Genomic DNA, 144,179 nt, shown 5'->3' on the forward strand with positions numbered 1-144,179 from the left:
AAAAATTAAACAACCACAATTGTTACATCTTATCTCTATAATTATTTCTACACCCTGCCCTAGGTCTGTCTCTCTCGTTTTGTTCCCTCTGTGGACACTCACTTCTCCAATGCCCTTCTTCCCTACAATACGCGCATTGGTTCCTACTTAATGGCTCCCTATTCCACTTATTCTCGCCTTTTTCCGTTCCCCTATATACTTCCTTTTCCCTTCTATCTACGCCTGCGATAGCTACCGCTAGCATATCTGCTTTCCTTCGCATCTTTCGCTCTTCCTCCTTTTTCGTCTCTGTCTCCCTATTCATATAGACCTTATTTGCTATCTCCATTAGTTGGGTTATAGACATTCCTACAAACCCTTCTAACTTCTGTAGCTTGCACTTTATATCTCCGTAGGCCTGGCTGACAAAGGCAGAGTTAACCATCTGGGAATTCTCAGGAGCCTCTGGATTAAAGGGGGTATACAACCGGTATGCCTCCAGTAATCGATCATAAAAGGCACTGGGCGATTCATCACATTTCTGTAATACCTCAGCAGTCTTAGACATATTAATCGCCTTTTTCCCTCAGGCTTTCATGCCAGCAATAATAGCGTCCCTGTATGCTTTTAAATGGGCCATGTCTGCGCCATTGACATTCCACTCCGGATCAGTATTTGGATAATGGGCTGCAGCCCATGCTGCCGGGTTGGCCTGATTTTGTGTACGGGCCACTTCTTCCAGCGCTTTAATTGCCGCTTGGTTTATCCGTGTCCTTTCCTCGTTATTAAACAATGTCATAAGCAATTGCTGGCAATCAGCCCAAGTGGGATTATGTGTCTGGATTATGGAGGTAAACAAATCCGTCATGGCTTGAGGTTTATCGGTGTATGAGGAGTTATGGGTCTTCCAGTTAAATAGATCAGTTGTAGTGAAGGGAACATAAACGAATACGGGATCAGCGTGTTGTAATTGGCCCTCGCCGTTAATATGTGTCGGGCCCGGTGTCAGTCGGAGAGGCATTTGATAATGTCGGGGTTGTCGGGTTAGTATGGGGCAGTTAAAGGTTCTGGTCGAGGGGTAGTAAGACGAGGGGAAGGGGACGCTTTTTCTTTACTGAGGGGCAGGTCAGTAAGTAAAATATTCCGGGCCGGGCTGGGAGGAGCCTGACCAGGAACTAGAAATGACGTCAAATCTGGATAGGTGGGGTTAACAGAGGTAGGTACCGGAAGGGGAGGGTTTAGAACAAGAGGGCTGGACTCTGAGCTAGAGGAGGGAGTAGGAGGTGACAACGGGGCAAGGGGAGTAGCGTTACCAACAGCACCTCCTCTTCCTCTTCCTGTAGAGGAGGAGTAAGGGGGCGGCATGGGGATCTCTGACTCAGGAGGCGTGTCCAAAATGGGCGTAATTACGGCCTTAGTGGACAAGCGAGTTGTGGCCACCATGAGGCGACATTGTTCCTCGTGGCATAACCAGATCCATTTTGGCAAGTCATTTACGACCTGCTTCCAACAGTCAATATACGGAAACTGTCCGTAAAGTTCAGGCCTACCTGATACAGCCATGTGTACACGCTGCACCAGATTAGGATCCAAACTGCCACATGGTGGCCATGCAGCCACCAAAATAGGCCATTCCCTACTACATAAAGTAGTCAGGCGTGTTGGAGACATCTTTACCCCAAAATCACATACATTATATCCCTTTTTAACGTTTTTCAACATACATCCTAAGGGATCCATAACCGTTGAATCTGACGCACCCATACTTAACAATAAAGCGTCGTCTCCAACAGAAACAAACCAAACACACTTCCAACGGTCACACCCGTTCCCTTGGCAACAGCACCACGTGGTACAGTTACTAGGCGAAACGCACACAACAAAACACTCAGGGAATTCCCGTACACACACAGCTGTTACACCAGTCACTATATAACTATTACTATGTCTTTTGACGAAATTATACAATTACCCACGTTATAATTCTCTGTATCTGAATTACCCGTCTATAACACACCCCAGTAACATCGTCTTTACAAACAGTAGTTATAGTACGGTTAGCATTGGTTAGAGTACAATTTAAAGTCACAGTTCAATTAGTAGTGGTTATGGTGTTAAACATACAACATAGACGACAGTTGTTAGTAGTTATTTACAGTATCAGTAGTTATTATATATGGTTATGGTACCGTGCGCTATAATACAGTTACACACTATTCACACTCTCGCTAGACGGCAGAGCTCATGCTATCTAGCAAGATATACACTCTACTACAACAATCTTTAACACATTTACAATTCCCAACTAATCTATTGGCCAGTACCTCGATGGACTACCTAAAACTATTTACATCCGTTTTGGTTAGCCAGGCTGCCCAAGCACCACATATAGCGAACTAGAGGGCGGAAATTACAACAGTACCCTCTTAGTCTATGTACTCTATCAAAAGTCTAGTGGGTTCCAAATTTACACGCCTTCCCACTTAGCCAAGATAGGTTGAGAGCTAGCAAACGATAATGTACACCAGAGTCTGCTTAGTCTCCCGGTCCCTCCGACCTAGCGAACGTAATATACACCCTAGAACGCTAGTCTAGACAAGACACCGGTGTCCGGCTTGGGCTATTTACACAGGACCCAGCCTGACTCCAATACCAAAATTAAACGGGCTGACTACAGGGCGTTTAATTACGAGCGGTGCGCCTTCGCTCCTTCCCTCCACTGGAGGGGGCCAATTCCATACACAAATAACCCCTTATGGGCCTACCGCACAATCGGTATCCAATACCCCTAGTGGGTCCACCGTCTAAAACAGTAGTCGTCTTACCTCCTCGTTCCTGAACCTGAGTTCACACTCATCGACGGGGACACCCCAGCACTTACTATATAGAGGCCGATGATCTCCTGGACAACAGACCAGTGGCGCCGAGACGAAAGGAGGTCCACGCAGAAGTTCAGGGGTGCAGCCGTAGAGAGCGTGGGCAAAGATAGACCGTCTCACGCCTCTGCTTCTCAGCTACCGTTGAACGATGAGATTCCCGGCCAATGCACCAAATGATACCGGAGAAACTGACGGAAGCCGAGGACAGAGAGATGGACACAGGTTTCTTCAGGAAGGAAGAGATCTTTATTCGATTCACCGACCGGGACTCAGAGGGACTAATGTCACCAAAATACAACAAGATCTGAGCCCTGAACATACAGTGTAGGTCCCTTATATAGGCATATAACTCCACCCATAATAAGCTCCACCTACACATACTCTTACCCAATCAACCGAACAAAGACTAACTTCCTGTTTGACCACATGGCTTGTCCAGCACAATGGAGGAGGGGAATACTATATCCTGTATTCTTGCACATGCTCCGTACACTACTGATTGTATCTTTGCCACGTGCAACCAACCGACCGATACATCAGTATATGCACGTACACATACCACGTGGCAATCTCGGCCTACTAAATTTATTTTTACCGAGATTCCACCACAAGACCACTTCAGCTCAATGAAGTGGTCTGGGTGCCAGGTCCCCCAGATTTTAACCCTTCAGATGTAAACATGGCCGCGCATGAGCATTCGGCTCCACTCGGGAGCGGACGTCGGAGGGGGAGGAGAGGTCACCAGCGCCAAGGGAACCCGGCGCTGGATAAAGGTAAGTGGCTGAAGGGGTTTTAACCCCTCCAGCCCTGAGGGTGGGGAGGACCTAAGGACAGTATAGTGCCAGAAAAACGAGTTTGTTTTCCTGACACTATAGTGATCCTTTAAAGCAGGCTTCCCCAAACTCCTGCCCTCCAGATGTTGCTGAACTACGACTCCCATGATTCCTGGCCTATCTATTTCATTCATAGAATCATGGGAGTTGTAGTTCCGCAACATCTGGAGGTCCGGAGTTCGGGGAAGCCTGCTTTAAAGTGCTCCTCTTTGTTTATTGCAGATGTTGGGAGGTATGCAGCTGGAACTGAGAGGTTTAAGCTGGATTCCATTGCTCCTATTTGGGTTAATTTTGCTAACTCTTGGCAAAGTGCCTGCTGTGGATTCCATTTCCCAGGAATCTCAGCCTGCCGATTAACACAAGAATGAGGACGTTTACACTAATGTAAACAGCACAGATTACAGACGATTTAAATGTTGTTATTCTCTCTACTTAATGTTTATTGAGCCCTGCAGAAATTGTTGGTGGTTTATAAATGAAAATAATAATAATCTATGTGCTGGTTATGCCTCGCCAGGGCAAGCTGTCCACTTCCTGCAGAGTGCTAAGCGATACAGCGATCATGTCAGACGAGGGCACAATATTCCTGGAAGTCTGTTAGTACTTTGGGTAGACTGTCAAGGAATGGGTTGACGTCACTGTTGTCATACGAGAAGGGAGTGGAATCAATATGCCACATAGTCAGGCCAAGGGGAGGTCTTTCGAGGAAATATCCTGTGCATATTCAGGCTGCATACTCTAATAACAAACACTAAATAGTTGGCAGTTCTGCGTATTTACAGGGAGAGCTTTAAATAATTTATCTTGACTTGTTAAACAAGCTTTATTATAAGATACAGTATCTGATACATTATTCAATTTTTTATATTGTATATTATTTTGTTAAATCCTGATTAGTAACTGATATAAAATTTTCTAGTTATCTAATCATCAATAGGGAATTTACACTTCCGAATAACTTCACCTCACTCCGTAAACAGAGGGGTTTATTTACTAAACTGTAGATTATTGTGAATGATAAGCTAAATTTTACATCTTGTACCAAATAGGTGAGTTTGCACAATTCTCAGTGTCTATTTTGGTGTAATTATTGCTATTTGTTTTGCAATTTACCAAAGTTCACACTTCAGTAAATACATTTCTGTGCACAGTAGTGATTATGGTGCTAAGAGTGACTTTTTAAAACAAGACTCTTAAAGTACAATCGTTTGCATAAAAGTACTCCAAGCACTAAAACCATTATGCCTTATTGCAGTGGTTTTTTTTTGCTATGAGCTTATGGGCGCTGTCACCAGTGTGCAAAAGCACTGACAATAATGCAGAATTACACTTTTTTATTATCAGGTGTAAATCACATCATGAAAGGACATTAACAAAATGTATTATACAAGATGGGGCTTTTCATGCTGAGTACTTTTGGGGTTGTTCACTAAATAAATGTAGCGGTACTTACCTTATCCGGGGGCCGGACGCGGTCCTCTCTTCAAGCCGCGCGCGGTCCTGCGGCTGCACGAGCCGCGCGCGGCTCGTCCGACTGTTCAGACAGGAAGGCGGGCAGTGACCGCGGGAAGCGGTCACGTGTCCCGCCTGCAGCTAAGAGCGCGCCGCGAATCTCGGGCGCGCTCTTAAAGAGACAGTGGGAGCCTAAATTGCAAAAAGGCTCCCATTGGCTCCTGTCAAGCCAATCACCCCATACACTTACCTGTTGGGGGAGTGGAAGTGACAGGAGCCAATCACATTAGTTTGAAGGCTACTTATACTTACCCTTTTCCCTTAGTTCCTTGCCCTATCGTGGTTTCTGCTACAGTTCCCTTTAGTGCTTGTTGTGTTCAGTTGTGTTTCTCCGTATTTGACCTTGGCTTTGTATTCTGACTTTGTTTTCGCTTTATCCTATTCTGTACTGTTTGCCGGCTTGCTGATTCCTGTGTACCAGTCCCCAGCTAGTTTTTGTTTACGCTGTCTCTTTGTGCCCTTGACCTCGGATCGTTCCTGACTCTGTCTTATCCTATTACGTCGAGTCCGGCCACTCTAAGGTCCGGTAGACGTATCTCTCCTCTGTACTGTCTTCTGTTAGGCTGGATCCTGCGTGTAGGGGTATATACTCGTTACATTACGATAGGGCCATGGACCCCGCAGATTTAGCTCAACAGATGGCGACCCATGAGGCTAGATTTGTAGAGCAGGATCACCGTATGGATCAAATAGCTCAGGCTCTCCAGACGCTCTTAGCTAGAACCATTCCAGCAACCGTACCTAACCCTCCTGCACCCCTGCTTCCTGAAGTATCGACTATGCCTAACGCTACAGCACATTTAACGCCTCCTCCTAGGTATGGAGGGGATTCTAAGACATGCAGAGGGTTCATTAACCAAATAGAGTTTCATTTTGAAATGTATCCACGTTCATTTCCCACAGAGAGGTCTAAAGTTGGGTTCTTTATGCACCAACTTACCGACAAAGCACTTGAATGGGCAAATCCTATTTGGGAGGCTAATGGACCTATGGTGCATAACTTTCACAGTTTCCTAACAGCTTTTCGCAGAACTTTTGATACTATGAAAAGGTCTAAGAATGCCGCTAGAGCATTAATGAGGGTTAAACAGGGTTCTAGGTCTGTGGCTGATTACGCTATACAGTTTCGTACCCTTGCCTCACAGGTCGATTGGACCAATAATGGGTTAACTACGGCCTTCATGGAAGGTTTATCAGACTCTATATTGGATGAGGTAGCAGCTAAGGAGCTTCCTATTGCCTTAGAGGACCTTATTGACTACCTCATCGATATAGATAATAGGATTCGTGACAGGCTCTATACTAAGAACAGGAATAGACGTTTTGTTACACCTATTCAACCCAGAGTTAATATACCGGAGAGTGTTAAAGTATCTGAAGAGGAACCTATGCAATTAGGGGTTGCCAAACTCTCAGATACTGAGAAATTACATAGGAGAAGGGAGGGACTCTGCCTATATTGTGGTAAGAGAGACCATATGGTAAAGGAGTGTCCTCTGCTCCCGGAAAACTCTCGCACCTAAGACCTTATAGGGGACTGGCCTTGGGTGTGATTTCTAAGTCTCCTACATTGCCTCCTAACCGACTGCTTCTCCCTGTTTCTTTACATATGGGAGAGAGTTGTATAGTTGAAAACATAGACGCCCTGGTTGATTCTGGGGCAGCCGAGAACTTTATAGACTCTGGTTTTGTAAAGAGAAACAATATTCCCATCAGAGAGAAGGAGATACCCTTGGCCGTTGAGGCCATAGATGGTAGACCATTGATATCTCCTGTTGTTACTCACGAGACTGCACCGCTACACATGTACACAGGGGTTCTACACTATGAAACCATTCGGTTCCAGGTCATCACCTCTCCCTCTTCACAGTTGGTGTTAGGGTATCCATGGTTACGTGCCCACAATCCCATTTTTGACTGGGAGACAGGGCAGATAAAATCATGGAGTGAAGCCTGCCATGAGTCATGTACTATTGAAGTCACGCCTGTGAATTCTATTAACGTTCCTACTGTTCCTCCTTTATCTACGACAATACCCTCTCAGTATTTAACTTTAAAGACTGTCTTTGATAAAAGAGAGGCTGACAAATTACCGCCTCACAGACCCTACGATTGTGCTATTGATTTGTTGCCTGGTACTATACCTCCTAAGGGCAGGGTGTACCCCCTATCGGTTCAAGAAAACCGTGTCATGGAGGAGTACATTAAAGAGTCATTAGACAAGGGATTTATTAGAAGATCCTCCTCTCCGGCTGGAGCGGGGTTCTTCTTTGTATCAAAGAAAGAAGGTGATTTAAGACCTTGCATTGATTATAGAGGTCTTAACAAGATCACCATCAAAAATGCTTACCCTATACCTCTAATAACAGAATTGTTTGACAGGCTCAAACATGCTACGGTATTCACCAAATTAGATCTTAGAGGAGCATACAATTTGATACGTATTAAAAAGGACCACGAATGGAAGACAGCCTTTAACACTCGGTCAGGTCATTATGAGTATACCGTCATGCCATTTGGGCTTTGCAATGCCCCAGCAGTGTTCCAAGAATTTATTAATGATGTCTTAAGGGACTTTATTCACTCATTTGTTATTGTGTACTTGGATGACATTTTAATATATTCTACTGACATTCACGCTCATCACAGACATGTTACAACAGTTCTGAAGACCCTTCTTGCTAATGGTCTTTATTGCAAATTAGAAAAATGTCTATTCGACCAGTCCGAGGTCCAGTTTTTAGGGTATTTGATTTCCGCCGAGGGTTTTCGGATGGATCCCCAGAAGCTCGCTGCAGTCATAGAATGGCCTCTGCCGCAAGGTCTGAAAGCCATCCAGCGTTTTCTGGGTTTCTCTAATTATTATAGACGTTTTATCAAAGGTTTTTCGTCTATAGTAGCGCCTATTACTCGTATGACTAAAAAGGATGGCAATACACGTGTCTGGTCTACTGAGGCACTTCAGGCTTTTGACTTTCTTAAAACTACGTTCGCCTCTGCCCCTATTTTACAGCATCCTGTCCCCTCATTGCCATATATACTTGAGGTTGATGCTTCCGATATAGGGGTAGGTGCTGTCTTATCCCAAAGAGAGTCTCCTGACAAGCCATTGCATCCTTGTGGCTTCTTTTCTAAACAAATGTCCAAGGCAGAGAGGAATTATGATGTGGGTAATCGCGAACTCCTTGCTATCATTTTAGCACTCAAAGAATGGAGACATTTGCTAGAAGGAACTAAGGATCCTATTCTCATATTTACAGATCACAAGAACCTATCCTACCTTAGCGAAGCTAAAAGATTGTCTTCAAGGCAGGCTAGGTGGTCACTGTTCTTGTCTCATTTTAATTATATAATCACCTATAGGCCAGGTGACCGGAACACCAAAGCGGACGCTCTGTCCAGACAATTCGAGACTATTGACAAACAGGAGATTGATGTCACTCCTGTCATTCCCCCAGACAGGATAATAGCAACTACTATATTGTCTATTTCCTCGTCCCTCTTGCAGGCCATACAAGCGAAACAAGGCATGGCACCCAGCGAGAGGCCTAATGATAAATTGTTCGTTGACATTCCCGAGAGACGGGATATTCTGTCACTTTATCACGATACTAAGACTGCTGGACATCCTGGTATTTCCAAAACAGTGTCAGCCGTTTCTCGGTATTTCTGGTGGGATACCTTACGTAAGGATGTTACTGACTATATAAGTGCTTGTACTACTTGTGCATGTATGAAAACCTCTCGTAGAGTTCCTTGTGGGCTGTTGCATCCGTTGCCCGTTCCCGAGAGACCTTGGTCTAATCTATCAATGGATTTTATTGTTGAATTACCCCCTTCGAATGGTAACACAGTCATCCTAATGATAGTAGATCGGTTTTCCAAAATGGCTCACTTTGTGTCTCTTCGCAAGTTGCCCACTTCCAAGGAATTGGCTCTTATCTTCGCTAGAGAAGTGTTTCGATTACATGGTATTCCCTTATCTATTGTATCCGATAGGGGTAGCCAATTTATTTCCAGGTTCTGGAAAGCCTTTTGTTCGGAGATGGGTATTTCCCTCTCATTTTCTTCCGCTTACCATCCCCAGTCTAATGGAGCTGCTGAACGTGCCAACCAGTCTCTGGAGCAGTACCTCCGTTGTTTTGTGTCTCACCATCAGGACAATTGGTCTGACCTGCTTCCTTGGGCTGAATTTGCTCGGAATAATGCCACTCATGATTCTTCCGGCAAAAGCCCTTTTTACGTTGTCTATGGCCAGCATCCCGTTGTTCTTCCGGCTGCATTCTCCTCTCAGGGCATGCCAGTTCTGGATGAGCATTTGGCTGGTTTGCGTAGTACTTGGGAGCAGGTTCAGCGTTCTTTGGTGGACTCTGCTGCCCGCCAGAAGGCTCAGGCTGACAAGCATCGCAGAGCGGCTCCTTCCTATGTTGTGGGGGACAGGGTTTTGCTTTCCACACGGAATATTCGCCTCCGGGTGCCTTCTATGAAATTGGCTCCCCGCTTCATTGGTCCTTATCGCATTATACATAAGGTTAATCCCGTTTCTTATGCCTTGGGTCTGCCTAAGAATCTGCGTATACCCAATGTATTTCACACCTCTTTGTTGAAGCCTTACGTACGCAACCGCTATACCCGGCATACTCCCCCTCCCCCTCCTGTCTCTGTGGAGGGTCATGAGGAGTTCGAAGTATCTGCTGTTATTGACTCTCGTTTTCTTAGGGGTCGGCTTCAGTACTTGGTACATTGGAAGGGTTATGGGCCTGAGGAGCGCAGTTGGATTTCTGCGGATGCTGTTCATGCTCCCCGCCTTGTACGTTCTTTCCATTCGCGTTTTCCTGCCAGGCCTGGTCCTGCCCGCCCGGAGGGCGTGTCCTCAGGGGGGGGTACTGTAGCGGTACTTACCTTATCCGGGGGCCGGACGCGGTCCTCTCTTCAAGCCGCGCGCGGTCCTGCGGCTGCACGAGCCGCGCGCGGCTCGTCCGACTGTTCAGACAGGAAGGCGGGCAGTGACCGCGGGAAGCGGTCACGTGTCCCGCCTGCAGCTAAGAGCGCGCCGCGAATCTCGGGCGCGCTCTTAAAGAGACAGTGGGAGCCTAAATTGCAAAAAGGCTCCCATTGGCTCCTGTCAAGCCAATCACCCCATACACTTACCTGTTGGGGGAGTGGAAGTGACAGGAGCCAATCACATTAGTTTGAAGGCTACTTATACTTACCCTTTTCCCTTAGTTCCTTGCCCTATCGTGGTTTCTGCTACAGTTCCCTTTAGTGCTTGTTGTGTTCAGTTGTGTTTCTCCGTATTTGACCTTGGCTTTGTATTCTGACTTCGTTTTCGCTTTATCCTATTCTGTACTGTTTGCCGGCTTGCTGATTCCTGTGTACCAGTCCCCGGCTAGTTTTCGTTTACGCTGTCTCTTTGTGCCCTTGACCTCGGATCGTTCCTGACTCTGTCTTATCCTATTACGTCGAGTCCGGCCACTCTAAGGTCCGGTAGACGTATCTCTCCTCTGTACTGTCTTCTGTTAGGCTGGATCCTGCGTGTAGGGGTATATACTCGTTACAATAAAGACTTGCACTATAATTCACTAAAGTTACAATACAAGGTGAATTTTAAATTTGAGGTACAAGTATTTGAACTTTTCTGATGGGGAGGGGGGGTTGTGCCCCCCAGATGCCCAGACAGCCACTAGAGGGACTTCTGGGATGTTAGTTGACTTTTGGTTGCCTAACTGACGCTGGACTTCCTCACGCTATGCATGGGGACTTCCAGCATCACTCAAGACCCCATAGGAAAGCTTTCCTATAAGGAAATCCTAATGCGAACGTTGCCATTGCCACGCATGCGCATTACGTCTCCCCCACCGGCAGACTTCGGTGTTTTAGAAGAGAAGGAGGACCCAAGTCAGCGCCAAGGGACATCTGAGCTAGACAAAGGTAAGTGACAGAATGGGTTATTAACCATTTCCGCACCACAGAGGTGGGGGTCTTGACGGAGGGGGAAGCTATAGTGCCAGGAAAACGAGTTTGTTTTCCTGGCACTATAGTTTCCCGTTAAATAGAAATGGCTTGCTATTATATATAAAGCTCCACAGAGGCCCCACCTTGCAATTTGCAGGACATAAAGGATCTACTGCTAATGTCTTGGTGCCAGATCCCACAGGACACGTTCAGAGGTCTTGTGGAGTCCATGCCTCAACGCCTCATAGCTGTAATAGCAGCATGAGGGGGACCTACTAGATATTAGGTAGCTGTTTTTACGTTGTGGCTGATCATTGTATAGCCTGAGAGAAAAGCCTATTTAAAAATCGCTTGTTCTTCCACCTTTCGATAAACTCTTGGGCATTGCCAAAAAACTAATTGATAATGAGAGGAGAAGAGACCGCCCACAGGCAGTTCTTCTCCTTTCCACCCATAGCAACCACAGCTCATGTGCTGTAGTTGCTATGGTAACTCCTTAAGCGGCGCTACTAACACTGGCTAGGCAGTATAAGATGCTGGCAGGCAAGCTCTGTTCAGAGGCGTTCCAAAGGAGGGCAAATCACAGAAGACTGAAGGAGGAGCGAAAATGTATGTTACTTGAAGAGTAACACCAGTGAAGATGAGAAAATGCCAGCACTGAAATGAGGTGTGGTGGGTAAATCTCATTATTTTGCATTGAATATATCATGTATCTTTATAATATATGATGTGTTTGATGTAATAGGGGGAGATCTAGCCAAAGTTCATTTATAATTTACAGGTTCAATTTAAAGATGGTCTGTGGGCTAATTATATGTCTTGGAGGACTTATAGTACATAATATTGGATGGGGAGACTGACAAAAAGTGACGGAACATCTTTAAGGCTCTATTTTTAGCATTTTCTTTCTTATTTTTTTGCCATGGTTTCTAAAGTTAAATATGTTGCTAGGGAGGAACTCCATGGCATTTCTAAATCAGCTTGTTATTCACTAATACAGTTGTGTAAAGGTTTTTTATTGTTGTTAGTCCATAATCAGCTTAAGTCTATGTTAAGGGTAAAAGTTCAAACCACGTAAAGAGCTTGGTCATGGTTTCACAAATAGTGTATAGATAACGAGTGCTATCTTGGCCAGTGGTTTGTTAACCGGTGTAGCTCCTCAAGCCACCTCAAGTGTGACTTCTGGTCTCTATTAAGCTGCATTCAGTCCTTGAAGGAACACTATCGTGTTAGAAATACAAAAACGGTATTCCTAACATAAAAGTGTTCCACGGACTCTGCACCTCCCTCCCCACGCCCCCGCCCCCTCCACCCATTAAAGGGTTAAATTACACTTTAAACACTTACCGGATTTCAGCACTGAGGTCCCTCGGCACTGGGTCGGGCTCTTCCTCCTCTGACGTCAGCTGATAAGATGAATCTATCGCGCATGTGCGGAAAGTGCCATGCACACATTAAGCCTTCCCCATAGGAAAGCACCGAATGCTTTTCTATGGGAACTTAGAAGACGCTGGACATCCTCATGCAGAGCATGAGGACATCTAGCGTCACTTTACAGAGCAGCAGGAAACGCCTCTACTGGCTGTCTGATAAACAGTCATTGGGGCAATCTCAACCCTGCAAGTGCAGGGCTAAGGGGACAAGGACACTGCATCCAGACCACTTCAATGTCCCTTTAATTGCCCCCCTACTCCCCCGACATACACACATTATAGTTGTTTTACCATGTATGGAGATGAATGTAAAGTTGCTAAAATAATTATGCCTGAGGAATTAAGTGTACATAGCTTGCAGGAGGCGGGGGGGTAGTGATAGATGGAATCCTTTCTCCTGCCTGTCTTTAAAGGACCACTCTAGTGCCAGGAAAACATACTCGTTTTCCTGGCACTAGAGTGCCCTGAGGGTGCCCCCACCCTCAGGGACCCCCTCCCGCCCGGCTCTGGAAAGGGGAAAAGGGGTAAAACTTACCTTTTTCCAGCGCTGGGCGGGGAGCTCTCCTCCTCCTCTCCGCCTCCTCTCCGCCCCATCGGCTGAATGAGCACGCGCAGCAAGAGCTGCGTGCGCATTCAGCCGGTCGCATAGGAAAGCATATGGACGCTTGCGTGCTCTCACTGTGATTTTCACAGTGATAATCACGCAAGCGCCTCTAGCGGCTGTCAGTGAGACAGCCACTAGAGGATTAGGGGGAAGGCTTAACCAATTTATAAACATAGCAGTTTCTCTGACACTGCTATGTTTATAAAAAAATGGGTTAACCCTAGCTGGACCAGGCACCCAGACCACTTCATTAAGCTGAAGTGGTCTGGGTGCCTAGAGTGGTCCTTTAAGGGTGGACATTCCATACAATAATATGATAATGCCCCATGGCCTGTAACAATCTGCTGACTTCATTCATTCTTGCTCTATGCCAGCAGTACACTCTGCATGCAGTGGGCTATTTTATTATGGCTATTGTGGGCATAGCTGGACAATTCAGTTTAGTTAGCATATGTTTATTGCATATTGAAACTAAACTGGCATTATACCGTATATACTCGAGTATAAGCCGACCCGAATATAAGCCGAGGCCCCTAATTTTACCCCAAAAAACTGTGAAAACTTATTGACTCGAGTATAAGACTAGGGTGGGAAATACAGCAGCTACTGGTAAATTTCTAAATAAAATTAGATCCTTAAAAAATTATATTAATTGAATATTTATTTACAGTGTGTGTATATAATGAATGCAGTGTGTGTGTATGAGAATGCAGTGTGTGTGTATGAGAATGCAGTGTGTGTGTATGAGAATGCAGTGTGTGTATGAGTGCAGTGTGTGTATATGAATGCAGTGTGTGTATGAGAATGCTGTGTGTTTGAGTGCAGTGTGTGTGTATGAGAATGCTGTGTATGAGTGCAGTGTGTGTGTATGAATGCAGTGTGTGTGTATGAATGCTGTGTGTATGAGTGCAGTGTGTGTGTATGAGTGCAGTGTGTGTATGAGTGCAGTGTGTGTGTATGAATGCAGTGTGTGTGTATGAGTGCAGTGTGTGTATGAATGCAGTGTGTGTGTATGAATGCTGTGTGTGTGTATGAATGCTGTGTGTATGAGTGCAGTGTGTGTGTGTATGAGAATGCTGTGTGTATGAGTGCAGTGTGTGTGTATGAATGCAGTGTGTGTGTATGAGTGCAGTGTGTGTGTATGAATGCAGTGTGTGTGTATGAATGCAGTGTGTATGAGTGCAGTGTGTGTGTGTATGAGAATGCTGTGTGTATGAGTGCTGTGTGTGTGTGTGTATGAATGCAGTGTGTGTGCATGAATGCAGTGTGTGTGTGTATGAATGCAGTGTGTGTGTATGAATGCAGTGTGTGTATGTGTGTGTGTAATGCAGAGTGTGATGCAGAGCCTTGGTGGGGGGTGGGCATTTTTATTTTGTAATTATTATTTTAATATTTTTTTTGTTTCATTACATTATTTTTATTATTATTATTATTTTATTTTATTATTATTTTATTATTATTTTTATTTTATTATTTTTATTTTTTTTATTATTATTAATATATATAAATTTTTTCGTCCCCCCTCCCTGCTTGCTAGCTGGCCAGGGAGGGGGGCTCTCCTTCCCTGGTGGTCCAGTGGATGGGCACTGTGTAGGAGGGGGCTGTGGGGGCTGCAGTGAGATGTTACTTACCTTTCCTACTTACCTTTCCTGCAGAGGAGAGAGCTGACAGGAGCTGCAGGAGAGGTAACATCTCTCTGCAGCCCCCACAGCCCCCAGTCTGTATTATGGCAATGCAAATTGCCATAATACAGACAATTGACTCGAGTATAAGCCGAGTTGGGGTTTTTCAGCACAAAAAATGTGCTGAAAAACTCGGCTTATACTCGAGTATATACGGTACTTTAAAAACAGTGTTACCACGAACTGGTACCGCACCCTGATGATACTGCATACCATAGACCCAGAACACACTGACATCTGCTGGAGATGCAGCAAGGAGATCGGCACCACACTCCACCTTTGGTGGGACCGTGTGGCCATCCGAGCCTTCTGGAAGGAAATACACAACTTACTTCAAACATTCTCAGACGCACCATAGAAACATAGAAACATAGAATGTGACGGCAGATAAGAACCATTCGGCCCATCTAGTCTGCCCAGTTTTCTAAATACTTTCATTAGTCCCTGGCCTTATCTTATAGTTAGGATAGCCTTATGCCTATCCCACGCATGCTTAAACTCCTTTACTGTGTTAACCTCTACCACTTCAGCTGGAAGGCTATTCCATGCATCCACTACCCTCTCAGTAAAGTAATACTTCCTGATATTATTTTTAAACCTTTGTCCCTCTAATTTAAGACTATGTCCTCTTGTTGTGGTAGTTTTTCTTCTTTTAAATATAGTCTCCTCCTTTACTGTGTTGATTCCCTTTATGTATTTAAATGTTTCTATCATATCCCCCCTGTCTCGTCTTTCCTCCATGCTATACATGTTAAGATCCTTTAACCTTTCCTGGTAAGTTTTATCCTGCAATCCATGAACCAGTTTAGTAGACCTTCTTTGAACTCTCTCTAAGGTATCAATATCCTTCTGAAGATAGGGTCTCCAGTACTGTGTACAGTACTCAGGGCCGGTGCAAGGATTTTTGCCGCCCTAGGCAAAAGTAAAGTTTGCCGCCCCCCCCATATGACATCACAATGCCCCATGTTAACTAACACAAGTGCTGCAGTGCCGCCGTGTTTACATTAAAAGGCCTGCAGGGACAGGCTATAGACACCAGAACCACTACATTAAGCTGCAGTGGTTCTGGGGACTAAAGTGTCCCTTTAATGTGAGGTAAATTAGAGATTAGTGCAACGAATAATATACTAGATTGCCTACTTACAATCAGATGAGGATGGTGATGGGCTCTAGCTGCAGTCTGGCTCCACTCGTCTAGTGTATAACAGGCTCTCTGGAGGCTGTTTGTGTTCTGGGAGAACGGAAAGCAGCTCCATTTTTTTAAAGGCCCTTTACACAGCTCATGGTCTGGGCCCCAGGGTCCACCTTCATGTTCCACCAAATAGTTTGTTCACAGGAGTAGGGGATGTCCTGATATGTGTGTAAGGAATGCATTGTGTGAATCTGTGTTTGTATGTGTAAGGGCTGCAATGTGTGTTTCTGTGTATGTACGGGATGCAGTGTGTGCGTCTGTAAGGGGTGCATTGAGTGTGTGTAAGGAATGCATTGTGTGTTTCTGTGTGTGTAAGGGATGCATTGTATGTAAGGGTTGAATTGCTTGTGTGTGTGTGTCTGTGTGTGTAATGCATTGTGTGTTTTTCTGTGTGCAAGGGGTGCATTGTGTGTGTGTGATGGACGTCGATCTCTCCCTCCTCCCTTGTCACTCTCTTCTCCCCCTCTCCCTCCCTCGTCACTCTCTTCTCTCTTCCCCCTTGTCCCTCTCTTCTCTCCCCCCTTGTCCCTCTCTTCTCTCCCCCCCTGTCCCTCTCTTCTCCCCCCCTTGTCCCTCTCTTCTCCCCCCTTGTCCCTCTCTTCTCCCCCCTTGTCCCTCTCTTCTCCCCCCTCTTGTCCCTCTCTTCTCCACCCTCTTGTCCCTCTCTTCTCCCCCTCCCTTGTCACTCTCTTCTCCCCTGCGTGTCCCTCTCTTCTCCCCCCTCCCTTGTCACTCTCTTCTCCCCTCCCCACTCTCATTCCCCCTCCTAACCCCGTCAATTCCACTCCCTGTCAATTACTTCCCCCCACCTTGTCAATTTATTTCCCCCCCCTTTCAATTTATTCCCCCACCCTGCCTGTCCATTTATTCCCCCACCCTCCCTGTCCATTTATCCCCCCCTCCCTGTCCACTTATCCCCCCTCCCTGTCCACTTATCCCCCCCCTCCCTGTCCATTTATTTTCCCCCCCTCCCTGTCCATTTATTCTCCCTGTCCATTTATTCCCCCCCTCCCTGTCCATTTATTCTCCCTGTCCATTTATTCCCCCCCTCCCTGTCCATTTATTCTCCCTGTCCATTTATTCCCCCCCCTCCCTGTCCATTTATTTCTCCCCCCTCCCTCTCCATTTATTTCTCCCCCCTCCCTCTCCATTTATTTCTCCTCCCCCCCACTCTCTCCATTTATTTCTCCTCCCCCTCCCTCTCCATTTATTTCCCCCCCCCCTCCCTCTCCATTTATTTCTCCCCCCCTGACTCTCCATTTATTTCTCCTCCCCCCCACTCTCTCTCCATTTATTTCCCCCCTCCCTCTCCATTTATTCCCCCCCCTCCCTCTCCATTTATTCCCCCCCCTCCCTCTCCATTTATTTCCCCCCCCTCCCTCCCTCTCCATTTATTTATTTATTTCCCCCCCCCTCTCCATTTATTTCCCCCCCTCCCTCCCTCTCCATTTATTTCTCTCCCCCTCCATCCCTCTCCATTTATTTCTCTCCCCCCCCCCCCCCTCCCTTTATTCCCCCCACCCTCCCTACCTATGTTGTAGCGTGGCCGAGCTCTGTACTGTCCGCGGGTACAGGGAGCTTTTGTTTCCTGTACCCAGCCGGACTAAAAGGAAGTGAACACTCAGTGTTCACTTCCTGTTAGTCCGTCCGGGTACAGGAGACAAATGCTCCCTGTACCGGCGGATCATACAGGGCTGGCCACGCTACAGTGAGGGAGTGACAGGAGGGAGCGCTGAGCGCTTCCCTCCTGTCAGCTCCTCTCTTCATGCTGCGCCCGGGCGGTGCGCCCTCATGGACGCACCAGCCCGGGCGAAGCGGCAGCTGCCTGAGGCTCTCTACAGAGCGCTCGGGCGGCTGCAGCATTAGGGGGGCCGGCGCTCCTGGCGGCGCCCCTTCCTAAGGGGCGCCCTAGGCGGCTGCCTAGTCCGCCTTAATGGTAGCGCCGGCCCTGACAGTACTCCAAGTGAGGTCTCACCAGTGTTCTGTACAATGGCATGAGCACTTCCCTCTTTCTACTGCTAATACCTCTCCCTATACAACCAAGCATTCTGCTAGCATTTCCTGCTGCTCTATTACATTGTCTGCCTACCTTTAAGTCATCAGAAATAATCACCCCTAAATCCCTTTCCTCAGATGTTGAGGTTAGGACTCTATCAAATATTCTGTACTCTGCACCACTCCCCTTCCTTCCAGAAGCCATGCTCCTACACCACACGAAAACCCCCAGATCCCGCTACAAGAAGTCACTAACTATAAGAATACTAAACGTAGCTAAACAGGTGCTCCCACAATTCTGGAAGCAAACAGCAATCCTCCCCCCATTCCCCGTGCTGACTACCTGGTTCTCTCAGATGGAGGAACTCGGGGCACTAGAGGAACTCAACAAAAGCGCAGCCAACTCCTCAGACAAATACCTAGAAATCTGGTCGCACTGGCTATTGACAACTACCAAGGCAGAGTTTGTAAATAGGCTCAAATATTGACAAGTAGGCTCAAATATTGACAAGACGTGTAGACAGAAGGAACAGAGGACAGTTCGGACCGTGACACTCCCGACAGTATCTCAACCTCCCCATGGACAGACCCTCTCCACATCCCACTCCCCATTACCCCATTACACAACACACAGAACAAAGTACCCCTAATGCTGAGAGATATCATCCAGATACACTAAACCACCGAAAATAGGGGACATCCTGACAACTGCACAACAAACAGCGATGCAGAGTCACACAGACGCAGAACCCACAGCAGTTTGCCAAGACTAATAAAGGCCAACGCCCTGCCAGTACTTAGAGGTTATTTAGGGACAAACTAATCACTATGAATAACGATAGGTACCTGGATGACAGACCTGAACTAGGGGGCGCTGCCCTATTCTGCATAACACTGACATCATTTGGTATAGACCAGACGACCCCAGAGTCGACACATGAATCCAATGGGCAGACATAGAAAACTACAGGATGCTTGTAATGTACCATAGAAACGAATGTTCTCTTATCATACACTTGCAAGCTTTACTGGCATGCCAAACCGAGACCTGTGTGTCTCATACTTGTCACTTGATGTCAGATCTGCATATCTCGAACTCCACTTATTCATCACTGTGCTGAAAACTGCGTGTTTCCATCCTAATCGTAAATCAAAATCTTAAAAAAAGATATTCACAAAAAAATTGAAATATTAAAACAGTGTTACCAACTCCGTTTCTTAACCTCCTCCTTCAAGTCATTTGTATATTATTTAGTTGGCAAAACAAGCGCTAGTAGTTTTTTATCTACCCTCTTATGAAAACACTTCAATATAATTTTACTGGATTAGTCTGAGGCTCAAAACTCACAGAGTCTTTAGAAATGGGTGTACTATAGACCTTTTCTATACACCTTCAGTGATACAGACCAGTTACAGTTTAGTTCTCCCCATTGAGGTATACCTCAAGCAGGTTTTTTTGTTTTTGTTTTTGTTTTTTATTCATAAGGGATTTTGCATGAGTAAATAATTTTCTGTAAACATTTAGATCAGGAGATAAAAAATAAAAAAAAATGGAGAAAAAAATAAAAAGTTAAACAAATAGATTTTACATTATACATATACCTTTTATATAATATGTTCCTAAAGCAAACTTATCTGGTCAGATGACAGAGCTAGCAGCAAATATGAGAACAAGCATTAGGACTGAATAGAGTCGAGGCAGCAGGGCAGAACATGTGCATTCTCAGAATTTGATTGTTGTTTTTACTTTTCTGCTTTTGGACATGATGTAACCTCTCATAATGCCTGACCTTAGCCTGAGCTCAGTAATAGCTTGGATAAACCTGACATCATAATCAGATAATAAGTTACCCCTAAAAATACTTGTGGCAGACTGATATGGTCACTATGATAACTGGCGAGGGATTCCAGGCCACTCTCACCCCAAAAGAGATAAAATTACCTTGTTCACCCTTCCATCCTGTGCCACCACCGTGCAGGATATCCAGAACGCCTAGTTGTACTATCCAGCTAGCTTCAAGGACCCTGTGAAGCTATCTATTCTCATTCTAGGCACAAAGCGCTTGACTGGGAGCAGAGATGTAACTAAAAATCACTGGACTCTGGTGCGAAGATTGCCCTGGGGCCCCCCCATTTGTCTTATCCCCCTCAGCCCCTGCACACATCTCATTTTCATTCCAGCCCCTCAATGCATCTTATTTCCCACCAACCCCTCCATGCATCTTATTTCCATCCCAGCCCCTCAATGCATCATATTTCCCACCAGCCTCTCCATGCATCTCATTTCCTCCACCCCAGCTGCTTGATTTGTGTCATTCCCTCCCCCCAGCCCCTCCATGTACCTCATTTTATCCCCACCAGCCTCTCCATGTGTGTCATTCCCCCCCAGCCCCTCTATATGCCTCATTTTCTCCCCCTCTAGCCCCTACATGTGTCTCATCCCCTTTCCCCAGCACCTTAATTTGTGTCATTCCCTCCCCCAGCCCCTCCATGTGCCTCATTTGCCCCCCATCCTCCTCCATGTGTGTCATACCCTCACCTCCAGCCCCTCCATGTGTGTCATTCCCAACCCTTCCGAGCCCCTCCATGAGTATCATTCCAACCCCCCCAGTACTTCCTTTTAGACCGCTCGGCCACGCTACACAAAGGGTAGAAAGGGAGCAGCATGGCACAGCTCTCCCTTCCTGCCAACAATCACGACTGTGCATCAAACCAGGAGGTATGCAGCGACGGGCCCGGTCGCAATGGTGACCCCCGCGACAGTGGTAGGTACACCACTGACTGGTAGATACCCCAAATCACCCTGGAATTGCTTTCTGGATTGGAAATATGCTATGGTCCAGTAAAACTTAAATCAGGTATTGCTCAGTGTGACGAACTGAGCCTCATCACCTGTTCTTCGAGGGACCTGCTGGCCAGCATCTTACCTCAGGACTATGGGCCAGGTCAGCGACTGTAAAGACCCATATTTTATTCCCTCTGGTTCGGCACTTTCCATAGAACCGAATGCTAGCTCACTGGCAGCCGTTCGCATTGACCAAAACTGCGAATAGACTGCAGGGGGACTTAGCCGCGGATGCCACTATTTTTGGCATGAAAACTTTGCGGTTCCCGGTCATTCCCTGAGCGGCACTTAGCCGCGATTCTATGGAATTGTTTTGGGCATGGGACCATGCGTGCAGTCGGCCAAAAATAAGACTTCCAGGAAATTCCTGAACCCCTGAACTGATTTTGGATATGTTGGTCACCCAGATCAGGGCTATCAGGTGATGTAACATTTGTGGGGGGTTTGTATGTTTTAGGGTACTTTTGGGGTGTTTGCGAAAATGTATGTTTTTTATGTGCTTGGAGATAATTGGATTAGATTAGTACAGTTCCTGATCCAATTATCTCCCAGGCACAGAGGAGGGAATATCTGATTTTGTATGGGAGTGTCCTGGACCTGAGAACCAATGTGATTGTGTGTTTATTTCTACTGTGGTTTACTCTCAGGTCCAGGGGGGAGTGCCCCTTGCATGGGGACTGCCATAAAAGGCCAGTTGTGGCTACCATTAAACTGAGATTTGTTTTACCCTTCATGAAGTCTAGGTTCATGTTTGGGGGATTGGAGAACTATATTGACTCTGGGGCCATGACTTGTGTATTCGTTCAGGCTTAACTCTTCACCTAATTGTACTTGTTCTATGGACCCCTCTGAGTTCTCTTCTCCTAGGAGATTCGGGAGGGGTAACCTATCTGGGTCATCAGAGCCAGGTGCGAATACCGCTCTGCAGGACCATTCTGTAAATAAGTCTTTTTCATTCCTTCGTAGTTCTCTGAACTTTCGCCAGTATGCCTCCGCGGTCACTGAATACCGGGCCAGGAGGGCTTTCTTTACCCGGTCATAGCTGCGCAGTTGCTCATCGGGTATGGGCCGGAACGCCTCTGCTGCCATCCCAGATAGCTTACCGGCTAAGATAGGTAGCCAGTCTTAGATACCTGGGGTACCTGATGTTGGCTGCACTGTCGCTCAAAGTCGGCCAGATACCCATCGATCTCCTCTTCAGCCCTTATTAAATGTTTTAAAAGTAGCAAAGGGTATTTTACATTTTTCCGGTGCTGCTGCATAGGATACCTCAGCCAAGGGAACTGGTCGTTGTACTTCCACTTGCTTCAACTTGTGAACCCGCTTTGCCTGTATGGCTGCAACCATGCTGGCAATAATCTGAAGAATGATCACTGACCGCAGGTGAGCCTCCTCCTCGGATGAAGCGGGTGTCGATGAAGATGTGCTTGCATCATCAAGCTCCATAAGTTCCACTTACAATACCGCTTTGACCTTGTTGCTGGCTGGTCTCCATCGTACTTCCAAGAGGTCCTTGCGGGTTGAGCGCTTCAATCGCTCATAGAACTTATCCATCGACTGCTGGCTCTACTCTGGTTCCAGAGAAAGGGACCATCCCACTGCTGCCACCCCGGCTGGGTACATCCACAAGTTCAATCCCTAGCTGGACTTGGGAAACCTGAAGCACTTCTGCCCCAGTCACAGCCCACACTGGGCTTTTCCACCTGAGCAGGCTGTAGCTCTACTTCCATGCAGGAATCGTCCCCTCTGCCTATTCCTTCGCAGCTCATCCACACAGGACACAAGTTTCAAAAGAAACTACCATGCAATACTTTATTTTACTTGAGACTAGCCCATACACACTGACATTTAACACTAAACAATTACACATGGGCACAGGGTGAGAGTTGAGGAACTGCTGTCGGGATAGGTGACCTGAGGGTTCGTCACAGTGTTTATCCCCGGCAAGATCTTCTTTTTGTGTTTCTGTTTAAAACATTCAAAACAAAAATGCTTTAGATTTGTAACGAGAGGATCTCCGAGAAATTGTTTCATGCTAATAATATGTTAGTCCAATAGTAAGATATTAATAATAATAATAACTACTGTATGCTCTACTCTTTTGCTTCCTTCACACATGAAAATATAACATTTGACTGCCACTTGGTTACAGGAGGTTAAGTATTTTTCACATGTTGCTATGCAAAGTGCAAACCAAACTCCTGTGTTCAGGTAGGTTTTTGGTCACCCTTTTTGATAGGTCAGCTCACTGAATCCTGCCTTTCATTTTCTTACCAATGTACCTTGTGTCAAATGTATTGCTATTAAATAACAAAAATATTAATATTATCTTTTTTTTTATTCTTTTATTGTCGGAAAAGGAGTTAACAGACCAATAGCGGTTACATATACAGGCATTTGCAGTACGGGTGCCAGGTGGACAATCCCCATCCTTGGAGTTGCATCAAGTTGTAGAAAAGTTGTAGAAACATACATATATATGCAATCCCCATATATCGGTGGTACAGGGTACATCATAGATGGTAGAAGAATATTAATATTCTCTTAATTAACGGGGCACTATAGTCTCCAAAACAACTTAATGTTTCACCGCTCATTTTTCTGCCACATAGTAGTTAAATCATTTTGTTTGTGCAACCCTAGCCACACCTCCCTGTGTGTGACTTACACAGCCTCTTTAACGCTTCCTGTAAAGAGTCTTATAATATTTACACGTCCTTTATTGCAAATTCTGTTTCATTTAGAATTTCTTAACTACTGCTCTGTTAATAGCTTGCTAGACCATGCAGGAGCCTCCTGTATGTAATTAAAGTTCAATTTACAGAGCAAAAGATAAAATCTGAGTTACTTCTGATTTAAAGTGTTTTCATGAAGGCTGTGTCAGTCACTGCCAGGGAAGGAGTGGTTAGGGCTGCATAAAGAGAAACAAAAGTGGTTTAATTACTAAATGGCAGAGAATTGAGCAGTGAAACTGCAGGGGCATGATCTATGCACCAACATGGCTTTATTAAGCTAAAGTTGTATTGGTGACTATAGTGTCCCTTTAAGTCTTCATTGAAAATGAAAAAATTAATAGTTGAACCAAAATCAGCACAGAATGTTCCTTCAATATCAAACACCACAAAATAAACTGTAATCACAAATATATTAAAAGTTTCATATTAATATCCTTCTTGTTAACAGACTTAAACCACAGTTTCCAGAGTACAGATGGAAAATGAGATATCTCCTGGTATGTCTAGGTAGTACAATGTAACTCTCCAAACCAGTTGTCCTTTCAAATGCAATAAAGGTCATTTTTTAAAAGGCATGTGTGGGTGATTTATCCATTCACTGTGTTTCCTTCACTGAATAATCACAACATTATATAACATATCTGTGCTAATGCCAAAGTAATCACATTTTATAACAAATTAGAAGTGAGTACAGGGAGGCGTTTTGTTCTCTGGATATAATTCTTAAGTATCAAACTGGGAGTATCAACATTCCTTTTGTTGTGTAACATAGCAAACTGTGAAACACTCATGCACATACTTTACATGCTGCTTTAAAAAAAATAATGCTTTGTTTATTTATGGGAAGGTGGGAACACACAAACTAAGTCTAAATAATACGTTGGCGGATATTAAGTGATCTGAAAAGTTGCGGTAACATTCTGTCATCATTTTAAACACTTTTTTTAAAGTGGCCAAAACGCAGAAATTTCCATCTCAGAAGCTTAATTTCTGGTTGCAAAAAAATTCTGCCACTTTTCTGTCGGAAAAAATTGCACAAATATTCATAAGTACAATGAAATAAAAAAACAAAAAGTCTGGGGAAAATAAATGCGCATATTCAAAAATAATAGTTAGAGTGCAAGAAAAGCAACAGAGGGGGAAAAAAAATACAACGTCATAAATTGCGCAAACAATTCTTAAAAAATTAGATGGAAAAATGCCATCTCCATAATGTTGCTGTGTCTGGGTGTATAACAGAGCTCTGCACTAATATTACACACAGTGCAGTCAGTCTGAGTAAATAAGATACACTGTTCTTATCAGGGTCGCCATCAGGGTGGTACAAGCAGTACCTGTGTAAGCGGCCTGGTCCAGCTCCAGTGCCGACGTTGGGTCCTAAAGCGCTTATTGGTCTGACTGGAGAGATAGATATATATCTCCCTGAAACAGACTGCATTGACTGGCAGCATCAAAGCAGCCCTTTATCAAATAGGAGCCTGCATAGCACCCTCACAGGCAGCAGCACTGGATGATATAATATCATAGATATTACTTCCTACCAGTATCACCATAGAGCTGATCCTAGTGGCAGCTCAGGATAATGTGTTGTTTGCAAAACAAGTCTAATAAAGGCTCAGAGAGGAGCCGAAACGTTGTCTTCACTTCCTTGTTTCAAATAAAGACTGCCTTTTAGAAGTAACCTCAGGTGTGCCTGGATATTTCTTTTATTTCAGGATAAGGTGTTGGACAATGTGTAGAGGGGGTGTGGCATGTTATATTGCCCTCCTTCTCTTAAACTATGACGCAGCACAAACTGTAAGCATGACCTCTCTGATAGGACTGCCTGGTGGGAATAAAGGGGCAGGCAGTGGTGTACCTACCACGGTCGCAGGGGTCGCAGTTGCGACCGGGCCCCGCACTGCACTGTTCCCCCTGTTCTAGAGGGGCCCAAGAGGTGGCCCACTGGCCACCTAATGGACACCCCGGCGGGCGGCAGAGTTCCTTTCAGACGCGGCGAGAGAGCTGTGATCTCTCTGCTCTGCTCCCTCGCGCGCCATTTGCTGACGTCATATTATGGCTCCCGGCATCAGTAGAAAGCCCGCAAGGGTGCAGAGCAGAGAGAATACAGCTCCCTCGCCGCTTCTGACAGGAACTCTGCCACCCACCACACTGAAGCCCCATTGGACCCCAGGGACAGATCCACGCCAGCTCTCCAGGTAGGGAGGTTGGGTGGACATTTAATACTAATAATTTGTGAGTGTCTGTAAGTGTATGTGTGTGTCTGAATGTGTGTGTGTCTGTAAGTGTGTGTCTGTATGTGTATGTGTGTCTGTAAGTGTATGTGTGTATGTGTTTGTCTATAAGTGTATGTGTGTCTGAGTGTGTCTGTGAGTGTGTGTGTGTGTGTGTGTCTGTAAGTGTATGTGTCTGTAAGTGTATGTGTGTGTCTGTGAGTGTGTGTGTCTGAGTGTATGTGTGTGTGTCTAAGTGTATGTGTGTGTCTGTGAGTGTGTGTGTCTGTAAGTGTATGTGTGTATGTGTTTGTCTATAAGTGTATGTGTGTCTGAGTGTGTCTGTGAGTGTGTGTCTAAGTGTGTGTGTGTGTGTAAGTGTATGTGTCAGTAAGTGTATGTGTGTGTCTGTGAGTGTGTGTGTCTGAGTGTATGTGTGTGTGTCTGAGTGTATGTGTGTGTGTCTGTGAGTGTGTGTGTCTGTAAGTGTATGTGTGTCTGAGTGTGTGTGTCTGTGAGTGTGTGTATGTTTGTGTGTCTGTAAGTGTATGTGTGTCTGAGTGTGTGTTTCTGTGAGTGTGCGTGTCTGTGAGTGTCAGAACTTACCTGTCAAATTCTTCAGCTCCGTTTCTGACACTTCCGGGTAGACGGAACAGTCCTCGCACCCTTCTCTGACGCGGCTTTCACACGCCTTATAGAGAAACCAGTTTTGAATTGCTTAGTTAATAATTTAGGTTACCTCCGTGCCGGCTAAGCTCCTCCTTGATTGTTTCTTCGTGTACCGATCCAGTGCACTGTTTAAACAGATTGCCTGTCATCTCCAATCCCTGATCTCGGACTGAACAAAGTTTTTCCTGTTAACTCTAACTCTCAAGAACTGGATTGATCTACGCTATTCAGCCTTCTTGATTTCAGCTAACCAGCTTGTGGAAGTATACTCCCATCAAATACTAAGTATTTGGGTTCTCTATATCTGGGAATTGAGTTGTTATTTAATTTGGACTGTTTCCTGCTTTCTATCAATTTCGCCTGCTACTACATTGTTGCAACTAATCCGCTACTTTTGCTTTTGCTTCAACTAATTGCTTTCTTTGCGGAGAAATCCTTAAAGCTACAGTACTCGCTTAAAGATAAAGGACATTTTCCAAAACCTTAGAATAACTAAGTTATTCATTATGCAGTTGTGTTCCTCATCTGTTCTACTTATAGCATAACAGTGAGTGTATGTGTCTGTGAGTGTTTGTCTGTATATGTCTGAGTGTGTGTATATGAGTGTATGTGTGTGTGTGTCTCTACATGTGTCTGTATGTATGTCTGTATGTATTGGTCTATGTGTGTATGTGTGTGTGTGTCTATGTATGTGTCTGCATGTGTATCTGTTTATCTGCATGTGTGTGTGTGGGTGGGAGTGGGGGGTAAGATGTAGATGTATGGGGGACCCCAGGGCAATTTTCCCTGTGGTTTCTAGTAACGCCTCTGGGGTCAGGGTATATTTATTGCTGGTTGCTGTGCAGGGAATAGGTTGAGGTTCCATATTGTTAGTGTCTGACTGTGTGTGTCTCTGTCTGTATGTCAGTTTGACAGTGTATGTATATCTATTGTGTGTGAGTGTGTATGTCTGGCTGTGTGTCTGTTTTCCAGTGTGTGCATTTAGCTATGTGTGTGAGCTTAAATATTTGGTTGTGTGTCTGTTTGACAGTGTGTGTATTGTGCCTGATAATGTGTATGTGTGCATTCTGAAAGAGTGTTTGTGTATGACAGTTTATGTGTGTATATTTGTGTGTGGCAAGGAATGTGTATGGCTTATAGCCTCCAAGAGTAACTTCTATCTCTCAGACCTTCCTCTCGCTCTCTCCTATAGGGCCACACTCCACTCTCACCTCCAGTTCTGCTACTTTCCCACCATGTCTATTTGCTGTCTCTCTCAATACCCTTCCTAATGTGTTTTTATACCCCACCTCCTTTTATACCCCAGCTCATTTGAGCAGGGTCCTCAACTACCTATTGTTCCTGTTACATTTTGTTATTGTCTCATTTGGTAAATTCCCATCTTATTGTAAGGCGCTGCGGAATAAGCTGACGCTGTATAAATACTAATACTAATAATAATATGTGAGTGGCCTATATTTTCTGTGAGGAACCCTGAGATTGCTGATGGAAGACATGGTTCTTATTCTAAATTACATTTTACTTGCATGTATTTCTATTAGTAAGTCACCTAAAATGTCTCAGAACAGCCCTGGCCACATGCTACTCACATTCCTAAAATTAAAATGTCCCTCTTTGTCAGTTTGAAGTGTTGGGAAATATGCGTGTTTTGCAGCATGGGCCTTTTACTCTGCCTTCATGGGAGATGTGAAGGATCTACAAAAGCAGGGCAAAACATTATCCAGTGAACTGAAAAAAACAAAATGCAAAAGCTTAGTCCGATTCCATGTATAGAATGCTGCTATTTCTATTCTGTATCACATATCCCTTTAGAGCACATGGTATATGACTTTGTCACAGTTATTTCTGAATGATATTCTCCATGATTCTCAGCAAGAACTCGGGCTGAGCTGGTTAAGCATTATAGAGCACATAACGTAACCAAACAACTGCAGATATTCCAAGTACAACGTCAGCAATCAGTTTTGTAATTGGATGCACACAGCCCCCATTGGAGCCGTGTTTTGATTTATTGCACAGGGAGCATTCCTAGCCCTTACCTACCAGTGTCCTGGTACCTGTGGTATATTTTAGCACACAGATCCTGTAATTACCCACTTACCTTTCCCACTGGGCAAAAAGTCAAGACACATCTCTCATTGTTCCCTCGTGTTTATATACCTTCATCTACCTTAATGTATTTTATGTCATACTGTTAGAAATATTTGACCTGCCCATTTCACCCATTGTATTGTGCAGTAGTGATGATAATAGGTAGCATGTGTGTCATTAACCTGCGTTCTAAATAAACATTGATATGTGTGTATGTTTCTCTAAGTACATTCAGATCACACATTTAGATCATTTTGTACACGTGTATTTGTTTTTGATTGATTTTGCTACATTATATTGTAGTTACATATTCAATTGATAATTTAATTGGTTTAATGTTCAACAGGGGATCATTAGTTAAAGTTAGCTAAAGCTGTTTGCAAACATCATCAGCTCAGGAAAGATGTAATATGGTGTTAGTTCTGCTCATACATGAATACTTAGAAATCTTTCAGGGTATTGGTTAATCATTAAAAAAGTGTTTTCTGTGGTTTATCTAGTATTTTTAGTGCTGAATTCACTAATGACTGGTTATGTAGAAGCATTGATAAGTCTTCTTTGGAAGGTTAGAGGTAGCACAAAGTTGATGTGTTAATGTAAAGTATGGGGCCCTTTACTTTCGAGCCAATAACGGTAATAGTCAGTGGTGGAACTAACGTAGAGAGGGCCCATGGGTAACAATTTTTTTTTGCCCATCCCATCACAAGGGTAGCCAAATGGTAGATTCTCAACCTCCTTTGTAGGCATGTATTTAACACTGAACAGTGTTTGCGTGTTTGAATGTAATCATGTTTTTGTATGCAGTATGTGTGTGTAAATGCTGAGTGTGTTTGTTTGTACTCTAAGCGTTTGAATGCAGGAATGCATTTGTGTATAGTGTTGTTTTTCTAATGCATTATGTGTTTACATATAACGTTGGTGTTTTAAAAAAGGTGTGTTTGTATTTAGTGTTGTTGTTTAACTGCTGAGATGTTCATATACACATACATTGCCACACTGATACACATGCAAATACACAGAAACACAGATACACACACTAACACATAAGCAGATATACAGACATTGGTACACATACAGATAAACACACTGACACAAATGCAGACACACAGATATAAACACTGACACACATACAGATACACTTTGAGCTTTCTACCTTTTGGGGGGCTTCCATAGGTCCAGTTTGCTGGCTGAGGCAGTTGGGAGTCAGAGGCTGTCTCTTGAAGTCCGTGCCCCTCTCTTTTCTGCCTTCTTCTCGCTCCCTCCTAGGCGGCTCGGTGTAAGCTGGGAGAATGCGATAGGCTCTCAGTTCCTCCCAGCACCGGCTGCCGGTCTGACAGGAAATGTATGGTACTGTTAAAGTGCTGCAGTGCACAACCGGGCCCCTGAAGACACATTGCCATTGTGTAGCCCTAACTACATGGGCCACCCTCAGCGTGCGATAGTTCCACCGCCGGTAATAGTATTGTTGAAAAGTACTTAAATAGTGAGATTATGAAAACTTTGATGTTGTATCAGCTCATCAGAAGCCATTAATGAGTTGATAATTATCAAATGATAGATTGTAATTTACCCCTTACTAAGGCAATGCTGGTGTCTTCCCTATTTGAATTCTATTCCACATTTTATACGTCCTGTACTTTTATCATGTCCTATATTTAATGTTTATACATTTTCCATATAAGAAACCCTTTATACTTTCTTTGGTTTACCATACACTGTATTGCCTGTGTTGTGTCATATACCTTTTCACTGATTTCGCACAGTGCAGATCATTTTGTAAAAGCCATATGATTGATGAGAGAGGCTGTCATTTGTAGATCCTCCCTGTCTGGTACTCTGTTTAGCACTGAATTGGCAGAGACCTGGTTGTAAATCTCCATTCCATTTATTGCTGACATTTTGCTTGTCACCACGGTGATGCAGTTTTGGTTAAAGATTTCTTCCACTGTTGCCATCCTGATGAAAGGCCAACCCCCGGAGCGAATAGGGAGGGGGAGAGCATGACTGCTGCCCTGAGGAGTTGGCATAGCAACCAAAAGGATACAGTTGGTTTTACAGTTGAAAGCATGGAATTCTGGGAAAAATTACCAGACTACTGGTGAACAATGCTGAGGGAGCCTGGCAGTGTCTTTCCCCACCCACCCTCCCCAACTGTTCTGTTCTGGAATTGTTGTTTTGTGTTGTGTGTTCTTTGTTCTCATTTTGTCACAGCTGCGGGTTTCCTGCTCCAGCAAGTTTGGTAAATGAATAATGCCCGGACGGGCTTGGGGAGTCGCAGCCTGAATTTGGTTGATGACGAAGGACAGGCTGAAGAGGCTCTGGAAGAAGTTTAAAGTGTACCTGTCTGCTGGGTAAAACCAGCAGCTGACAGTATTTGGTTATGCTGGTTTAAATAAAGCTGTGGCCGTTGCCCTTACCCACTTAACATGGTGTTGCGTTACTTATTGGGAATGGAAGGGTGACGGGATTTGGTGATCGAAGGAGTCAGCAGTCAAGCCCTTTTGCAGGAGAGCCAGCGAAAATCACACACAGGTTCTTTCACTCAAGCGTCAATAATCAGGGTTATTGAATTTCACATTTAAGCTTAAAGGGACCCTAAAGTCACCATAACAACTACAGCTTAGTGTAGGTTTTCTGGTGAGTACAGTCAGTCCCTGCAGTTTTTTGCAGTAAACACTGTTTGTTTAGAGAAAAAAAAACAGTGTTTACATTACAGCCTAGGGATACCTCCACTGGCCACTCCTCAGATGGCTGCTAAAGGTGCTTCCTGGGGCAGTGCTGCACAGTGTGACTGACATTCAGAGTCTTCAACCTCTGCATGGAGACGCTGAACTTTCCTCATAGTGCTGACATTATGTTTACATTCCTTTTAAGGCTATTTCCCTTTGGTCATTTTTGTTTGTGTTTTTATCATTTGGTTTTATTTTGCTGAGATTGCAACAAGTGACAGAAACCTCTAAGGAAGCAAATTTATTGTGATTTCTTTTGTAAATCTTCTTCATTTCTGTTTCTACCCTCAACCAAGACCAACACTGCTAAAATACATTGGAGAATAAAAAATACTAAAATAAACATTTGGAACTGAATAACCTAGCTGATGACAGTATACAAACATTTTAGATTGAAGCACAGCAAAAAAACTACAACACAATTTTTTTTTTTTTTTTAAATTCTTTATTTTTCTTGTGCATGGTGAGACAGTTAACATTTTGTCTTGCGATGCCACAACAGCATTGGCAAGCCGATTGAGGACAGTAGATTTAACATGGCATGCGATTTGACAGCACATTTTTATATTTATATCAGGCTAGAGCCGGAACAGTCATGTCAAGATCAGAGATACGATTTTAAACTAAAGGTTATGCTATCACAAGCGTAGTCTCACGTATGGTTAATTATAGGCATTTGCAACAGATTTATAAAACAGGCTAAATACCAACTGAGTAATGGCGTCTATTGTACTGGTTCTCGTCATGGTTTGTAGGCTTAAAACACAGGACATGCATTGCTCCTCATTTTAAAGGGTACATTTTTAAACTAAGGGGTCTGAGAGTGTCAGCATAGTCAAACGTACGGTTAATCATAAGCTTTTACATCAGTGCATATCTATGTCGCTTTGAGTCTTTAAGAGATGGAGCTTAATCAAGACATGCTACTCTAATCACAACAGCATTGTGTGTACCAGCGACAGGGGCAAATGGTACACGAGAAGTTGTTGCCCCCTGTTGAGTCTAGGGGGTTATGAGAGTCTCTGTGCTGGCATGTAGTGCTCCTTCCCCTCTGTCACAGATCTGCTGGTCCCAGGTACTCATCTTTGTGTGGTAGATCTCCCCTTGTCAGGCTCGGTGGTCCAGTGAGTCGCACTTGTCCCATGTGCAGGGTACATGTGAGTCCAGTAGGTGTTTCTCCCTCACAAACAGCGGCAGACCGGTGGTTAGATTTTGTTTGGGGCCCCTCTGGCTTGGCAGGTGATGCAACCGTGGCTTATAGAGACTCCCTGGTGTAGGAGTGGGTGGCACAGGGCTGCGATCCGCCGCCATCTTGCGAGGTGAGTCTTGCGGGTTCCGTGCGCCTCAATCCCCATGCGGCTCAAGCTTTCCTCAGTGGGGACCGGGATGACCCCCCCGGCCCAAAGGGGGGGGAACGGGGCCGGCAAGCGACTCAGGCAATCGGCATGTGGTAGTCTGGAAGGGATGCCCGGCGGCGGCCGTCCACCTGGCTCCCCTCCCGGGTAGGCCGCAGCCCTCAAAGCTCCGTGTTTCCTCCTGGGGACCAGAACTCCCGATCTCGTGGTCTGCAGCCTCTCCCACAGCCGTGGGTATCTCGTGGGCTCGTTTATTGTGCGATAGTGTGCGTTGAGTAGCTTAAGAGGCCCGGTTTCACCGGAGCCTCTCCTGCATGCGACCGGTTAGCATGGCGGTCCGGCCCCGCCCCCTACAACACAATTTTTTAACTCAAAAACTACGATTTGGAGAGTAAAAGCAATTTTAAGCACTTGGACTTTGAGATGCTGTTACATATAACAACCTCCTTAACACTATCTGGAAAAGGCTGTTCAGAACACTACAGATTCCTTTCCCACCTCTTATACTTTACAAACTCACATATTTTGGCTTTGGAAACACACTACCCTTTGCCCCAGGCAAGACATATTTAAGTTGTTTACAATGGAAACATGTTAAAGGCCTATTAGAAAGACCTTCCTCAGAATTCTCAGAACAATCCTATCTTAACTTAGTAAGGACTACTCTGTAGAAATCGCCATGCAGAGCCTGTAATATATACTTCTCTGACTGAGTTCAGCAAATGTTACATATGCACATAATGCTTCAAGAGATACTCAAAAATAATAATAAAAATAAAATAAAATTACTGCCCTAGTCAATTTACAGAGCAGGAGATACAAAATTCTAAAGTAAACTATACTGATCTGATTGAAAATTAAACCATTTTTTTTCATGTAGGCTCCTAAATGGCAGAGAATTGAGCATTGAGACTGCAGGATCATTATCCATACTGTATACCCAAATTGCTTCATTAAGCGAAAGTTGTTTTGGTGCATAAAGTCTCTCTTTAAACCAGTTAACTTTACGATTTTTATATCCGCAAAAATTATTTCCCCTGTGATTTTATCTTAAAATAGAATTTAAGTTCCCCAGGACTTGGAGTAAGTGTTTGTTGATTTGAAGGACTGTAAGGGCGTTACTTGGTAGTCAGGCTGTACAGAGACACTCCATGGCAATGATATATTGCTGTTTGTACCTCGTATTCGCACACCAGCATACTGTGTCGTGGAAGGTCATGTTACATGCTCCATACAACATGAATGACATTTGAAGAATGGATTGTGTTTGTACATATCCATTGCATCCTATTAAAAGAAAGTTGTCCTCAGCGACCTCAACCTCTATTACAGCAGAACATTAATTTTCTTTAAGATATTCACAAATCTGTTGCATGTTTATTATTAACCAGCTAGATCTAGAACTACATAACAACTCAAATAATTACCCCAAATCGGAGTAAATATTGTATCCATTAACAATTTCAATATTCCATCTCTTTACATTAGGACACATCTTGCTAGATATCACAATAGCAACATTTATTATTCCTTATTGAAATGTTATGTTCCAAAAACACTTTATATCGTCTATTATATAAACTTGTTGGACTTTTTTTTTTAAATGGTTGTTGTGATAGACAGCAACATGAACACATTTATGAACCTAATATAAACCAGGATGAGTACTTCTTTGGAAGGTTGTCTTGAGATAGATTGTGATGCGTCATTTTTACTCAATTTCCTTGATCCCTGATCACTCCATAATCGTGCTTTAAGGGGCCAAACATTCACCATATACATTGTAACCAGGATACGTGTCAGGATCCTATCGTGACAAACAAGACTGTTTGTTCCATTTATTCTGTTCCTTTAAAACCAAGTTCCTGCACTGATTATGTTTGATCACTAGTGGCCTCCCTTGCCTTTAGTTCTGAAACTTTACCTTAGAATCCTCACCTGCCTGGACCAATTAAGATCCTACAAAAGGCTACACCCAACTCACCACAGTGCCTTTACATTGAAGTTGATGGTCATCCTGAAACGCTTTAGATCCTGTGAACCAACCTGTGGACTTACCTTCTATGCTTCAATCCTGCTTACTTCCAAACCTGCACAATACCAGCCTGAACTACTCCTTAATCCTGCTTACTTCCAACTCTGCTCAATACCAGCCTGAACTAGTCCTCAATCCTGCTTACCCCCAACCCTGCTCAATGCCAGCCTGAACTAGTCCTCAATCCTGCTTACTCCCAACCCTGCTCAATGCCAGCCTGAACTAGTCCTCAATCCTGCTTACTCCCAACCCTGCTCAATGCCAGCCTGAACTAGTCCTCAATCCTGCTTACTCCCAACCCTGCTCAATGCCAGCCTGAACTACTCCTCAATCCTGCTTACTTCCAACCCTGTTCAATGCCAGCCTGAACTACTCCTCAATCTTGCTTACTTCCAACCTTGCACAATACCAGCCTGGACTACTCATCGATCCTGCTTACTACCAATCCTACCCAATTCCAGCCTGAACTACTCCTCAATCCTGCTTACTTCCAACCCTGCTCAATACCAGCCTGATCCATACAACTTGTCTACATAACTTGTCTACAACTACATAACACCAATCTGGACTCTGTCTCAAATTAATATTACATGGTGTTATTTTCCTGCTTGATCAATACTCCCAATTGGGGGCTGATTAACTACATTTCTTCTTTTCCTGTAATCCTGCAACCTATTTGTTCTGTTTTATTTATCCTTCTATTTTAAACTATAAATTTATCTATAGGTTTTCTTATTATTTACTTTCATTCCTGTTTATAATCTATTAAGGGCATATTGCCTACGCCCCTTTATTTCTGGTTTCTCTCTCCCTTTCCTATAATTTCTATTATAGGATATCCTATTCATTCTATGTCTAAGATCACAAATAAAGAACCTGAAGTCAATCCTGGCATAAATCTCCTCTATGACCTGCTCAAGATCATGACAATATGTCTCTGCCTAAACCCAGGTATCTCCAAGGGTTCTCTCTACCTTATTGGACAGCATGGTATCTCTGATCATTCCCAAGTACAGTTGTAATCAATATTATTTAACCCCTATTGAAAAGCATGTATAGACTGTCAGCTGTTTGCAATGAACAAACAAAAGTAATTGAAATAGCTCAACACAACTAATGCTCCAAATGGTTTCCTCAAATTCGACTGAAAATGCAAGTTATAAAGACTTCTCCAGTCTCAAAATTATTCAAACGCTTCATGACAAGCAACTTTGGTACTTTATAGAGCACCCTTTTGCTGTTATGACCTGCTACAAACGAGATGCATAGCCAGACACGAGCTTCTGGCAGCCTTCCTGAGAAATCTTGGCTCACTGCTCAATAGCAATGGGCTCCAGTTCAGTAATATTCTTAGGTTTGTGTGTTGCAACCACCTTTTTCAAATCCTACCAGAGATTTTCTATGGGGTTTAAGTCGGGTGACTGTGATGGCCACTGTAGAATTTTACAGGCCTTTTTCTGCAACCAAGCCTTGATGGAATTTGAGGTATGCTTGGGATCATTGTCTTGTTGGAACGTCCAATGACACCCAAGCTTCAGGTTCCTCACAGGCGGCATGGTATTTTTTTCCCCTAGGATTTCCTGATACCTCAATGAATCCATCTTGCCTTCCACACACTGCAGGTTATCAGTGCCAGGGGATGCAAAGTAGCCCCAGAGCATCACCGAGCCATCAGCATGTTTAACTGTAGGTAGGGATTTTTTTTAAAGCATATGCTTCATTCTTCTTTCTCCTGACATACAACTGATCCATTGGGCCGAACAGTATAAGTTTTATTTCATCACTGCACAGAACAGAATCCCAAAACTTCTTTGACTTTTTTATATGATTTAAAGCATATTGGAGCTGACTTTTCTTGTGCTTTTGGGTCAGTAGTAGTGTACGTTTTGGAGTTCTGGCATGGAAACCTTCTGCATTTAGTACGTGCTTTACTGTGCTTGCTGTAACCTCAGTGCCTGTTGCCACCAAGTCTTGCTGCAGGTCTTTTGCAGTCGAGGGTTTTTCACAACCTGCCTTCTCAGAAATCTGGTTGTACCATTCAGGGCTGGACCGTCCATTGGCCTCAGTGGAGCCATGGCTCCAGGCAGCACCTAGAGGGGGCATTTTGCCGCCCCTGCACGCTGTAAATGGCTGCTGCTAGGGGTCCTGGCTGGCTTATTGCGCACTTTAAACTTTATTAAACAAACTGCTCACACCACTCAATACCACATACACACACTACATCACACACACACTGCATCCACTACACAAACACACACTGTATTAACTACACAATGCATCTACTACAAAAACTTGCACTGCATTCACTACACAAACTGCATCTACTAAACACACTGTATCCTCTACACAAACACACACACTGCATCCACTACACAAACACACACTGCATCCACTACACACAGTACACACTGCATCCACTACACAAACTGCATCAATTACACAAATACATACTGCATCCACTACACACACTGCATCCAGGGCCGGTGCTAGGATTTTTAGTTACACAGGCGAAGATGCATTTTGACACCCCCCACACCACTTAAAAAAACATTTTTTTATCTTCACCTGTGTGTCTTGTTGTAACCCCCCCTTTTGAATTTCTTAACCCTTTTGTGCTTTAGTGTATTTTATTCCCTCTTAGTGTGTCCTTTTTGTGTCTCTTGCCTTCTGACCCTTTCTGTCTCATTCTTACCACAGCCCCTTTCTGTGTCTCATTCTTACCACAGCCCCTTGCTGTCTCCAGAGGCGGCTCTCTAATTAGGCGGTTTAGGCGGCCGCCTAAGGCCTCGCGCTGGCGGGGGCCTCGCGGCCGCCTAAACCGCCTGTTGGCAGAGTGTGTCAGGTCCTCGGTCAGTGACCGAGGACCTGACACCAGGAGGGGGCCCGGCGGCTTGCCCGGTATGCCGCCGGGTGCGAGGCCCCTCCTGGCTGCCCGGCCACCATCGCAGACACTGGTCTGCAGCTCCGCAGTGTGCAGAGCTGCAGACCATGTGACTCGCGAGAATTGGCCAATCAGAGCGTTGCCGCGGGTTACCACGGCAACGCTCTGAAATCTCGCGAGACTACTCGGTCTGCAGAGCTGCAGACCGAGAGCAGTGGCCACCGGACCACCAGGAAGCCCACTGGACCACCAGGGAAATCAAGGTAGGCTCTCCCTCCCCATCACCCCCCAACACACTCAGCCTCACCCCCCCAGTCACCATCACCATACTCAGCCTTAACCCCAGCCTCACCATCCCCCCACCACCACCCTCAGCCTCACCACCATCACCCCCACCACCCTCAGCCTCACCACCCCTAGCCCCCACCACCCTCAGCATCACCCCCCTCAGTCTCACCCCCAGCCCCCCTCAGCCTCACTCCCCACCACCCTCAGCCTCACCACCCCTAGCCCCCACCACCCTCAGCCTCACCACCACCACCCTCAGCCTCACCACCCCTAGCCCCCACCACCCTCACCATCACCCACAACCCTCAGCATCACCCCCCTCAGTCTCACCCCCAGCCCCCCTCAGCCTCACCCCCCACCACCCTCAGCCTCACCACCCCTAGCCCCCACCACCCCTAGCCCCCACCACCCCTAGCCCCCACCACCCCTAGCCCCCACCACCCTCACCACTACCCCCACCACCCTCAGCCTCACCCCCACCACCCTCAGCCTCACCACCCCTAGCCCCCACCACCCTCACCATCACCACCCTCACCACTACCCCCACCACCCTCAGCATCACCCCCCTCAGTCTCACCCCCAGCCCCCCTCAGCCTCACCCCCCACCATCCTCAGCCTCACCTCCCACCTCCCTCAGCCTCACTACCCCTAGCCACCACCACCCTCAGCCTCACCCCCACCACCCTCACCATCACCCCCCTCACCATCACCCCCCACCACCCCTAGCCCCCACCACCCTCAGCATCACCCCACTCAGCCTCACCCCCACCACCTTCAGCATCACCCCCCTCACCACTACCCCCACCACCCTCAGCATCACCCCCCTCAGTCTCACCCCCAGCCCCCCTCAGCCTCACCCCCCACCACCCTCACCATCACCACCCCCAGCCTCACCACCACCCTCACCATCACCCCCACCACCCCTAGCCCCCACCACCCTCAGCATCACCCCACTCAGCCTCACTCCCACCACCCTCAGCATCACCCCCCCACCACCCTCAGCCTCACTACCCCTAGCCCCCACCACCCTCAGCCTCACCCCCCCACCACCATCACCCCCACCACCCTCAGCCTCACCACCCCTAGCCCCCACCACCCTCAGTCTCACCCCCAGCCCCCCTCAGCCTCGCCCCCCACCCCCCCTCAGCATCATCCCCCTCAGCCTCACCCCCACCACCCTCACCCCTCTCACCCCCTCACCATCACCCCACCACCCTCAGCATCACCCCTCACCACCCACCACCCTCAGCATCACCCCCCCACCACCCTCAGCCTCACCACCCTCAGCCTCACCCCCCACCACCCTCAGCATCACACCCCTCACCACCCTCAGCATCACACCCCTCACCACCCCCACCACCCTCAGCATCACCACCCCCACCACCCTCAGCATCACCACCCTCAGCATCACCACCCCACCACCCTCAGCATCACCACCCCACCACCCTCAGCATCACCACCCCACCACCCTCAGCATCACCCCCCACCACCACCCTCAGCATCACCCCCCACCACCACCCTCAGCATCACCCCCCACCACCACCCTCAGCATCACCCCCCCACCACCCTCAGCATCACCCCCCTCTCACTCTCACATTATCCCCCTCTCACTCTCACATTATCCCCCCTCTCACTCTCACATTATCCCCCCTCTCACTCTCACATTATCCCCCCTCTCACTCTCACATTATCCCCCCTCTCACTCTCACATTATCCCCCCTCTCACTCTCACATTATCCCCCTCTCACTCTCACATTATCCCCCCTCTCACTCTCACATTACCCCCCCTCTCACTCTCACATTACCATTACCCTCCCTCCATCAACCCCCCGCTCCCTCTCACCATCAACCCCCCTCTCCCTCTCACCATCACCCCCCCTCTCCCTCTCACCATCACCCCCCCTCTCCCTCTCACCATCACCCCCCCTCTCCCTCTCACCATCACCCCCCTCTCCCTCTCACCATCACCCCCCTCTCCCTCTCACCATCACCCCCCCTCCCTCTCACCATCACCCCCCCTCTCCCTCTCGCCATCACCCCCCCTCTCCCTCTCGCCATCACCCCCCCTCTCCCTCTCGCCATCACCCCCCCTCTCCCTCTCGCCATCACCCCCCCTCTCCCTCTCGCCATCACCCCCCTCTCCCTCTCGCCATCACCCCCCTCTCCCTCTCGCCATCACCCCCCTCTCCCTCTCGCCATCACCCCCCCTCTCCCTCTCGCCATCACCCCCCCTCTCCCTCTCGCCATCACCCCCCCTCTCCCTCTCGCCATCACCCCCCCTCTCCCTCTCGCCATCACCCCCCCTCACCATCACCCCCCCTCTCACCATCACCCCCCTCTCACCATCACCCCCCTCTCACCATCACCCCCCTCTCACCATCACCCGCCTCTCACCATCACCCCCCTCTCACCATCACCCGCCTCTCCCCCCCCCCCATACACACAACACACTTCAAGCAGCTACCCCATACACATAGGGTCTCAGACAAAAACGCAAACATGTTCAGAGACATACATTCACACACACAAGGATACTCTTTGTCAGACACACTCTCAGGCACATACACAGGTAGACAGTGCATCAATGTGTATATGTGACACTTTTTTTTGTTAGTGGGGCCTCATGTTTGCGTTTCGCCTAAGGCCTCATAAAGTCTAGAGCCGCCTCTGGCTGTCTCATTCTTACCTCAAGCCCCTTTCTGTGTCTCATTCTTACCACAGCCCCTTTCTGTGTCTTTCTTACCCCTTTTCTTTGTCTTACACCTTTTCTTTGTCTCCTTCTCCACCACAGTCCCTCTGTGTGGCTCTTTTTCCCTCAGTCCGTTTTGTGTTTCCCTCCCCTCCAGATCCCTTTGTATGTCTTTCCTCCCAAGCCACAGGCACACAGGCATCTTTTTTTTCAGGCACACAGTCAAAGTCATACAGGTACACTGTCATACAAACAGAAATAATCATACAGACACAGGGACATGCATTCAGAGACATGCAGGCATACAAAGACATACATGCATATAGAGGCATACTGTCATAAAGGCATACAGAGTCATACAGTCATACAGACACAGGCATTCAGAAACATACATGCAAAGACATACAGGCATACAGACACATACATACATACAGGCATACAGAAATATACATACAGGCATACAGACACATACATACGTGCATACAGAAACAGACACATGGATGCAGAAACGTACATACAGAGACATACCGTCATACAGACGCATACATAAACATGCATACAAAGACACACAGGCATACAGAGACACACAGACACATGCATACGTACATACAGAGACATAAAGGCATACAGAGACATATATAACCACTGTTCCTTCAACGTTAAATTAGTGAACTATCCTTCAAAAGGTGTCTCTAGGAACATTCAGTGCCTTTGCCATCTCTTTGTATCCTGTTCCTTGCTTGTAAAGGGCCATGATCTCTTCTCTTAACTTTGTGGATCATTCTTTTGACCTAGCCATATTTCTAACATGCAGTCAAACGTGACACTCAACAACCCCTAAACAGTTCAGATATTTCAAGTGTTTCAGCTATAGTACACCTGGTGCAGCTAATGAAGCCCTTGATTAGTTGCATCAGGTGTGCTTGAGCTAACAACAGTTTTTTTCTATTTGTGCTGTTGTGAGGAATTCTATTCAGGGGGTTGAATAATTTTGAGACCGGAGAAGTCATTAAAAGTTGCATTTTCAGTTGAATTTGGGGAAACCACTTGAAACAATTGTTGTGCTGAGCTATATCATTTACTTTTGTTTGGTTTGTTCATTGCAAACAGCTGAAAGTCTCAACATTTTAAAAATAAACCTGATTTTCAATGGCAATTGAATAATTTTGATTACAACTGTAAGTCTCAAACTCACTACTACAGCTATAATCCCTTATACTAGAAAGAGTTGCTTTGCTGTGCACATCATAACATTTAGATTGTAAGCTCACAAGCTATCTAGCTTAGTACTTTGTATCTAAGCTTATGGACAGGGTGCTCCATTCCTTCTGTATTAGCTTGTACTGTGTATCTTTTCTGATTGCCCCCCCTCCAAGCGCCAGCCCTGCAATGTGCCTTCATGGACTGTTTGCTGGCCGCCGGCAGGGGAGGGAGAGAGAGAGGACCGGGCAAAGCTCAGTCTGCAGCTCCTCCAGGTCCTTCTCTCGCGAGCATGGAGCGTTGCCATGGCAACGCTCCGGATCTCGCGAGAGTGAACTCTATCCCTAGAGACCGGGGCTAGAGTTCACTCTCACCACATGGACCCCCATGGATTCCCCACCGGACCACCAGGGATCGAGAAATGTCCCCCCTCCTCCCTAAACAAAGGTAAGAAGGGAGGGGGGACATTATGTATATTTTAAATAAATACAAAAATTTTTTTTATCAAATTTAAAAAGAACATTAAAAAAAAGCCCCCCATCCTTATCACACACATACCCTACACACACACACATTGCCCCCCACATTCATAGACTGCCCCCATACACACACACTGCCCCCACATACATACACTGCCCCCATACACACACATTGCCCCCACATACATACACTGCCCCATACACACACACTGCCCCCATACACATACACTGCCCCTTACACACACACTGCCCCATACACATACACTGCCCCTTACACACACACTGCCCCATACACATACACTGCCCCATACACATACACTGCCCCTTACACACACACTGCCCCCACATACATACACTGCCCCCATACACATACACTGCCCCCATACACACACACTGCTCCCATACATACACTGCCCCCACATACATACACTGCCCCATACACATACACTGCCCCTTACACACACTGCTCCCACATACATACAATGCCCCCACATACATACACTGCCCCATACACATACACTGCCCCATACACATACACTGCCCCTTACACACACACTGCCCCTTACACACACTGCCCCTTACACACACACTGCCCCCACATACATACACTGCCCCCATACACACACATTGCCCCCACACACATACACTGCCCCATACACATACACTGCCCCCACATACATACACTGCCCCCATACACACACACTGCCCCCACATACATACACTTCCCCCATTCACACACATTGCCCCACATACATACACTTCCCCCATTCACACACATTGCCCACATACACTGCTCCCAATACACACACACATTGGCCCCCCACACACATACACTGTCCCATACACACAAACTTCCCCCCATACACACACTGCCCCCCATACACACATACATTGCCCCCCACTCACACTGCAACGCACACACACACACACTGCCGTCCTCATGTACACACTGCAACTTTCACACACACACACACACACACACTGCTCACACAGTCCTTCTTACACAAACACACACACACTGCACCTCTGCTTCTATGCCCTATTACAGCCCCATTTCCAAGCAGACCTCAGGTAAGTTGTCAAACTGTTCTTAAACGGTTTGACTACTTACTCTGGGAGGGGGTCCCGGCACTACTGGCACCATAACCACTACACTGAGCTGTAGTGGGTATTGTGTCTGGATTATTTCTCTAAATAATCTGCAAGTGCCCCTCCCGAGGTCAGGCTCTGGATCCGCCACTGACCCAGTAGTGTGTATATGTATTTGTGAGAGGGATTCGGAATATACGGAATGTTCATCCACTGTCCAGTCATCATTTGGATTGGTACAATATTAGCAATTATCTATTGGACTGGAAATGTATAAGTGCCCACTAGTTAGTGTTCTTTGATATGTCCTTTCTTTCTACGTATTAGTAAGGATTACGTAGACCCATTAGTGTACATAACAGTAACACATGTCTTAGCAGGCCCGGAGCTGGTAATTTGAGCGGTTTAAGTGTACAAGCTTGTCAACTGATGCACTGTTAAATATATTTAGCTACTCTCGTCAAAGTGTTTAGTTGCAGCCTGGTACAAAACCCCTTCCATATGCCACCCCACATTGCGGCCTCTTATAATAAACATCCATCTGCTGGTATTGCTGAAGCAGTAGTTTTTTGTTTTTTTCTATTATGATCATTCTATACTGTCAAATTGTGCTTGAGTCTGTGATCGTTGTACTGTTTATATATTATAAATATATAATGTTTATATATTATAAACATTCAGACAATAAAGAAGAAAAAAAAGTGTCACTTATGATTTACTTGTACATTTTTAAATATACAATAAGATCCCAGGTTTATTACCTTACAAATCATATGTAGATTATCTATCACCAGTGCACCGTGGCACAATAGATAGGTAACAGAAAAGTAATGACATGTCGTCAAACAATGTCAGGCTGATTTTATCTAGAGCCGCCGATATACTTTGTTTGCTATACATAATCCCAGGGCAAAAAGTATGGAACAAAAGCTATTGATTCAGGCTGAATGCTGTTGAAGATATTGAATTTCCATACTTATCTGCAGGGTTTCAAAGTACAAAATGTAAGAGGCTGCTTTGTCATTTGGCTTTGCATGATAAAAAAAAAACAAAAAAACTACAAAACGCTCACAGTACATATTTACTATAAAATTTGTTTAAAAGGGATTTTACCAGATTTGGCATATAAGCGCGTGTTGTTGTTTTTTTTTGTTTTCATTTTTATTGAGAAATATTTGAAACATACAAGTGTAACAAAAGACAGTGAGTTAATTTGGAGTTTCTGAGATACGGCAAAGCTTTACAGATGTGTTAGAGGACAGGGGTGAGGAACCTTTTTTCTGCCAAGAGCCACGTGGATATTTATAACATAATTCGCGGGCCATACAAAATTATCAACTTAAAAGTTAGCCTGCTATATTTGGTCAAACATTTAATTAACTCGCCCTTAATGTGATGGTTGGAACTGCTTCTCTTGTGTGATGCTGGTATTGATGATGTTGCTACTCGCTACTGCTTTTCCAGGTTTGCTTCAGTTAGTCTGGAGCGCAGTCGACCCTTTGCGATGCTCACTACAGACAAGCTCACTGACACAAGCTCATTAATAACAAGCTCACTGACACACATGCTCACTACAGACAAGCTCACCAACACACATGCTCACTGACACACACGCTCACTACAGACAAGCTCATGGACACACATGCTCCCTACAGACAAGCTCCCTGACACACACACACACACATGCTTACTCACTAGCAGGCACATACACACACGAGTTCACTCTCAGCAATCACCGCGCGGCTCCCGGTGATTGCTGGGAGGAAGTGCCTGGGCTGTCACTTCCTCCCAGCATCTGACATCATCAGAGGGGGCCCGGTCACGCTGTTAAAGTGCCGCAGCGCTGACTGGGCCCGCTGGAAACTAATTGCCATTGGCTGGCCCTAACAGCATGGGCCCCTTCAATGCGAACTGGGCAGTTATACCGTGTGGGCCAGGGCCTCGTTACTTGGCCGGCAGGCACCACGCTCGTAGGGGTCCACAGGATAACCAGGCCCCCTGGAGTAACCGTCCCGGTCGCAGCTGCGCTCCTGCGACTGCTGTAATTTTGCCACTACCTTAGGGCTAGATTTGACCTCTATGCAGCACCAAGGCCAGTTTCCTCATTGCTCCCCTGCCCCCCATCATATATATATATATATACACACACATATACATATCACACACAGTATTTGACAGTCATTGATAAACAATTGGGGACTTAGGAAAACCATATAAGAGCAATTGAACAGTGAAAGGGAAACCACATTTTTTAATCAGTCGAACAGTTTAATAAAATACAGCAATATGCTGTTTGTATAAGTGTATCACAGACCTCCACAGCAATAACATTCACAGTGATGTCTAATGTTCAAGTGTATCACGGATCTACATACCAATAGAACTCACTTATGTTTAGAGTGCATGTATATTTTACAGAGGTCCTCTGTGTTTGAGTGTGATGTGTGGGATATGTGTGTGTTGACTGAATACGATGCTTGTGTATGGTTGCGTGAGTGTGATTGTGTGGTGGTTGTTGAATGTGATGAGTGGGGATTGTCTGACTGTTATTGTGTCTGTCGGAGTGTGATTGTGTGGTGGTTGTTGAATGTGATGAGTGGGGATTGGCTGACTGTTATTGTGTCTGTCGGAGTGTGATTGTGTGTTGGTTTTGTGTTAATTTTTTTTTTGTTTAAATGTTAATGCAGTAGGTATCTTCTGATCTGTGTTTCAGGAATCTCCTATGTTGCTTTGCTTGCACCCCAACAATAGCTGCCTTGTGACCTGCACACACTCAGTGCAGGCAAGAAGAAGAGTTAATTCCAAACTTCTGATGTGCCTCTGCAATTCGATCTGCCTCTGCAGCACACGTGGAAATAAGGTGCGCACAACCGCCCATTGCAACCTCATATGTAGGATCTTTAAAGCGACACTCTAGACCCCTAACGCCCATTAGCTTTCTGAACTGCTTTATGTGTGAAGAGTGTGTCCTTTAATTTTACAAAAAGCAGAATTCAATACAAATTGGCACTTTTATAAATTAATCTTGTTACACGTTGTCCTGTTACTTCCTGGTTGATTAGCTCAGTGGAACTAAACTTAAGAGACAGCAATTGCTCAGAGCACCTGCCTTGCAAAGACTTCTCATTGAGCTGCATTGGGAAGCCTGTGATTGGCCAGCCACAGAAAGTCTGGGCGGAGTTAGAAGGGGAGGGTTTGCAAGCTGTTTTTAGTTATACCCACAATTAAAAAATGTAAAATTGAATGCACAGATATTTGGATTCTAGCTACTAAACAGTGATCATAATTTTTTTCTTTAATTGGACAGTGGAGTGTCCCTTTAAGGTTGTTAGTGCTGCCGTCATGGCTGCCCTGTCCTGTCTCCCAGCACAATGTCATGGTCTCAATGGCCTAATAAAAACTCCATGCCTCGAAACCCTCCTAGCTAATAATAATCATTTCTAATTCTGTCACAAAATTGGCAGGAGACAAATATTTTATTCTGCCCTGGGCTCTGGCTGCATGCTGAGACAATTACATTATTTCCAGTAAATGCACGTGTCCAATATCCCTGTACGAGCCTGTCCCATATCTACTTACCTTCCAGCTTCTCCAATATCCTGAGTGCTCCTTTACTTGCTATTCACCTGTATATTACACACATATTCCCATTCCAGATCTTCTCCTAGGGCCATTATTAACTGGTCCAACTGCAAAAGGAGATACATATAGTGCAGAGGGGATGTAATGGTTGTGCAGTAATAATAAGAAATCTCTCTTGTAAGTAGCCTAGTAGTTTTAAGATAACAAAGTTTCATTGTGTATATTGGTTAATCATGAGTTAACCAGTCCTTCCATAGTTCATATAGTCCAGGTGCAAATAGGGTTATCTGTTTTAACAGCAGCCAGTATTTGTTATATAGATATTGCAGCATGCTCCTCTAGTAAAGAATTAAAGTCCACTCCAGACAAACTCACAACTGATGATCTGATACTTTGTAGCGGTGAGTACACTCAGGAAAAAGAAATCCTGTCAATGGCTACTCTTGGCGGTTCTAGTGTTGATACAAAAATTCTTTATGCATGACCCTTCCTTTTCCTTTTATTGTTTGTAAAAATAGGAAAAGTCCATCTCCTCTTGATATTTACTGTTAACCCCTTTAAATATCCAACCCTTTTTACATCAAATTTTGGCACAGTTTATTATTATTATTGCCATTTATATAGCACCAACTGATTCCGTAGCGCTTTACAATATTATAAGAGGAGGGATTTAACTATAAATAGGACAATTACAAGAACTTACAGGAACGATAGGTTGAAGAGGACCCTGCTGAAACGAGCTTACAGCCTATAGGACGTGTGTACAACACAATAGGACATTAGATAGCATTTAAATAAGGTGGGAGTGAAGCAGAGCTGGAGGAGAGAGTAAAGTGCTGCCCTTTAGGAGAGAGCAAGAGACAGGTATGTGAGGTAGAGGTTAGTCTGGGAGGCCATAAGCTTTCCTAATGTAATGGGTGTAAAGGTATGTCTTAAACGATTGAAGACTAGGGGAGAGTCTGATGGCGGTAGGCAGGTTATTCCATAGGAAGGGAGCCACCCGCGAGAAGTCCTGCAAGTGTGAGTTGGCCGTACGCATGCGAGCAACGGACAGGAGAAGGTAACAGGCAGAGCGGAGAGACCAAGAAGAGGCATCCCTATGCATCTGTGAAGAGATATAAGAGGGGCTAGAATTGGTCAATGCTTTATAGGTATAGATTAGCACTTTGAATTGACTCCTATGGGATACAGGAAGCCAATGTAAGGACTGACAGAGAGGTGAGGTTTGAGAGGACCGACTAGAGAGGAAAATCAGTCTGGTGGAAGTATTCATTACAGACTGTAGCGGCGTAATACGGCTTTTGGGAAGACTAAATAGTGAATAGTGATTCAGTGATTCAACACAAATTTATCAATCTTCCCAAAACTTTTTCTGGCAGGAAAAATTTTCATATCACTTTTTTGCCATTCTTAATCTGTCAATCTTCTGCAATGAATATTTCTTTGAAAACTCGCAGAATTTACTCTGAAGAAAATATTCACTTTTTACATCACTCTTAGAACCCATAAATAAATATGATCAAAACAATGACAGAATTTAACCATTACTGTGCAGAACACTTTGATGAATATCTAGCGTTATCTACAGGTAAAGGGCGTTTTTTCTTCTTATTCATTTATTTCTGGAGTCTTAGCCTCATAGTTTCCTCCAGTTTGTTGTTGTTGTTCTATAGTGTGTTGCAATGCTCTTGTAATTTCCCAGCTAGTAATAGATTTAGCCACAGATCACACAGCACAATATGTTCTACTTGTCTAATTATTTTTGGTACACGCAGTTCTGAATCCAATCCTATTCAAAATAACCTGACGCAGGAACATTGATAGCTTCTCTAAAAACCTGGCACTTGAGTCCATCCAAAACGTGACTCCCTACTCAATAGCCCTAACTTAAATGGTCTGGTGGACATTTCATATTAATAATGTGTATGTGTCTGTAAGCGTATGTGTCTGTAAGTGTATCTACATGTGTACATTTAGCATGAGCAAGCCCAGACCTCTCATTTTCAGTTTTGGTTGAGGTGGAATTATCTGTGTGTATGTGTGTGTGTGTGTGTGTGTGTGTGTGTGTGTGCGCAGTGTTTCAATCTGAAATGATGCACGTTCAGACTCCATGCAACATGACCACTTGAAATCACTATAGTGGTCTTGGTGGTTGGTGTAACCCTTTAACCTTACTTCTAGCTGAAGTTCCTATTTCACTTTCTACTTGTGGTTTAAAAGAACTCTAGTATAAGGAATACAAACATGATTCCTAACGCTATAGTGTCCTGCTAACTGTTTAGGTGTCAGGAATGGAGAGACCCTAAAGGAAACAGTAATGTAAGACGTACCGGTTCTTTGAGTGGCTGGGATAGGGCCCGAGACATAAATAAAAAGTCTGCAAGCAAACAGAGAGTAAACGAGAGACAGGACGAGGTCTAGGATATCAGAGATGCACAGAATTAATAGTCAGGTCAAGGCAAGGATAATAGAGAGCAGGAATAGTCAAACAAGCCGAGGTCAAAAACAGTTATTCCAATACACAGTATGAACGCTCTCAGGTAACAAGAACCACGACCGGCAAGGAAACAAGGCCAACCAGAAGGTATATATGCCCTATACTGGGTTGTGATTGGTTACAGAGGGCCGTGATGTTACAATGTGTATACATCATCGAAAAGTGCCACATAGACTGACTTTATAAAAGGTTGCCAATGGAAGGGTTCTCTGTCATATATGATGTCATAATGAGACACCAGGAAGCTAGGAATGAGTGGTTGTGCATCAGGACACAGTTGAGACATCACTTATATGATTGCACAGCGCTTCGAGGGACAGGTATCATGACATTAGGTTATCATCTCTGATTCTTTTATTTATTTATTTATTATTTTTGCACTGCTTCGAGTTACAAACATGCTTGTATTGCCACAACAGCAGGTACAAGCTAAAAAGTAAAACAGGGTAAACAATATCATGGCATGCAAGAAAATCATCTCTGATTCTGACTTGGTTCTCAAAGGGGAAGTGTCTCTCGTGGCTATAGGTGTGCAGTTTCTGCTAAACTTCACTGTTTTACATTTCGGGGTTAAAACTAAAGGGTCACTGCACCCATTGAGATGAAGTGGTCTTGGTGCCTTTATTGGTCCTTTAACCTTTAACTTTTTGTACTTTTGGTTTTGTAGTCCACTGGTTAAAGAGTTACTATAACCTTTTTTAACTATATATATATATTTAATATATTTTTTGTAATTTTTAGTGCGCTATTGTTTACTACTTACAATATTGCAGGCCCCTTGTTTAACGCTAGAACCTGTTAAAAAATATACCCAGAATCCATGCCCCGTACCGACATCATGCCGCATAATTTTTTCCACTTCATTGTCCAACTAAATGCTTCTCACTGCCAAGATCGCATGCACACAGTTTGAACGATCACTGCAGGAAGGCAGAGAGCATATTCATCAAGGGACGGGGAAGACATACAAGCTCGCCCCTGAAGATGCACTCCCATTGTTGCCTGTGAGTAGAACGTCATTTATTTTTGTACAGAATTAACATTAGGGTGCATGGAACTGCCAGTGCTAGGTTGCCTACATCACGTGTACCGGGAGTGCAACTATCTCCCACCACGAAAAGTGCAAATATCTTTGGATGTGCGGCGTTTCCATCTAAAATGCTGCATATACAGATTCCTTCCATCACGACCACTGAAAGCAGAAGTGGTCATAGACATTGGAGTTACCCTTTAACCACCAGGCCACTGACTTTTAACCCTTTTGTTTGGATTGGTTCCACATTTAGTGTAAACTGCAGGGAACAGGGAACACAATAATGATAACTGTAGCTGCATTGCCTATCCAGGGCAGCAGGGACCTGTAGGATACTGGATAGAGTTTTTGTCAATCTATTTGATACTTTTACATCGTGTTACATTGAAGAATTGCTCACTGAACTCATTTTACAACGGACACATAGGTCGGCAAGCTAGCGGAGCAATGTAGCCCTAATATAAAAGGTCATTCTGGCGCTGACAGTTTTTACAAGCCCGGCTGGGAAAACTAGCTACTTTTACAAACAATCATTATTGGAATCGGCTTAACAAAAACATATATTGAGAATAAAGCAGTTCCTCAAAGTGTTTCATGAACACCACGCACTGAGGTTTGCTGTACAAAAGTTACATTTCAAGCTAAACTATCATTTTTGTAGAATTCAGCAAAATCTGACATTTTGGTTAAACGTGTTTGGTTTACAGGTCACAGACAGAACTTTCTTGCAAAACAGATGTCTTGAGCAATTTGAAGGCCAGACAGTCTTGTGATATAAAGGGTACATGATCATTTATCGTAAAGTGGCCATATCATTTTACTAGTCTAATTTAAAGGGCAAACACAAGATTAGAATGTGCTTTGTACTTAAATTCTTGCTTGACTTTCTAAAGATATAAATGTCTGTTGCTTTTAAGTTTGCATTTTAGTGCTGTCTCAGTGCACATCAGGGGTACCTTAAAGGCTGAACTTCAAGCTGTTAAGCGGATAACTACAACTCCCATGATGCATTGCTAATCCTAATTAACCCTAATTAAAGCATACCTTAAATCAGGGCCGGACTGGGAACAGAAAGCAGCCCTTTACAAAAATTATTCCAGCCTTATAATTCATCGGGCCACAGAGTGTTTGTGTTTTTTATCTCGATGTGCTTTGGGGCTGTTATATTGTTTATTACCCGCAGCCCCTCACTCCGTATGATCCATGGGTATTACAGTGCTGTAATACCCACCCTCCAGGCTGACACACACAATCTCACAACAGACAAGCTCAACAACACACACAAGTTCTCTTACTCATACACAAGCTCACTACAGACAAGCTTACTGATACACACAACCTCACTAAAGACAAGCTCAATGACACACATACAAGCTCACTACAGACAAGCACGCTACAGACATGCTCACTGACACAAATACAGACAAGCTCATCTGACACACACAAGCTCACTACAGACATGCTCACTGACATACACAATGTCCCTATAATCTCACTGACACACACTCAAGCACAGCACACACACATAAGCTCACTACAACCTCACTGACACACACATAAGCTCACCTACAAACGCACTGAAACACACAAGCTCACTACAGACATGCTCACTACAAGCTCACTGACACACACAGAGGCTCACACACACACATAAGCTCACTACAAGCTCACTGACACACACACAGGCTCACACACATAAGCTCACTACAGACATGCTCACTGACACACACAGGCTCACTAAAAGCTCACTGACACACTGGCTCACTATAAACTCACTACATGCTCACTGACACACACAAGCTCACTATAGACAAGCTCTCTAAACACACAAAAGCATAATACAGATAAGCTCACTGATACAAACAAGCTCACTATAAGCTCAGTGACACACACTCAAGCACTGTACAGACATGCGCACTACAAGCTCCCTGACACACACATAACTGAAACACAAGCTCACTACAGACATGCTTACTGACACACAGGAGCTCACTACCAACTCACTGACACACACAAGCTCACTACAGACATGCTCACTAAAGCACACAGAGGCTCACACACATAAACTCACTACAGACTCACTGACACACACATGCTCACTACAAGCTCACTGACACTCACACACACACACACACACACATAAGCTCACTACAAGCTCTCTGACACACAACCTCACTACAGACAAAAAAAATGTGACAATAAATTTAAGGACGATAACTATCCCAGAAAATCTTGAACTACATCTGAACCTTTTATTCTAATATTAAAAAGGGACTATTCACTAAGGTGTTTATTGGTGATTTGAGAACCACCTTTAAGACCACAATAGCAAAGTTGGGGAAAAAATTCCAATTCTACTAAAAACAACTTTTTTTACAACTTGGATATTTGTCCTAAATATTGAAAGACAATTCATCAGCACAAGCCACTTTTTATTTAATAAGCCCCTTAATATTTATATCAAAGGTAACATACGTCCAACAGGTGATTAGAAAAGAATGATTAACTTTTTAGGTTTTTCTGCATTAGTGTCTTAAAAGAACACTCCAAGCATCCTAACCACTGGGACTATTGCTAAATTGGATAATTTGTCTACATCATCTAATACCATAAACAAATGCTTTTTAACCACTACAGACCTCTGTAGTGGTTATGGGGCAAGGAGAACCCTGCTGCCATTCATCACTAAGGTGTCAAACTTTTTTAGCATGGATTGACATTTATCTAGGTTTTACTGGGCGCCCATCCCGCAACTGTTACATCTGGTATTCTACAGCAGGAGAAGCCATATTTCACTGCTTAGCACAAACTAGGACTGGAGTCATAAGCTGAGAGTATCAGTGCTGTCCTCCATCTGCATGGTAGCATGCTGTAGTATTTGTGGTATTTGAATTGTTTAATCAATTTAGAATTTCAGTTTACGTTTATTATAAACTGGTGCTTAGTGTATATACTCCACAAAGTTTAATTATTTAAACCAGGGCTGCCCAATAGGTAGCACCCCAGACATTGTAGAACTACGACTCCCATGATGCCTTTTCATTCTAAAGGCATGAAATACATCATGGAAGTTGTAGTTCTTCAACATCTGGGGATTTAAATTTTAGGCAGCCCTGATTTAAACAGTGCATTGTCTGAAACTCACAAGTGTCCCTTTAAATTTAAAGTCTGTAGTAAATTCCTGTCAATTTTCAGTTTAATGAATACATCTGCCAGTGTTTTCCATAGGGATTATTCACACACAGAAGTTCACTACAAGCTCTTTACATACACACACACACACACAACACACATTATCAATCCTGTGCTGCTTAGTGGCTAGATAATTACCTGTACCTTCACTGTACCTGGACTGTGAGTGCAGTGTGAGTATTTTCCATGAAGCTCTTCCACTTCCTATGTGAAAGGTCACCAGGGAGAGGCTGGGGGTGGAGCTCTAGTGCGGGGGCTGGATCTGCAGACTGTCCATGCAGAGCTGGAGGGAAGATGCTTTTGTGAGAGAGTAATGCAGGTGCTCTCTGCTGCAAACCAGCTGTCACCTTTATTTTCTTACCGGCCTCTGGCAGCCTCACTGCGTCCATCCAGCAAACTTTCTGCCCCAGCCTCCAGCCCCAAACAAAGATGTCAGAGGAGGAAAAAAAGAGCAATGTGCTGCACGACACCTAATGCACCCACAAGGGATGTCATACTACGATGCGCCTCCACCCAAGATAAAACCCAAGTCTTGGCCGCAACCAGAGGTAAAACCCCTCTTACATTTGAAATGGCCCAGTTGTCATTCTACCAAGACCTAACCCGGGCCACGTTACAATGGCGCAGGACAATGTCACACCTCACAAGTCACCTACGCACACAAGGGGAGCCATACCGATGGGGACGACAAAGATCCCTGCTAGTCCCCCACAACGATGTCACCCACAAGATAACATCGGACACTGAGGCACCTGTGCTTTTGGTGAAATTAGGACTACCAGACCTGCCTGCCAACCTACCACAAGAGCCCCAGCATGGGATAGGAGATCCAGCCACCAGCATACCGTTTACCCCACAGGAGGGGACGCCAACAAGTCCACAACACTGACAAAAGAAGACGGCACAACCATAGAGACCGATGATGCCGGGTCGAAGTCGCTACCATTCAGAGACAGTGCACTTGCAAGCCTTTAACCCCTTAAGGACCAAACTTCTGGAATAAAAGGGAATCATGACATGTCACACATGTCATGTGTCCTTAAGGGGTTAAGCACCCTGTTTTAGCCATTGACCTGGACTATTGAACTTAATGTTTGAATTACTTATTGTTTACATTTTATGCTCGAAACCACAGTTCTGACCGGTACAGTGTGGGGATTGCTACCACACCACCACGGCTTCAGGTATGCAGACTGAGCCGTCATGCCAACAACCACCCCCCCTCACACTCCCCTCCCTCGCTGCCCCCTTGGTTAGGGGTAACACACCGACGGAAAGACCACCCAGGCTATATGCAACCCACCTCTCACCTAGGGTGTAACATCCTGCACTACTTACATACCTTATGTCATGGTACCTGTGGTGTCTACCTCAGAGGAGGTTAGACACCTAGACGTGACTCCTCAGGAAGGGGTTGGTACACCCGATCGACGATAACCCCGCCTCCTTTTATGACGCGGCACTCAGTAGCCGACGTCATGACGTCAATCACGTCACAAACCGCCAGAAACCGCAAATCAGGACATTTTGGGGGCGTGGTACACAATTAAAGAACCAAGGTATAAAAGAGTTGGAGTTTCAATGATTCATTGCCCTGTCGTGGTTCTAGCTTGTCTGGTCACTCAGTGCTCTTATCTCTCTTGTGTCTTTGGTTATCAATTCGGCTTTGTATTTTCGACCCTGCTTACTTCTCTTATCCTTTTGACTTGGCTTGTCTCTTGCTTACCTGCTCTCTCGTTCCCTCGACCTCGGCTTGTCCCTGACCATTCTTTGCCTTCTCCTTACGTGAGTCCGGCCATTCTAAGGTCCAGTATACGTACCTTCTCCTGTTTGCATTCTGCGTGTTGGATCCCTGTCACGATCCTGACAACTTACTATAATCCTCAACCCTGCTCTCTCTCACGCCAACACCCCACGACCGTACCTAGATACACAGGGACTACACATGCTCATATGCAACAACCTGCAAACGCCACACTATGACTACCAATTTTGTTGCCTTAAAAATTGTGCAGACTTTCAACTTCAAATCTACCTAATATGTACCTCAAAAGTTGACCTTAATGTTCTGGTGATTAACCAGCATGGTAGGCAGCAATAGATGGTCAGACTAGCCTGTTTATACTAAATAGTATGGAAGTGTTGCATTGGATCCATGGCGTATTACCTAAGCCTGTATAGCATATGTTAACCGTTATAAGCTCTCGAAGTTACTCAAAATGTCTATCCTACCGTTTGTAGCTATTACTAATGTAATAGACATCCATACCTAGCCTGCTTCCTTTTATAAAATTGTGCTGTCAATGACTGCCATGCAACTGTTTATTCTTTGTTATCCCAATGGCTTGTATCTGCTGCCGTGGCGATACACGCGAGTATGTAACTTTAAGCACTATAAAAATAAAGAATTAAAAAAAAAAAAGCCAGATCAGTATAATTGTGATATATAGGGTTGATCCAGCTAGGGGAGACAAGAATAATACAACATAGTGCAACACTGTGTAACCAAATATGGTGTATATTTAGGTGCCAATTGGACACTCACATTTTGGAGCCAAATAAAGAGCCTTCGGAAATCTTAGGATATATATCTTCTCAATTCCTACACACACATTTACTGAGTGTCCGTTAAAGGACCACTATAGGCACCCAGACCACGTCAGCTCAATGAAGTGGTCTGGGTGCCAGGTCCCTCTAGGGTTAACCCTGCCTGCTGCAAACATAGCAGAGAAACTGCTATGTTTACATATGGGTTAACCCAGCCTCTAGTGGCTGTCTCATTGACAGACGCTCGAGGCGCTTCCACGCTTCTCACTGAGAATTTCACAGTGAGAAGACGCCAGCGTCCATAGGAAAGCATTGAGAATGCTTTCCTATGGACTGGCTGAATGCACGCGCGGCTCTTGCAGCGCATGCGTATTCAGCCGATGAGTCGGAAGGAGGAGGAGAGTCCCCAGCGCCGAGGAAGCCCGGCGCTGGAGAAAGGTGAGTGTTTGACCCCCTTCCTCCTCCCTCAGCGCCACGGGAGTGGGACCACCCTGAGGGTGGGGCCACCCTCAGGACACTATAGTGCCAGGAAAACAAGTTTGTTTTCCTGACACTATGGTGGTCCTTTAATAAATGTGGGTGTAGGTCTGTCAGTGAGTGTCTGTGTGTATCTGTCAGTGAATGTGTGTGTGTATATCTGTGTAAGGAATTGAGTTACCCTAATACGCAAACCTAAAGGTAACAGTAAAGGTAAACGTACCGGTCCTTAGAGTGGCCGGGTTAGTGTCACGTATTCATCCGCACATAAAAATGTGATTAATGGCATTTACTGTTATGGCAGGAAAAGTTGTGCCGAGCAACATTACTGTCCTTACAGGAAAAGTTGTGCCGAGCAGCAATCAATCCACAGGAGGGTTTGTGCTGAGCAGCAATCATGCAAATAGGAACCTGGTATCTGCCTTTGGGGTCAAAGGCCAGTTACAACTAATCAGATCCACAGACGGGGTTTTTAGGCCCAGTTCTCCTCTTGCTCAGTGCCCTGTCATGGTTTCCTTTGTGGTTGTCCGAGAGCGCGTTATTGATTCTGGTAATTCTGGTTATTTGACTTTGGCATTGATTTTGACTTCCCTGTTTTCTGGCATCCCTGACCCCTGGCTTTTCCTTATCGTTGTGTCTTTTTCTGTGTCCCTTGACCTCGGGCTATTCCCGACTATTCTTTGGTACGTTAGTCCGGCCATTCTAAGGTCCGGTATACGTTACCTATCAGTCCTCTGTGTTACACAATTCTACGTGCTGGATCATACTGTAATCCTGACAGTTGGTACCTGAGACAGATATATGAAATGTCTGCAAGCAGGCAGAGATCAAGATTACAGAAATACATGGAATCGATAGCCAGGCCAAGATCAGGATTACAGAGACCAAGAATAGGCAAACAAGCCGAGGTCAGAGAGCAGGAAATCCAATACACAGTAAACCCACTCTTAGGTAACAAGAAACACGACAGGGCAAGGAAACAAGGACAACCAGGAAGTAAATATACCCTATGTTGGGTAGTGATTGGTCACAGAGGACCATGATGTTACAAGCCTGTACACATCATCAAAAAGCGACACATGGGTTGACACTATAAAAGGACACTAATGGGAGGGGGCCCAGGAAGTTAGGGATGAATGTGTGCATCAGAACTCAGAAAATACATAATTTCTGTGATCGCATGGTGCCGCAAGGGACATGTATCGTGACATTACCCCCCCACCAGGACCGCCCCCTGGGCGGATAGGTCCAGGAATCGAAGGAAACCTGGCATGGAACCTACAAAGTAGGACTGGAGCATGGAAAACAGCAGCCGGAAACCAAGAACGCTCTTCTGGGCCAAAACCCTTCCAGTGCACTAAGTACTGGAGGGAACCCCTAGAATACCAGGAATCTACAAGTTCCTGGAACTCGTATTCCTTCTCTCCATTAACCAAAACAGGAGGAGGAGGGGTCATTGAAGTATACCGGTTGCACAGTAAAGGCTTCAATAAGGAGGTATGAAACACATTAGGAATACGGAGATTACGCGATAAATCTAAAGCATAGGATACAGGGTTCACTTTACGCAGGATCTTAAATGGACTAATAAAGCGAGGTGCCATCTTTTTGGAGGGGCCTCGGAGACAGATATTTTGTGTAGAGAGCCAAACCCTATCACCCACTTGATAGGAAGGAGCTGCCCTATGGTGACGATCAGCATAATGTTTCTGGAGCATGGCATTTCTCTGCATGTGCACTTGGCTTGTGCACATACAGTACATTCCAGGACATACTCTTTGACTTCTCTCCGGAAAGAATTCCATCAGAAATCACGAGAAATCAAATGAACAGTCTTATTTATACCTGCATGTCCTGCAGTTTTGGTGTCATGTAAATTGTTAAGGACATTAATTCTCTCCCCTATATTGGGACAAACAGTTTTCCCCTATTTGTGTCAGGGGGAGCCTGTGCTTGTGCCCTTTGTATATTCTCCATCAAAGAACTAGACAGAACGGTTCTGGTCATAGCTACGATTCTGTCAGGAGGTACTATAGGTAACCTCTCTTGGTCTTCAGATAAAGGAGCATCAAATTGCCTGGAAAGGGAATCAGCCTCGATATTTCTACTACCAGGTCTATATGTAATCACATAGTTATAGTGTGATAAAAGAGCCACCAAGCCTGTCTAGAATTCAACCTTTTAGCATCGCTGATGTAGGACAAGTTTTTATGATCCGTAAGTATCATAACTGGTATATTAGAACCCTCCAGGAGGTGTCTCCATTTTTTCAAGGCAAGAATAATAGCCAACAACTCTCAGTTCCCCATGTCATAGTTCCTTTCTGTCTGTGTCAATATCCTTGAAAAGAAGCCACAAGGATGTAAAGGAGACTCAGGAGATGACCTTTGAGAACACACTGCCCCCACACCAACTTCAGATGCGTCCACTTCTAGAACAAAGGGTTTACGAGGATCAGGGTCGACAAGCACAGGAGGAGAGGAAAATGCTTGTTTCAGAGTCTCAAAAGCCTGCTTGGCTTCCTTAGACCATTGATTTGTATTAGCATCCTTCTTGGTCATGTTGGTGATAGGAGCTATTATCTTAGAAAATCCCAGGATGAACCTTTGATAAAAAATGGCAAACCCCACAAATCTCTGGATAGCCTTGATTCCCAATGGCAGAGGCCATTCCAACACTGCTTTCAATTTCTCTGGGTCCATTTGAAACCCTTTACCAGAAATAACATAACCCAAGAAGTGTACACTAGTTTGGTCGAATAAACACTTCTCATGTTTGCAACACAGGTCATTCTCAAGAAGTGTTTGAAGAATAGTACATACATGAATGTGGTGTGTTTTAAGATCAGTTGAGTGTATGAGGATGTCATCGAGATAAACAATAACAAAATTGTTAAGGTACTCTAGTAAGACATCATTAACAAAATATTGGAACATGGCAGATGCATTACATAACCTGAATGGCATGACCAGGTACTCATAATGACCACTACGAGTATTACATGTAGTTTTCCACTCATCACCCTCCTTGATCCTAACTTAAAGGCACCTCTTAAGTCAGGTTTAGTAAACCATGTGGACCCCTGAAGTCGGTCAAAGAGTTCGGTGATGAGTGGAATAGGATATACATTTTTCACTGTAATTTTGTTCAAACCTCGGTAGTCTATGCAGGGTCTTAGATCACAGGGTCTTGGATACAAAAATAAAATCCTGCTCCTGCGGGTGAAGAAGACTGTCTAATAAATTCCTTTTGAAGTGCCTCCTGGATGTATTCCTCCATGACTAAATTCTCCTTCAGAAAGAGAGGATAAACCCTACCCATAGGTGGCATAGTACCAGGCAGTAAGCTTTTGGCACACTCATAAGGTCTATGAGGCAGAAGACAGTCTGCTTCACCCTTATCAAATACCTTTTTCAAATCACAGTACTGAGAAGGTACAACAGAAGATAACGGGGGAACAGTAGCAATGTTTATATTTCTTATGGGTTTAACTATAGACAGACATTTTTCCTGACAAGAGAGGCCCCAGGCTTTTATTAGTTCAGTGACCCAGTCAATAGAGGGATTGTGCTGGTAAAACCTAGAACAACAGGGAAGGATGGAGACGATATGAGTTGAGAGTAATCTTCTCCTTATGTAACACACAGTCATAGTGATATTTTGGGTTTCATGAGTAATATGAAGATTGATAAGTACTCCTGCTGTGACAGCAACGATACAGGGTGTAGCAGGGCTTACCCTCTCCAGTGTGCCGCCCCGAGGACATGGCCTCAGTGACCATGTGGGAAATCCGGCACTACATATATCACTAGACACGCGTGTGATGTGCTGGGGGCACTAGGACCATGCAGAGTGGGCTTCAGCAGTGCTCTCTGCATTACTTGCCCAGAGTAGGGACAGTTAGGGAAGCTGTCAGCCAACCTGGCATACATTCACACTAGGCTGAAATGAGTGGCTCCACCCCTTTTCTGAGTGGGACCATCCATTTTGGGCACCGCTAGTAATGAAAGTGGTGTCACTGGCAGATCCCTTTATGTCCTCCTAACCCCTATCCTAAGCTCATTCCTTTCAATGTTGGTAGGTATCCTGGCCTATCCTCACTCGGACAATAAATCAGAGGGCACTTAAATAAATACTCCTAGTACCTAACTTACTACAGTCGGCTGTAGTGGTTATGGTGCCAGAAGTTCCCTGTTGCGCATTTGATGCTCTCAAAGAATGGGTTTTGAGCTACAAAGCCCTGCTTAGATCAGTGGATTCCTCTGCTGGAGAATCCGGAAGCAGGACTACAGTCATGAGTGCTCACAGAACCACAGGTAAGTTGTCAATCCGCTTTGAAATGACAACTTACTCTGGGAGGTCAGAGTAATGGTTATGTAGTAGTTATGGTGTAGTGGTTATGTAGTAATGGTGTAGTGGTTATGGTGCTTGGAGTGTTTCCTTTACTGGTGATTTATTCACGTAACACTTTCTTATTGGAATTTTAGGTCACAATATCCAAACTGAATACATTCACCAAATCTTTTCAGCTTAGATAACGGGTGTCAGATTTGCTCGTCAACTCTCCACAATTGCCATTTTACAGAGTTATTCGCTAAAGTGTGAATTGCCAGGAATTTAAAGTTAACCAACTAAACTACGTTTTAGTACGGTGCAGTTGAGTTAGGAAAATCAACTATGTTTTTAATTTGGCAATTTTAACTCACTGACCGTTTAAACACTTCGCAGAGTTAATCAAATAACTTTTGTAGCAATTTAACCTACAGAGCAAAACTGAGGGTAAAATATAAGATGGGCTGTTACAGCTACGGCTAAACTCAAGAATTTTTCCAGATAAGATATTTTGGCCTGAATTTTGCCATTTGGATTTTAATTGATATTATTTTTGTATTCTGAGTTAAAGGTTAAGTATAAAATATGAATTTATCATCTCATAAGGATACCTGCAATGCAATGCATAAGAAATCTGGATAAACCAGACCTTTAAAGAGACTCTCCAGTGCCAGGAAAACAAACAGTTTCCCTGGCACTGCAGGTCCCCTCTCCCTCCCACCCCCATCCCAAGTTGCTGAAGGGGTTAAAACCCCATCAGTGACTTACTTGTCCCTCGGCGCTGGGTCAGGGTCCGCCCACGCTCCTCCCCGCCGACGTCATTCGACGGGGGAGACCTATTGCGCATGCGCAGCAATGCCGCGCACGCGGCCGTCGGCGGGGGAGACCTAATGCGCATGCGCAGCAATGCCGCGCACGCGCATAAGACCTCCCCATAGGAAAGTATTGAAAAATGCTTTCAATGCTTTCCTATGGGGATTTCAGCGACTCTGGAGGTCCTCACATAGCGTGAGGGCGTCCAGCGACGCTAAAGCACACTTATAATCACGGAAGTACCCTCTACTGCTGTCTAGTAGATAGCCACTAGAGGAGGAATTAGCCCTGCAAGGTAAATATTGCAGTTTATGAAAACTGCAATAATTACACTTGCAGGGTTAAGGGTAGTGGGAGTTGGCACCCAGACCACTCCAATGGGCAGGGTGCCTGGAGTGTCCCTTTAATGACAGATAGTGTTAGATCATTGCGCAATAATGAGATCAGATGCAAATCTTTATGTAAATAAGATATTCAATACACTATGGTAACATTATTTGTAAACACAGAACACAATGCAAATATACTAAACACTAACACATCCATATTAGTCTAAAACTAAACTAAATTATAAAGGCTAAGTTTGAATTATTAGTAATTAATAATCATTGCAAATTAACTAAGTAAACTATGTTAAAATAAGGAACCTGGATCTTTCACTAGCTGATATATAACACTACACTCTCTAAAAAAATGCGCATGGTTGATGTGTTTTGACTCAGTGAGGACACCGTAGCGGCGGCCATCTTTGATGTGGGCAAGCCTCTATTTTGGTTTCCAGTTTCCACCTTTCTGACAAGCATGGGGAACTGAGAGAGACCCAGGTAGTGACCCACATACGGTAATAACATTGTCCAAGCACGGGTTATATAACTTGCAGGCTGCAGTATACACTGGTTTATACACTAAAGCCTTGTGTTATGGTTTTTACACTGTGATGCTATTTATTAACAGTAAGTATTAACCCCATGCAGTACTAGCAATGTTTTAATGATTATATCTTATATCTTTAAGGAAACTAGCAATGTTTCCTGATTATATCTCAAGAAGACGATTATGTTTATTTTAGAACATGATGCTTGATCTGTTTACTGGTTTATTTTAGATATTAAAGGGACAGTCTGGGCACCATAACCACTTCATATGAATGTAATTGTTATGGTGCGAGGAGGTCACCAGGTGCCGGCATTACATAAGGGTTTAACTGTTGATGAAATGGTTTAAACCAAACGTGTTGAATCTGAAGTACCATTGCTTGGCTCTGTTATTTTCACCGCAGTCCAAGGCTTGAATCAGCTCAAATTGAGAATTGTATTTTTCTTAAGCCTTTTAGTGAATGGGGAGTTACTGAGAATGTTAGCAGCTCCAAGTCCGGACTGTGGGGGGAAATAGCTGGGCAGAGTGTTTGGGCAATAGATTCAACACTTCCTCCAGTATATGAAATTATGCATTTTGTGGGGCAGTACTTTTCATGTGCAGTTCACAAGCATTCCTCGCAACAGTTCTGGATTCAACGGAATAGTCACGGTACGGGTCTTCTGTCTTCCTTTCATTGGAGTATTCTCTTATGTCCCAATTCTGGGTACACCATAGACCCGTGTCCAATAAGTACAGCGCAAGCACATTATTTAACGTGGTTGTGCTGCGTAAACGGAACCCATTGCCAAACGCAACCCTATTTCAAATTCATGGCACACAATTTACATTTTTAAAGACCCCACCTACATGTATCAACATGCAAATGGACATGTCTGTGTCTAGGGAGAGGGGGGCTTTCTCCAAATTGCTTGCTTCTCCTCTGAGACTTCTCCCTGGGATCCAGTGTGTTCGATGTTCTTCCTTCTCCTATCTCTTCCCTCATGCTGTTTAGTGATGCGGGGCCGGAATAACGTCATATTCTGGCTCCCGGCATCACCACAGAGGGCGCGCGAAGGAGCAGGAAGATCATCTGCTCAGAAAGTGCTCCCTCACCGCTGCCATACTCTCACCCCAGCCCGGTCCGGTATATTGCTGCAGAGTAGGCACCCGCCTCTGGGATGAGCAGGTGCCTACTCTGCATTGCTTAATAAGCGCCGCTCCGGGGGTGCCCTTAGGTGGCCACCTGCTCGGCTCCCTGTGACAGGCCATCAGTCTGCTCCACACGGCGCCCCCATCTCCTGGCGCCTGGGATTGGTGCACCCCGTCCACCCGCCCAGCATCTGCCCTGGCAGGTCCTGCAGGACTACTAACGGGAAAGGCGTTCATGCTGTGGAAAACATGCAGGAACGCCGTTCCCACGCATTGATGCAGGACTCAAGCCCTGCCAGTGACTAGATGCATTTAAATGCTTGCATGTATTTATTGGGGGTGTATCTCCTAAACACTGATTTTTATTTTTCCCCAAATATGGGCAGTTGTGTGTTGCTTTAACACCCAGCACAAACTAGGCAACTGCCTACTGTTACAAAGTGAAGGCAACATTTGTGCTCATGACTGCATAATACAAAGGATTGAAACGCCTTAAATGGATACTATAGTTCCAGGAATACAAAGCTGTATTCCTGGCACTATCGCTCCCCGCCGGTAAATAAAGGGTTAAAACCCTTTATTTACTTACCTGATACCAAGGTCATTGTTCCTTGGCACTGGGTTAAAGCTCCTACTCCTCCTCCTTTGTCCCACAACGAGCTGGCTCTAATGCTCATGTGCGGCACATTCCGCGCACATTAGACCTTCCCCATAGAAAGGTCTGTTTTAAACCAGAAAGCCCTTTTGTGGCTATCCGATAGACAGCCACTAGAGGCTGACTTAATGCTGCAATGTAAACATTGCAGTTTCTCTAGAACTACAATGTTTAACATTGCAGCACTAAGGGCAAAAGGGACACTGCACCAGACCACTTCAATTTGCTGAAGTGGTCTGGGTGCCTATACTGTCCCTTTTAAAGGGAAACTCTAATTACCATAAACACTGCAGCGTATTGCAGTTCTTATGTTACAAGGAGTCTTTGGACGCGGTCCCCCTGTTTTGTTTGTCAACTCATTGTTTTGAACCTTTTAACAAACACTGAGGCATTCCCAACATTCAATGGCCTCATGCTCCATTAAGATAAAGACGTTTTAGGTCTCTGTTATCTATCCTAAGCCATCCAATCTTGCATGGCAGTAATAGGCTGCGAGCCCTGGGAATGTGTATATAGATTGCTGTTTAGCAATAATGGTTGATCTATGTGTCTGTTGTCTGATAGTGTCCCTTTAATGTATGTCTACGCGAAGTTGACCTCTCCATCCCTATGTCTTGTTTGTGGCAGGTACACTTTGTGGCATTGTTGCTGTACCACGCGCACCAAGTTCCTTGCTGCTTTGTTAATGACATGTTTAAGTGCAGAGATGGTGGGAAAACCACTTTGAACATCCCTACCTGACTCTGCGCCCCTTTTGCCACATTCACCAAGAATGTGTTCTAGCCAATTCACTATTGGTTGGAAACAGAGAAGGGCTTGCTACACTTGGCCTGGGGACAATAGTAGCCCACGTTTAGACCAACCAGCCATCTCCATTCCCTCTATTAATTTAATGTTAAAAGTTTTAATGTCGCAAAAACTAAAATACAATAATAAAAGAATAAACGTACAATTGTTTTAGTATTGTGCTGTGTGGCAGCAGCTCACGGCCTTCTGTATACTAGTGGCCCGGGGGGCAATAGTCCCTGCCCCCTTGTATTTCCTCCCCTGGTCAGAAAAGACGATCAGTAGGTCACACTGCTGCCAGGTAGGTAAGCTCTGCTGCCAGGACTGCCCAAATTAAATCGGTGCAGTTGGTACGTATGCATTGAGGCCTTATACTTCTTCAAAAATGCTTTATTTACTTTTTATTTTACTTCAAATGTTATTTTAAAATGATAGTCATACTCATTTACAAATATTAAACTTCTATTTCAAACGTTTTAATTAATATTTTACTTTATCCATATATTGAAGTCATTATTAAGTGGAATTATTATTAGGCAGCAATGGTATATTTTAAGTGAGTCTGACGATCTTAAAGCGGCTATGTCAGTGGCTGACTCGGTCTTCCAAAATATATTTTTTTTAATACAGTCCCCCATTTTTTACAATTAAAATGTTTTTTGTTTTTTTTTTTTTAAATCCTTGATTGCAGTGCGGATCTTTTTGCATGTGCCGCCATTCTCAGGATCCTGCCAGTGACTGACCGTCTCTAGTCTTATTTACCCATGCTTTGCGCTGCAATTAAATGCTTTTGCATGCATGCTGATCATCTTTTGAGGGTTGTGTGGCAAAAAGGGGCATCGCAAGAATGAAGGCGAAGGGACAAGTTGGATTAAGTATTGTGGAGAAATTATACTTGACAAAGGTAGTGGATCTTGCCTTAAAATTGTCAAGTCCCTACTTTAACTTTTTGTGTTTTACAAGAAGAAAAGAAAAGGAGAATATAGACGGATAAAGGAAAAGAAGATGAATCTATTTTTAAAAAAGCCATGTTTGATGTGACAGAGCTGCAGATTTAACGTGTATGCAATGTCTCTGATAGCTGTATATACAAGTGTTATGCTTCCACCTAGTGGTTGAGATGGATTTACACTTTATGCATGACATAGCTACTAAATCATGAAACATTTTATATTCATATTTTTATTTTTAGAGTCCCAAAATATTTAGCAACATTTTTACAAACATTTGAATACCACTGAAAAATGGCAACACATTCTTACAAAGTTAAAGTTAAATAAATTAGTGGGACTTGTGACATTTAGAGGTACATGTAGGGCTAAAATAATGTAGTGCTAATGTTGGGTTAAATATTAGGGTTTGACTAACATTTGGGATAAGGCTAGCTATATCAGTAACCCTAACCTGAACCCTAAATGTGCTAAGTTCTGCTGCAGTATTGCACCCAATAACTCATCAGCGATTGCTTGTGCGTTCCCAGGAGATCGGGGAAACAGTTTGTTCGTGACACGTGGAGTGCCTTGTTTTTTATCAAACAGATTAAAGTGCTTCTGAAAAGGAAGAAGTGGCTTATTCAGAGGCTACATTCTAAAACATAACCTTTATTAAATCACTAAAAATATGCATGCTAAGTTACGCCATATAGTGTACACAGTGTTTCCTGTCAGAGACTTAAATAACCTTTTACAGATTACATAAATATAAAAAGTGTATCTATCCAAGAATTTCAATAATAAAGTGCTGAAGTGAAAAGTGCAATAATAAAAGGCTTAATCCAACTTTTTAATTTTTTTTTATTGTATTCTCCCTATTAAAAAGTATACTACAACCCATAAAGCACCTCAGTTGACAGTATGTGGGCAGTGGAGTGTCCCTTTAAAAGTATTCTATATTTTCTCCACTAGGGGGCCTCCTAGGGTCCATGGGCATGCAATATTTACTAAATATTTATTTTCCATCATTGTGAAGCACTGGGGAATATTTTTGCGCTATTAAAATCGTAAGAATAAATATTTGCCAAGCGGTCTGCTCTAATAAACAGTGTAGCACAATAGGATGAAATTATTGCCTAAATACATTGCTAACTAGTATTGCCCTTGCGTGCTTTGTGTTTTCAATACATGGCAGATTCATGTTTGGATGTGCTTTTATTTGACAGTTATACTGGGATGGAAGGAAGCGGCACCGCACAGAGTATTGGGTCAGAATCAAGCAGTGTCCTGGATCTTTCCTGGACCTATGACCTATGCGATGCGTTGCAGAATGAGCATTGTAAAGATACATGTGCCGATAGCTTTCCTTCTATTTTCTCATCCTCATCATCTGGGCCAGTGGAGGAAGATGCAGGTACTTTATTACTATTATTGTTGATACGTTTTATAAGCATACAAGTTAAAAAGTTGTTCTTAGACTATTTAGTTTTGGACACGAACTTCTTTCCGTGTAAGATATAAAAATAATTTTTTGTATGCCATCATGACAGCCAATAATTTACAGTTTCTTATAGAAAAAATATAATAAAAGCTAGTGGAGACAGACTGCTGAAGCTTTCATTAAACTTAAATTCTTTCTTTTCTGAATTTAAAAGAACACTATAGGGTTAGGAATACAAACATGTATACATGACCCCATAGGGTTAAAAATACTATTTAGGTCCCCGGTCCCACATTGCCCACTTAAATAATGTTGAAACTTACCCATATTCCAGCGCCATGTGGGTCGCTGGCGCTGGCCCCCTTGGCTGCCATCCTCAGAATTGTGCATCAACATCTCCTAATAAAGGTGCATTTAATCAATGCATTTCTGTGGGGAAAGTTCAGCGTCTCCACTGAACCAGGAAGCATCTCCAGTTGTCGTCTGAGTGACTGTCACTAGAGGTGTCCCTAGGCACCAATGTAGACACTGCCTTTTCTCTGAAAATGCAGTGTTGTTTGTGTGTATCACTATGTTGATCCAGCATTTAATCCTGTCAGTTTGTCTGTATTTGTGTTTGAGTGTGTCAGTCGCGTTTGCATTTCAGCTGTCTGTGTCCATCTGTCTGTATTTGTGTTAGTTTGTCTGTCTGTATGTGAGCATATAATTTTGAATGCGTCAGTTGAGTATGTCAGTAGCTGGTAGTAGGTAAAGGAAATTGCTGGAGAAAGATTGTCATAAAAAGGCATAAGCAACAGTGTAGAGAAATGTGACACAGGTGATGAGCTGTCAAGTTATTTTTGCTTCGGCCAAACTTCTGAAAGAATACTATCTACCAACGCTAAGGTGCTCTGTGCTGACACTGATTAGAGTGGTACGTGCTATCTCCAGGGTACTGTGTTATTACTGCAGGACACCCACATTTTAGATAATAAAACATGTGTCGGTGTGGCGAGCGTGGTCAATTCTAGGCTAGCAGGTGAAATTATGAAGCCTTGTTTGGATATAAAAGAGTTGTGGGTGACTGTATGTAAGGAGAGATCCAGGTTTCCCTAGTGTAATAGCAGAGTGTGAGCTCTGGGTGCCCCCAGCAGATGGAGACCTGGATGCTTCTTGTGTGCGTAGTAGTTAGATCTGTGTATGCTATCTGCAAGCTTGGCAGATAATGGATTTTTAGATGCTCTGGATGCCCATGTTGGGATAGCAGGTGCACTCATGCTATGACTGGTATAAAGTTCATTATCGTCTATGCCAGTGGTAGGCAACCTTCGGCACTCCCGATGCTGTGGACTAAATCTCCCACAATGCTGGCAAAGCATCATGGAAGGTGTAGTTCAAAACATCTGCAGTGCCGAAGGTTGCCTATCCCTGGTCTATGCATATACTCTAGGCCAGGAGTAGGCAACCTTTGGCACTCGAGATGTTGTGGACTACATCCCCCATAAATGCTCGTACACTCATAATGCTGGCAAAGAATCATAGGAGGTGTCCAATATATGCAGAAGGTTGCATATGCCTGCTCTAGGCAGTGCTATATTGGCTTGATAGGTAGGTACATCTGAAAGGGGCCTGTTATTTTCCTAAATGCCAATATCCGGAGCCCCAGTCTGACCTGTCTGTTTTTTATCTAAACAATAAAATACTGTATAATAATCTCTACCTGATCTGCTGAATAAATAATGTCAGAAATGTAGCTCTTGTCCCAATAATGGAGATACAGTTTAGGGGACAGAGTTATCTCATACTGGTTGTTAGAATTGCCTGACGTTTTAGAAGATTATAAATGCAAAGTGTCTTGATCTAAAATGACTGATTTGATTTCTTTTCATCTTATGCCTCCTGGCAGAGTCATACATTTTAATTGCAAATATGAATGTTCTGTGTAAAACCCAAGAGATGTATATGATTTTATTTATTTATTTGTATTCCAGCAATGGACAAGTTCATCTTTTGGGGAAATTTTTAATATTCTTGCTTTGTTGGCAGATGCAACTCTTTTAAATGTCATTTGTTTGCATGAACACTTTTTATATGGCTTTGCATTTGTGTGTTATATTGAAGTGAATCAATCATCTATGTAGCCTTTTGCACACTTAGATGCATTTATCAAAAGCTTAATACAGTTTTGAAGTTTTTGTTTTTAATGCCTTCTTTTCAAGTGGTGTAATTATTTTTTACAGCTTTATGGATGACAAGTTGCGGACGATATTTAGAGGCACACAGAGAGTAACATTAGAGAACTATAAAAGCTACAATTTCTGGGGAAATTGTGTGAAGTGTTCTTGCCTCCACCAGTAGTCTACAACTGGAGTGGGCGGAGTAACTGTTATTTATTTTTATAGCACATTTAAATGCAACGTTGTTGCCCAAAGTGCTTCACAGTTACATTAAAACATACATTTATAAAAACATTAGCAGGTGTACAAAAGGCCCTGTCTATGACATCACTTGCTGCTCCAGCCTGGCACAGGTCAGAGTATTTTGGCGGTTGCCATCTTCAAACAGTCGTATTTTAAAAACGATACATCCTACAGCAAAGAGCTTTATATTGTGCGAATCACAAGACCCAGACCTACATTTTGATGCATAGTATGTCTCTGAAATATTAACAATGAAGGCACAGTCGCAGTTTAGAAATTGCCCTTCAAATTTGAACTGGCTAGAGTGGAGTTTCAATGAATGTCAATGGACGGCGTGAGTTGCAAACAATCCGGACTATGGCTTAGCCGTGGACATTTTTAGTGGCAGCAGGGATAGCTGAAAGTTTTGATATAAGATTTGTGTAGGTGGGCTTCAATCTGAGGGAGTGATGGCAGTTTAGAAATCATGTCCTGATTTATCTGCTTTTGCCAGCTCCCACTCTGGTTTTGAACATTTTGCCATTCATTCTTATGACACCAATTTCGCCACAAGAACGACGATATTTCGAGAACCATTCGGCGAAACGTTCCACAAAGTAATAGCACACCAATCGTGAACAATCCGCTTGTTTCGGTATATTACTGTCTATGTAGTGTAAAAACTGTGGGAGGAGTTAGGGTGGTAAATTTGGCTATACTAATAATAATAATATATATGTGAGATAACATTAAGTGGTCTTGCTATGCAAGAACACTTAATAAAACCTCCTTGTATATGGTGTTTCTCACACACAACACCAATATGTTAAACAACCATCCCTCCCTTCCAATAGGTAGGTATAACACAGGACACTGTGTCATGTTCCACCCATGACTGGCTATGTGTACTGCGCTATTGAAGTGCTCTTGCATAGGCTTCGTATTCACATCTAAACATTAGCCTCCCATTACCTTTTCTTTCCCTAATATATATCTCCACAATTCCCTCAAAATGAACCCCTTCCTCACGCAAAATGGAACCCCTATTTTCCTTCCAATTAACCCCACCTCTCCCCAAACTATGTGGTATCCCTGTTTGCATTGTCCCAGTTTGCGAATAAGGAGATAACCCTTATTCGCAAACTGGAACCACTCTTTTCCTTGAGCTTTCTCCCAAGTCCCCGATTTACATCCATGTAAATGTCCTCCCCCCCTTCTTTTTACCCAACAGAGACACACTCACAGATAGGACACACACACGGACAGACATTGCACCCTGTCATGCAGAGACAAACATTTATAAATATATTCACAATCATGCCAACACACACACTTCAACATACAGACTCTCTGATCCACCATTACAATCACATACATAGTCACAGATGCACACAATCACAGTCATGCAGGCATGTATTCGCACAGATGCACTCATTGACGTGCGGACGGTAGTGAACATATAACGGTCAATGGAATGGACAGCTCAAGCTTGCTCTCAAACTCTCGGTCTCACTGCCGTCATTTGACAGCTATCTGCTGCTTCTACTTACCACTTCTTCTGAGCACTTCCTCTGCATGTGCATGCCTGCTAATAATGACCGTCAGAGCCCCCAATTTAAATTGTTCTATGAAGTGTGGTTTCCAGGTGGCATCGGGTCTCAGGTAAGAGGGGAAAGATTGTTTATAAAGTTTTCGAACCATTCCCATCTGCTTGGCTAAGTGCCTTTGTCCAACTGTTGCATCTGGATGTGTACTTGCCTCTGTGCTCCTATCTTGAATCCACTCGTATGTTTGATCAGTGTGTTTGTATATCTTTTATCTTTATGTCTCTCCTTTCTATCTATCCGTGTCTTTAAGTATATAAAGGTGTATGTGTATTAAGCAGCAGGAGTTGGGTATGCGCTTAGCATTGGTCAATTCTGCTCTAAAAAACACAAAGACGGCACTCACCTGAATATACATACTTTATAGGGCTTCTGCTTGGGCTAATTGATACTGTATGCAAAATAAAGTGTATTCCCTTCCAAATTAGCTTGTCGTTTATGAAAACACCTGCAATGTATTTGGCAGCAAATAGTCTTTTGATGATATAAGGGAATATATCCAGAAATGTCAGGTCAACAAAATAATTAATGGATTAATGAGGTGGTATATTTTTTTCTTTCCAGTCCTTTCCCGTGTCTGTGAGTCTATTCATACCCAGTCATACATTATTTGTGAGCCTTAAAGGACACTATAGTCACCAGAACAAGTAAAGCTTAATGAAATGAGTTCTAATACCAAAAAAGTATAGAAAGAAGAGGGAAAAAAGACCTCATACTGGAAGCTCTAAAACTGGAAAAATATAGGAATCCACCAAAACCTATATAGACAATATAATAGGGAGAAATTGCATTGAACAGATAGCAATCAAAGAATCCAGGAGCTAACCAATAAATAAGTAGTTGTGGCAAATAAATATATAAGAAAACTTCTAATATAGCACAATAGTGTTAAATCTAAGAAGGAATATAATAAAAATGTAATAAATAAGGAAATGTGTAAACCTCCGATCACTAAATTGCAAAAGATGTCTGCATGGAATGTATACCCTTCATCTGAAAAACAGAAATGTCCCAGGGCAGGGGTAACTTAATACCAAATAATATATTTCCATAAAATTAATAGAATGAAAGACAAAAATACTGATTGCTGGTGCAAATCAGATAAATGATATAAGGCAAAAGCCAGTATTAGGAACTGGTTGCCATAAGCAATATAGGAAATATCGCCAAAAAAAAAATGAATAAGAGAATAAGATTTATTGAATATAAAAATAATTGAATATAAAAATAATTATAAAAATCAGTCCACTGTCACAACATCAGATCTTTAGAGGTAAAAATTGCACAGAAACCTTATTCATAGGTACAGATGGATGCGGATGTTCTTCACACTCCAAAGTCTCAGCTCCTACCATCAGATCTTTTTTCTCAGAGTCTCAGGCTTAACTGCCTCCTCTCTCCCAGCTGTTAGACTCCTAAAAGCTTAATGTAGTAGTTATGGTTTCTATAGCCTGTCCCTGGAGGTTGAGCACTGTAACCGCTGTCTTTTCAGTGAAACGTTGTTTACATTATTGCCTAGTAACACCATTCATAATTCAGACGGCCACCAGAGGTACTTCATGTGTCAGTGCTGCACTGTGTGCAGCACTGGCACTTAGCATCTCCATGATCTGCATGGAGGCGCTAAACATTCCCCATATATATGCATTGATTCAATGCTTTCTATGAGGAAGTGTTGATAGCCACCAAATGATTTCATATGGGAAAACATTGAATTGGCTGAGATCCTTAAAATTGATGATCTCAGTCATGGAGGCGGAGTGAGGCAGGGCCACCAAAGCGACACCAGCATGGCAAAAAAGGAGAGTAAAATCACCTTTACAGAGCGATCTATGTGGGGCTCAGAAACCTAGAAAGACACACAGGCACTATAGTGTGAGGAATACATGTTTGAATTCCTGACACTATAGTGTTCCTTTTTTTAATGAATGGCTTACCAAATGTCTGTCACAAAAGGGGGGTGGCTTGTAGAAAATTACAGCAGTTTTAATAACTTTGTTATGGTGCTTGGAGTACCCATGTTAAGACAGGTTACCTGTCAATAGTTTCTAACAAAGATCTGATTGTGTCAATTCCTCCAGGTAAAATTTATCTGTGAGTGAATCAGCATAATCTGTTTAATATAACACTAATCAATATCTTCTGTTTTCATTTTCTCGTTTTAAACCTTTTTATTAACAAAAGTTATGCTTGCTATTGATTAACAAAGTCATAAGAAAACGTAATGTTTAATATCAGCAGCAGGTTAGTTTTGGAAACTGGAATGCAAAATGTGTGCTTAGACACAAAAAAACAAAACATGTCGGTTCTGAGGTGGAAAAACTATAAGCAAGTATTTTATTATTTCTCCCATCAGAGGTCAACTTGCAAACAAACATGTGACCCCAGGGGGAGTCTCTGTGCATCGTTGTGGATGCACCTTACATGCACGTCCACCAAGCCTACAGGAATGAAAGCAAATTAAGAGAGTGATATTTACTCTTCCCTTTTACACGTAGAGTGTGACAAAGACAGTCTTCATACCATATGCAGTGCATGCCTGTAAACATTATGCACTTCACTCATTGAATCTCCTTCAATTAACCAGTAGGAGATCTCCACTGTTAAAGGGACACGCTAAGCACCTCAACAAATTTAGCTTCATGGAGTAGTTTTGGTGTGTATATATATATATATATCTATATATATATATCATGCCCCTGTTGCCTCCCTGCTCAGTTCTTTGCCATGTAGGAGTTAAATCACTTTTTTTACATAGTCCTACCCACACTTTTCAGCTAAGACTCACACAACCTCTCTAAATATGTTGTGTATCATAAGCATATTTTTTTTTTCATCTTCAGCATCCCGCAGTTTGCAGGCTGAAACATACTTCATATTTGCAACAAAAAAAAGCTTAATTTTAGTGTCCAGTACGTAATAATACATCCTTAGAACCTCTGGGTACTGGTACACATTGGGTTTACCTGTGCTGTGATTTAAATACAGAAATACAGATGATGTACTTGTTCTACTGCTGCGTTCACCATCTTTGCTCTCTTCTGGGACGCAATTTATTTATTTATAAAATATTTTACCAGGAAAAATACATTGAGATTTCTCTCATTTTCAAGTATGTCCTGGTTAATGTTAATAAACATGAAAAAGGATAACTGGAGACAGATATGCACAAAATAATGTGTGTGTGTGCATAATTAGTACAGTTACAAGAGATGAAATGTTTCGCTATATCCTACAAGCACAAATTTGCAGAAAAGCTTTCTAATCTTATTAAAAAGTGTCCCAAAAATTCCCTTGTTCTAACGTTTCATGCGCACCCATGGAAATGAAAAATGTTCTTGGAATAGCTTTTGAATGTTTCCAAGTGAACATTTGAGGTTTAAAGGGACACTGTAGGCACCATAACTGCATTAGCCGATTTTAAATGGTTGTTGTGTCTGGAGTCTCCTGGAGCTTCTGTTTAGTGTTACACCATTTTTAATGTTTTATTGCTAAACAATGGAAGGCTCCCCAGGACTGATCCTCTCTGTACTGCTTGGGGGTAATAACGAAGCATTAGCCTTAGCAGCACTAGATGGCTATGATTGGCTTAAAGTCTCAGCTGATCATATCCAGCCTATCACAGTGCCATTGCTAGAATGAATGTGTATGGCTACAAATACGTATGAAATCTCTGCCTTGGCTGCACCTCATGCGGGGTTGGCTCTTTGGGATGCAAGTGATCCTCAATCCTCATACGAAAATGGTTTGGAAGAAGAATGCCAGAGCAGTGAAACGGTTATAGTGACTAGAGTGTCCCTTTAAGTCCTCTATTTTTAAAATAAAATGGTTCGTATTGCACCATGTTTTACTGTAATACAGCAACCATTAACCCAAAAACATGTGGCATGTATTGGGTACAGAACTTAATATAAAACTTGCTTTTGTTGTGCGATATTTGAGGTTCGCTTGCAACCAATTAAATGGTTGTCAACCACTGATCAGCAACATTGATTCACAAGGTGTCCATTGAAAGGCATAGCGTGGATGAAGCAGAAAACCGGGCTCCTCAGATCCAGAGCTTGGCTTTAAGAACGTCAAATTGCACTACATGATAAATGATCACTGTAAAACCATGTTGGAAACGCAACATTACATTTACCTCCTCATGATAGCCAGACAATGGATTGGTATCTGAACAAAATATATTCCGTTAAACATGGATCAAATATAGGGATATCTGATATTCTTTTTGGCGTGTGTAATATTTAGGAAATAAAAGATTAAAATCAGCAGTAAAGGGCAAACATTGCCTCTTGAATTACAAGTATGTAAGTCAATACTTACATAATGTTTGTATTAGAATAATATTCTCTAATTTTAATTGATACGTTTTGCTGTGTTATGTTTTCGGACATGTTAGGTGTTTAGATTTTTTTCGGTACCACATTGTGGGCTACTTTTTCAATGCTGGGATCTCAGCCACGCTGCATTCAACTAACGGGGACTCTGCTGAATTGGTCTTACAGTGGTGGGGGCAGTGGTGGCAGTGGCGTACACAAAATCCATGGGGCCCCAGTGCGAAACTGATCTGTGGGACTCTCCCCCAGACACAAACATACAGACACACACAGACACACACATACATGCACCCCCCATCAGACATACATACACACATACAGGCATATACATACAGACACACACACACAGACACATACATACAGTCTGTATGTGTCTGTGTGTGTGTCTCTGTATGTATGTGTCTGTATGATACTGATAGGGCTGCATAAACAGAAACAAAAGTGATTTAACTCATAAATAGCAGAGAATTGAGCAGTGGGACTGCAGGCGCGTGATCTGTACACCAAAAATACTTCATCTTGCTAAAGTGGTTGTGGTTCTTAGTTACTTTTTAACATATTGTTGGCACTTTCCATTAATTTATCCACTCCATGAACATTTGCCATGATTTTTGTCAGATTGCTCCACTCATTTCTCATTGTCAGATTGCTCCACTGACAACTTTCTTTCAAAACCGTAAGCTTGAGAGGTTGGGTTCTCTACACCTCAAATCCCTTTGCCTGTCTTGTGATTGCAAAACACATTGCACTGTGTCAAATGCTGCATCCATTGTTCGATGTAAAAATAACTGATTTTTCACACGATCGGTCGCTACAAAAGTTTTATTTTGGATGTATTTCTTAATGTTGTAGAGGCACATGAAAAAGCCAAATGTTTTTACAAATGCTTGCAAACAGCTCCAGGGTTGCAGTGAGAGGAGGTGAAATGGCAGATGGCTGGAAAACCTACATGTTCAGATGACATTTTAGAAGAGGTAGCGCCTGGTGTATACACCATATGTTCAGAGTGACAAAACAGACTGTTTAGAATGTGGTTTATGTACTGTCTGACATATTTACAGGAGCGTTAAATGACAAATATCCGTAGGTACAAATCTGTGGTTATGAATAATGACAATAAAATATCCCTGTGAATGAGCTAAGTTTGTGGAACTGATGTTAAAAGGACACTAGCCAACAGAACCACTGAAGAATAATGTAATGGTTCTAAAGCAAAGAGTCTGATCCTGCAAGCTGAGCAGTGTTAATGCTGCCTTTTCTAAGAAAAGGTAGTGTTTACATTGCTGCCTAATACTAGGACAAGATTCCACATGCGCACTAGCCCCTCAATGCTTACCTATGGGGAAGTATTAGATTGGCTGAGATCATTAGCCATGATGATCTCAGCCAGTAGAAGTGGGGCAGACACGGCGAAGGGAGTAAAGGTGAGTAAAATCTTTATATTTTTACTTCAGAGGAGGCTTGAACAGACCTATTTCTGACCAGGGACAGGGACACTATAGCGTTAGGAAAACCGGTTTGCACACTCATAATCTCGCCTTCACCAACCCCTGTACCGCCTCTAATCTCTTCAATATTCCTTTTTCTCTATCTGACCGCCATCTGCTGAATTTTGAAATCAGCACACCCAGACCCAACTGACACCACCCTCTGCACATCAGTCTCACAGAAACCTCCACTGTCTTGACCTTGAGCAAATCTCCACTAACCTCCAAGCTCTCCATTACCTATCTCAAACTTCATCTGCCCTAGTTCTGCAATCTCCTTCTACAATTCCACCCTCTCCTCTCAACTAGACATCATGGCACATCCTACACTTAAATGCAGCAAGCGTCCCCAACTACAACCTTGGCACACAAAGCTGACTCGGAACCTCCAAAAGTGTCTCACTCCGCATCTAACTTTCTCCACTATAAATTTATGCTGCACTCTTACAGCTTCGTTCTTTCCACTGCAAAAGTAAATTACTTCAGTCTGGTTTCCGCACTCTGTGGAAATGCCTCTGACCAAAGTATCCAACGATCTACTCACGGCAAAATCTCATGGACACTATTCTATCCTAATTCTTCTTGACCTTTCTGCTGCTTTTGACACTGTTGATCATCAATAGCTTCTTCTTATCCTCTGTAATCTCGGTCTACGAGATATTGCGCTCTTCTCTCCTACCTCCCCCAGCGCTCTTTTAGTATTTATTTTTCTGGCTCTGCCTCTTCCCCTCCAAGCCCTCTTTGTTGGTGTCCCCCAATGTTCAGTACTTGGTCCCTTACTGTTTTCGAGCTATACTGCCTCCCTTGGTAAACTCATCAGCTCCTTTGGCTTCCAATATCAATTCTTTGTAGATGACACGCAAATCTATCTGTCCTCCCCTGATCTCTCACCGCTCCTCTTGACTAGTGTCTCTGACTGCCTTTCTGCTATTTCTAATCGGATGACTGCCCACTTCCCTAACCTCAACTTGTCCAAAACAGAACTTCTGGTCTTTCCTCCTTCAAGTGTTGCTACTCCCGTTTCTTTCTCCCTCCACGTTAATGGTGCTACCATCAGCTCCACCATGCAGGCTCGCTGCCTAGGTGTTCTCTTTGACTCCGACCTCTCCTTCACCCATAAAGAGCAAGTAAACGCTAATTAGATGTGGGGATTGTTCTCTAAACTGTGCATAATAACCTAAGTAACAGTTAATGTGAATTTGTAAACGTAAAAAGTCTCAGCAAGGTTGACTCAAGTTGTATTGGATCACTGTCAATGGCCCTTATCCAAATTAGAATTAACCAAATATGAACACTAATATCTAGACACCGTTGTGTAGGAAGCGTATAACACAATTATGTGCCGGATAATGGGTAGGGCAAGTAGTGAAAATGAAATGCAATCTTGAACAACCAAACTCCATACTGCTGACATTCTTTCAGCATTTAGTAATTACAACTCGTCATATTTCTCCTGAAATTGGCTATGGCTAGAAAGTAACAACACTTTTTGTTTTCATTGATCAAGTGGCTTTTTCTTTTCAGGATAAAGTATTTTGTAGCATAGCCATGGTGCCAGCGGTGTGCCATACAATACAACAAAGAGAGAAGAAATGCAGTGAAACTCGGTGTGACACAGGCTCCAGGAAGCCAAGCTGGAGAAAGATGTCACACACAGAGACATCCAGACTAAGCGCACAAGGAATTGATTCAAAGTGACAGCCTGCAAGAGCTGAGCAGTGGGAGGATATTGCTACCTTTCATAAGCCATGCTCTTTATATAATTGACCACAGGTGTCACTCCTCAGAAATGGGAAGAAACAGCTGGGCTTTAAATGAACCGATTTAGCTGAAGGAATATGATGTTTTTTTTGTTTTTTTTTAAACTAAAGGCCAAATATTTTCTTAAATTTAAAACATGTCGTCTAATATTTGAAAATCTCCAAAAATATTTTGGACATTACATTTTTATATGTAATATAATGCACCTTTTACCCCTTATACCATATGCTAGCAGAACAGCGATTCCCGTTGGTTAAATTGTATGTGTCACTGTCTCTTCAAGCTGGGTGAGTCAGTCTCTCTCCCTCCCTCCTTGTTTTTTTTTTTTGTTTTTTTTATCCACTTCAAGGACTCTGCATTCAAAATACACTACAGTTGATATGTCAAGGAAATGAAATAGTGTAAAATAAATGGTGTGTTTTGCTTATTTTTTTTTTGATCACCTCAATGGTATTTTAACGACTGAGCCAAATGTACACGTTGTGATCAAAACAAAACGTAAACAAAGCCTGGCATTTGCGCTTTGTCTGTCCAACTGTAATTCACCTCTTTCATATTAAATGCACCCACACTTATTATTATATATCATTTTATTCAGGGAAAACATGGCTTTCATTTAACATCAAATATTTAGCTCTGAAACATAATTTAATATTAATTAAATATAAAAAAAATAGGAGAAAATTAGATTTATTTTTTTTGTTCTATCTGACATTTTAACTGTGAATGTCATAATACTGTTTGCTTTTACTGCAATAAAATACACATACACATACATACACGAACACTGGCCAAAATTAGCGTTCAATTTAGTTTTTTGTTTTTTTCACACACAAACAAATATGAACGCTAACTTTGGCCAGTGTTTGTGACTAAGTGGCTACTAGAAAAGACTGGACATACCCTGTTTGTAATACCTTGGGTTGTCTACTTTTGCAAATGGTATGCCATCATGGGGGTAATTTTCATGGGCTACCATTTGGTCTCACAGGCAACATAACCAGTCTGGCAAATTTCAATGTGTATAAACTGAAAAATGTAATGTGCTATATTGACCCTGTAACTTTCAAAAACACCATAAAACCTGTACATTGGGGTACTGGTTTACCCGTGAGACATCGCTGAATACAAATGTGTATTTTATTGCAGTAACAGCAAACAGTATTATGACATTCACAGTTAAAATGCCATGCAGAACTAAAAAAATAACAATTTCTTAATTTCCTATTTTTAAAAAATATTTTATTCATATTAAATTATGTTTAATATAGAAATATTTGATGTGCCATTAAAAGCCCTGTTTCCCCTGAATAAAATTATATATAAGTGTGGGTGCACATAATATGAAAGAGGCGAATTACGCCTGAACAGACTTACAGTGCAAATTCAAGGTTTTGTTTTGATCACAACTTGTACAATTGGCTTAGTCCTTAAGGGGTTAAAACTGAAAATATGGCTTTATTGCTACCCCCTTAAGACAAACATTAGCATCAAGTATGGGCTGATTTCTACACTGCTGTCATTAATGGAGCTGTTAGCTTGTAAAAGTCAGGTGTGAAGCAATTACAGCTTTTAACCTCTGGTCTTTGCATCCTCCGCTGATACTGTCCACCGCTTCACATTTACCGTTTTGCAAAGTAAACTATGTCAAGAGAATTAATTAGACAATGTTTGGTAAATGTAGACTGTGATTGAGAGGTTTGCAGCTGTACGAGAGACTTGAGATGTGAGTGGAAGGGACATTCCAGACACAGACACATAAATAGGCATCCAGACAGAGACGCAGGCAGGCATCCAGACAGAGACGCAGACAGGCATCCAGGTACACGGGTAAATAGGTATTTATATAGAGAAGTTGATAGATATCTAAATAGAGACAGACATACATAGACCCGGATAACAGACACCCAGATATACAAGTTCAATGAAAACTATAGTGCCAGGAAACAAAGTTACAGCATACGCTGTATGTCCTCATGCATAGCGTGATTACGTCCAGCGTCAGTTAGGTGATAGTCACTAGAGGTAGACCCTCAAAGATAATTATTGCAGTTTATTAAAAACTGCACTGATTACCTTTGCAGGTTTAAGGGACCTGGGACTATGCACCCAGACCACTTCAATGAGCTGAAGTGGTCTGGGTGCCTATAGTGTCCTTTTGATATGCATATAGACAAGTTGTTAGATATCCAGATAGAGTATTAGTGCAATGTGTTTCCATTTAAACACTGCATTTCCAAAGTCAATACACTCAGAGTAGGCTCTCTAATTAGACGATTTAGGCGGCCGCCTAAGGCCTTGCACTTACTGGTGTCTCGCGGCCGCCTAAATCGAGTGACCTGTTGGGTCCTCGGTCAGGGACCGAAGACCCGACACAGGAGGGGGCCTGGTGGGTTGCTCTGTATGCCACCGGGTGCAAGGCCCCTTCACACCGCCTGCCCTGGCGGAGAGACAGCCTCCTGTCTGCAGCTCCACCGGGAGAGCTGCAGACTGAGGTGTCTCGTAATCTCCAGCCAATACGTGGCTTTATCACGGCAACGCTCTGACTGAGGATTGCGAGACTTACCACGTGGTCTGTAGCTCTGCACTCTGCAGACTGGAAAGCAGCCCACCGGACCACCAGGGAAAGCTTCCCACTGGATCACCAGCTATTTACCTTTTCACAGTCCCCTATCCACCTTACATCTCCCCCCTACCCACCTTACAGCCCCCCTACCCACCTTACAGCCCCCCCTACCCACCTTACAGCCCCCCCTACCCACCTTACAGCCCCCCTACCCACCTAACAGCCCCCCTACCCACCTAACAGCCGCCTACACCTTACACCTACCTTACAGTCCCCTCCCTACCCACCTTACAGTCCCCTCCCTACCCACCTTACAGTCCCCTCCCTACCCACCTTACAGTCCCCTCCCTACCCACCTTACTGCCCCCTCCCTACCCACCTCACAGTCCCCTCTACCCACCTTACATCCCCTCTACCCACCTTACATCCCCTCTACCCACTCACAGCCACTCTACCCTCTCACAGCCACTCTACCCTCTCACAGCCACTCTACCCTCTCACAGCCCCACTACCATCTCACAGCCCCCTACCTACCCACACACTCTCACAGACACACACCTTGTCATAGCCCTCCCCACACACTCCACAAACCCAGTCACAGCCCCCCCCATACACGCACCCAGTCACAGCCCCCCCCATACACGCACCCTGTCACAGCCCCCCCCATACACGCAGCCTTACACAGCCCCCTCACACGCCCTGTCACCCTCCCACACACTCTATCATTCCCATATACACACGGACACCCCCTCCGTACACTATCACCATCCCTAATTACTTTCAGCCCCCACACACTGTCACCCTTCACCCAGCTGCACTCTCATTAACCCCTTTTATTCCTGTCACTCTTACCCCCTCCAAGCATGCCACACTCACCTACCCTCGCTTTGTCGCATTTACCCTATCATATTAACCCCCCGTTCCTGCTAGACTCTCCTTCTCTCGCACTGTGATACTTACGCCCTTCACCCTGCCACACTCACCCTGCCACATAAACCCCTCCAATCCTGTCCTGCAACTGTGCCACATACCACAAACCCTGTCACACTCTTCCCCCACAACCCTGCCACACTCACCCACTCACATAAACCCCCCTTAATCTTGTCACACTCCCTCCTGCAAACATAGCACATTCACCCCAAACCTGTGATTCACCCCCCAACTATTCCACACTCAACCTGCCACATTAACCTCCTCCAATCCTGTCACATTCCCTCCTCCATCCATGTCACAACCCCCTATCATTCTCACCCTCTCTCATTCTGTCACACCTCTTCCCAACCCTTTCTTACCATGTCAAACTCACCCTGTCACACTCACCAAATGAAGACATTCATCATTCGCACACACACACACACACACACACACACACACACACAGACATGAAACATAGCTGTGCCATAACACAATGCACAAAGGTCACAGGCAGCCCCCCTAAACACAACACACTGCATGCAGCTACCCCACACACACAAAGGTCACAGACACATGCTCACGAAGACATACATTCACACACAAAGATGCCATCGGTCAGACACAAACTTTCAGGCACATGCACAGGTAGACAATTGCAGACACACTCAGAGTACACACACCTGCACTTATGTATACATGACTGCCAGGCTATGTAACCATACCCTGCTTTTAATAAAATCTGATTTTTAAACATCAGGGCATCAAGATATTTGTGATTTATTAATTTTTTTACTGGGGAAACTGGATATGTTCTACCAGTGTGCCTAAAACCAGTCCCCCAACATTTCCCATTAAAAAATTATTAGAGGTTCAAATAAATGCATGGCATTAAGTGATCTTCCTATAAATTGATTTCCATACAGTGCATCCATTTGTTTTGCTGAGATATCATTACTAAGACACCAATGATTCGTCAACCACTATGTTACACTGCTCAATGATTGTGGGTGAGGGACTGTCCGGTTTACAAGCCTCGTACATTCTTCCAAATAATGGCTTTTTGACTTACGCGGGACTCCTCGGAGACTGCTACTTCTTTTAGGTTCAAATTCTCAATTATGTGAAAACTTGCTTTAAATAGAAATGGTTTGCTATTCTATATAAAGCTGTAAAGCCGGTACACAGAAAAATGAGAGAACCAATTAACCGGGGGAATTTCGACCAGTCACATCTCATTCTGTATTGGTTTATTGTGTGAGCTATGATACCTATTATTGAACTTTAGTTGGGATAATCTTGAACACGAAAATTCCTGTTTTCTCCTCCTGTGCGTATTCTATAGCATAGAAAATATACTATCTTTATATATTGGCAAACACAGTTATCTGTATTCTGTCCTTTTCATTTTATGTTTTAGAACTACAGAGAATATTTGCATAACTGTTATGACCTTTTGGATTTTCTTATACCCCACAGTCTGTCCTAATGAGTACGTGGATGCTAAGTTTTTGTCCAATTCTCTTAAGAGCAGTTACTTTTAGCAGGTAAATTTGATGGCTCTGGAAATGGTAAAAAAAAAAAAAAAAAAAATAGTATTCAAGTATTGTTCTTTAGCATGATGAGCGGAGAAAAGCAATTTAATGAGAATACTTTTATTATGCTTCGCTAACTAGGTGTCTAGGGTTACATTTGCTAGACATTTTTCATCTATTCTGGAAAGTCTTACGGTTTTCTGACCAACACCGCAGCTATCAAAAGAGAAAATATGTGAATTTCTAGACAATTTCTTGCTATCCCAGTGATTGTTACTAAAAATGTTATCATTTCCATTGTTGACGGATAAAAGTTATAGGTACATGATACTTGAGAGTTTATTTTTGTTTTTGAAAAGGATTCAGTAATATTTTGTCTCGGTGCAAAAGGATTTGGTCAAGCCAGGAACTATATATCAAAGAAAGTGTCACTGGTGCAAAAACAAACATGTGAGAATTGGTAACCAGTGTTAAAGGAACACTCCAGGCACCCGGACCACTTCTGCCCATTGGAGTGGTCTGGGTGCCAACTCCCACTACTCTTAACCCTGCAAGTGTAATTATTGCAGTTGAGTTACTGAAGGGGTTTTCACCCCTTCAGCAACCGGGGATTGGGGGGTGGGAGGGAGACTGGACCACAATCCGTTTTCCTGGCACTGGAGTTTCCCTTTAACACACTAAAGTGCAGTCAAAATGTGATTGTATTTACCTTAAATATATAAGGAACTACCTCGGTTTTTTTCCTTAAAACTGTTTGTTTCCTCTCACTGATGAAACGTTGACAGTTTGGTTCATTATCCCTATCTCCACCTTGGCCAAGAAAATTCTAATGCCTTTTGGAGGCCTGTACCTCATTCAAGGACCGGACCCTGTGGTTAGTGAAAGAGAAGCTTCTTACTTGTTTCAGGCGTGATTGTTTGCAGCCAGGTCCTTGTGGTGCGATTCAGTCCTCATTAAGGCCAATGATGCACTGTCTGGGTCAAGCTCTAGTCGGTAGACTTGTTCAAGTTTTCAGGGCAAGGTCCTTTGTGGATGCAGTCATTTCCTTGTCTTATCTAGCTCTGAGAGTGTGCCTCTGGATCCTTGCTCTTCTCTGATATGAACCTGCAGCATTTGTTAGTTCAAATATATTGTGTCTTATAAATAGCAATATTTATGTGTATATATGTGCATACCAAGAGAGTTGTGGTGGGGTAAAATGTGTGGATGAAAACCCCTTCCACCTGAATTAAGTAGATAGTTAATACATTGCTAAACACAAATACACACACCAGTCAAGCCATAAGACTTGCTTTCCCCACAGAAATCTCACTTTAACAGTGCTCTCACTGCTGCAAGGGATTCTGGGTAGGTGTATGCAAATGAGCCCAACAAAGAACAACATTTTTGCCTCATAATTCCTCTTTGTACATGTATAAAACACTACTGCATTCAGACACAAACACTACATACAAGTACACCACTACATTCCAATGGCAACAGTACACACAAATACACCCATACATCCACACATATACTTCATACAAAAACATGCTTACATTCAAACGCTACAACACTGCTCACAAATACAACCCTGCAACGGTGGGCAAATGGTAGATCCCCAGCTGGCGTAGCATTGTTGGAGTTCTCCAACAGATGAGGATCTACCATTTGGATACTCAACGTGATAAAGAGATGGACTTCTGAGTCTGAGAGTAATTAGTTGTATGCCTATAAAACTGATTGCCATGATGTGCCAAGTTTATGCCTCTAAACTGCCATGACATGCCAAAATGATGCCTCGAAAACTACCACGAGATGCCTCTTTTATGCATCTAAAACTGGTTGCCATAAAGTGCCAAGTTTAGGCATCATCTAAAACTGATTGCCTTGATGTGCCAATTTTATGCCTCTAAACCCAATTGCTATAGTGTGACATTTGTATCCATCTAAAGCGGATTGCCATAGTGTGCCAAATATATGCCTCTAAAGCGAATTGCTATGGCGTGCCAATTGCATGCCTCTAAAACTGGTTGCCATTGTGTGCCAATTGTATGCATCTAGAACTGATTGCCATGGTGTGCCAAGTTTATTCATTTTGAAAATATACATTAAAAGCGAGTGGGTCTCAAAAAATTATCGTTTTCAAAACTCTGCCTCGGCCCGTAAAAGTTTGGTAGCCCTGCTACAACAAAATGTGTTTAGAAATCAGTCTGTGTAAATAAGATGCATTGTTCTTGTTCTAAATTAGAATCTACTTGCATAAATGGTTTTTATTAAGTCATCTAAAATTGCTCAGAACAACTCTTACTTACTTACACCCCTAAAATTAAAGTGTATATCTTTCTCCATGTGAAATATTGTGAGGTATGTCATCCTGGATATTATATGCACCTCTCTGTGGGTGAGGACGTGGCTTCATGGACATATCCCACTCACCCAAAATCAGACCTGCCAAAGTTGACAGGCCTACTGGTCTGTTTTAATATTCTAATAGATTATTTTCTTTAATATACTCTTTAATCAATGCGGGAGAAAACCAAGATGTTTTAGCTTTGCAAAATAAAACTTAATAATAATTTAGCAGTGTGTTCTGGATGCAATTTGAATATATTCTGTGCCCCCTGATAACCAGGTTAAAGGGACACTCTAGACCCATAGTTCCGATTGCTTAACCCCTTAAGGACACATCTCATGTCATGTCTGACACGTCATGATTCCCTTTTATTCCAGAAGTTTGGTCCTTAAGGGGTTAAATGCTTTATGTGAGAAGAGTATACCCCCTATCTCGCTCTCTTTTTTTTTATTTTACAAAGATTTCAATAGAAATTGGCTCTTTTTATAAGTTAAACTTGTTACATTCCTCAAGATGTCAGTCAAAATTGCCTGCGCATAGCTGCTAATTGACAATTAGAAGTGGCGTGTGTGAGGCTTGCATTCTCAGAAGATCATTTTATAAATGAACCTTGTTACACCCCCCTGACTGTCAATCAGACAACCGCTTCTGTCACTTCCTGGTAGTTTAGCTCAACTCAAGAGGCAGCAATTGCCCCCGAGCACCTGCCTTGCAAAGACTTCTCACTGAGCTGTAATGGTAAGTCTGTGATTAAACAGCCACAGAAAGTGTGGGATGGGTCAGCTTTTTTTCAATTATTTTCATTGTTGATATTATTTGAGAAATTTATTACAAATTAATATCAATAATAAAATCACTAATAAGTTGTAAAGTCTTGCATGATGGCGGTGTAAGCAAGATTTGTATTCCATTGTTTTCAAATTCCAGCTGTACTTTAAAATGATTACTAGTGTGAAATCATTAAATATATTGGCTCTCCCCAAGTGCTCATTTTAACGTTTATTACTTGTACTGCACAAAAAATCTTTAACTGAGTTCTATGAATCCAAAGAGATGTGTATTATTCATGGTGGGGGTTCTTTGATTCACTAACTTAATTACTCCTAATCTGAAACTTCATTCTGTGATTATTAGTGTTATTATTTATAAAATGCCAAGATATTTTGCAGCGCTGTTCCGTGGTAATTCAACAAAGCACATTTGAGATGGTGAGCATCCAATCAAGCTTACTATCTAAGACACAGGTTAACATTCCCACAGTTAGAATGCTGAAGATCATCTAAAGGTGAAATATAATTAATCTCATGAGATTTCAAAACTTTACTCAAATTTCAGTAAAGGTAGGAGAAGACTTGCATTCTGTTTACAGCATTTCGCTGCCCTGGCTCTCTGTTGATCATCGCCATTCCAACTGGGCAAAATCTAATTTGTTAGCGATTTTCCTGACACAATAGTGCCCTAAGGGTGCCCCCACCTTCAGGGTTCCACTCCCGTGGCGCTTACCTTATTCCAGCGCTGGTGACCTCTCCTCCCCCGCCGAAATCAGCTCCCGATCTCAATGCTTTCTTATGGACGCTCTGCACGATGGATGCAAAATTTGCATTGAGCATCGCAGATACGCCTCTAGCGGCTGTCAGGAAGACAGCCACTAGAGGTTGGCTTAACCCCTAATGTAAACATAGTTTCTTTGAAACTGCTATGTTTACACGTGAAGAGTTGAAACCTGGGGGACCTGGCACCCAGACCACTTCATTGAGCTGAAGTGGTCTGGGGGACTATAGTGTCCCTTTTAATATGGAAATGTGATTTCAGCAATGCATGGTCTGACACCCTGACACCATTCAGCCAAGTGAGAGTGTGTCGAATCATTCTCTTGCATTGATCTTGTGGGGACAGTTTCCTGTAATTCTCAGATTCAGGACACCAGGAGAACTAAATCAGGAGGATCTCGCTGGATCCAAGGCTGTTGGGAAAGTGTGCATTATGTAATGTGAAATAAATCAAATGAACATCAACAACTGCCTAGTAATACAGTTGCCTAGTAATAGTTTTAGCATGAATTTTGTCTCGAAAACGTATGCGCAAGCTCACAAAATGCGTTGTTGTAACCTTTACACCATTTAGCCCAAAACTGCTGAAACTTGTTTATTTTTTTTGTACTTAAAGCTTTTTATTTTTATTTAATTTTTTTTTGTTCTGTGTATTTTTCGACGAAGATGTTATTAGTGACGGTATTTAAGCAGACTGAATAAAATTGTTTTAATGAAGATTTAAACACAGCGGTGCTCTTGGTTAAAGTGTGACACATGCTCTTTTATTGGTCACCCAGGGCTGTGAAACTAGACACACATGTAAGAAGCAATTTTCGAAAGGTAGATTGTTTGCAATCTATGAACCTTACGTTCCCCCTTGCTAAATCACAAATAAAGAAAAACTGTAGTTTATGCCTAATGCTTGTAAATACAATGAAAATGTTATTTGTACTTTTTCTCTTATGCGATTTTAGGTTAGAAGCAAAACTAACATTAATATTTTAAATTGCAGTCAGAGAAAATAAGCTGTTCTATATAATTGTTCTACGTAAACTTTACAGAAATCTCACGAAAATCTGTATTTCACTACTTGCAACAGAAAGGTGGTGGTGGTGGGCTCTGCAATTTCTAAAAATTCTCTGGTATATGAGACAAGTTGGATTAACTGAATAAGGCTTTTTTTCACAACCTGTGTATTATCTGAAACTTAATTCTGTGATTATTAGTATTACTCACACCGCCCACGACATGGTAAGGTGGATGGGAGGCTGGATTAATACCTGAATATATTTTTAGGGCACAACCCTTTTTAGCAAATATTTTTTTACGGTTTCTAATTTTGGGTAAATCAATATACAAGCTGGCTGATTAACCCTTTTAAACATGTGCCATTTATCTCATTGCTGAAGGCGTTTGGTCCTAAGCCTCTTCCTTCATCCTGCTCCCAGTATTAAATAAGACATCAAAGGTTCACAAACCCAGCACAGCACACAGCTAGGCAGGATACATGCAAAGTTAACATTTTCAGCTCCCACACCTCCTTTAACTATCACTAAGTGCCCTAGATATCTCCCCTCTGCTCATTATCATGCAGTCTTGACTATGACTCTGTTCCACATTATGCATTTTATATTCTGCTTCCAAATATCTCCTTCGTAATGAGCAGAACACGATGCCTTCTTTCCACCCACATGAGAGAATTCTGTATGCCCTTTCGCTGTGGTTACTACATCATGCTTTTAGTGGCGAGAGAACTCATTTATATCCGTCCTGTATGGGTATATTAACTCATAACATTCCTTCCAACAAATGAAACTTTTAACAGGAATTTTATAAAAATCCATTTATATATGGGAAATAAATATATTACACTTGTGTTTTTTTTTTTTTTTCTTCATATATGACATTTGTTGTAAATGTTCTCAACCTGATGAAATTTCTGTGGTCATGTGTCCATACATTAAACCAAAATAACTTCCTAAGCGGCATTTATCCCACAGAATTCCCCCAGACGAAATACTGGTACGAGCATTGGCTGCTCACTGCGCACTCGCTGACCTGCGTTTACAGGTGTGAAAATGTTAGTTTATTGCAAGGAGCTGTGATCTGTAAGAATTGTATAGATTTGTAGCTCTCCAGTATAGCTCTTGTTGCAAGGTAGCTGCCATTGCAGATCTGAGCACCTCATTGACGTTCCATTCAATTTCTGAGTTACAGCAACACTCCAAACACCATAACCACTAAATCACACTGTAATAGTTATGGTGCCAGATGTATCCTCCCCATACTCCTAAACACATACATGGGGTCCACTAGGTGCTGCTTCCAGCCTCCTCGTGTGACTCTGTACAGTGATCGGGTGCCAGTGCACTACTGGCTCCAAAATCTCTACAGTGCGCTGCAGTGGTTGTAGTGCTTGGAGAGTTTTTTTAAACGAGTTTAGAGTACCGAAAGTGCTTTCATGAAAGACCCATGCAAAATTAATCATGCATCTCTTACTCTTCCTTCAGTAGCGCACACGCAAGCAGAAAGGATTAATTTATTGGAGATAAGTGGAAAACCGCAAAACAATATGCAGAATTATGTTTCTAAATTCTGTAATTTCTATGCTGATTTAAAAGGGTACTTGTCATTGTACGCAGATCTTTAAAGAAACCAAAACAATAGGCAAGTATATATTTTCTTTCTGTACGTTGTTCAATGAATGTATCCGAATGGCTATTACACGTTAGATTTTAAGAAAAATCTATTTGAAGGACCTGTATCAATAAGTCCTATGTGTGCTGGCTTTTGAGTGACCAACGAGAGCAGAAAATCTTCAGACAGGGCGTTCTCCTCCTCTCTATCACAGCAACTACAGTGCCTGTACTGTAGTTGCTGTGTTATTTCTCTGGAATACATATCTAGTACATTGATAAGAGCTGTAGGAAATGACTGACAGATGGCAGTAAAGCCATTTTCGGTTTCATGGGGCGAGGTGCAACCTACTTGGGGAAGTGTTTGAAAGCTGGGCTCATCAAACACTGGAGGGGCTGAAAATACATGGGGGGGGGGGGGGGGGGGGTTGCACTGATATAACATTCACATCTTCCAGATCACAACAATTCAGACAGCATTGTAAAGGAGGTAGTATCATTTCCTTAAGAAACAAAACCTTTAATTTATCACTATGACAAATATGTTAATTGCATAAGGAGATGTCATGGCTCAAACTGAACCTGTCACAATGGGTTAACATTCCTTTTATTTCTTATTATTAAACACCAGAATATATGGAAACTGGCGTACAGTCAGAATGCAGGGTTTCTGTACAGCAGTTAGTGTCAGCAATATTTTATGTGGTTTTGAGAAATCATTGAATTTTTCCCCTGCCATCTTCCTAATTTGTATCGTAGAGAGCTTCCGAGATCCTCAGCTGTCAGTGCGCAAAGCAGAAAGTGGAAATGGAAGCCTTGGGATTATACTGAGAAATAAACGGTCTGTTTTTTTGTTTCCCAGTAATCTGTATTGCCTGTGCCTGTTTGATCAAATGACAGAGGTAGTCATGTAAACATCAATATTCTAACTAGTAAACATAGCATGCAAGCCCTGTAATGCCATCTGACGTTAGAACTGTTTGAAGCTTTTATGAGCTGCTTTCTGTTAATATAATGTACTGTGTCATTGTGCAGGTATTGCTAGCAGTGACTCACTTGTGCGGCCGAGATAAAACCAAGCAACAGCATTCAAAGCTCGATACAGAACAGCTATTATTCCTTGCATAGGTTATGGTGCGATGAGGTCTCCAGTCTTTGTCTACCTGCACGCATTGTCTTATAATTGCTGCAGTTTACAAGAATCATAACTGCTAAGCACTGTTTTCTTCTGCCTAAGAATCACATGCAGTATCATGGCTGTTCAGAATGACTTTTAGAAAAGGTATAGTTTAGCCGTTGGTTCTCTACAGTGAAAAGCTGACCCCTGAACTACAACTCCCAGAAATCGTTTTTTTTGCGTCTAAAATTCTGCTGTTTCGGGAATGTATGCATACCTGCCTACAGTCTTGTATTTGGTGGGACAGTCCTGTATTTGGGACTTTTGCTGTTCTAGGTTTTAACTTTCCCTGGGGACACATTTTGCAGGTAGCAGAATAGAAATCGTTTACCTCCTTTGAATGGGGAACAGTCCCCCCACGTCTCTCCACTAGGAATGTATGTTCATACCAGGCAAGTATCCTCTGAGCTTCATGCGATAGTGCTTTACAAACACTCTGTGCGTTGGAAGCCTAACATGCCTACTTTGTCATTATTGCTCTCCTCTTGTGGCATGTCCACACCCTGTTCCAAATCCGTATCCCACAATGTTGAGAAGTAATTTTATTGAATAATCAGCACTTCCATTGAATGTTATGGAAGCTTCATGAGTGACTGAGGAACTTCCAGAAAAGACTCACTGTAGATGCCACAAAGCTTTGGTACTTACAGCAAATGTAAGAACTCAAAATATGAGTATCCTCAATTTTACACCATGTATCAAACAGAAATGTCAGGCGGTATAAACAATAAAACATAGTTACATTGGTGATTACAAGAGTATTAGATGGAGAAAGAAAGTGAACTGGGGTTTTTTAAATGGTAAAAGAAAATAACAGATCAAAAAACAAAGTGCTTGGTTGAGTATCATGGCACGTTAAACATTACTAGCATGTCCATATACAAGTGACTTAACTCAGAGTGAGCCAGGTACATAATACCAAGATGGGTTAAGCTCAAGGCCCATGAATGCCAATAAGGCAAGAACAAACAATTAAAGTGTCTTTACATGGGTTATTCGAATGTTCTATGTGCTGGCCTTGGAACACAATAATAAAGGATATGTGCGCATAGCACTTTGCTGTAACATTAAAACCAGGCATTTGTGCCAAGCATGAAAATAAAGTGAGATTGAACAAATGCATATTTGTTAGGCTAACAACAGTATAGAATCCACTGGCCAGTAAAAGCAGGAGACACAACATGCACTTATATATAGTAGTTATAGCATTTTATAGGGAGCATTGTTATGTAAGAGGGGGTTCTGCGGCCTAAGCAGCTGATGCCACAAAGGGGAAGCGGCTTTCAACCAGAGCACCCAAGTCCGGTCAGCCATATAGATGCGCTCCACCAGTCCCAAGTATTGGTGTAATCCTGCACAATGCTTGCAGGATCTCAGTGACTATTTCCGGTTCTCTGATTCCTCTGACTGTAGCCCTCCAGTGTTGTGCGTGGGTATTCAACCTGGTTTGGATCACAGCTTGGGTAAGTGAAGGCGAGCTTGTAAACTGGTGATGAAATTGCCCGTCTTTTGCAGCTAATCATCCGCGATGCCTCACCGCAGTCATATGTGACAGGCTGTCCGTTGTACCATTGAACAGAGTAGATGTGCTGTCAGGCCCTGGATTGGCTCGTAAGTTGCTCGGCAAGTATTCGCGTGTGGAGCCAGTCCCAGAAATGCGTGAAACAACAGTCTGTCAAAGGCTTGTAGAAGTGGTTCTACTTGGGAACTTGTGGTGTATCAGGCCTTGAGGGTGTGGCCATTTAGCAGTCTAGGCCTCCATTTCCAATCATTTTGCTACTGCTCCTAGTCATCTAGGGTATGCTTCAACACTGTATCAGTAAGGACCAGGATATCCCCAGGCGGTCCGAAGGGTTGGGACAGAGATCAGCAGACTCCCCAGCCTCGGATATGCCAACAAACCTCAGAACAATCTAGCACAGGCAGTGCCCACCAGGAATGGCATATATAGGTCAGACCCTCAGCAGAGTGTGCCACAGAAGGTATGATTCAGTTGTTGCGGAGAAGAAAGTGTTTCTGCCGAGTAATAAGCTTATTTATTGGTTTGCTCAGCTGTGCTCCAGCCCTGTGCGACCGTCTCAATCGGCTGTCAGGTCCTGCCCTCCATGTATTTGTTTTTATTTATGGCACCGTCTACAGAATGTTGTATGCAGAAATGCCAAGCTTCATTTTTAAATTTTCTTCCTGTATGTGGGGGTATTTCCCCTTTCTGCTTGTGTGACTGCCTTCAGTTGAACAAATCGAAACAGAAGAAGTCATTTTCTATGTGCTGAATGTTTCTCATCATTGTAAAATTGGGAAAGATAAATCAATTTGACTGCAAATAGACCTTTCAGTATTTGCTAAAAGCAGTTCTGTTCAGTCATATCCAGTGATTAGAGAAAGTGTTTGTTTTAGGGCATCCATTGCCATTTTTAAAACGTGCACTCAAATGTCTCTCTGAATTTATTGCACAGTGTAGGTGTCTGACGAATCAAACAGATTTGCGTTAAATTTGTTCCTTTCAGATTTATGAAGGCATCAAGCCTTCATTACACCTTTTCTAAATTCAGATTCTGTTACAACTGTCTCATCTTCTCTATTTTACACTATTGGAAGAAACAAACAAACAAAAAAAAAGATTTAACAATAGCTCATGCCTATTCTGTTACTACCATTGTGTCAGCCTCTTTAATTTTCCAAATTGTTTTAATTTGCATTTCTTTACCATATAGCTATCCTAGCAAACTGGCTTTGAGAAAGCATGCAGAGCGATACAGGTAGAGATATTTTAACAATAGAAACCTTTTCTGAGATCCTGATGAAAGAAAGATCTGTCAGATGAGAAGCGAACACTTCCCAGTTGATCTATACACAATAATTTCCGTGAATGGAATATGCTTTGTCATAACTGCCAACTGTTACTAGACCTGTCTATCTTAAATAATAGCCCAGTCTGCTAGAAAATGTACATTTCGTCATCTTATTCACTTGATGTGACAATCCTTTTTTTTTTTTTTTTCTCGTAGATTTAGTGTGTTTTATAAACCTAAAGGGGGACACTGTATGCACTGCTTCATCCCACTGAAATGGTTATAGTGTCGGCAGTCCCCTGGTGCTGTCATTCCAATTAAGCATCACAACCTTTGTAAACGAGAGTCCTTTGAAACCCAGCAACTCAGCGCTGCTTGAGCTAACTAAGTTTTATGTGATTGGCTGAAATACAATGAGGGAAATTTTTTTTTATTTAATCACCTGCTGATTTTGAAGGTTTGCCCACAGACAAAGAAATCAGTCTATAATTTTAATGGTAGGTGTTTTTCAACAGTGAGAGACAGAATAACAAAACAAAAACAAAAAAAATCCAGAAAAACGCATGTCAAAACAGTATATCAATACATTGATTTGCAAGTCAATGAGTGAAATAAGTATTTGACCCCTTCGACTTAGTACTTGGTGGCAAAACCCTTGTTGGCAATCACAGTGGTCAGACGATCTTGTAGTTGACCACCAGGTTTGCACACATCTCAGGAGGGATTTTGTCCCACTCTTTGCAGATCCTTTCCAAGTCATTAAGGTTTTGAGGCTGACGTTTGGCAACTCGAACCTTCAGTTACCTCCACAGAAATTCTATGGGATTAAGGTCTGGACAGAAGGCATTAATGGTGTTCTCCAGCCTTGCCAGGATATCAGGCTTTTCCTCACAGTGGTGTGAAGTGCACATGGTGTCCGCCATAATGAGCAACTCTGTTTCTGCAAGTAGCCTGTGTGGACCAGTCTATTGCATTCTGTAAAGCCAGGCTGCCTCCCAGGGGTGGACCGGGATCACCCCCACCAGTACGGGAGGGTGGGGGAAGTATGATGTCTGTGGATCCGCCGATGAGAGGACGAGGAAAGTGGCTTTCTCTCCCCAGTCCCGTCACCAGCAGGCAGCGGCCAGACACCTCGGCCTCCTGTGCACCAAAGTACTCGAGTAAGGTATCAGGAGATTCATCAAAGCACCCTGAACACGGGTTGGGCACCCCGACGTGTTCCTGAGCTTGGTATCAGTATTTATGTTCTATTAATCGGCAGATGCAGTGGGAGCCCAATGAGCACGGGTCTGTTCAGCTAGCAGGTCAGGCTCCGCCCCCCAATTTATAACTTTTCTGACATGCGTTTTTCTGGATGTTAAAATTATCATTATAACCATTAAAATGATAGACTGATTGGTATGACTGTGGGAAGCTAGAAAACTTCACTCAGTGTTAAAGTGCTCAAGAGGGGTTTAGCAACGAATGGAGGCACAATGCCAAGGGACTCTAGACGCTATAATCTTCTACAGTGTCTCTTTTAAGGTTGAGTTTCTTCAATATATGAAGGGATACAGAAAGAAAATAGGGTATTTATCAAGAAGTACATACAACAAAAAGGTGAAAGGTCAGAAAGAGAAATATCCAAAGCCTTAAAGGGACACTCTAGGCACCCAGACCACTTCATCTCATTTGAGTGGTATGGGTGCCTTGGCCCTCTACCCTTAACCAAGTTTGTCAAAACAGTGTGGTTTTTGCTAAACCGCAGTGTTTTGATTAAATTGAAAATCCCACCTCCAGCTGCCTTCTCTTACCTAGCCGCTAGATGGTGCTTCCGCATCCATAGGAGAGGAAAGGTGAGTTACGACGTGCGACGCCCCCACGCACTGTATGAGGACGTCGCACATCACGTGGGTCTAATGCAGCTAATGCACAAGGGGATTCAATGAATCTCTGCTTGAAGCGTGCGAGGGGCGGGGCGCTGCGTTAGATGCGCATGCGCTCTTGCTTCCCAATGATTCCCAATGAGTATGAGCTCATTGGCGGAGGGAAGGAGAGTGGGTCAGCTGATCGGATGACGCGGAAGGGGGTGTAGACGACGGAGGATGGATGTGTGACGCGGCGCTGGAAATAAGGTAAGAATTATAATATTTATTGAAGTTTATATGTCTTGCAAGGGGGGTTACAGAGGTGCAGGGGATGGGTAGAATTTAGTTTGGGAGGAAAATAAGCTGTATTTTCGGGGAGTACAGTTTCCCTTTAATGGCTATACCCTCTGTTACTAAAAGTTGAATCTTTTCCTATTTGCCAGGATTCAGACTTTAATAATTATGGTCTATAGCTGGGATAGGATTATGGCATAAAAGGGAATAAATGAGTCTGAGACATTACACATCAGATTACTATATTAGAGTAACTGGTAGAGAATTGTAGGTAGATATGGAAAAAGAACCTAATGCTTAGTCCAGCAAAAAACTCTTTAAACCTAGTAAAGGAAAATAGCATCATTGTTCATGTTAGGTGATCGCAAAGTAACCTAATGTAGCTGCTTATACACTACTGTTAGCTCTATTAAGAAATGTTGCAAAAATAGTTGCAATTTATAGCTTTTGTGTTCATACAGCAGTCCTATTGAGAGGAGCTGGTATGGCCTGAGTATAAAGCTACAGTCTATGGATATTCAGTATATGTTGCCTCAGCAGTTATTTGATGTATAATTAAATCCACAGACCCATGAAGGCGAGTGTGGACTCGGTGGATAATAGAATGTGGTCCAGACTCTAAGAGGAAAAATAAATGATAAGGGCTAAAGTGCAGGACCATGCTTGGGATGCTGGTTACCTGCACTGTGAAAAGAAGTGCCCTGTGAGAAGTGGAGAAACACCAGCACATACAAAAAAACAGTGTAATTTTATTTATTTTTTCCCGGAGGGGGGTTGGGGTTTTGGAGTTTCATGATGTTGATACACTATGTCAAAGGGTTCCACTGGAAAACATGTCCAGTCACAGCCAGGACAAACCTGCAAGGGAAGAAGAGGAAAAACATAGAAATGTTGTTTCATTGTTCCCCTCCTCCATATGCTTTCCCTGTGTTGACTGCCAGAAGTAAAAGATAGTGCTTATAACAATGATTGGCAGAGAGCTAAAATGGCAGAGTTAAGTTGCAGGGTAAAAAGTTGTGAAGTTCTACATGTAAATTAATTTCACACCTCAGAAATACATATTTGGTACATTTTAGGGATAAGTAAACAAATATATTTTTTTTAAAAATCCTGGGAAGTGAGTTTCCCTTTAAGTGCTTTGACAATTATTTTCACCGAATTAGAATTTAACTCACTGTTTTCAGTTGAGGAACTCAAATACTTTTAACCCCTGTATAACTTAAATAGTATTAAGTAAATAAGTATAAGCCACTGTTTTGTTAAGTGCAATGAAATATAAACCCCTTTTTCCGATCCAGAATTTATTTGACGAAAGAGGCACCATACATAATTTCTGGAGCACTGTTGTCCTTTATTTATTTTTGTACCTTTAATATTTTCGATCTACCTTTGCAATCTTTAATATGGTGCACGCAACCCTTTTTTTTTTTTTTTATGAAAGGAAATTAAACTTTGCACATGAAAAACAAAATATACTAGCAATATATATGCTTTACCTCGAAAGGCAGGATATTGATATGAGAAACATAATTAGATTTGGTCCTTTTCTCTGGCTGTTCGTCTGAATGCCTGAAAGAAAATTTGTGCAGATGGTCTTTATAAAATGTGAACTGATACAATCGCTGGCTCTATATCTGTGCTGTTACTGTGCGTACATCTGCTTCAAACTAATTGCCTTTTGTTGTTTTTTGTGTGTGTGTTTTTCCCCCCCAACCTTTTCCCCCCTTTCACCAGTCTTAATGTTTCCCTCTACTAGAATTGTACAAGTGGGTGATTAAATGGTGGCTGTAATTTGATTTATTGAGATGTTGATCATAGCCAAAAGTCATTTTGTAACAGCTTTGTGCTGGTAATAAAATTTAGCTTTTTCTAATGTGAAATTTAAAGCCAGTACCCACAGGCTTTTCCTAGGGCTTGCCACTGTGTTTGGACGATTGTGATTTATTTACATTTTTTTTAAGATCTCCACTGCACTTTCTGCTTTGATTAGCACAATCCTCTGATTCCCATTGTCTGTTAACACTGATCAGCCACAACATTAAAATAAAACAAAAAAAGACAGGTGAAGTGAATAAGATTGATTATATTGTTACAATGGCACCTGGCAGCAAGTGAACAGTCAGCTCTTGAATTTCATGAATTGGAAGCAGGAAAAACGGGCAAACGAAAAGACCTGAGTGACTTTGACAGGAGCCAAATAATGATGGCTAAAAGACTGTGTCAGAGCATCTCCAAAATGGGCAAGTCTAGTGGGGTGTTCCAGGTACGCGTTGGTCAGTATCTACCAAAAGTGGTGCAAAGAAGTACACCCAGTGAACTGACTTCAGGGTCACGGGTACCAAAGGTACATTAATGCACATGGGGAGTGAAGACTAGACCATCTGGTCCGATCACAGAAGAGCTACTGTACCCCAGACTGCTGAAAAACCTAATGCTGGCCATGGTAGAAAGGTGTCAGAACAAACCGTGCAACACTGTGGTGCGTATGGGGCTTTGTAAGGCTATGAAGACCTCTGTCCACTGCTAAAAGTGCCTTTAATGAGGACGTCTGCATCAGAACTGGACAATGGATCAATGGAAAAAGGTTGCCTGGTCTGATAAATCGTGTTTTCTTTTAGATCAGGTGGAAGGCCTGGTGTGTGTGCGTTGTTTACCTGGTGAACAGATGGTAGCATGATTCATTATGGGAAGAAGGCAGTGTGGTGCCCATGGCAAGGTTCTCCTGGGAAACCTTGGGTCCTGACATACATGTAGATGTTACTTTGAAACGTACCACCTACCTAGAGATTGCTGCAGACCACATACACCCCTTCATGGTAATATTGTTCCCTGTTGGCAGTGGCATCTTTTAGCAGGATAGTGCACCCTGCCAACTGCAAATATTGTTATGAAATGATTTGAGGAAAATGACCGCGTTCAAGGTGTTGCCTTGGCCTCCACATTCTCCAGATCTCAGTCGGAGTGAACATCTGTGGGATTTGCTGGTACAGCAGATCCGGTCCATGGAGACCCCACCTCACAACCTGCAGGACTTTAAGGATCTACTGCTAATATCTTGGTGCCAAATACCACAGGACTCAACACGTCAGAGCTGTTAGGTCAGCAAGAGGGGGACGTACACAATGTTAGGCAGGTCTTTTTTTATGTTGTGGCTGATCAGTGTATATGCAACGTGTTATGTTCAAGTAGGAAATAGACCACAAAACTAGGCACTAAAGAGCGGCGTTGGCTTAATTCTGATGAAGCACTTTAGACCGTATTGAGCATTAAAATTTTACTGCAAATGTTTCACTCTCCCACTGGATATTGACAAGTGAATATTCTGCTCTGACAGGTGATCAGTGGAACCCCACTGCCTGTGAGGATCCTCAGTGCTCCTTATTTTGTTTTTGCGGTCATTAATGCTCTGCCGCTACCCACTTTATTCTCAAATGCCATCTTCACTACTGAAAGAGGTTTGCAAACATTTTAGAACTGGCTAGAAGCATAGGATTAAAAAAATTGAGTTCTAACACTAGCATGAATATATCTGAAAACATGTAGAAGCCAAGAAGCCAGGCAAAACAGTTTAAAGGCAGAGCGTACACCAGGAGCAGTAAGGTGTGTGTGTGTAGTACAAAGCAGTTATGAAAACAAAGTAGGTATTTAATTTAAAGAAGATTATAGTTAAACAGTCCCTGCTTTTCAGATCCGGGTAGTGCAAGGTGCTGAATAAGGACATCATATCTGCACATTTGGCCCCTTGGAAGATCTTACACGTCATGTAGGGGCCAATATGTTGGGTTGAAGTAGGGAGAGGAGAGATCTGTGGTCTGCTCTAGGAGGGGATGATTAGCTGCATTATCATGTTGTAACTATAACAACCCCCAAAAGCCTGCACCTCCCTCATGTGTAATCTGTATAGATTGAGTACTAGTGGTCTCTGTCTATTCTAGATCTCAGTCCTTTGTGGAGAATTACTTACATTTTGCTCAAAGCTCATTACCTGCTGGGTAGAGCTACAGAAATTTGTTCCCAAGGGACTTGTGGCAAGAGGGACTTTTTTGGTGACAATTTTCCATTATAGAAAAAAAAAAATGCAAATACTTAACTATTGTACACCATATAAGGATGGTGAAATATTATGTTCCCAAAACAGTTGGGCATCACTGATGTTGGTAGTACTATAGTACATAAAAAGTAAAGTAAATAGACCATGCATTTCAGACTAAATTGTATTGTTGCTTAAATGCATCCATTCCAGATCAGTTGCTTTGATTAAAAGGACACTCCACTGCCCAAATAGGAATAAAAAGTGTTTAGTAGATATACCCCCAATGAAAACATTTAAATTATTTAAGTCTTTTTTCATTGGGGCTATATCTAAATGGCTTGCAAAAAGCTGCAGATCTCTTGTCTGCAGCCTTTGGAAGCCCTCCCTTTCTAACCCCGCCCAGACTTTCTGCGGCTGTCCAATCAGATTTCCCAATGCAGCTCAAAGAAAAATATTTGCAAGGCAGATAATCTGGGCATTCGCTGCCTCTTGAGTTTAGCTCCACTGGGCTTTCCAAACCAGGAAGTAATAGGACCAGTTGTCTGTAAACCAAGGGTGTGTAACGAGGTTAATTTGTAAAAGTTCTAATGAAATATGCACTTTTTGTAAAATGAAAAAGGGATCATTCTGCACATATAACGCATGCTGAAGTGCTTGAGTGCCCCTTTAACCCCTTAAGGACTCATGACATGTGTGACGTCATGATTCCCTTTTATTCCAGAAGCTTGGTCCTTAAGGGGTTAAGTGCAATATTAGCTATTCTGTTCTTAGCAGGGTTCTGTTTCGATAAAACACGGACAGGCCATTGTAGCTCAGGTGTAATTACCCTGCCTCCTCTATCCTCTGACATTGCTATTATCCTTGTATATCACAGACATCACCCATTTTTAGAGTGGGGCTTTCAGCTATCCAGTAGTAGTGTTACATTTCTTTGAAGCATGTTGTCTTTTTAGCAGTCTGGCAACAGAAAGTCCCAGAGCTAGTGCGAAAATATAGCAGATATTTAAATTTTAAAAACATCAAACAGTCAAAATGTATTATTTTCTTTGCTCACCATTCCCAAAGCGTAGAGAACTTTCTCTTTCAGAGTGAAACATTGCAATATTCAAATAATTGTTTGCATGCATGTATTAGGTTGGATGTTCCATAAGTGCCCTGTCTAGCCACGATCATGTCAGCAGCTGATCTGTGCAAGACCTCCCTGCCACAAACACGCCAGCAGCTGATCTGTGCAAGACCTCCCTGCCACGAACACGCCAGCAGCTGATCTGTGCAAGACCTCCCTGCCACGAACACGCCAGCAGCTGATCTGTGCAAGACCTCCCTGCCACGAACACGCCAGCAGCTGATCTGTGCAAGACCTCCCTGCCACGAACACGCCAGCAGCTGATCTGTGCAAGACCTCCCTGCCACGAACACGCCAGCAGCTGATCTGTGCAAGACCTCCCTGCCACGAACACGCCAGCAGCTGATCTGTGCAAGACCTCCCTGCCACGAACACGCCAGCAGTTGGTTACATCAGCAGTTGGTCTGCAGTCGCATTTGCCCTAAATATCTTCTTAAAGGATCACTATAGGGTGAGGAACACAACCATGTATTCCTGACCCTATAGTGCAAAACCCACCGTTTAGGTGGCTTGCCTCCCCTTAGCCCCCTTAAAAGCATGAAAAACTCACCTTATTTCCAGCGCTGTGCGGGTCTGCCAGCACTGGCCCTGCCCCCTTGGTGACATCGTCAGAATTGCAGATTTTTAGCCAATCCAATGCTTTCCAATGGGGAAAGCATTGGATTAGCTAAAATCAGCAAGGGGCGGGGCCTAGCACCATTTTGGCCAATCCGCACCTCCTCACAGAGATGCATTGAATCGATGCATCTCTATGAGGAAAATTCAGCGTCTCAATGCAGAGCGTGGGGACGTTGAACGACAGAGCTGCCTACTGTGCAGCAGTGAGCCAGGAAGCACCCCCAGTGGCCATCTGAGAAAGGCAGTGTTTGCACGAAAATGCCTGCATGTAATCATTATACTCACCAGAACAACTACATTAAGCTGTAGTTGTTCTGGTGACTATAGTGTCCCTTTAAACTTCTTTTTTTTAGATCACCAAATACCTGCCAATCTTCCTTGCCCACCTTCTGGGACGAGGGTGGGCAGGTAAGAAACTAGGTTCTGTGCAGGGAGCGAGCTCACTCATCACGGGATCAGGTCCACCCCATAGGTGGCCAGGCTGCTGTCAATTCTGTGCATATTCTTTGAACAAAGGTTCACACTAAAAGAGCTCAGCTGACGCCTATCACCCAGCATCAGAGGCTTGGCGACCAGGGTAAGAGGCAGTTTATTGGCTGAGAGCATCATCTGAATGCTGATGAGCTAAGCTCTGCATCACCGTCTGTATCCAAGTACACTTAAACCATTTGCAAATGGTTTGACTACTTATCCTGGAGAGCACTCTGGCATCATAACCACTACAGTGCGCGGTTCTTTAAACCGGCTTATTCTTATGGATCCCAGAATTTGTGTGATACCTGTTCACAATTAGGGCACATGCTCTGGATTACTTGTTGAACTTTCAAATATGATTTTTTTATCTAACCGAATATAAATGTATTATTTTTTTTAAATCTCTTAATACCTCCAAAACAAATTCTTTATTTGGTGATTCTAAATTGTCTTGTGATACATCTACTCTACAAATCCATTTATAAACATATGAACTAGATTAATAACAATTCTCATATTTTGCTCTAACTTACTAGCTTGCTGAAGTGCTTAATGTGTCTGTTCCTTTAAGAACATATAAGCAGGACATCTATATCATCTCTAAAAGAGTGCTTCATGTTTGTGTAATATTTTTATGTTTTTGTTAAGATTTGCTGTCATGTCTGTTGCGTATGTTCGGTTTCAAAGTGAATGTCTCATTATTTTCCATGACATAAAAATGCCTAAGGGACAGAACAAACCTAGCCGAGGCTTTGATTCCTATCAGTCAACTTGGACAAAGAAGTACAACAGCTTGTTCGATGACACACAAATGATACTTTCATGGAAAATCTTAGTGTGGCTGTAGGGATAGGCATAGCCAAGCAAAATGTATTCGCTGTCCAGTTTTGTAATGCAAGCTAAGAGTTTGTCTATTGATCCGATTGGCTGATTACTAGTAGTAATGAGGATTTTGAAATTAGTCTTATTTCGTTCCTCTTTGGTCTACAATTGTTTGCCAGTAAATTATTTTGATGTGAAACTCAGGGCAATGATAAATGTTAATATTATGGACAGTAAAAGTCATAAGAATAGTAATAGTATGTTCTGGTCTATAAATACTGTCAATATTTTTGCAATATAGTATCCAGGTCAAGTGATTCTTAAAGCTCCATGAACATTGGTTGTGGGGGAGAAATTATAACTTGAGGACTCGTTGACATGGGTCCTAACTTTTACAATACCTTAAAAAGGTTTGTTGAAAGTTCCACTAATAAGTTGGAATGGTGGCAAAATAGACTTTCACATCTTGGCATATTGTCTGCACTTGTTGGCGGTTTGCATAATTCCTGTGTCCATGTTGATGCTCCACCCATATTGACAGCGTGCATCATTCCTGTACCGATATTGATGCCACGTATTACTCTGGCGTTCCTAATGGCCCTGTCTTGCACGCCTCAGGGCTTATGTAATTTTCAGACACCATAGAACGCTTCATCAATCTGGTGTCATTGTTCACACATGTTCTGGTGTTGCTTTGTCATGGTTTCTTTATCCAGAGAAAACGTTCCTTGTGTTATTGATTTATATGGCCTTTGATTGTGGATTGTTTGACTATTGTTGACTTCTGTATTACTGACTTTGGTTAGTCCCTCTTATTGGTGTTTTTCTGTACTCCACTTGACCTTGGCCTGTTTACGGTTACTCTCTGCCCACTTGCAGACATTCTGCCAGAGGCGTAGCAAGTTCATGTGGTGTCCATTGGCAAGTCCTTTAGTTGTCTCCTGCCCTCAAACCACATGCCACACTTGCTCATATGATTTATTGACTCTGGTGTCTAGAGGACAAGAAAGATAGGGCCAAGAGAGGGTTATGTGTATACTAATTGTGGTGTTACCTATGTGGAGGTTGACTGCCTGTGGCTGGCGTTTGTGTGTGTGTGTGTGTGTGTAGGCTGCTTGTGTGCATGAGTCGTGATAGGGGATTTGTGTATGTCTGTAAGCTTGGGAGGATGGAGCCATTGTGTCAGGGGTAGTGGCTGTAGGATATAACTGTAGTGTAGGGGAATAGGAGAAATAAGCTGTAGAGTAGATAGAGGATGGTTGTAGATTAAACTTTAATCACACACAGGAGGCTCCTGCATGGCCTAGAAGGCGATTAACAGTGCAGGACATAAGACATTCTAAATTAAACAAAATTTTTAATAAAGGAAGTGTAAACACCAGATCTAATTTTACAGGAAGTATTTAAGAAGGCTGTGCAAGTTACATGCAGGAAGGTGTGACTAGGGCTGCATAAACAAAGTGATTTAACTCCTAAATGCCAATGAATTGAGCAGTGAGACTGCAGGGGCATGATCTATACACTAAAACTGCTTAATTCGGCTTAAGTTCCTTTGGTGACTATAGTGTCCCTTTAAACATTAATAAATAGCCTTAACACTGCTTTCTTGCCAAGTTTTATGATTTATCCTTGAGTCAAATTGTGTCTTTTGACACTGCTCTATTGCATCTTTATATGGTTTTTTCCCCCATTATTTATTGTAACAATGATGCTGAACAGTTTTTTCTAAATTGTTGCAACATGTTCTCTTTTATGATTATTAGTTTTAACCAACCTGTCATTTGGCACAAAATCCAGTCACGTTTAAGATATTTTTTATTTATTTTTTTAAAGTCCTTTGCTTTTTTTCAATTAACCGATTGTTCTTCAGTTCTCCTGGCTAGAAGTAAAGACCAAGTAGCATGAAACAAGTTAGGCTGGTTGTTTGAGGACTAAGTTACTATCTTTTTGTACTCAAGCCATTTTCTTATTTTTTTTTATTTTACGAATTTTACCTGTTGAAGCAGATTCATTTTTTTCCCAGCAGACAATATTAGCAGACTATTCCTCCTTTTTTGGTTCTCGACAGGTTTGCCAAGTATTAAGCATGGTGGTTACGGGCATCATTGCAAAACGTATCACTGTTCGGTTTCCCAAGATAAAAGCGTAAGGGTGATAATGTCTTGGCATCACCTACTGCTCTGTGCCCTTGTGTCTGCATAAGTGGGATGCCAAAGGGAAAGCTAATTCTGGATGGTGGCAGGTAACAAATTGCTTTTAGTTTCCATTATTTTAGATTCAGATTGTTGGATTTGTCCCATACAGTACTCTTCATTTTTAGTAGTTTAATCAGAAGATGGTTTTGCTTGTGGAACATAATGAAAACGTAATCTGGATCTGTTTTAATTTCCGCCTCAGTGTTCTGATCTAACCTTTTTATCTTAGGAAAGCCTTACCAGTTTCATGCATAAATTTTAAATATCAGGTTACCTGTTCGTTTTAGTGAAATCCAATATTCATTACTTAAAATCAGGAATCTCAGACTCTGAGTTTTCACAGAATGTCATTTGCATGATGGATCTACTGATCTATAACAGATACCTGTGTTTAAGAATCTTTTTATATAACATATTTATAACTGAAGAAGACCGTTTACCATAGTTAGTTTTCTGTGTCCTTTATTACCAAATTCTTGCAGAAAAATTACTTGTGGAATTAAGTGCTATGTAAGTATTTAAAATAGTAAGCATAGGGGCGGGGCCTGACAGCCAAGATGGCCAGACGTGTTTCATCTCCGCTCCTGCCCAACCAAGCTATATATAGGCTATTAATGCCCAATATCGCACAGAGTGCAGCCTTCAGTGAGCAGCAAATGGACACTATAAGAAGGGGAACCTCGAGCACACCTGATTATAAAGGCTCAGCTGAGTATATGCTATGTCCGACCACAAGGCCTACCAAGCCTGACGGCCCAGTGAGTGGGGGATGCGGCCAATCTCCCACTGCTGGACCATCATCAAATATGCAGCTCGCACCCCCCCCCCCTCTGAACCGGCTGGGGATCTCCCGGTCCCCGCTGAGGGAACTAATCTCCCTGCACAAGCGGAGTCTCTCATCGACCTGAACACGCAGGCACCAGATAGCAAGCCTAAGATGGCTGCCGTGCCACGGGCTACACTGTCTCCTGAAGACTCGGAGAGCCAGAGCTGGCAGGCACGCTTTGATGCTCGTTTTAATAAGATATGCCAGGAGTTTTGTGTCCGCATTCAGAGCCGACCCCGTATCCATGCAACACCTGCTCTGCCAGAGGACTGGGCTTCTGAGCAATAACACCAGCCCAGGAAGGGTCTGAGTGGACGACTGCCCCGCCAAACGGTGGAGGAGCCGCGGAGTGATGGCATGCGGCTGGCTCGCCTCCCAACGTTGAACGCCCAATGGCTGGCACTAATCGGAAGCTTCTAAAAGCTCTTGATGGTAAGAAGCCAAAGGAGAAGAAAGCCCACCTCAAGTTTGTTGACTTACATTCCAAGCCGTCCAAACCCTGCTACTGCCTTACCTAAGCAGGGGGCCCAAAGGGGGATAACCCCAATGCCCATCCCACACCCTCAGAGGGAGCAACATCGATGCCAAGACCTTGCTCGCAGTGCAGAGGGCTAACAAAGCAGTGAGAACTTTATATGGGCTCTGGGGCCAGCGGAGGAACCAGCTTTGGAGTGATGGGACTCTGCCTCATTACTAGACTCTAATAGCCACTATAGGTATTGGGTGAAGGCTTGATGTGTCGATGAGGGAGACATGCATTGCTGCTCTGGCCAGCCTTAACTGCTACTCTCCAGGTTTATCTAACCATCCTTGTGTTTGCCACTATGGTCCTACTCACTCATCGTTACTAGCAATTGTGATGTAGCCTGTTACTCTATAAGCACTGCTACTCTCCGGGTTTATCTAACCATCCTTGTGTTTGCCACTATGGCCCTACTCTCTCATAGTTACTAGCAATTGTGATGTAGCCTGTTACTCTATAAGCGTTCAGCATGTTTAATTTCATACGTACCTACCTTGTCTTTCTCATGTCTGGGGGGCTTTCATTGTTTATGATACTATCTCTTGCTATATGATAAGACAAGTACACCTAGCATGATATACTAGGCTTCACTCTTTCTCCTCGAACGTCTAGATATTACTCTGTTTTCTTTGAGACCTATCAATCTATTCCCTGGTCATGTCAGGCCTTCATGATGTTATCTTATCCTTAAAAAATAATTTTAAAAAAATGTGCCAATGCTTATTATAAAACATTGGCATGGTATCAGATCTGTTTTTGAATTGCTTGCAATTCCTGTTGTGGTATTGCAAGCTTGTCTGTTATCACATGCACTACAAAAATAAAGAATTAATCATTTTTCTTTTTTTTAAATAGTAAGCATAATTAAGGGTGCTATATGTCATTTTTCAGATAGTCACAGCTTCTGCCTCTTCTAAGAAGCTTTTTGTTCTATTGTGTTATATAGGTGCATGCTTGGGATAAAACCTAATCCTACCTGTTGGATTAGAACTAAGGCACTTAGGCAAGATTTCCATGTTGTAAATGCCTATCTTGCATATTTCCTCTGATATCTATTGCTCATAGAGTAAATGTGACAATGTTAATATAGTAGTATTGGTGCATACACCCTGTCCATACCCAAATCAATCTGTCCCTCTGTGTATAACAGTGCTCCACAGCACTAAAACTCCCAGTATTGTGTCTTTAGTAAGTAAATTAATTTTTTGTTTTTTGTTTTTTTTAAACCCTTGCCGGGCGTGGGTGAAGGAGTGGGGGAGAACAGTGAGGAGAAACCTACAGCGTTACAAATATACCAATATGCAGATCTCGTGTAGCACTGCTCACAGACAAATAGAATTGTTTTGAGAGTATTCACTGTTTATACACCTAAATATCGTGTTCTTGGTTTCAGAATAAAACGCACTACAAGCTATTCTGCATTCGCTAACGATTATTTTATGGAATATACTGCCTGGCAACATGTTCTCTATAAAAAATCTGTTTTTAGTGCTTTAACAGTAATTAAAGCAACATCCCGCTGGAGGGGCGGTCTTGTGGATGGGAGGCAAAGGTAACTTGCCTGAACCTGTCCCTCGCACGTGCCGCCATCTTTTTTCCAGCCAGTCCTCTTCTGACATCATTGCTGTACTCGCACATGTGTGAAAGTACAGCATTGATATCTATGAAGGGTCATGCAAGATCTTGGGATCCTCAGACAGAGCCAATTCCCTGCAGCCTTCACTGGTGACGGCTGGAGGATTGACATTTGTAGATGGAGGTATCTCCACCCAGTGTCTAGAAGTGTCAGGCGAGTAGTCCCTTTTTTTATCTCCGTATATCTTTTGACTGGGTTTTAATTGCAGTGAAAATCAAGCACAGCCAATATGAGTATTTCATAACGATTCTATCATTATGAAATACTTTTTTTATTTGGGGGTGAGGGGAAGGTGACACTGCAGCTAAAGGTTATTCAAGTAAAATATATCTTCCACTCTGACTTTTTAAAGTAAAAGTATTGAAAAGGCTAGATTTACAACTTGGGTTTCCTGGGTTCATATTAATTCTCAGACACTCTTGGTGCAGAAAGTGTATAGTGTGTGTGGTGTGATGCGTATACTGTGAATATAGAATTTCTATGCATGTTGGGTGAATTATGTATGTAGATGGTGTTCCCATGTATTTGTGTATGTGAATGAAGAACTAAATGTTAATACCTTTTTAAACCTAACCCTCAACCTTCAATTTCTAACCTATAGCTCCCAACTTAAATCCATCCTAATCATTCTCCAATCTGGATACCCTAACTGTTAACTATCACCCAATAGGTTGTGTGTATCTCGCCCATTCACAACTATTTTGCCCAGACGGGCTGCTTACTACCAGCAGAGCCAACAAACGTCACCACTTTGATTGCTATGATGAGTTTCACTGTGTTCAATTAGCCATGATCAAACAGACTTCCTAGCTTTCTTCATCCTTATTCAGGCCTTCCAACTGTCCTGCTTTCGTCAGGATAGTAATATTTTAGTTCAAAGGTCAAGTCTGTGGCCACTACCAGTGATGCAAGCTTAGTCATCACCCCCCTGAAAGTCTGCCTATCCATCCCTATTGCATACGTCTCAGTGATGGGAAATATGCTAATTTGTTGTAGAAGCACACATCCTTTGCAAAATGCGCAATAGCGACATGCAACAAACTGTGTAATATATTGTGAGAAGCATGTACTTCCTCTTTAACCCCTTAAGGACACATGCCATGTGTGACATGTCATGATTCCCTTTTATTCCAGAAGTTTGGTCCTTAAGGGGTTAAAGGGAAACTCTAGTGCCAGAAAAACAACGTTTTTTTCCTGGCACTATAGCTCCATATAGTTCCCCTCTCCCTTCCGATTGGTGCAGAAGGGGTTAATAACCTCTTCAGTGACTTGCCTTAATCAAGCACCAATGTTCCTCGGCTCGGGCTTCGCCTCTGCACCTGACGTCAGCGGGGGAAACCTAATGCGCATGCATTAGGATTTCCCCCATAGGAAAGCATTATACCATGCTTTCCTATGGGGTTTTGGGTGATGCTGGGCCATGCGTAGCGTGAGGACGTCCAGCGTCAGTTAGGCGACAATAAGTCGTGGAGTTAACTCACAAAGGTAATTATTTCAGTTTATTAAAACCAGCAATAATTACGTTTGCAGGGTTAAGGGACCTGGAAATATGCACGCAGACCACTTCAATGAGCTGAAGTGGTCTGGGTGCCTATAGTGACCCTTTAAGTTGGATTCACAGTAAGGATAAATAAAGAGTAGGCACTTCAAATATTATTCACTGGTTATGTGTCAATTTGTGGAATTTATCCAGGACCCACACACACAGAGCTTTATTTTGTATAAAAGACTTTAGAAGCCACGACATCATGTCACTATCCTATCACATAGTGGCAATCCTCTTTACTTTTTGAACACTACAGGATGGCATTGTGTGTGCATGCATGGATTGTGCAGAGTTTATTACACATACTCCTGTTCTACTGAAATAATCATTAGTCACTGATATCATCTGCTGGAAAACAAATTCATGTTCTTTAATTAAACGTGGCATTTGCACTGCTGAAGTAGGTGTCAGTCTGAGACAGTTAATGTTTCTAATTAAATAACAATCAGCTGTTTAAATCTTTGCTTCCCTTGTTCATGGAACGTTCATCACATCTTGCTTTTTTTTTTTTTTAGCAGCGAATGCTGGCTGCAGGGATGTAAAATATATTACTTTATTAAACGTTAACCACATTTAGCTACGCAGTGAGAAGATTTACTAAACCGTGTTAGAGAGGAAAGCTGCTGACAATTTTGAATTTTTATTCTAGGGGAAAAAGCTGCTTTAATGTCTGGGAATAGTTACAAAAGACAAATCCTTGTAGGGCTGTGTATTATATGCTTTAGTGTTCAGCTAACTCTGTGATTGGCCCCTCTACGTGCACAAAAAAATAAATAAGGTTTACTTATATTTCAGCCCTCCCCTCACTATTTTTGTTCTTGTATTTTATAATTCATATATTTATGTTTGCCAATCCATAATATTTTTGCCACATAGTAAACAATGTATTCTATGCTCCGTGTTTGCTACACTATCCTTCTTACCCTAATCCCTTTATTTGCCCTTCTAATTTTCATTTGGCTCTGCCTCTCTCAGAATACAATGTTGATAAATTAGTAAATATAAACATTATTTGAAATTAGACAAATTTAGTGGGATCTCAAACACATAAATTGCCACACACTGTACATATTTTAGTAAGGGTTACTGCAATCACCATGGCCACATCTGCATTTAGAATGTGATGTATGGACGGTTGGGCTGTTGTTGGTTGTGGGTGATGTTCTTCATTTCTTTTGGTTCCCCACTTCCTGTTCCTGTGTGCAGTTGGTGAAATGTTCTAAGGATTTGAAATGACGGCCGCAGAAACCCCAGAATTATTTTATGAGGTCCTGTGGTCTAGTGAGTTTGCATAACTTTTGCCTAGTATGTGGCGGTATTGCATCCTGTTTGGGTCACATAACCTTTGCTTGAGGTCCAGAGTTTCTCCAGTTATCGTAGGCTTATGTCGTATTAGGCATTCCGCACCCACCATTGGGGATAATAGGTTGGTACTTGGACAAAACCACAGTAATATCTGAGGTCCTGGTTGGCAATGTTACTGTCCTAATATAGTCCATCAGTCTCACCCTGTAATAATGTCAGTCTGGTTGGACTAACAGTGGGTTTGATGTTGTTAAGTGTCTAGAATATGATTTTGTTACATATTTTGGTATTTTTTTATTAACATACTATATAGTACGGTTTACTGTAGTTGCAGCATTTAGCAGCCGTTATTTCTTATTATGCCCTTTGCATTCTGTCTCTTTATTATTTTGTTTCAGTCGTATACTGGGGTCTACGTGCCTCTACATGAAATAGGCCTGTTTTCAATAATAATCATGCGTACGTCACTATGCTGTTGCTCTGTATCCACATATGACAGGTCTCTGGGATCATGAATATTGCTGTAGGTGGCCTTTATGAACCGTTTGTGTTGTTCTGTAATTATGTTGCGCTTACTGTAACGTTGCCATTTCCCAACTTAGTATTGTCTATTTTGATTAATCTAAACAGCCATACAGTCCCTCAGGCTTCCCCAAACTCTGGCCCTCCAGATGTTGCTGAACTACAAATCCCATGATTCTATTAATGAAATAGGCTGAGAATCATGGGAGTTATAGGTCAGCGACATCTGGAGGGCCGGAGTTTGGGGAAGCCTGAGGGTTAGCACGTATGCTTTGCACATAGGATGTTGTTGTACGACTAGTGTCCATGCTATAGGCCACCTATAGACCACCTATAATGGTGGCAAGTAGTTGCCAATCATGTCTGACTGAGTGCTGAGCAATTAATCTAATTTTCAGTTTGATTGGTTATTGATTATTCTAGTCTGGCTCCTCTAGATATATACTGTATATGGCTTTTGAGTCCATTTTTATATGGCCATTTTCTTCAGCAAGTTAGAGGAATATCTTTTAATTCGCTACAAGGTTGTTCCCCACGTGGGTTTTGTTTTTGTTTATTTAGTACCATGACAGCCAGCCGTGGGTGTGTGCAGCTGCACATGGTTATCACGTTTCTTGGATGAGCATACCTGTGCCACCTGCTCAGGTCACGTGATTTTAATTTTCATGGGGGTGTGAAAGGGGGTACGTTCACTTGTTTATATGTTTATTGGTGTAAAGTCTGCTGTAATAAGGTATTCATTTGTGTGTGTATTATTTTAGCTCTGTCCTGATCTATGCTGTTAAAACTAAAAACGTTGATTATTTTATTTGAGCAAATAAAAGCTAAGTTTTAAACTACTTGTGCTGGTGACGGCACGCGAGAGCTATATTTATATATATATATATATATATATATATATCACCCTGATCCTGATGAAAGTCCTTTTTAAGGGACTGAAATATCGAGCTCCCCACTTTTGGGCACTAATATAGGGTAGCCCAAAAGTAGGTGTACGTTTGAATCAACTAAATTCATCACAACAGATTATGTGGGTACACATACACACTGACACACACCCTTAAGGACAGACGCTATTATACAAGTTCTTATTAAAACAAAATCAAAACAAAACCTGGAATTTGACTGTCTGTTCAACCATCATTTATCTCTTTCATATTAAGTGCACCCAGATGTATGATCTACATATTTGTCCCCCCTCACTCTGATCTTCAGAAAGATATTTAGGACCCTCTGCAAGAATGGTGTCTATTTTATATCAAGCCCGTGTCTTGTCTGCACTCATGTCGCTTTAATCCCTGTATCACAACTCAACTTTGAATTATGTGTCGTCTTTGCTCAGAAATGCTTCAGACTTGCGAAAGGGAGGTTCTCCCGAAAGCTGGTCATTAAAAAATTCTGTTAGTCCAATAAAAAAGGTATTACAAGGTACAAATTGTATCTGTTTTTACATATATATATTCTCCAATGTTGTAACTGTGTAATTTACTGTGTTTATTTTTAACAACAAATTGTTCACCTCAGTTAATCCTCTTATATTTTAAGTTCAGTTATGTAGTTATTGCCACTGAGCTATTTTGCAGCATTGTGTGTTATTGGTTTGGAATTTAGAATGTCATGATATCTTTATAAAATGGAACTTCCTGCCTTTCTCTCATAACACATAATATATTATTTATTCAGTATTTATAATTCACCAGTCAGTTCTGAAAAATTGGACAATATAACGGCAAGCAAGTTGCCATACAGTGGACAATACTTGCAATTAGATTAAACTTGGTCAGTATGTGCCCTCCAGCTGTTGGTCTACACTACCCATAAGAAATAAATGAAGTCCACTAACAGCTGGAGGACCACGATTGGACATTCCTGCTCTAAATGGAATTAGGACAACATTTGCTTTTCATGATTTCAGGGCTTTCTGAGAGATAGCCGATAGGACTCCTTTAATAGATGGAGTTTCAAGAGCGTTGGAAATTGTTAACACTGGAAGAGAGTCTAATGTGATAAAGTAATTTCTTAGTCAAGATTTAAAGGCAAATCTTGGTCACTTGTATATTAAAAAATGATGGGAGGCGATAAGCAAAGTCCAGGACTGAAATATTTGTGACAAAGTATTTAGGTATGATATGCATTCAAGCCATCGTTAAAACTTGTATTTTGGTCTAATGGATAGTCAAAGCCTTACAAAGACTCTGATATTGGGGCAACTCATGTTTAGAGTTTGACGAGATAGATTTGTCAAGTAGCATTAACCTAAAAATTAATTGTATAGTAAGTGTGCCTAAAACAGAGAATAGACCTATTTTTGACTAATGCATAAGACCTGGTCAAATCGTTACAATGTTGTGTGTGTTTTGCACAGGGTGCCAAAAGGCCTAAGGCCGCCTATGGCCATAATTATATATAAAAAAGCTTGGTAAAGGAGATCTGTATGCAAAGACCCCCAATGGGGACATCACAGCTCAGAGTATGGTGGCAGGGGTGGGGGCTGGCAAAGGTGAGATTTACTTTCCAGAACCTGTCCATTGCGGGCGCCACCATCTTGTTCCTGTCTCTCTTCTTTAGCTCCTGGTGATTTAGCTGCCAGGAAGGAGCCCACATCAACACAGTGCTCTTGGATCCGCTATAGAAAGAGCTACTTTCCCTACTTTGTCTCCGTATATATTTTGACTGGTTTGGAATTTCAGTCAATTTAAGTTTACCCTGTTTTATGCTTAAATAGATTTGATCACGTCGGATTTCCAAACCGTCAGAAAAGCTCGAGTCATGCAAACAGGCAAAATTAAGCAATCAAGTACACTTGAATGCAGACAGCAGGTAGAGTAAAAATACAAAATCTTTAGTTCTCTTAATTTAAAGATATTCATAAAGTAGGTCACCAACAAAAAACGGGCACAGTGAAAAATGGGACAAACCACAATAAAAAAAGATAGGGGATTACTCATAAGTAAACAGCTGCAGTCTTTTCCTATGTCTGTTTTTGTTGGTAACATACTTAATCAATACTTTAAAATCAAGAGAAATAAAGATTAAAGGGACACTCCAGGCACCCAGACCACTTCTGCTCATTGGAGTGGTCTGGGTGCCAACTCCCACTACCCTTAACCCTGCAAGTGTAATTATTGCAGTTTTTTTATAAACTGCAATAATTACCTTGCAGGGTTAGGTCCTCCCCTAGTGGCTGTCTACTAGACAGCCACTAGAGGTCACTTCCTGCATCATAGCACAGATTATCTGTGCTAGAGCGTCGCTGGACGTCCTCACGCTGTGTGAGGACCTCCAGCGTCGCTCTATTCCCCATAGGGAAGCATTGAAATTCATTTTCAATGCTTTCCTATGGGGAGCGCCAATGCGCATGCGCGGCATAGCCGCGCATGCGCATTAGGTCTCCTCGGCCGGTGGGCGGGTCAGTCTCGCCCACCGGCCGACGGAGGAAGAAGGTGGAGCGGCGGGGGAGGAGCAGACAGCGACGTGGGGCATGTCGCTGCCTGAGGTAAGTGACTGAAGGGGTTTTCACCCCTTCAGCAACTGGGGATTGGGGGAGGGAGGGAGAGGGAACCTCCAGTGCCAGGAAAACAGATTTCCTGGCACTGGAGTTTCCCTTTAAGTATATTTATTAAATCTGATGTCTGCATTAAAGTGGACTTAAATGCTTAAAAGAACACTATAGTCACCAGAACAACTACAGCATATTGTATTTGTCCTTGTGAGTTTAATCATTACCTGCAGGCATTTTCATGTTTACAGTGTTTACATTGCCTCCTAGGGATAACTCCCCAGATGGATGTGCTTTTTGGGGCAGTGCTGCACAGTGTTACCGACATTCAGTGTCTCCACGCTCTGCATGGAGATGCTGAAATGCAGATTGGCTAATCAGGCGTTTGGCCCTGTCCCGCCTCCTTGCCAATTTTGTAGCAAATATCGTGAAGGAAGTCTGCACGAGAACGAGGGTTCCTTAGATAGTTAAGAAGAGCACATTTAGAAATAGACACAGCCTAGACAATTGGGAATGAGTAAGAGGGTTGTAATGTCTCCAGAGCAGAGAGATTGCAGGACTTGATTGTTGAACGTTTTAGTGGAGTGTGGATTCTAGGAGCAGTTGAAGGAGGAGTAACCAGGAATATTTGTTGGTGAAAGGATAATGTTCTAGAGTTTTGTATGTGGTGGCAGTCTGGCAGTGGAGTGGAAGATACCAGAATTGGTCACCATCGCTTTCTAATCTCGATCGGGCTCACTGCTGTCTACAAATCCTAGGGACAAAGACATTTCTTCAATTTTGTATTTATTTGTTTTCTGAATATATGGTTGATGTGTGAATATATTGTTGCTATACGTTGCTATTGTTTATGTATTTAGTATTCGTAAAACAGGATGAATCTGCTGTAGTAAAAGTGTCCCTGAAATTGGCTGACATTTTGGCGTTTGTCAGTGTATGAGTCATAGTGTCTTCTGCCAGACATTTTTCTTCACTCAAAGGACAAGTGGCTGTCTTTCTGATTAGATCTAATTTCTCTCTCTCTCTCTCTCTCTCTCTCTCTCTCTCTCTCTCTCTCTGTTCATTTGTCATTACAGAGAAAGAACTCTGTGCTCTTTGAAATGTCTTAGAATACTTTGAAATACCCTTATAGTGTACAATTATTGCTACAATTTAGTTTAAACACTAAAAAGCATCCAAATCCTATTTTTCATTTGCTGAAGGCATGTAAAAATATCGCAGTGAAAACTTTTTTGTTTTCCGAATCATTAGTTCAAGGTTATTCCGCTCGTGTAATGGTGATTCTTTTTCATTTAGCCTTGAAAATGTATTCTGTAATTTAAATAATGGAACAAAACTCAAATGGCCTCTAGAACGAATGACAAAAACAATGTGTGGGAATGGGGATGTTCTTTTGATCTTCTTAACAAAAGTGAAACTTATTTGCATTTCATCTGGTTTTTCCTTTGTAAAATGTTTGCTGCTCTGTGATGTATCATTGTAATGAAAGGATAAATGGAGCGAACTAGCCACTTTTGAGAAATAGCTCAAATTAAAAAAGCATTTGTTATAGCTCCATGCGCTACCCACACAAACAAATCCGTAAAATAAAATATGTGATGCTAGAATTTTGATGGTGGTGTAGTTCTGACTAAATTAACCTGGACAATGTATTTGGTTTGCCTGACAGAAACACAAATGTGCATACCTGTAGCCACTTGTCCCCTATGATTGGATATGCTTTGTGAGGTCATCATATGATGTCATTGTTACCGAATAAGTGATGGTGAAACATGTTTTTTCTTGTATATGTTTGTATTCTGAAAAATGAGTTTTTTTGTGTTTTTTTTTTAATTAATTTTTTTATTAAATACTTGGCTCTGTTTGCATAGTATGTTATTGATCACTTTATAGTATCCCTCCCAACTGTCTTGGATTAGTCATGGGTGCTCGCATTGTTGGACTGTTCAACACAAACTCATCCTGCCCCCTCCTGTCCTAATATCAGAACTCCCAATGTTGGAGGCATGCCTACAGGAAACTTAGAAATATGCATATATTTTTTAATGTAATAATCATTTCATCAAGTTTTAACCCCTTAAGGACCAAACTTCTGGAATAAAAGGGAATCATGACGTGTCAGACATGTCATGTGTCCTTAAGGGGTTAAAAGGAAGCAGATTTTTTTGAAAATGGAGTATACGCTATCGCAGGATCCTTCAGCCATATACATGCGCCTTTGGTCGGACAGTGTTTGAAAGTCAACAGATTTTCTCTATGATCTCAAAGATGCAGGGACGACTATATAGACTTGGTTTTAAAACCCTGTCTGACCCAAGGTGTATGTATATAGATCCTGTCGTATACTAAAAGCAGGTAAGAATTATTCAAATATTTTACATATACCTCATTAAAAAAAAATGATGGAATGACTATTATATATAACCGTTTGAGGTGACTGTTGTCCTATTAGATTCTTTTACATTTAAATTCTCTCTGCACCCGAATTCAACACTACGCCGCATAGCTCTATTGTGATGTCATTTCCTGTTCACGTACAGGGTGTTGGTCCCACAAGTGATTGTTTTAGGTATACTATATTCTTGTCACTAGTGATAACGTTCAGTATACTGTGTGTTTGAAAATATTAAAATCGGCTCCATGTTTGCTGAAATTGTTAATCCTTTTTTTTTTCAGATTCATCAACATTGAAAAATAAAGAAACCGTGGCAGATGACGACAGACAGTTTCTTGAAACTATGGACTCTTTTTATGAATTGAATTGTCAGGACAAATGCAATCAAAAAGAAGTTACAGTCTCACAGCAACTCTCTGCGAAAATATCAGACTTGCGAGTAAAGAATCATATGTATGCACTGCGTAGCTTTCAGATGGCAAGAGTTATTCTAAATCGAGATGGAACAAATGTTTTAAGAAACCCTTCTAAAGATACTCCCTTCTCATCACAAAAGGACGAACAGCTAATTGTGAATAAAAGACCCATACCGGGGATTTCAGAAGATGTTGCTAATTTTATCATACATAACAATAAAACATAATTGGTTGTTTTACAAATACTCTATTTGATGTCAGTGGAACAAGGTTATAAACCTTCATTGGACATTCCAGAAAAGTGATTATATCAACCTCAATTAAACCCCTGGCCCATTTTCCGACTGCGGAGTCTGCCCACTGGTATACCCCCGATGGTGCCATCTGCACCCTGCACACTGTGCCAAAGCAGATCCACCTCTTCTCCTTGAAACCATGTGAAAGAAGAGCATGTCAACGTCACAACGAAATGTGACATGGCGTTGCATGCCTCCATGCATCTCCAGGTCCTCCACTGTCCAGCCGCGGCCATCGCAACACACACTGACAGACACACACAGTCACTGACAGACACACACAGTCACTGACAGACACACACAGTCACTGACAGACACACACAGTCACTGACAGACACGCTCACTGACAGACACACATATTTATACAGTCTTGCACACACTCACAAATCATTTTATTTATTGCTGTCACTCCCTACCTTTGGGAGCTGGTTTGGGGCTTCTCCCTGGGGTCGTGTGGGGATCTTCTCTCTGGTGGTCTCCCTCCCTGCTCCCTCACGCTCATAGTTTAGTGATGCTGGGCTGGAATGACGTCCTATTCTCGCTCCCGGAATCACCACAGAGGGCGTGTGTGAGCAGTGAGGAGCAAGAAGAACAGACTGTTCTCCCTCATTGCGCCTGCAATGTGGGGAGAGCAGGTGCCTATTTGTCTCAACAGTAATCACTGCTCCGGGGACACCCCTAGGTGGCAAGCTGTCTACCACTTGGGCCCTCTGTTACACTCCATCTACTAGCGGACTACTTATTCTCATCAGGATAGTTGCTGTCATCTTACCTATAGCATGTTATTAACCACATACATAAAGTGGATTGTCATCTATTTAACCCTTAAGAATGCTGACATATTTACACAAAGTCAGGCTTCAAATAACAAAGTGCCTGGAGTCTGTATGTGCAATAAAAGACTGCACTTGTGGAGTTTAACCCCTGTGCTGCTGGATGTGTCATTGTCATTGTTTGTTAATGCAAATGTATATTGTGTTGCATTTTTGTCCTTCCTGTTCACCACATATCTCCAACTCCCTTTGTGTCTTTTTACCCAAACTACCTCCTTGTGTCTCTCTCAAGGCCTAGCATACCTTCCACCTACCCGGATTTTAGTGTGTCCAAGTGGGACTGTCCTCGAGATGTAGAACACAGAAACATACCTACGCATTATCATCCAATATAAATGTTTCACAATGCTAATTGGTGTGTTAAGAAAATAATACCATCACAGGGTTCTGGATACATTCACAAACCATTCAAATGTCCGTCTTGTGGTTTATTCTGACTCCTGAACCGCTCACTGGCATTATTTCCCATAATTTTCTAATACACTCCCTCTCTCAGTCTGCACCTTTTTGGTATAAACATTGTTTAAATGCTTTCCGAACTGTCTATCTCTATGTAATTATATAAAGCTTTCATGGTTTCCGTGGCTAGACGTGGGATATAAAAGGGTGATAGAGTGTTGAAAAGGCATTTGAAATGACTCTGCAGGTATGAGATGATTGAAAGCCAGCACAATGCAAGTGAATGACACAGATGGGAAAACAAAGTGTCCCTTAAATAATAAATGTATCCGGGCCAGCTGCACGTCAATACAATATATATATATTAATTATTCTTCTTTAGCTACAGGTTAGTAAGATTGATCTCCTGGACCATCTCCTACAGACCATTAAAATGTACATCTAATAGTTAGAATGTCCCACTACCAGGTAACAATCTATGTCCAGTTGATCACTTGTCAGAATGGTGGTATTGGAGAAACCAGATAACTCTGTTGCCTGGAACCTGAAAGATGTTTCTTATGATCAGTATATATTCAGCACGTTTCGCATTTGGAGATTAAAAATTGTGTTTATCGTTTTTTTGTTTTATTTTTCCTCCTACTTCTTGTTAAAATGCTATTTCTGTCTTTTCTTTCGGTCTCATTAAAATGTTATCTTTTTTATCTCCGAGTAGGCAAGAGTCTTTATGTCGGAAGGAACTGATCTTTCTATACATACATACATTCAAATCTGTGTTTAAATACAGCTGTATGTTGTGTAGTTCGTTGCAGGTTTTAGAATAGTCCGTCCGCATGTAATCAATACCTGGAGGTGATTAGTGTACACAGCTCTCCAGGGGAGAATAAAACATCTGGAATTTTTCATAAACCGTTGTTGATTCCGATTACTGATGAGAGCCCAGAATAAAAATCTATATATAATACTGTATATTTTTAATCCATAAAAATTTACATTATTACGTGTTACTTTTATTTGTTTTATAATTAACATATGAGTAGCTGAGAATTTAAAGTGGATTTGAGATTTTAGGACCATGTAGAAGTCCTAAAAACGCGGGTTACATTTTGTAACAATTCAGTTTAACAATTCTGTGGTTTTGGCTTCAAATTTGAAATTTCTTGAATTTTCAACAATTCGCACTTTATGAATAATTCTATCAGTAACAAATTACCAGTGTTATATCAAATATGTGTAGTTGAACAAACCGTAACAGGCCAGTGAGGATGCCCTCTGGCAATACAGAAGTTTGGAAACCTATAGATCGACAGAAGGAAAGGTAGTTATTCGTAGCAATCCACTTGCCAACAGTGCCAGGGTTTGTTATCTTTGTCCTATTATGGTAATATGCCCTTTGGTAATAAAATTCCTCCTAGTAATGCTGATCATTGTAAAATAGCCATCGGAACCAAGGATGAGCACTTAAACCATTAGCCATTAATGTATGGCCATACTTGATTAAAAATACAGTATAATATATCATGTATGCCAGGGATTTGGTGTTTTACTACTACATAGTATATTATTTCATATATATAATATTCTGTAAACACACACTTAGAAGACCAGTATTTCTTAACAAGGCTATGCATAGTATCACAAGAGAAAAGTGATGATTATTATGGTAAAAATACTTATTAAAGTTTTAAGTCCGTTTCTACTTGCTATATATCTCTGAGCGTTGAGCACCTGTTTAGTGCATTCTCCCTCCAGAAAACAAACAAAACTTGCCAAACACTCACACTTACTGTGACAGATGCCTATAAATAATCACATATAACCCACTAGATCCCACTACAGCTGTATTTAAAAAAAAATAAAAATGATCAGGTGTTCTCTAAAGCCTGAATCCAGGTTCTTCACTAAACTTAGGACTGTAGGGAACAGGACTCAATAAAATCATAGTTTGGCCAAAATCGCTGCTCACTGAAAATATCTGAATTGGAGAATTGCTCCAATTTTACACCGTCTCCAAAATTAAATTCCGTGGTAAAAATTGTTTTGTAAAAAGGAGTACCAAGGAAGGGTTAATTTATACTCAACAGTAAAAAGTAATATAAAAAGGAAGCTTCGTTTCCATTAAAGGGACACGATAGTCACTAAAACAACTTTAGGTTAATGAAGAAGTTTTCGTGTATAGACCATGCCCCTACAGTGTCAGTGCTCACTGACATTTAAGAGTTAAATCACTTTTTGGTTCGGTCTATGCAGTCCTAGCCACACCTCCCTGCCTGTGACTCACAGAGGCTACATGAAAAAAATGGTTTTGTGTTCAATAAGATGTTAACATACTTTAGAGGTTTTTATCATGTGTCCTGTAAATTGATCTTTCATTACACACAGGAGGCTCCTGCAGGTTCTAGAAGGCCTTCAATAGAGCAGGAGATAAGGTATTCTAAATAAAACTGATTGTGCAATAAAGGACATCTACACATTAGCTGTCACTTTACAGGAAGTGTTTGTGAAGGCTGTGCAAGTCACATGCAGGGAGGTGTGACTACGGCTTTATAAAAAAAAAAAAAAAAAAAACCAGGGTATTCAAAATGGGCTATGTCCATTCTTTTTTTTTTTTTTTTAATTAGTCAGTCACAATCCCTGGCCAAATTTCGTATTGTTATTTTTTTTTCTGCATTTTATACAACAAAAAACGGCACTCACACACTTTACTGCTCTAAAAAACTCATATTTGTGTGTGTGTGTGTGTGTGTGTGTCCATCCCCCCACCAGTGTACAAGTTTTATGGGGTTTTTGTTTTTTTTAAATTACAGGGTCAAATATATTGACTTGCAAATTCAATTCTATGGTATTTCTGCCTCAGTTGTCAAGCAGGTCCGTCAATGTATAATAAATAAAATATAAGGATATATAAATAATATATAACACACACTTAGAATCAAATTTTATATATATACCGTATATACTCGAGTATAAGCAGAGTTTCTCAGCACATTTTTTGTGCTGAAAAACCCCAACTCGGCTTATACTCGAGTCAATAGTCTGTATTATGGCAATTTGCATTGCCATAATACAGACTGGGGCTGTGGGGGCTGCAGAGATCTTACTTACCTCTCCTGCAGCTCCTGTCAGCTCTCTCCTCCTCCGTGCCGTCCGTTTAGCACCTCGGTCAGCTCCCAGTGCAAGTGAGCCGCGGCTCTCGCGAGACTTACAGTGTGAGCTGACAGAGGGAGCTGCACGGACAGCGCGGAGGAGGAGAGAGCTGACAGGAGCTGCAGGACAGGTAAGTTACAGCTCTGCCAGCCCCCCTCTCCCCCCACTGAACTGCCAATGCTGGACCACCAGGGAAGGAGCCCCCCTCCCTGCTATGTATCAAGCAGGGAGGGTGGACGGAAAAAAATATAATTAATAATAAAAAAAATAATAATAATTAAATAAGAAATAATACAAAAATAATAATAATGAAATTAAATAAAAAATAATAAATAATAATTAAAAAAAAGTAAAATAATAAAACAATTCTTTTTAAAAATTGCCCACCCCCCACCAAGGCTCTGCAACACACACACACACACACACACCACACACTGCACTCATACACACACTGCATTCATACACACACACTGTAAATAAATATTCAATTAATATATTTTTTTTAGGATCTAATTTTATTTAGAAATTTACCAGTAGCTGCTGCATTTCTCACCCTAGTCTAATACTCGAGTCAATCAGTTTTCCCAGTTTTTTGGGGTAAAATTAGGGCCATCGGCTTATATTCGGGTCGGCTTATACTCGAGTATATACGGTATGTATATAAAAATATGAAAAGATACCGGCACTCTAAGATTAGTTCATCTGTTTTAATTCTCGGTTGATCCAAGAGATGTCAACGTTTCAGCTCCTGATCGGAGCTTTCATCAGGACACGATATATATATATATATATATAATTTATAATTTAATTATTATGTATATATATTATTTATATATAATTATATTATTTCATTTGCCAATCAAGTGTCACCATGATCACATGACCCGGAATGGGTGCAGGGGGACCTTGTCAGATAGGTCCTCTAATTGTGATTGGCACGGAGGGCAAGTATTGGGCTGGAGGGAGGGCTAGATCGTTAGGGCATGCTATGCCGCTCTAACAGCATTAAAGCCCTCCTTTTATAGGATGATATAGCACTTTTGGGAAAGGGGTAATAAATGTAAATACATTTCTACCACCTTTGCTTCCTGTATAGCCAACTACTCTCCTTAACACCACACGTTTCACTTTAGAGACATTGTACCTCCTCCCACCAGACAAACATTTAATCAGATTTTTATTTGCAAATAATACAAAAAAGGAGTTTATAGGGGGCGGGGCCTGACAGGCACGGAGGAGAGACGTGCATTGAGGGAGCTCCTCTCCTATACTGACTAATAAACAAACTTTTGCTTAACCCAGCTTGATTTGGGTCGAATCCAGGGCCTCACCTACTACTTGCTCCAGCTGAGAAACACTGCAGGGCCCAAAGATTTGACGTGAGCCCATCTTTGGCACGTCTCGGAACATGCGGCCTAGGTTGCACCGGCAGGAGAAGCGGCCGGTCTGGGGCTTCACAACGGAACTTACTGGAAAACGTATGCCCCGTTTCCCCCCCTCTGGACCGGTGGGGGTGATCCCGGTCCACCCCCGGGAGGCTGCCCTGTTAGCACAGAACCATGGGGTGAAGCCATGCCGGCTCACACACAACCCGACGACTTACCTAAGATGGCTGCTGCCACGAGGATCCCCAGCAACACGGGGGAAAGGCAAGATGCCCTGTCCAGACTGGACAAAATCTTTGAAGATTTCTGGCAGAGAGTGGAGAGCAGGATGCAGCACCCCCCCTTAAAACAACCGGGTAGCGGCTCTTCACCACAGCAAATACACACCAAGCAGCAGCCTGGGGCTCCAGCAGCACGCAGGCCCCCAACATGGCGGCGAACCGCGAAGAGCTCACCGATCCGGCGCAGGAAAGCAACCAAGAGGGTCGCGCCGCAGCCCATCATGGAGACCCATCAACGAACTGCGGTGCTGGGAATAATCGCAATCTGGTCACAAGGAACAACCTGTGGGCACACATAGAGACTCAGAGGACCACCGTTCCTCTTAAAGCCGCAGGACAATGCAATACAACTATCCGGCATAGGCTGATACAGGTGCCAGGGCTGCATAAGGACGAGCTGTCGCCCTTCTGTGACACAACGCTCATACACCCTTGAACTCCTGTGACACTACACTCCAGCATCTTTTTCCTAATCTCTGGTATCACCCCTGGCACACTTCTTACCACATGCAACTAGCCAGGGGCCTCCCTGGGAAATTTCCCTGTTTAAAATTCATGTTGATATATGCATGTCTCTATCTTTAACCTTGAGAATATCTGTGTCTTAGATACACTATCTGCCGACTATCTATCTACAGTAATTGGCTTAGGCACGTTAGACCTAACTGTTTTACTAACCCCAAAAAACGTGTGCTAACTTACTCTGTTTGCCATGCAACTGTCTTATATTGTACGATACTACTTTGCTTGTTATTGCAGTCGTGGCATCATAAACACGTTTTGTTATTTCTGGCACAGCAAAAATAAAGAATTAAAAAAAAAAAAAAAAAGGAGTTTATAAGGGGAAATATCTGGATAATATTATTAATCGATAACTGGATTTTGCAATTCTCTTGCCAGGTCTTTACATTTTCCAATTTAATGATTAGATCCCAAAAATCCAAGATTGCCTGACTAGACCTCCAAATGGAACTTCTGTGTAATCACAGTTTTATTAAGTAAGTTGTTGTTTTTCTTTCCCCATCAAAATCATGTCTAATCATAGATCCAACTGTTACCTGTAGCAAAATTCATCCATCTACATTACTTTACCTTTTCACTCCAGGTACATGTTAGTGTGTAGTTGTTTATGATGTCACTCAGTATGATGATGTCACTCACACAGAGCTGTTTATGATATGCTTAACTACATAGCTCAAAGGTATAACGAATCCTTACTAATGTATTGGGTATGGATTCACACAGTTTCCTATTCTGTCTGTCTAAATGCTTATATGCATACTAAATGATCTAAAGGTTAATTCACAAATAATTGTGTTCCTGTTGGCATTATAAGAAAGGGTCCTGCTGCTCTAAAGATCTAAATGTACAAAATGTACAAGAAGGGACACATGAATGTTGGACATCAAGGCTACTGCATTATCTATGATAAATAACTTTAAAGTACAGGGTTACACTGATTATAATTTATACATACTGGCGAGTGTGCCTGTATCTTGTAAGGACATTATGCATTGACAAATGGGCAACCCAAAAAGTATTCTTTTTTTTTTTTTTTTTTTTTACTTTGTCCTTCAAATACATTGTCGTAGCACTGCTTGTGCACCCTGCATCTGGTAGTGCTTGTCTAATTATTTTCTTACAAGAAGTGAATAGTATTGGTTAAGACATTGGTTTATACACACATATTGAGACCATACCGTGTCAAGCTCCCCTCTACTTCAGAATACCCCAATATGAGTAAGTCTTTCTGTGATTTTAATGTAAGATACTGTATGCACACTTCTTTAAAAGACTCTCCGTTAATTTATGCTGTAAAAATGCATTTAGCAACCGAGGAACCTGTGAGTGGAGGGATGGGTGCTCGGCCGAAAGGGTTCTGGACGGAATCAAAGTGTAAGAATCCTCTTTTAATAACTAGGAGTTTCTACAATAGATTCTCTTTGAAATAACCTGGCAGCTGATAATTCTGGGTATAATAAATAGCAATTTCCTGTCTTTTAGAAGAAAGACGTAAGACAGACGTAATACTCATCCACTAATTACAACTTATAATAGCTATTAAAATCATTGAATCATATCCCTTCCACTTAGTATGCTGTGCAAATTTAACATTTGGCATGTGAGAACAGCTTATTGAGAATTCAATAAACTTGAATTGGAGTGAGTTTAAAAATTGAATATCAATTCTGGTTTTATTTCACAAGATTTCAGAATTTAGTTACCAAACTCTATTAGTGTTGGTTCAGTCTGTGAAGTCTGGTATGGTATAGTTGTCGGGAACCAACAGTTACAAGTAGGAACATTATAGTCACTATTGAATTGGTTCTAGTTCCTTGAGTTCCCGGGCACTGTCCCCTCCATTCAGCGTTCAACCATTTTTGAGCAGTTAAACACTAAGTTAGGGTCCCTGGACACCCACAGCACAGCCTCCACTGGAGGTATGGCCTAGAGATTACACTTTTCAGTCGCCATGCCAATTAATACCAGCAATGTGCAGCTATGGTAGGCTGAATATGGATGTTATTTTGATATCTACTACCTACCTAGAAATAGTTGTAGTCCACGTACACCCCTTCCTGGTAATGATGTTCCCTGGTGGCAGTGGCCTCTTTCAGCTGGATAATGCACCCTGCCACGCAGCAAAAAATGTTAAGGAATGATTTGAACAACATGACAAAGATTTCAAGGTGTTGACTTGGCCTCCAAATTCCCCGGATCTCAATCCGATTCAGCACATGTGGGATGTGCTGGAACAAAAATTCTGATCCATGGAGGCCCCATTTCGCAACTTTCAGGACTTAAATGGTCTGCTGTTAATGTATTGGTGCTGGATACCACAGGACATGTTAAAAGGTCTTGTGGAGTCCAAGCCACAACGTATCTGAGCTATTTTGGCAGAATGATGGGGACCACCACGATTTTAATGTTGTGGCTGATCAGTGTAGATTGTATGTTTTCCGCATTAAATTCCAGATCCTGGTGCTACCTTTGTTATAATTCCAAAACACTCCAGTAGCCTAATTTAAGCCATCTCTTTTGTACCAATAACCACAAAAAATATCTGTAGTTTAGAGGGGAATTGACTGCCATTTAAATATTTATTTTGCTCATGTTTAAATATTTATATTTTGTGTCTTCTTCCCAAACCCTTGATTATGTACATAATTATGGTAGAATTTTTTGGTGGGATGTGATGATAGGATGGAAATAGCCTGACTATTTGGGTCAATATATATGCAGTGTCCACTTGCCGTAAATTTATTTGAAGTAGTAATTTATGTTTGTGTGTCAATTGTAAAGCAGTAAGATTTCTTAAGTATTATCATAAACACTTCCATTGAGGTTACTTAGTATCTTAATTTATCGTTCTCTCTTACAGGTTGCTTTTTTCAGAAATCTATTTTCAGCATGCTTTAGCCAAGGCTACTGCATAATTCCTGAAACACTCAAGGGGCCGTCACATTAACTTCAATAGTAATCGGGGCGGGGCCGGGCCGCCGAGCAGAACGGTCGCAGGGTGGCTGAGCTCCTGCAAATGCAGACATTTAAAGATTATAAAACATGTTTTCAAGCACCCAACTCACCCACTACTGCGGCCCTCGATGGACACGGGCTACCGGAACCAGGGAGAGGCTTGCTCCCTGAGTTTTAGTCCCCTGGAGGGGAGATCTCTGCAGCAGCGAGCGGGACCTTCCCTGGCAGTGAGTGGAGTGGACGGCCGCCGCTCCACTATCCCGCCTAACGGAGCCTGACAGCAATTCTATACCTGTGCGGTCCCGGTCCCGTACCCCCCCCCCTCTGGACCGGGGGGGTGATCCCGGTCCACACCCGGTGACCGCGATTGTGAAACAGAGGGGCCCGATTGCTGCCTCCAAAATGGCGGGCGCCATGTGCGCAGACAGCAGGAGGACCCGAACAAGCGGGAAACAGCGGCTGCATGGGGGAGACGGAGCAGTGGGCAGCAACCTTCCCTGCCAGGAGTGAGTGTGCCAGCTGCTGGTGCGACATATGTACTGGAAGACCGATCGGGCGCCCACATAACACCTAGCCTGCAACAAGACTGCCCGAACTGCGGACTCTAACGGACTGTACTCCACGACACACCCGATGACAGTCTGTAAAGCTCACCCAATATTGTGGATCCGACCAGGACCCTGCTACCGACCTCCCATACTTACTTATTGCTGCACCCTGCACTTATTTGGCGAAACACCGCATTATGACCGGCAATGACAAAGCCGAACAACATGCAGACAGCCGATCAGCGACAGAGCTCCTATCAGCCCGCAAAACGCTCCAGCACAACGGAGAAACAGGGGCTCACTCGACACAGCTATTTTGCCGACTTCTATCCTGATATCACCCACGCAGCGTCAGACCTAACCCAGCCTCGAAATGGAGTGGGATAGCAGCCGGCACGGACCGCGAAGAGGTGGGATACCACAGGCTACCATCACAACCCTGCTTGCCGTGATAAATTGATGGGGTCTAATATCGGGACTAAGACACTGCTGATTCCTAGATGTGGCCCTGGCGGTGCAGAGTGGTCAGACGCACAAATGTTATGTTTTGTTTTTCTTGCATTTTCTGTTTAAGTTTTAACATAACCATTTATTATAAAAAGCACACATTAAGCATGTAAACTTGCAGTAGCATTAACATGAAAGCGTGGACGCTGTAAATCAAGTCACTAAGCCCCTCAGACTTTAGTCTCATGATGTGATTTACTGTACAGCTTACCTACCATAACTAGTTTGCCGCAGAGCTAATCTTAAATGTATAAATGTGCAGTTAACCATATATTGCTCTTCACCAATGGAACGGAACACAACTTGCATACAACCAGAATAGTTTGACAAACATAGATACGCATAAGAACCGCCCGCGATGGGTGCTATTAGAAATTTCACGTTCTAGTTATTAATATATGCAGACAACCCGCGTTATCCACTGATTGGTCCAAACAATGTTTAAGCATACTCACAGATTGAATTTACTTTTACTACTTGAATATACTTGCAACTAACTTTATATAAAAATGTGCCTGATAATAAAATGTCCCGCGTGTTTAGCGGAGTAAATGCTTGAGGACTGCTTTCGGGGCACCTCACGCCTGCCTGTAACCTTTTATGCGCACTACAAAAATAAAGAATAAAAAAAAAAAAAAAACTTCAATAGTAATCAACAAGCATCAACTACTTTTGGGGTAATCCATGATGTAAAGTCATGATTCTATTGAAGACACGGAGGTAAATGGATTTTTTGAAGTAAACACAATTAGAAGTAAGAAAATATAAGTGACATCACATATTTGTCAACCAAGCACAACACTTGCAAAGTAATATAAAGCCCTAACAAACATTCTTAGTCCTTTCTCTTTGCAACCAAGCGGTGATACAAGAAGAAACAGACATACAGATTAAATAGTTTTCCTTCTTGAAATCTTTAAATATTTCATCGATCTACTAAACTGTAGAACAATTAACCCGGTAAGATGAAGCCTCTTGTAATCAGAAGATGACATCCGAAACAGAACCAAGTGAAAGGAACAGTTGGATTCATGAATGAAAAAGTATTCAAACTGAAATAAGAAGACAGAAGAAAATTTTATAAAATTGTGAAATCACCTGAATGTATTTATTAAACAATAATTATAAACTGTAGATATAATATAAGTAAGAAATATAAATGAAGAGGAAGAAAATGCAAATTAAACATCAATTCAAACAAATAAATCAATAAAGTCAAGTAAAAAGAGGGAGGGAAGAAAAAAGTAAAGTTCCTTGGAAGTAGATTAACTAGATTAGTCTGCAGATTTCATAAAAGGAACCATCTGGGCACCATAACAGCGTCAACAGAACGGTTTAATCCCAAAGTGTTGCCCGCATCTTGGTGCGTAAGACTGGGTATTACCACATAAAGCTTGAAATTCTAAAACTCTTTTACACGATATAAGACTTAAGTCACTAATTTGGTCAAAAGAAATTACACAAGGAAAGTGCATTATTATCAGGCCAACATTCAAAAAGGGTGAAATTCCATAATTAAGGGTATTTAGGTATATGTTGTGCATGTTATATGTTTGTTACTTTCTGCAAATGCAAATCAAAGGGTGTTTTCCCACAGCAATTCCATTAAAACCGTCATGGCACGCACAACTGCTTGATGATAAAGGTAGCAATATGCTCTACCTTGTTCGAAAAGACAAGTAAAAAATGGTAACTTAGTAGTCACAGGTGCCAAATTGGGATCTAAATCCATTTCCTCACACCGGGTTAGACCATAGTTTCCAGGCGCCTCTTGAAGATTTTCTGGTGCCTGGAGCCCATGTTTGTTGTAAAAGTTGCATGGCTTTGTTCATAATGCCTTCAATAGTCCGTATTCATAGAAAATTAGCCAAGGTATCTTCTGGGGAAGACCCTCCTGTAATAGAAAATGTGGTTCACTGTCTTGGTTTGTCAACATCCTAGGGTCCATTGGTAGAAGGTTCAGAAAATTCAACAATAATTACAGTAGATCAACACTGAATTAGGAAACACTTCTGATCTCACACAGTTATCTATGCCCTGCAGCAATCTTCATCCTTTACCTATATTTAAACACACAAAACAGGACAGTAGATCCCAAACATAAAGTATATTAATGTTTATTCATAAAGTGTCCGCCTGTTTTTCAAGTTGGGAAAAAGTATGACATAGAGAAACGGATGTTTTATGGCATCGAGAAAGCTGATGATTTCAGCTCTGGAGAAATGGGCAAATTTTTCTAACTGAATGGTATAGTGACAGAAATGAAAATTGGATGGGTTTTGCCGTTTAGAAACATAGGAACATAGAATGTGACAGGAGATTAGAACCATTCGGCCTATCTAGTCTGCCCAATTTTCTAAATACTTTCATTAGTCCCTGTCCTTATTTTATAGTTAGGGTAGCCTTATGCCTATCCCACGCATGTTTAAACTCCCTCACTGTGTTAACCTCTAGCAATTCAGCTGGAAGGCTATTCCATGCATCCACTACCCTCTCAGTAAAGTAATACTTCCTGATATTCTTTTTAAACCTTTGCCCCTCAAATTTAAGACTATGTCCTCTTGTTGTGGTAGTTTTTCTTCTTTTAAATATAGTCTCCTCCTTTACTGTGTTGATTCCCTTTATGTATTTAAATATTTCTCTCATATCCCCCCTGTCTCGTCTTTCCTCCAAGCTATACATGTTAAGATCCTTTAACCTTTCCTGGTAAGTTTTATCCTGCAATCCATGAACCAGTTTAGTAGCCCTTCTCTGAACTCTCTCTTTAAAGTATCAATATCCTTCTGGATATACAGTCTCCAGTACTGCGTACAATACTCCAAGTGAGGTCTCACCAGTGTTCTGTACAATGGCATGAGCACTTCCCTCTTTCTACTGCTAATACCTCTCCCTATACAACCAAGCATTCTGCTAGCATTTCCTGCTGCTCTATTACATTGTCTGCCTACCTTTAAGTCATCAGAAATAATCACCCCTAAATCCCTTTACTCAGATGTTGAGGTTAGGACTCTATCAAATATTCTGTACTCTGCCCTTGGGCTTTTACATCCAAGATGCATTATCTTGCACTTATCCACATTAAATGTCAGTTGCCACAACTCTGACCATTTTTCTAGTTTACCTAAATCATTTGCCATTTGGCTTATCCCTCCTGGAACATCAACCCTGTTACATATCTTAGTATCATCAGCAAAACGACATACCTTACCATCAAGACCTTCTGCAATATCACTAATAAAAACATTAAAGAGAATGGGTCCAAGTACAGATCCCTGAGGTACCCCACGGGCAGCAGTGATGATTGTTTGAATTCAGAAGTAGAATATCCATCAACGGTGCATTCGATTTTATGAACAGGAAAACTACTTCATTAGCAGTATCAGCGCACCCCCTTTGGTTGATACATTGCAATCCATCTGGGGTAGGTATAAGAGATTTGGGAATGGAGTGGCAGTTATATAGTAATAGGCACAGATCACTACTACTCCTAGAATGGTCCTGCTTTACTGCTGGCCGAGGGTGCCAAGACATGCTTTAGACTTATTGTTGACAGAATGCCTCTTCCCAAAAAAATATGGAAACTGGAAATGATCGCACTGGATAAATTAGTTAATTTATTAATAAAATATTTTGCGAGGATGGATATATTGAGATTTCTCTCGTTTTCAAGTATATACTTGCTAAATCAGTGGAATTTGCAATACAGAGTAATGTGGGAAGTATTCAGTAAAATTCTATGTGTTTCCACACTTGTAAAAGCTGTTGACAGGAGAAGAACTAATATAGACTTGGTATGTTAGTGACAGGAAATTAAATTCAGTCCACGGGCTTATTGCTAACCAATGTCAACTGGGACACGTAAAAAAAATGAATGTGGTGGCTGTTTCCAAGGTAGGTTCCAGTGGGTTAAGTGGGCATATGGGAAGTACGTGTAGAAAGTCAATAACACAATGGCTTAATATAACTAATGCCTGGAAGGATAAGATTAAAGCTTAAACAAAGACAATTGCCGGGGGAAGTAGGTGTGATGGTATAATTATCTTCTGTGAGGGGAATCTCTAGTTTAGGAAATTAAATAGATGCATATAATGGGTGGATGTTAAGGAAGGTACAGAAGGGACAATGGTGACACAAGTCATGTATAGAATGTGTTTTATTAATGTCTGCTATTGTCTAATGGCAGAATTATTAACATATCTCCCAGATTCCACATGGTACCATAACATTCTGAGAAAACAATTTGTAAATGTTCTCCGGTCATCCGGGCTCATCTCTTAATAAACTACCAAGCTCAAACTTTCAGCTTATAAATGCATTTGTAATCTCTGTTAACACATTGAAATCTCTGTAGATTTAGTTTAACCAATAGGCAGCGCTCCATTTGCATTAAAACTCCAAGTCCCATAATGCTTAGCAGTAACTGTAGAGATGATAGTTAATCACAGGTCTATGGAGTATTTAAGTATATAGTTTGTCTTCACAGACAGTGATCAGCCACAACATTAAAACAGCCTGCCTCCGAATGTGTCCTGTGGTATCTTACACCAAGACATTAGCAGCAGACCATTTAAGTCCTGCAAGGTGCGATGTGGTGCCTCCATGCATCGGTTAGATTGAGATCTGGGGAATTTGGTGGTCAAGGCAACACCTTGAACCCTTTGTCATGTTTCTCAAACCATTCCTGAACAATTTTTGCAGTGTGGCAGGGTGCATTGTCCCTCTAAAAGAGGCCATTGCCATCAGGAAAAACCATTACCATGAAGGAGTGTCCGTGGTCTGCAACAATCTATAGGTAGGTGGTATGTGTCAAAGTAACATCCAAATGATTACCAAGAGCCAAGGTCCCAGAGAATATTCTTCCATTTTTCCATGGACCCGATCTGACACTCATGTCCTTATTGGAGTCAATGTAAGGGGTTGACAGGTGTCATCATGGCCAATCTGTCTGGTCTGCAGCTACACAGCAAACTGTAATGTGTTCTGACACCTTTCTATCATGGCCAGCATTCTATATTTCAGCAAAAAAGAACTGACTATTCAATTGCTACCTAATATATCCCACCCCTCGACAGGTGCTATTGTAGTGATATAGCTAATTATAATCACTTCTCCTGTCCGTGGTTTTAATGTTGTGACTGATCAGCGTGTATCATACTATTACACGATTACAGCAACACATTTTTATATTGTCACTTCAGGAAGGGATTCAAAAACACTGTATTTCCTGTACACAAATTTTGTGTAATAAATAACTGGGGATGTGGTTAAATATACAATCTAAATCTACAGGGCCACTCGTCTACTTCGAAAATGCTTGAGAAAAATCAAGGAATGAGTAGAGTGATTTACGTAAGAACATTGATCGTTGAACTCCATGTCCTTGAAAATACATTATGTCTAGTTATTTTAAAAAGAGTTAAGAATGTGCTTCTTACTTTATGTACTGTGTTTTTTATGGGTTAGATTTTTGACTACTGCCTGCCTATACACGCACGATTACATTTGTGTCACTTAAAGGGAAATATCTAAAATCAGCTTGCCAAACCTACATTTCTCTTGTCTGCTGCCTTTGCAAGCCCTCCCCTTCTAACCCCGCCCAGAATTTATGTGACTGTCCAATCACATACTTCCCAATGCAGCTCAATGAGAAGTCTTTGCAAGGCAGGTGCTCTGGGCAATTGCTGCCTCTTGAGGTCAGCTGCATTGAGCTAACAAAACCAAGAAGTAACATTACTTGTTGTCTGCTTGAAAGCCAAGGGGGTCTAACCAGGATCATTTATAAAAGTTTTAATTTCTAAAATTTAAATCTGCACTTTTTTGCAATATGAAAAAAAGAGGACACACTCTTCACACATAAAGCTTGTCAGCAAGCTAAATATGTTTAGGGGTCTGGCTCTCTGTGTTCAATTGCAACATTTGGTGTGTTGCTATCTATAGTTAGATGGATGTGCACTCTGATTATGTTAACACCAGTTCTAGTTCGGTTCTGTTTCACAAACACCCACTTTCACTGACTGGTTAGTTCTAAATGTTATAATTTATTTATACTGTTACTTAAACTTTATTGGCTATCTTTAGACACATGATTGATGATGTCACTAATTGTAATGATGTCATCAATTGTATCTGCTATTTAAACAGGATAGGCCGTTGATGCTGTAACACTTTTATAAAGCCTCTTTGTAGGAGACACGTGTTAGTGTTTTTAAAGCTGTTTTATGTTACTGATTTTTTTTGTCTCCAATAAAGATAGCCCATTTATGCTATTGGAGCCTCTAAGCCTATCCTTTTATTCTATTTTATTTTATTTTTTAAATACAATTCCTTTCAACTCTCTTCAACACCCCCACTGGAGGACTCGAGGAGTGACATCCTTGGTGGGGATCATACCACCTACGCCTACATATATTGAGCAATATCACATTTGCTCTTCACTTGTGAGTATACCTACATCTTTTATCATTTTATTCTGTATCATCCAGAGAGCACTATTTTGTGTTTCTATCCTCATTTTTTATATATCACCAACTATTCGAATACCGGCCCACTGCTATTAGAAAGGAGAAATACCCTACTACTTTATACCATCCAGGCGCACATATCTGGAGCTAAGTATAAGCTCCAGAAAATTGTAAGTGCAATTCCTTTCCCTTCATTTACTATCACTTAAGATCCTAACATACTACACTATATCCTTGTCTTTTTCCTTCCCTCCTCCATATCGCTCTGATCGTGGGAATTCTATCACAGAAGCTGCTCCCTGATCCTACTATTTACACCCATTGTACCACCAGAAAAGAAGAGACTCTGGTTTTTGGGAAGTTTCAGCAGCCACATACTATAATTACAAGTACTGATATTCCACCTACCCCTCTATTCATCTGTTTCACAATCACCCACTTTCACTGACTGGTTAGTTAAGTGTTCTTGCATAGCAAGACCAATTAATGTTATCTCACATATATTATTATTATTCTTATAATAGCCAAATTTGCCACCCTAACTCCTCCCACAGTTTTTACACTACATAGACAAAAATATACCAAAACGTGCGGATTGTTCCCGATTGGTGTGCTATTACTTTGTGGAACGTTTCGGCGAATGGTTCTCGGAATATCGTCGTTCTTGTGGCGAAATTTGTCCCATAGGAATGAATGGCAAAATGTTCAAAACTAGAGTGGAAGCTGGCAAAAGCTGAAAAATCAGGACATGATTTCTAAACTGCCACCACTCCCTCATTTTCAGGCCCACCTACACAAATCTTATATCAAAACATTCAGCTATCCCTGCTGCCACTAGAAATGTCTACGGCTAAGCCATAGTCCTGATAGTTTTCACAATATGACCATTTGTTTGCAACTCACGCCGTCCATTGACATTCATTGAAACTTCACTCTAGCTAGCTCAAACTTGAAGGGCAATTTCTAAATTGCGACTTTGCCTTCATTTTTAATACTTCAGAGACATACTATGCATCAATGTAGGTCTGGGTCTTGTGATTCTCACAATATAAAGCTCTTCACTGTAGGATTTATAGTATTTAAAATACAACCGTTAAAATACTCTGACCTATGCCAGGCTGGAGCAGCAAGTGATGTCATAGACAGGGCCTTTTGTACGACTGCTAATGTTTTATAAATGTATGTTTTAATGTAACTGTGAAGCACTTTGGACAACAACGTTGCAATTAAATGTGCTATATAAATAAATAATAACAGTTACTCCGCCCACTCAAGTTGTAGACTACTGGTGGAGGCAAGAACACTTCACACAATTTCCCCAGAAATTGTAGCTTTTCTCGTTCTAAATGTTATCATGTATACTGTTACTTAAACTATATTGGCTATCTTTAGACAAGCACCATATAAGCACATTTTTTTTTTTTTTTTTGTCACCCAAATCTTCATCATGTACATGTAGAAAAACCAAAAACCTGTAAATGTTTATAACATATTTTTACATGTTTGCCAAGGAATAGATCCATTATCTGGACACGCTGAATCCTATATATATATATATATAATAAAATTAAATAGGCTGCTCTCCGGACTTAAAAATTCAAATTTTTATTAAAGTTGATTAAAAATTACGACCAACGTTTCGGTCCCCGTTCGGGACCTTCTTCAGGGTCAAATTCAGCAGGACAATACAACACATTACAAATACTACCAATATATACCATTAATAATTAAGTAGATTACTCACCAAAAGTGTTTACCGCCTAATCCGCCATCACCCAGTGTACTTCCGGGTATGCGCGCGCACCTCTGAACGAGCCCCGCCTCCCGTTACGTGATCGTGCGTGTATAACTACCCCGATCACCAGGAGCTGCGGTTTCCATGGTGATGATACACAATGTGCAATATGCATGAATCGGATGTGCTCCCAATTATAAATACTATAAGGGGAACATAGTTTAAAGTGCAAAAAGGTGCATAATATATATGAAAATAACCCTTAAATTCTTATGGTTATTGAATATAAAGTGTATAGTCTATCTAATCTAAAATGCTTAAATTGAGCATCTAGCAGCCAATATTGATATATAAAGTGCCCAGTGCAAAAAATAACTACAAGATCAGTGCTTAAAGTGAACCACACTAAACTTAGTGCTACCAAATGCCATATATCTCTCTAATCCCCATGGTACATAAATCTATAATTACTATACATACATACATATAAATTAAAAGCATTACAGTTAAAAACTTTTTTTATAAACTAGCTGGTTATCCTACAGAAAAGAGTGATAGGAAATATTCTCATTTAGTCCCAGAGGTGACACAGTATTCAATTGGTTAATCCAAAACGCCTCTCGTTGAAGCAACAATTTGCCCCTATTGCCCCCTCTCCGGGGGGGAGGGATGTGGTCTATCCCTATGAACTTTAGGGATGCCAAAGGGTGCTTTTTATCCAAAAAGTGCTGAGCGACGGGTTTAACTGTTTGTCCATCCCTATACGCCAACCTTATGCTTGACCGGTGACCCCTAATCCTCTCGCATAGGGGTGTTTCAGTCTTGCCCACGTAATGTAGACCACACGGGCACACCAATTTGTAGATTACATAAGGAGTTTTGCAGGTAATGGTGTGTCTTATCTCATAGACCTTATTGGTGTGTGGATGGTTAAACTTTTTTGCTGTAATCATGTGCCCACAGGTCACACATCCTAAACATCGGATGCACCCCCTTATGTTGTGCTTGTCCACTTTGGAGTAACTTTCAACTGGGTCAGTGTGCACCAACATGTCCTTGAGGCTTTTACCCCTCCTATAGCATATCAGTGGTTTCTCCTTAAAAATCCTTGGCAAACTTTCATCTAAGGCGACCATCCTCCAATTATCTTTGACAATCGCTGTAAATTCACTTGAGGTATTATGAAACGTCATCGGGAATACCATTCTCTGTACGGGATCCTTAATGGTAGGTACCGGAGCCATTTTAGCTTTCAACAGTGCCTGTTCCAACCCCCGACGGTCATAGCCTCTATCCAGGAATTTATCCAGGAATTTAAGCATTTTAGATTAGATAGACTATACACTTTATATTCAATAACCATAAGAATTTAAGGGTTATTTTCATATATATTATGCACCTTTTTGCACTTTAAACTATGTTCCCCTTATAGTATTTATAATTGGGAGCACATCCGATTCATGCATATTGCACATTGTGTATCATCACCATGGAAACCGCAGCTCCTGGTGATCGGGGTAGTTATACACGCACGATCACGTAACGGGAGGCGGGGCACGTTCAGAGGTGCGCGCGCATACCCGGAAGTACACTGGGTGATGGCGGATTAGGCGGTAAACACTTTTGGTGAGTAATCTACTTAATTATTAATGGTATATATTGGTAGTATTTGTAATGTGTTGTATTGTCCTGCTGAATTTGACCCTGAAGAAGGTCCCGAACGGGGACCGAAACGTTGGTTGTAATTTTTAATCAACTTTAATAAAAATTGGAATTTTTAAGTCCGGAGAGCAGCCTATTTCATTTGGATTATTTATCATTTTGGAGCTTTGGTCTGGCGCCCGGCATTGGCTTATGGTACACGTGAGTGCTGGTGATTTCAAATAATTTTTGTAAATTGTCTGGGAGAGTGGGGCTCTACCTCCTAACCTTTCATGCACCCGTTTGCAGTGCTATTTTGAAAGCACTTTAAATTCATATGAGCAAGTTGAGCTCTTACAATACTGTCAATACCTTATCATTTATTTTTTAAAGGATTCTGTGTAAACTTAATCTTTTTTTGATACTATGGATGAATTCCTTGTGCAAGCTGGCACCTACATGGAACATGCAGAGGTATTACAATTCACCCCAGAGGAAGCATCCCAAATATTATGGGAAGAAACTGGCCAGGGATTGCCTAACCACACAACATCTAGAGATGTATATTTCAAATTGTTACGACTACACAAGAAAAGTGTGGATTTAGACCTGCATGGTCTATTTTTATCAGACTATTTCAAGGCAAAGATGATACCGCGAGGTTTCAGGCTATTGAACATACCAACAATTGGCAGACTTAAGGCAACAGTGTGCAGAGATTGGACCCATGTTTTAAATAAAGCCTCTTTAGACCTGATGCTCATAACAATAAAGGATGTTAAAACTGACCTTGCAGAAATTAAACAACAGATCATAATGTTAGAGACGGAACAAGCGGTACTACTGGCTTCAGCAGATGGGATAAAGCTGCAGCAACAACTCAAATCGGAATTGCTTAAGTATAAAAACGAATTGGTCAGATTTAAAAAGCAAAAGTTCGAGATGGTACAGCAAGACTATAAGGATCACCGAGTGTATAGATGGCTATCGGGTGATCGTCCATCGAGACCAAGGCGATTCCGCAGAAAGATAGTACGCCCCAAGATACCGACTATAGATGTCACTTCTGGGGAATCTACGTCGGAGACAGAAAATACCAATGAGACCTCGGCTTTTTTATGCCAGTCCGGGACGGGTACGGTTACCCGGAGCAGAGTCAGAATCGAAGAAGGTTCAGAAACAGGAGAGGGCACAAGGTCAAACATGGCACGAGGAGGCAAACCCCCGTATTGGAGGTAAATCCCATTTTCAACCTCTCAGACAGACAATTAAATGACACGGAGAAGAAGATCCTAAGCAAAGGACTATCTTACGTCCCTACCAATGTGGTGAATCCCTTTAAGTGGAACACTGAATTATTCCAATTCGGTAGGAATATGAGACTTAAGGAGTTTTTTCATAACATTAACAAAGATAAGCCAATGCCGACGTCAGGGGGCTTGGAGAAATTTAAATCCAAGTCCACGTTTGATCCACAAACCAATAAACCATCCATTAGGAAATTTTTGGCAACTACATCCAAGATGACACAAGAAGTAATATCTAAACGGCACAAAAAGAGATATAACATCAGTAAAAAGGAGCGACAAGTCCTTGATAGTTTATCAAAAGACCGCACTATAGTTATCCGCTCAGCGGACAAAGGCGGCGGCGTAGTCCTTATGAATTACACAGATTACGCGGAGGATTTGATTCATCAACTCCAAGACCTGAAAACTTATCGTCCCTTGCCAGGTGACCCTACTGCAGAAATACAAAGGAAGATCAGTGACGTTATAGATATGGGCCTCAGAGCTGGATATATCAGTCTAGACCTACATAAGTTCTTGAATAAGCAACACCCCCGGACTCCCATTATATACAGTATACCGAAAATCCATAAGAGTATGCAGAAACCTCCGGGAAGTCCCATTGTGTCCGCCATAGGGGGCATCCTAGAGCCCATAGCACAGTGGTTAGACTATATGTTTAAAGGACCTGTGGAAGAGTTAGACACCTGCATCAAGGACACACAGACCCTCTTACGTAGAATCCAGACATTGGAATTTGGGGACCAACCTCCTATATTCATTACCATGGACGTCAACAGCCTGTACACGGCTATCCCTCACACAGATGGAATTGAAGCAATGCGACAAGTGCTATGTGGCTCGACGGTTTATCAAGGTCCTATGATTGAATTTACATTGGAACTTTTATCTCTGGTACTGTATAACAACTACTTCAGATTTGAGGATCGGTGGTATTTGCAGATAGCGGGTACATCGATGGGGTCAGCCATGGCCCCTATGTACGCCAACGCGTACATGTACGTATACGAGCAAACACATATCTTGACCCCGTATAAGGATAAGATTATTGGCTACTACCGCTTCATAGATGACCTGCTGATGATCTGGAGAGGCACTTACAGTGAGGCACATTCTATGATAGAGCAGCTCAATTCATTGCAAACATCTATTAAATTCACGGCAAAGGTTAGTGAGGTTAGTGTACAGTACTTGGATTTGGAACTTACATTTGCATCTGAGGTAATACAACATACATTATTCTCAAAACCGACAGATCGTAATACTCTGCTGCATGCAGACAGTGCACACCCAGTCCCGTTGAAAAAATCCATTCCTAAGGCGCAATTCCAAAGAGTTATTCGCAATAATTCAGATATGAGTAAAGCTGAGTTACAATTGCAGGCTATGACTGAAAAATTCCTGGATAGAGGCTATGACCGTCGGGGGTTGGAACAGGCACTGTTGAAAGCTAAAATGGCTCCGGTACCTACCATTAAGGACAGAGGATGGTATTCCCGATGACGTTTCATAATACCTCAAGTGAATTTACAGCGATTGTCAAAGATAATTGGAGGATGGTCGCCTTAGATGAAAGTTTGCCAAGGATTTTTAAGGAGAAACCACTGATATGCTATAGGAGGGGTAAAAGCCTCAAGGACATGTTGGTGCACACTGACCCAGTTGAAAGTTACTCCAAAGTGGACAAGCACAACATAAGGAGGTGCATCCGATGTTTAGGATGTGTGACCTGTGGGCACATGATTACAGCAAAAAAGTTTAACCATCCACACACCAATAAGGTCTATGAGATAAGACACACCATTACCTGCAAAACTCCTTATGTAATCTACAAATTGGTGTGCCCGTGTGGTCTACATTACGTGGGCAAGACTGAAACACCCCTATGCGAGAGGATTAGGGGTCACCGGTCAAGCATAAGGTTGGCGTATAGGGATGGACAAACAGATAAACCCGTCGCTCAGCACTTTTTGGATAAAAAGCACCCTTTGGCATCCCTAAAGTTCATAGGGATAGACCACATCCCTCCCCCCCGGAGAGGGGGCAATAGGGGCAAATTGTTGCTTCAACGAGAGGCGTTTTGGATTAACCAATTGAATACTGTGTCACCTCTGGGACTAAATGAGAATATTTCCTATCACTCTTTTCTGTAGGATAACCAGCTAGTTTATAAAAAAAGTTTTTAACTGTAATGCTTTTAATTTATATGTATGTATGTATAGTATTTAAATAATTATAGATTTATGTACCATGGGGATTAGAGAGATATATGGCATTTGGTAGCACTAAGTTTAGTGTGGTTCACTTTAAGCACTGATCTTGTAGTTATTTTTTGCACTGGGCACTTTATATATCAATATTGGCTGCTAGATGCTCAATTTAAGCATTTTAGATTAGATAGACTATACACTTTATATTCAATAACCATAAGAATTTAAGGGTTATTTTCATATATATTATGCACCTTTTTGCACTTTAAACTATGTTCCCCTTATAGTATTTATAATTGGGAGCACATCCGATTCATGCATATTGCACATTGTGTATCATCACCATGGAAACCGCAGCTCCTGGTGATCGGGGTAGTTATACACGCACGATCACGTAACGGGAGGCGGGGCACGTTCAGAGGTGCGCGCGCATACCCGGAAGTACACTGGGTGATGGCGGATTAGGCGGTAAACACTTTTGGTGAGTAATCTACTTAATTATTAATGGTATATATTGGTAGTATTTGTAATGTGTTGTATTGTCCTGCTGAATTTGACCCTGAAGAAGGTCCCGAACGGGGACCGAAACGTTGGTCGTAATTTTTAATCAACTTTAATAAAAATTGGAATTTTTAAGTCCGGAGAGCAGCCTATTTCATTTGGATTATTTATAATTTTGGAGCTTTGGTCTGGCGCCCGGCATTGGCTTATGTACACGTGAGTGCTGGGGATTTCAAATAATTTTTATATATATATATATATATATATATACAAAAGCAGTGAAGTGAGCACTCAAGAGGACTTATTAAGACAATTTATTCCGTGTGAAAAAAATCGACGTTTCGACCCGCAGGTCTTTATCAAGATACAGAACAGTGTAAAACAGTGACATTTATAGCATACATAATTAAGGAGTATTCACTTACCCTAGAATAGTTGTGCACCCCAGAGCCATGTGTGAACGCTGACCCATGATTAAAATGTGCCGTGCAGGTTCCGTGAGTGAGTGATGACGTCAAAAAAAGTGCGACCGGAACAGGTCGTGAACAAGCGTCTTGTTACCAAGGGAACCTGGAGTGAATGGCCATGCGTGATGTGCATAAAATAACCCAAGTCAAAAGAGTATATAAGTTAGATAGGACTGATGATGGAAATATGTGC

The 144,179-nt window shown here is 42.4% G+C and overlaps 1 protein-coding gene across 1 annotated transcript; it reads left to right on the plus strand.

Moving 5' to 3' along the window:
• The first annotated feature begins 62,625 nt into the window (after positions 1-62,625).
• SHLD1 (shieldin complex subunit 1) lies at positions 62,626-120,005 on the plus strand. The gene is made up of 3 exons (XM_063441495.1): positions 62,626-62,676; positions 67,442-67,629; positions 118,654-120,005. Exons 2-3 carry the CDS (start codon positions 67,452-67,454, stop codon positions 119,013-119,015), a joined length of 540 nt encoding a protein of 179 aa, XP_063297565.1. The 5' UTR covers positions 62,626-62,676; positions 67,442-67,451; the 3' UTR covers positions 119,016-120,005.
• Positions 120,006-144,179: the final 24,174 nt, after the last annotated feature.

Source organism: Pelobates fuscus, chromosome 2, assembly GCF_036172605.1.
Source record: "Pelobates fuscus isolate aPelFus1 chromosome 2, aPelFus1.pri, whole genome shotgun sequence".
Classification (NCBI taxonomy): Eukaryota; Metazoa; Chordata; class Amphibia; order Anura; family Pelobatidae; genus Pelobates; species Pelobates fuscus.

What these genes read in the sequence shown, in the direction of transcription:
- SHLD1 (XM_063441495.1), top strand. Translation starts at nt 67,452, where the DNA reads ATGGAAGGAAGCGGCACCGCACAGAGTATTGGGTCAGAATCAAGCAGT. An exon ending in GCCAGTGGAGGAAGATGCAG is followed by an intron (nt 67,630 to 118,653) that starts GTACTTTATTAC and finishes TTTTTTTTTCAG; the next exon opens with ATTCATCAACATTGAAAAAT.